This window comes from Hemibagrus wyckioides, linkage group LG18 (assembly GCF_019097595.1).
Source record: "Hemibagrus wyckioides isolate EC202008001 linkage group LG18, SWU_Hwy_1.0, whole genome shotgun sequence".
In the NCBI taxonomy this organism is placed as follows: Eukaryota; Metazoa; Chordata; class Actinopteri; order Siluriformes; family Bagridae; genus Hemibagrus; species Hemibagrus wyckioides.
The window spans coordinates 8,990,714-9,112,609 of record NC_080727.1 but is presented as its reverse complement, the minus strand read 5'-3'; the positions used below and the strand labels follow the sequence as shown (position 1 = coordinate 9,112,609).

The window sequence follows — 121,896 nt, the reverse complement described above, 5'->3', positions numbered from 1 at the left end:
AAAATACACTAACTGTTGCAGAAAAGTTGAGAGGGGGCTATCGTCAGCTTTGTAGGACTTAGCTGTAGCTCAGACTTCAGTAACAAGCTGTTATAATAGCTTCATAAGGTGTTTGTGTGCTCCAATATGCATACAAGGTGAGAAAAAGAATGGGACAGATAGCTGTATGACAGTGGTATTTATTACAAATATTGCATAACTTCATGACCTTTTTGGAAGTTCTCAGTATGTGGTTTAAATGAACACAAGAAGGAATATGGGTTAATCGAACTACTATTCAATCTGTACTTTTTTATATACTCATGATTGCAATATGTTATGAAAACTATCACACAAAGAAAAACAAAAACTTCATAATATTGGTATACTATATGGCCAAAAATCTGACACTAAATGATCACACCAGTATATAGGAATTCCCCAAACTTTGGAAGAACATAGATGTATAGGATGTAACCCTTCACTGTAGAAGCTCAAACCAATTCCAGGATGACAATGCCCCTGTGCACAAAGCAAGATTTATGATCTAAGAACTTGAATGGCCTGCACAGAGCCCTGACCTCACTGAAGCTAATGAGGCTGAATCCCCACATCTACTGGTAAGACATCCTGGAAGAGTGGAGCATATAACAACAAACAGGAGACTACATCTTAAATGGGATGTTCACAAAGCACATATAGTGTGATGCACTTTTGGCCATATAATGTATTTATATAAACAAAAACTTCAAACATGCACATGCAATTACATACCCTACCTGTACTTATTTTCTCAGGATCTGTGTGTTTTTTTTATCTGTATTTTAGGTTTCCAAGCTTCACACAATTCAGTGATAATCTAATAGTGAAGAATTAGTTTAGAGGCTACAGGATGCAACATTAGATACGATGTGACATAATATGATAATAGTTATATTGAACATCACAATCTTCTCAGTTTTTAAGAACAGAATAAAATATGTCATAGAACAATAATGTAAAATTCTCTATATGTATATACCTATTTGGATTTTTTTTCTCATGGCATACAGTTATATTCATCTATGATCACTTCACTTCTCACAAATCGGGTACTTTTCGTTTGCTACCTTTTTTATAAATGTTATATGTTTGTACATACATTTTTCTAAAAGCTATATTAAACATAAACATTTAAATGGACATATTTATATTATTTTGTGTTGTTTCCACTGAGAAAGTTAACACTGTTTAGGTAGGTCATGGCCTTGCATACTACCAAACTATAATAGGTTTCTAACATGCTGCAGTACCGCCCTTTTCCCTTGCCCAAATCCCTCCAGGCCATGCCCATCAGCTCTGCATCCACTGAGGCTGAGGTGAACAGGAAGTTATAACAGCATGGGTTGTAGCGCACATGTCGTTCTCCAGAAAAGCGTGCGCTATGAGTAGCCACAACGCCCACTGCTCTTGCACACAGACCAATCAAGACATCTGAAGGAAGAGCCAGCTCTACATCCTTAGAGGCCACATAAACTTTACGCACTACGTCCTGAGACATCAGGAAGGCAGGGCCAGAGCAGTAATCGGGGAAAGTCCGGTCTGGATAGAGATGGAAGGAGACGTAGTGGGGTTTGTTATAATTTCGTTCGGGTGAGGCATGATGAATGACCCTGCCCAGGTACAGATCATCAGGGTGGGTACGGAGCGTAAGCAGGTACATGCCAAGCGCTGGAACATTTAAAAATACTGAGTCATCTGCCAAAACCACAAATCTGGCCTGAGGACAGAAAAGCAGAACCCAACGCAGAGCTAGTTTGACCTGACCCCAGTCATTTTGTGACAAAGGCCCTTCACACTGTACCATGTCGCCATGACGGGCAGACTCTTCCCACACCTCTTGATGCTCTGTCTTCAAGGTAGAAGGTTTTAAAAAGAACAGCGTCCGTACTGCCACGTCCTGCACCAATGTCTGGTTGGCCCACGAGTTTCTGATTGCATCTCTCTCGCTGGAATTATCTGGATCACTAAACACAATAGTAATAAAAAGTAGATCTTGGTGTTGAAGGCAGGCCTTGGAGCTAATAGGGTAAATCTGTGAGGAGTTGGACATGGTACTGCTCAGGTCCAGTTTGCGTGCGCGCTCGCGGAGTTCAAGTACAGCACGTTCAGTATAAGCGGCTGGAGAAGCCTGGAGTAGGAACTCTTCCACAATGTCACCACCAAATAATAACGCGTGGAACAGCACAACATTACAGAGCAGGAAACACCACTGATGGGTGTGCAACCTGAACACACAGACCTGAACAGAAAGAGATATTTTATTTATGCATTCATTTATACATCATTTATTATTCATAAAAGATACCTTAAAGCGTCAGAACTAAAACTGACAGAAAATCAAGAGGGAAGAGACAAAAATAAGATGACAGAGAGAACGAGAATAAGAGAGAAAAGACACATTTACCCAAGTCAGTATGGGTCAATAAAAAGATAAACAAGAAGAAGCATGAAAAAGAGAGAAAAGAAATGACCAGTTGTTCAGTATTGTATTAAAGACTGAATATTGAATACACTGTGTTAAATGTAGTTATTAATGCATTCTGTTACAGCATAAAAGTAGGAAATAATTCATAATAGATTTAGTATGGTTCCTTAAATAAAATGTGTGTGTTTTATCACCTCTGAACAGCTTCAGACACCGACAGCTATAGACACTGTCCTCAGTGTTAATTATTTGCATATATAAAATATATTTCTTTCCGTTATGCTGTTGGATGATGAATATAGCAACAGAATTATTTTTCTTTCATTTTGCATAATTAGTACATTGGAATGTGTATTCATCATTGTATTCAAATAATGATAAATAAGGTTGCAACCTATTACTTTGCATAAAGCTTTAAACTAAGATAGATTTTCTTATCAGAATCTAATCAGTGATAAATACCTTCTCACATATTTAAACAATCAACTCGAAAAGCGTGACTCACTACAGATATTGCAGAAGAACTGGCAGAAGTAATGGTAACAACACACCAAAACAAATGGAGAACAGAGAGACATGAGAATCTTGTGAATTTTTTGGAAGCCGCTGCTTTTGCTAGTTCTGTGTCTAGACTATGTAATTTCCATAAAAGTGGTGTAATTGATATATTACTACACTAAAATGTAACTTTATTCTGAAAACTACCTTTCCAAAATGGACTGAATACAGACTGAATGGACTGAATACACCGTTTGTGTCACTATGAATTGTATTCTGTTAAAGCCTAACATAGAGAATGGAAAAAAGGAACAGGAGAAAAGAATACTCATTTTCCCAAGTAGTATGTGATTAGATGGAGCCAAGGAAAGTTCTAGAATTATTGAGATCAAACGAACTTTTATATGGTTTTCCTTACCCGCATGTTGTCCCATGAAGAAATACTTTCTCCCTCTGTGTATCTGTTTCTTTGTGACCTTCTTAGGGTGTCTATCTGTTAAACACTGTGTGTGTGTGTGTGTGTCTGTGTATCTGTATGTGTGTGTGTGTGTGTGTGTGTGTGTTTGAGCATAGACACATTCAGCATTCACCTGAGCCCTGTTTCCATGTAATCCAACACCCGATAGGTTACACTATACCTTTCTGGATAGGGACAGGCTGCTCTAAGTCAATAATGAATTAATGAGGATTTAATACATCCAAGTTAACAGCAGATCAGCTCAGTTAGAGCATTTGTCACAAGTCATAATGTATTTTAGAGCGTATGTTTATTAGGCTTACATACAGTAAGATCAGCATATGACACTTATTTTGTTATCATTTATATTAAGATTAGTTTTCAATTATATGATTATGTGAAGCAGGAAAAAAGGCTAATTCTTCAATGAAAAAAGGTTAGCATTTTAATACGTATTTTGCTACACTATATTGTCAAAAAGTTTTGGGACACCCCTCCAAATCATTGAATTCAGGTGTTGTTTTTCAGGGGTTGGGCTTGGCCCCTTAGTTCAAGTGAAAGGAACTCTTAATGCTTCAGCTTCATACCAAGACATTTTTGGACAATTTCATGCTCCGTACTTTGTGGGAACAGTTTGGGGATGACCCCTTCCTGTTCCAACATGACTGTGCACCAGTACACATAGCAAGGTCCACAAAGACATGGATTAGCGAGTTTGGTGTGGAGGAACTTGACTGGCCTGCACAGAGTCCTGACCTCAACCTTTGGGATGAATTAGAGCGGAGACTGCGAGCCAAATACATTTCTAGAGGTATGGTCAAAAATTCTCATGAAAACACTCCTTAACCTTGGGGAAAGCCTTCCCAGAAGAGTTGTAGCTGTTCTAACTGCAGAGGGTGGGACAACTCCATATTAAATTCATGTGTTTGTAAAGGCAGATGTCCCAGTTTTGGCCTGGTTCACAGTCTCCGCTTTAATTCATTCCAAGCGTATTTGATCGGCTTGAGGTCAGGACAGTCAAGTTCCTCCACACCAAACTCACTCATCCATATCTTTATGGACCTTGCTTTGTGCACTGATGTAGAGTCATGTTCATTCATTTATTCATTCATCTTCAGTAGCAATGGATTTGAAGACTAACCCTAAGAGGCAGGAATATAACCTGGAAGTGATGCCAGTCCATCAGAGCGCACCATGCATATAAACAATCATACAGCCTTTCACACCTACAGGCAATCTAGTGTAGCAATCCACCTACAAGCTTTTTTGAGAGGTGGGAGGAAACAAGAGAAATTGCAGAAACTCCACACACACACAGAACGAGAGAGAGAGTGAGAGAGAGAGAGAGAGAGAGAGAGAGAGAGAGAGAGAATTACTAAGCACAAGATCAAGTCAGGGACCATCGAGCTATGTGGTGGAAAGCAAAACAACCAAAACAACCTTTCTCTTTCTGCAGAGAAATCCTGATTGATCATTCAATACAACACTTTAATAAAAGTTTTTCAGTATTAGGGTTACTGATTTACATGATTTTGGAATATCTCTCTGCAAAATGCAGTTGTGAGCTAGTTGTGAAGAAATGTATTGTAATGTGTGTTCTGGATTGTCCTGTGTCTTTCTCCACTACGCAGATAAAGCTGATGGCCATGAGAAGCAAGCAATATACATTCAACTAGAATTCACAGGTGTCCAGAAACACTGATCTATTCACTAAACAGGGGACAGTGGTGGCTCAAGTGATTAAGGCTCTGGGCCATTGACCAGGAGATCGGGTATATATATATATATATATATATATATATATATAATTCGGAGTTTATTCAATATTTTGTGTTGTGAATTCTACAGAAGCTTGGTAATCTTATTAACAAATTAAACAGAGTTACTTGATGAGTGATGTGTGTGTGTCAGGTTAGTGTGTTGGTATACGCCTAGTGTAAATTAAGGATGACATGATTATTATTCTTCCCCCAAGAATCCATTTATCATTTACTGTCTGCACATACTGAGTACAAGTAAAGAGAAAGTCCTGAGTGTGTATGAATGTGTTCATGAGAGTGAGAGAGAGAGAGAGAGTTCAGTAATGTCACAACAAGCAGAAGAGCTGGAACAACACAATGACAAAGTAAGTACAGTTGATTAGTACATCGTGTGGGTGAGCATTTGTGTCTAAATGTATGTTGAACCTGCGTCATCTGCTGAAACCATGGTATTAAAAAAACATTTTCAATTATATAAATACAACCTAAATGAACCTAACAGAAAAAGCCATTACCATTAACTCCTGACATTCCAGCTGCAATTATTTCAAAGTTTCACATTTTCTAAACATTTAGCTCTGATTGCTGAGAAGACTGTAACTTGCAGGCTGACTCACTGCTTGCCTATTCCCTGTATAGTTTATATGTGATATGTAATCATGACTCAGATACCCTATTTAGTACAGTATAAATCCAGAAGACTTATGATTCAGCTCCTTAGTGAGTTTATACCTGTCTAAGCCTGCCTAATATTGTGTTGGTCCCCCTTTTGCAGCCAAAACAGCCTTGACCCATCGAGGCATAGACTCCACTAGATCCCTGAAGGTGTGCTGTGGTATCTGGCACCAAGATGTTAGCAGCAGATCCTTTAAGTCCTGTAAGTTGTGACAGTAGCAACTTACAGTACTTAAAGGACTTACAGGACTTAAAGGATACTCTTGATAGATACTGACCACTGCAGACCGGGATCACCCCACAAGAGCTGCAGTTTTGGAGATGCTCTGATCTAGTCGTCTAGCCATCACAATTTGGCCATGATGAGGAGTTATTCACTTCGCCTCTCACTGCTCATAATGTTATGCCTGATCGGTGTATATAGAGTATACTGTATCCTGTTACATTACGAAATAGTTAATAAAGATATAATAAATGCGCAATATATACAGAACAAGGAGACGATTAGAGCCACCGTATTTCAAGACTTGCTTAGTTTTTCTTCTTACAGAAGCAGCTTGTGTAATAAATTGTGATTCGCTGAAAGAAATAATTAAAGACTGTCCACAAGATGGCGCACTTTCTCTAGCACAGGTTAAACTCTACTGGTTCTACTAAACACTGTGCTGGAATATAGTTTGGTTCTATGCAGTGTAGAACTATTTGAGATCAGACAGTGCTGGTGGTTTATGACCAGCAAGTTAAAGGGGACTCACGTAGAAACGAGTTATTAATTATAGCTTGATTAATAAACAATTAATTAGCCATGCTGGACCGAATTGTCTTCACATCAACTTAAAGGTAATGTAGAGCTATTTGAATCTCGCGAGGAAGACCGTCTGTCTCGCGAGGAGACGCTCCGTGCCGCGCGCATCTTTCCGCGTGCGCTAACGGCATACGGACGGAGCTTAGTGGGGGGGAGTCGGCCATGCGTGGCGCGTGCTACACCAACCGCACTTTCGTGGACGACGACGGGCGCGCAGCGCGAGACGCACCGACACCCAGGTACCGCGCGCTCCGCCACCCCACTGCACTCTGCCCTCTGCACCGTCTGTGACCAAATTATTTTAAAAAATGAACATATTTATGAAAAACCGGTTGATGTTTTCATGCATGCAGATTTACTTGTAAAAAAACCATGATTTAAAAGTATATTGCAGATGTGGCATCGACGTCAGTATTTTATCATTTCAGTACATTTTTTATGATTATTCAGTACGAATTAATCTTTCACTTAACGTTTTCATAGTTTAAGAATATTTTGCTTCTTTAAATTTTAGAGAAAAGTGGTGTAAAATGAAGAGTCTCTAACCTTTTTCTATTAGAGAAAAGTCGGTGCTCTGTGTGTGTGTGTGTGTGTGTGTTTGTGTGTGTGTTATATCTAGAGAGCAAACATACCCGCAATGATATGGGATATAATTTTCAATATCATGGCAGCTTATTATTATTATTATTATTATAATTGTTGTTGTTGTTGTTGTTTTGTTGTTGTTGTTTTTCTTTCTTTCTTTCGTCCTAAGGTAATAAAAGATTTATTGTTTTATTTTGGTTACTGAGCTTAGACTTCAGGTGGAGGCGTAGCATCATTTAGCTGGATCTGTTGAATATGTTCTATGCAAGAGTCTTTACATGATTTCTCTTTCCTTGTTCACTTGATTTATTTCACTAAATTTCACTTTCTGCAATTTTATTTACCCCTGCTAGATATCTATTTAATTAAAAATAAAGAAAATAATCCATTTAGTCTATTATCCAAACATTATCTATTACAAGACAGACTCCTTATATATACACTATATTGCCAAAGGTTTTGGGACGTCTGCCTTTACATGCACATGAATGTAATGTGGAGTTGACCCGCCCTTTGCAGTTATAACAGCTTCAACTCTTCTGGGAAGGCTTTCCACAAGGTTTGGGAGTGTGTTTATGGGAATTTTTGACCATTCCTCTAGAAGCTCATTTGTGAGGTCAGACATTGATGTTGAACGACAAAGTTCAAAGTTCACAGTTATTGCTCTAATTCATCCCAAAGATGTTCTATCAGGTTGAGGTCAGGACTCTGTGCAGGCCAGTCAAGTTCCTCCACACCAAACTCACTCATCCATGTCTTTATGGAGCTTGCTTTTTACACTGGTGTGCAGTCATGTTGGAACAGGAAGCGGTCATCCCCAAACTGTTCCCACAAAATTCAGAGCATGAAATTGACCAAAATGTCTGAAGCATTAAGAGTTCCTTTCACTGGAACTAAGGGGCCAAGCCCAACCCCAGAATTCAATGATTTGGAGGGGTGTCCCAAAACTTTTGGCAATATAGTGTATTATGTGAAGAACACTGAAGGCTATAAGAATATTAATGCATGTTAATAAATCTTGTTCTCCTCCTTGCATGATAAATAGGTTTCACAGTGGTGCAGCAGGTAGCATTGCCACCTCACAGTTCCTTAGTTATTGAGCTTGTTTTTCTGCCAGTGTGGTGTTTTGCATGTTCTGCATGGATTTTCTCTGGGTTCCCCAGTTTCCTCCCACTTCCCAAATATTTACCAGTAGATGGTTTGGCTGTGCTAAATTGCTCTTAGTGTAAATGAGTGTGTGAATATGTGTCGGCATGGGGCCTGTGATATACAGGCATCTCCTCCAGGGTGTATTCCCACCTCACACTCAGTGTTCCCAGAGATCCCCAGCAACCAGAATAAAGCAGATTCTTTCCTTCTGTCTTTCTCATATTTTAGGCAGATTCTTTGCTGTCTGTTTTCTCAGATTTAGTTTAAAGTATACTATATTTGTCTCCATCTTTAATTTGGGCATTAGCATTAAAATGCAGCAAAATTCAGTGCAGTCTGTTGTCCACTTCACCAAAAAATAAATATTATCTTCTGAGTACAAAACCATGTGAATTGTCCTCATTTTTTGATGACACAGAGACAGACTGGACATATCGGATGGGTCATTCGATATGTAAATAGAGTATAAACTCATCTGTTTTAGGCAGATGTTCCACTGACTTCTGTGTTACTGTAGATAAATAATTCTAAGCTTATGAGCATTTTATTTATTTATTAATACGCATCCCATTGATTAAGTTTGTCATTATACAATTATGCTTATTAATCAATAGAATGGCTTCTGCTTACAATACACTGGTCACCAATCGAGCTTGATCTTTATTACAAACCGAGTGAACAGTAAGCAAAGAGCCAAAGTTCAAATAAACAAACAAACAACATATGCAAAACAGCTTTAACAGGAAATAATCCAAAAAGATCAAAACAATGAAATTAATAAGGAAATATTGCTCTAAATGGATTACTTGCATTTGGTGTTATGAAACATTTCCCTGGTGAAAGACTGCAGCTCTGTGTGACAGTGAGACAGCTTGTCCTTCAAGTTTCTGTATAAATTATATAAGGTATAAAATAGGTCTGTTTCTTGCGTCATGGCTGCGTGTGCGTGATGAAGCACACAGTTTGCATGAAGGGGCTTTGGTAGTGTTATTACAGATCTAATGAATGTTATTAAAGTTATTGTTGGGTACCACTGCTCTTACAGAATATCACTGTTGCTAGTGTGGATGACTGTGGAATTGTTTGTGAAGGTAACCTATTGCTAGCAAACCAGATGGTAAAACCTCGCAAAAAAGCAAATGAACTGCATTCAGAAGAAGACTATGCTGCTGTGGGATCTGGACTAGGAGTAATTGACAAATAAAGCAACAGATCTAGCTGGAAGAAGATTCTATTATAGATATTTAGGCACATGCTGGTGCCTCTGGTGAGTGTGTATAGCTAGTACAGTTATCTTGCACTGCTAATCTGCTAACAAAGTTCACATGAAGCCTGACGTGTAACATACATCACACAGGAAATGGTCAGACTTTAAATGCATTTTAAATACACTGATCAGGAATAACATTACGAACAGTGACAGGTGAAGTGAATAACACTGATTATTTCCTCATCATGACACCTGTTAGTGGGTGGGATATATTAGGCAGCAAGTGAACATTTTGTCCTCAAAGTTGATGTGTTAGAGGCAGAAAATGGAAAAAATCCAAAAAAAATGTCCAAAAATGGACAAGCGTAAGGATTTGAGCGAGTTTGACAAGAGACAAATTGTGATGGCTAGACGACTGGATCAGAGCATCTCCAAAACTGCAGCTCTTGTGGGGGGTTTCAGGTCTGCAGTGGTCAGTATGTATCAAAAGTGGTCCAAGAAATGTACAGTGGTGAATCGGTGACAGGGTCAAGGGCGGCCAAGGCTCATTGATGCACATGGGGAGTGAAGGCTGACCCGTGTGATCCGATCCAACAGACGAGCTACTGCTGCTCAACTTGCTGAAGAAGTTAATGCTGGTTCTGAGAGAAAGGTGTCAGAACACACAATGCATGACGGGTCAGGGCTGTTGTAGGCGGTCATAATGTTATGCCTGGTTGGTTTATGTAAAATATAATAAATTGTATGCTGTAGGCTATACATTTTGACTACTACTCTTTCTCATTTGACCTAATAACTGGATGTCTGCTATACGGCCACAAGCAACAACAGTAGCACTTGCTTCATGCCTACAAGAGACAAACTACAAGCAAAACTAGTGACTAGTGTGAACTCAGGGTCAGGGTTGGGTGCAAATTCTGCAAGTAATAGTATTCCAATAAGTTAAAAACAAAATATTGCACAAGCAGTAGCAAAATAACCTGAACAGCTTTTCCTCCTACATTTTGTTTTGTGCTGTGCAGACTTTTGCATTTGACTTTATTAGCTACTAAACAACAAAAATGCTATTTAAAAAAACAGAAATGATTGTTACATTCAGCACTAACACTGTGGGTGTGTTTCAGTCAGCTCCCAAGGTTGTGTACCAGTGTATCCTGTACACAAGTAGTGGCAGTGGTAATGACCCTGGTTCACTACACATCAGGACACTGATGACTCCATTTCTGGTGACATTCTAATTTTATCGTCAGTAAAAACCCGAACATATAAAATAGTTCTATTTGTTAGTTTAATCACACACATTTCTGGCATGTTAGTTCAAGCAGGATCGTAGGCTAGCTGGTGGATTTTGAAAACAATCATTAAGCGCTAAACAAACCATATATGGAAAATCAGTCATTCGCGAGCTACAACAATGATAACAAGATATTTACATGTGTAGTTGAAGTTGGCTGAGATTTCATCTTCAGTTTTTTAAACTGATAAAAAATGACATCTTATCCAGAAAGGGAAATTAGTGAGCAGTGATGCTCCCTGGTTTTTTGTGGTGCATTTTGGGGTTTCTTTTAGGGAACGCATATTCCAGTGCACTGAAAATATGTTGTGTCAGGAATACACTTTATGGGTAATTTTTACTTTACAGCACATACACTGTAACATTTTGTAAATCTACCTAAATATTTTTGTTCAGTTTGTCGTATGCAAACATTTACACTCAGCTGTACGGTTGGTAAATGAAGCTCATAGCCGGCAATTTGTCAATTTCCGCTAGTAGTAAAATTTATTATAGGGATTTCATCTGTTCCTGATTTCCTGTTTCCTGTTCGCTCTTTCCCTCAGTGTGAATTCTGACTGCTCCCAAATGCTCAGTGGGGTTGTGCTCAATGTTCAGGGACTGAAGATGGCCACTGGTGAACATGATGTCCCACCCCTCCAGGGTCGTGCCCGCTTCCGAGAACTCTTGCTGGGTGACCAGCCATGCCAAAGTGAGGACAGGTATGGCATCCTTCTTGTTTCAGCAGTCACTCTCAGTATCACTTTAAATTACACACTCCTCAAATTCAACACTCAGTAGACCCAAAAGCCCAGTGCTTCCCAATTGCCGGATTCAGTGGTTTGTGTCATTCGGTTTGTAGTGGTCGTGCTTATACCTGTAAAATCAATGTTTTGTACTTTTTATAACTTTACAAATTATGGAAACCAACCAAATAATTAAGTGAAGTTTTACCAAATCTTTGGCAATGAATCTATCTACAAAATTTATTAATTAAAGTCTATTAATTAAAAGTCTATAAAAGTCTATTCTTGCATGATATGTGGCCTAGAGTTTGTATCTGCATGTGACAGTGTGGGAGCTGTTGATGCAGCGCTAGGAGTGTAACTAATTTCATAATTTCAGGGTGACTGAAAGAAAAAAGCCATGAAAGAAAAAAGGAAGACAGCCATGACTAATAACCTGGAACATAATGCAGATAGTGATGTGTAAAGCTCGCACACTATGAGAAAAATCTACCCCATACCTTTCTCTGACTTTGCAGTGTTGCAGCAGAGAGTGGCATGTACCGGAGACCTTTAGAGAGTCAGTTCTGTAAAATAAAAACAGGGGCACCTTTGATGTTTTGGTGCATCAGGATTAGAAATGGGCAGTCCAGCTCTCGAGACAGAAAAGAGTGTGCACTTCTACTTCTTCAAAGTGCCCTATAACAAACAACACAGGTAGATGAAGAACAAGGCGATGCATAGAAGTTAATAGATTTTGTCATAGCTTGAGAGAAAGCTCATAGCTTACATATACAGTGGAACCTCAGCATATGCATTTAATTTGATCTGGAGTCGAGTTCATAAGGTGAAAATATGTATTGCGAAACAAATTATCCCATAAAAATAATGTAAATGCAGATAATTCATTCCAGTCATCCCAAAAATGTTACCAATATTACCAATACGAAGTTTATGTAAACTGTATGGCTGCTTACAAAGAATGACCCAAGCCAAGCATTCCATGTCAAGTGTCCTCACAGGAAGTCGTGCCACCAAGCTCGGGCTAAATATGGAACAGACCACCCACGTCACCAAAAAACAAAAAATCACGTAGCTTTTGAACGCATTCCAAAGGCAAAGTGGGTTGACTCTTTCTAAACAGCTTTAGCTTTTTGGGCGGCTCCCTGACGTATGTGCAACTTCACCAGTGTTTGGTTTGGTTCAGTTCGTTTGCATGCTGAAAATCATATTCCAATGCAAATAAGGTGAAAAAGGGAGTATGCCGATGTTCCACTGTACATAAAACCAAACCAAACCATATTCAACGATGCAACAGTTTGATGACGAGCCAAGCTCAGGGGAGCTTATAGACACAGACCCTGATGTACACTCAGAGGTTTCAGAGCATGGCTGAACTGAGCCATTCCTGGAGAAAAGAGCTGATATCATACCATGAGACGATTCTGAAGATCAGATAGTAATGCAGGAGTAGAAGCAATAAATGTGCTGCAGACTAAAAGACTAACCTGTTTAACCATGGATACACCCAAGTAGGAGACAAGACTAGTTTGATTAAAGATGTCCTAAGCTCACATGAACTGATTATAGTCACAACTTGTACAAGGGGACATGCAGTAAAAGATTTGGATGCACATCAGCACCAGCAACAGACACTGTGGTGGCTTCACCAGTGGTTTAGACTGATGAATCTCTGATCTGAAAGCTCACTGCTTATAGCCTGAAAATATATCCTGTTCCATAATCAGATTATTGTGTATAGAAACTCTATGGTCAGCACTCGAGCCATAGCAGTGGAATGCAGTTATTATGTTTTCTTGGTTTGAACCTTTCAGGACTTATACCTGTTTCCACTTGCTTAATCAGTTCATGGTCTCCAATCAGCTCTGAAGTGTGCCTCCCATTTTGCTGTTATGAAATCCTGAAGCCACAGCAGCCCTTTGCAGATCAGATTAAAGACCCTGTCACTAGATCATCACCTCCTTCTGTCTGAAATGAGCCTTTTGAGGATACAGGTTACTTTTAGTCGGCTTCATCTGCCATCAATGCTTTTTCTGTTAAATGTCACTTGATGTGAGCTATGGCTACCTTCTGGGTGTCGCAATAAGGTGTGTCATGCTCACACATTTGTAGTGACATGGAGATCACAGACAGACAGATTTGGCTCATTTTTCAGAATGAATGCTGCCTAATTGAACACCGTATCCTCTGGGGTGAGTTTAAGCAACTGTGGTCTTCAGTAAAGAATGCGATGTGAATCAGCAATGTGAATACTAGAATACTGGTATTGTCTTGGGTGCAGTCTCAGGATATGTTTTAAATTCTTGTAAAGGCTTTGTTATGCATTCTCTTGTTTTGAATGAAACTAACTGCAAGGAAGTAGAACAGAAGGTTATGTATAAAATCATGGTTCTATGACTAAGGTAAGGACTGGTACAAACCATTTATTCATTTATTGGGTTGAAAAGAATGACCAGAGGTCAAATGACAAATGTGTTATTTGTATTGGAATGAATATGCAGCAATCCTCCAGTTCTTGACTGACAGGAGTGGAACCTGTTGTGTGTTTCTGCTGTTGTAGCTCATCCACCTTTAATGTTTTTTTGCAGATGATTTTCTACTTACCACAGATATAAAGAATGATTTATTTAAGTTACTTTATCCTTCCTGACAGCTTGAACTAATCTGGCCATTTCCCCTGACTTCTCTTCACAACAGCATTTCTCCCCACAGAACTGTCCTTCACTCACTGCTTTTTGCACTATGCCGTGTAAACTCTAGAGACTGTTGAGTGTGAAAATACAAGAAGATCAGCAGTTTATGAAATACTCACACCAGCTCTTCTTGGTACCAACCTCCATGCCACAATCAAAGTCACAGAGATCACACTTTATCTTTGCGCTGATGTTTGAAGCGAAGTCTGTATATACCTGATTTTATGTACTGTGCTGCTGCCGCGTGATTGGCAGATTGGGTAACTGCATGAAACAGGCAACTTCCATCACTGAAATGACTTTCATTTTATCACAGGATTTCTTTTAGCAAACACACACACACACACACACCAAACCCACCTCCACACACTCACATAAACTGTTTTAGAGTGACACTGTGCCATTCTCAAGTCCAACTCTATTGATGATCATTTCTGTCGAGTATGTGCCATGTTGCTGTGGCAACCAGTGTGAACCACAGAACAAGTGAGGCAGAGATGGAGAAGGAGAAAGAGAGAGAATCTGTATTCTTTATAGATTTTTTTCTCCAGGAAGTTAGAAATGTTTTTTTTTCTTTCTTTTTTAAAAAAAAAAAAAACTTTTCATGCACTTGTTCACTGACTCTCTGAAATGCTAGTCAATAAGCCCAGGGACAGCTCCTGCTGTTAGGATCACACACACACACACACACATGCGTGCACACGCATGCACATACCCACGTGAAGCAGAGTGTGTGTATTTCTATGTGTGGGCGAGCTGCTCTGAAATCCTGCACTCTTGTGAGTCATTCGCTCCATAGCATTGTTACAGAAAGACATGATGGAGGTGAAGAGCGCCATGCCATCCTGGGTTAACCCTGCTGCAGTCGCATGGAGGCTCGACTCGTTTGGCAGTGATGCTGGTCAGAGGTAGTGATGAGAACGTTAGAGCATGATATTCTGCTCTCTCTCTGTCTCTCTTTTTCTCTCCACACCGAGCATCTCTTTTTCTTTCTGATCATGTCTCTTCCTCATATTTGTTAGAGTTTGACAGAAGTATCCATGCTTAATTGCTTACCTCATTTGTTAAATTACAGACAACTGATGATTTTTGGTGATCTCCATTCCTTAATTTCACACTCTTTTTTTATATATCATGTGTCTGCATCGCAGCAAATTTGAACTCTTTTCAATCGAGCTGCTATCTCACAGCTCATAAAGTTGCTGCAGTTGATGCAGTATTATTAAGGACATCAACTATCTAGGAATCCTTATCTAGAAAATACATAATATATATTCTTTATGATGTTCCATTTTTATAAAATATTGGTCTGCTACAAATTTTTCAGAACAGCAATTTTTACTATACATTTTTACAAAAATTATGGGGAAAGTACAGTCAACAGTGGAATTATTAGGACCCTTTGACACAAAGGACGATAATTATTGGGAAAAATTAAGGAATAAAAAAAAACCCATTACTCTAGAAAAAGTCCTAATAGTATTTGCTCACATAAATATGTGACAAAAATATTTTAATATAATTTTTATAGCATTGAAGACCTGCTGGTGGTAATTTTTAATCAAATATATTAAATCATCTTTAATTAAATATTTTAATTAGATAATTTAATTAAACATTTAATTAATTTAAATAATTAAATTAATTAAATATTGAATTAATGAAATCAGATTTTTCAAAAAAGATAAGCAGATTAAAATCTCAGTAAACATGATCAGGACCATAATAGCTAGCTGTAAAGCTAGCAAGGGATTCAAAGAGAAGCAAGCTCTTCAAATTCTTGAATTTGTCAAGTTTCACTAACAATTATCAGTCATCAAATCTATAACAACAAGATGGACATGGACTTCACCAAGCCTTATATAACCTTTCTTGGAGCTGTGTTATCTGATGAGGTGTTGGTGAAAATGGTTTACACACAGATTTACACCCGATTTATACAGGTGATTTGAATAAGATAACGCAGTCCACATGTATAAAACATCTAAGAGTACAAAGGATCTTGAAATGTTATCTTCACATGAGGTGGCTTCTATGAAAGCTTTTATGAAATCAGTGTACATGTAATGGATTAAATGTGTTTTATGTTCCTAAAAATAAAACTATAATATCCCTAAATAATGAACAAAATAACAATCATAGCATTTTATATCAATATCAGTCATAACTGGCATCCCTTCCATGATGTATTCTCAACCCATGACCAGTGTTTAAGGAGTAGGGTCCAGAGTCATAGCGATGCTGATCAGGATAACATGGTTACTAAAAAGGAATGATTTCTGATCACATAACTCTTAACTGACATAACCTCTGAATAATGACAGCATCAAATTGGTATAAAATATGCATAGAATATGTGGGATATTCATTTTGTGTTTGCTGCCATTGTTTCCTGTTATTCGTGCTGAGCAAGATTTAAATCTTATGCAGTTGCACTTCACACTGATCAAGTCAGAAAAAAATGAACTTGTCACTAATCTGGCCTCTGCAAATAGCTACTAAATGCTTTAACCCAGTATGGCTGTGTTAACCTGTCAGCAGACTTTTTTGCCTGTCAGTTTGAGCTTGCATGAATATATCATAGCAAAGCTACACCGTAAATCAACTGAAAGCGATCCTGATGGGCCGAACCGAAGTGGATCTCTGTGGTCTTGCGGCCATTTTCCAATCTAGAAGTGACTCACAGAGGCCTTGTTGGATTCCAGCTGTGTGCAGCATTTCTATCAAAGGCTGATGTGAGGTGAACGAATGTGTATTCACAGTGCACACGTATCACTGTGTATAAATCAAAGTTGGCTATTAGTCCGCACCCCATATAGTAATTTTGGGAATGGGTGAATGAGTCGTGGTTGAAATGTAAGCTGTGACTTTTCCCCAATTTTTTATTATTAATAACAAACTGTACTGTACTGAGTGAAGCAGGATATTCAAAAAATAGGGAAAAGTTTTTTTCATATTGTTCATTATAATCCCATATTCAGACACATGGAGATAGATAAAACACAATAACAGGTTATGGCTGGTTTCTACAGCCCAGGCATTTGTGATGTATGATGGTGGTCTGTGATCTGGTAGCCATTTCCAGCATGCCTCTTATCATGCTGTGCAATTTAAATGCTCAGCATGGGAATATCACGTCATATTAGTAATTGAGGACTATGTGATTCATTATGCAGAAGTTTCTATGCCTCTGTGGATACTTTCTGCAAAGTGCATGACTAAGGCACTGTTTCATATAATCTCCAGAGTTTGAACACTAAAAGAAATCCTAACTGCTCAATGCTTTAATAAGACACTTGATTCAAAACTTTGTATGTGATGATCGCTGAAATTAAGATAAATGATTGAAAACTTTATTCTTTGTGTTGCAGATATGTCTGCTAAATCTGGCAACGTTGGATGTGTGAACCACAAATGAATAATTGTCATATATTAACCCAGCAAATAAACTTGAACATTATGCCATAAATAATGATGTAATGACTCATTGGGATCACTGGGATGACAAGAACAGGTCAGAGCCAGAGAGTGAGGGCGATCAGGACTGGTGGTATTGGACACAGACTCTAGTCAGGTCTAGACAAGATAATAAACTGACCAGCAATGGATCAAAATTGTGTACACTAATAAACAAAAATTTTTTTTATCTTAACCAATGTGCGTCTTGATGTGTGTGGTGTCTTTGTAGGGTACATGTGGAGTTCTATGTGGACGAGAACACCTTCAAGGAGAGGCTCAAACTATACTTTATTAAAAACCAGCGTTCTAGTAAGTGGTCATCATTAGTGATTGTTTTATCCTCGTGTGTATGTTATAATAAAAGAATGTGACCCTTTAGATCTTGATTTATGGTTATTAAAATGCGTAATGTACAGTAACTGCCATTAGCTGACTGAACGTGAACTATTAGCTAAGAAAGATATATTTTGTAATAATGGGCTGGGCTGACTTAATGCATATTTACACAAATGTGTGACATGCAATAGCCTCCGTAGTTGAGTAGTATTTCAGATCATGACACGATCTTTCATCTGAATTTTGGTCTGTTTCGTCATGCAGGTCTGCGCATCCGTATCTTTAACTTCTGTCTAAAGGTTCTGACGTGTGTGCTTTACATCATACGAGTGATGACCGATAACCCAGCTCATCTCCGCAACACATGGTTAGAGTGTGTGTGTGTGTGTTTTCACAAAATTAGTCCATTTCAATGAAATGCTCTTTAAAATCTGTTCTAATATCTATCTATCTATCTATCTATCTATCTATCTATCTATCTATCTATCTATCTATCTGTTTGTTTCTCTCCAGTATGAAATGCAACAACATTTCTCAGAATGATGAGATAAACTGGTGAGGGTACATTGCTTAATCACTCAAATGAATCATCTTAATCAGAATAACATTAGATAAAAATGTATAATGTATGCCAAATGTGTTTTTTCTACCCCACCTTCTCTCTTTCTACTCCATTCTGATTCTGTCTGGCTCGTCTGTTCTCTCAGGGAGCTAATCTTGTGGGTGGACAGAAAAACTCCTGTGTGGGCAATTCAGGTAAGATGGAGATTAGGAATGTCTGGGCTTGTACAATAAATATGTAGTGTAACTGCTTACATTTCATCTCTGCTCTTTATCATGTTGTTGTTCATGGTAGGTGATAGTGGCATCAATCAGTTTCCTGGAGGCCATGCTGCTCATGTACCTCAGCTACAAGGTACTGTGTGTGTGTGGTGTGTGTGTGTAGATGATATCATCTAAATGATCAAAGTGTGATTATAATTGTTCACGTTGTGAATACAGCATGTAATGTGATATAAATAATAATATAATAATAATATATAATATAATAATAATATATATAGATATATATATAGATAGATAGATAGATAGATAGATAGATAGATAGATAGATAGATAGATAGATATGTGTGTAGAATAAAACTATAGAACTGTAGAATAAAATACCGTAAAATAAACCTGAAATAGCATAAGAATAAACAAACAAAAACCCACAGAGTCATTCTCTGGTCAAACTTTCCAGTGTTTTATTCTGGTTTGAGGCGGGCATGAGTATTTTTAAACCAAGTGATGTCAGATAATACAATATACAAGTCATATTTAGCTGTTCTACAACTCACAGGTAACTATGCAATAACTAAGCAGGAGTACATGAGTAGTTCTTATACACTTATACTATTCCTATTAGAACTGTTAGAGTTCAGGATTAACTAATTGGTAAGTACTGAGTCTTACATGTCTCCTGCAGAACCTCTTTTATATGTCTACTAAATTCCCAAAAGCTAAGCCTTACCTTCCTCCTGGAGATTTACTGCTAATAAATTTTTAACTGTTTCAGTAGCTCGGTGTCCTGAATGTAAATGTCTATATTACATATTCTAATTCTCCTCAGAGACCTATTGTTTTTGTTTATCCTGTCAGTGTCTACGAAACGAATAGGGCAACAATGAACATTCACTGTGTTGTAAATCATTTTCTAAATAATTTACTTCCAAACAAGAAAAACACTAATGCTTCGGCGCTTCATAATGAATTCCCATGTGTAATACAAATCATGAGTAGCAGAAGTAACTCTTCAGTCATTAGGAAGAATTAATGATGAACTTCTCTGCCTAGTCATGAGTTGTGCAATAGTAATGTGTTGCCAATTTTGCCACGTGCTTGCATCAGCTAATTGATTTACCTCACACAGTAACTGAGGTGATTTATTTCATGGTTCATTCAGCTGCTTTGTGCAAGGCAATTTTGGGCCAAATGACATCTTGCTATTATTTATTTATATATTTTTTGAGTTTTGTGAAGAAGTTGAATTTAGTAACAGATTTTAAAATGCTACCTTTGTACAAGACCAGATTCTGGTGAGTGCAGCCTACCGCGCTTTACTTATTTATTTAATATTATAGACTTTTTCTCATTAGCATGACATTTTTCTCAAGTCAGTACTCTCAAAACAATGAACATAGCCACCAAGAAAACACACTCTTATTTTCGCAGCTTGGTGCCATTTCTGCTGCAAATTGAAATACTGCTTTCTTCTCATATTTTCGTAATCACCACTTCTCTGTTATCCGACACACCAACTCACTGCTCCCTGCCTAATCATGGTTTTCACTTATACTTCAATGATCTTGTTTAGCTTCTGTATTTCTGAATATTTCAAGCTTTTTCCTGCTTCTCTAAGCTTTATTCCCCAGCTCGTTTCATTGCTAATTTCCTTGTATGAACCTTGCTTTGTTTTTGTTTTTTTCATGCTTTTCTTTTTCGCCCATTTTGGAGTACATGGACTTTTTTAATCTGTGTGTGTGTGTGTCTCCAAATTTAGCAATTTTATTTTAAAAAAACAATAATTAAATAACTCATACAGTTAAATATACACTAGATATAAAACTAAAAATATTCTTCAGACAGTTCTATTGCATATTACACTGACATGCATTTGTCTTTCTTTGCTTTATATAAAGGCTTTAGAAAGCGGAATTTCTTGCAAATAACCTAACAGGACTTTTTCACCCAATACACCTGGTGAAAAATGTAGCAATGTCTGACATATACTGTATTGCCAAAAGTTTTGGGACACCCCTCCAAGTTATTGTATTCAGGAATTCATGCTTGGCCCCTTAGTTCAAGTGAAAGGAACGCTTAATGCTTCAGCATGCCAAGACATTTTGGACAATTTCATGCTCCCAACTTTGTGGGAACAGTTTGGGGATGACCCCTTCCTGTTCCAACATGACTGCACACAAGTGCACAAAGCAAGGTCCATAAAGACATGGATGAGAGAGTTTGGTGTGGAGGAACTTGACTTGAGGTCAAAGTCCATGGACCTTACTTTGTGCACTGGTGTGCAGTCATGTTGGAACAGGAAGGGGTCATCCCCAAACTGTTCCCACAAAGTTGGGAACATGAAATTGTCCAAAATGTCTTGGCATGCTGAAGCATTAAGAGTTCCTTTCACTGGAACTAAGGGGCCAAGCATGAATTCCTGAATACAATAACTTGGAGGGGTGTCCCAAAACTTATCAATATAGTGTATGTCAGTCTGTCACATGGCTTACTTTCATATACTGTCCATCCCCAGGAAGAGAGGAACTCAACAGGGTTCAGAAAGGTGAAATATGGTAAAAGAAACACCTTTTGTAGATATGGCTTTTAACTTTTCGCTTGTGCATTAGGGATAGTAGAATTGTGCCTCAATATCTCATATCTTAATATCTCAATATCCTCATTTCTCATATCTTTTCTCTCAGCTCTCTTAACTTATCCTCTCTGTCTAACCCTAACCCTAACCCCAATCTTGTTTCCTCTTCCATGCTTCTGTAATCATCTCTAATCATCTGTAATCATCTCTCTCCCAATTACTCCTCCGTCTTAATCGTACAACTCTTCTCTCACCACTCTTTCTCCTTTTTTCTTCTTCAGGCTCAGACACATCCAGAAGCAAGTCTTTTAAAAAAAAAAAAAAAAATATATATATATATATATATATATATATATATATATATATATATATATATATATATATATATATACCAATAGTACATAGCTGTGTGAATAGTTTAGCAGATTCTTGTATTGTTTGCTTTATATCATTAAGTTAATGCAAATGTAGGGAGATTACAGTTTGAATTGAATTCGTGTGAAAACTATAGAAATGTTATTGTAGGTTTTGATGGTTATTGAAGGTTATATGACAGTTTAAGATTTGTCTGCTATAGCAGTGTTTAGCAAAGTGATTAGCAGTTCAGATGGGTGTGTTTGATGAGTGGTTTATATGAACTGAGAATAATTGTATTTGACGAACAAAATTCTATATTGATTATACAGCATTCCACATCTCAGGAGGCTTTCTGCTCCTCCTGCCTCTCTTCCCAGCATGAATGAAAGGTCATCTGACTTCTCAGTCGTGCCTGCTTGCTGCTCTGCCGTTGTTGTTTTTTTACCCACCACAGGGAGTCTGTAAAACCACTTTACATAGGAGCATACTGTATTGAAAGCAGCAAAGTGACAAAATCAATCAGCTTTCAGTTGTACTAGTGTTATTAGCAGTCTTTGATCACGTCACATGATAACAAGCTGTTGGGAATGAGTTTTGTGTGCAGAAGAGTAATCCTGGTAATGCTGTGCACATCTCTATTCATGCACAGAGCATCTCTAGTGGTTTATGTCATTGAACTTGAGCTTGAATTGAATAAAGTCTGAATATTGAATATCTAGCAATACTGCCTGAAAATCTGTTGAAACCACAGTAAATCCCACTGAAGTTTCTGCTTTTTGGGGTTTTGTAAAAACACTATGAAACTCTGTGACATTGTTTTAATATTCAGGCTGTCCAGTTTAGATGTACTTGTGCCCTCTGTAGTCTCTTAAACATCCCTGTTCTTGACTAACAGGAGTGGAACCCTGTGTGATCCATTCTGAGATTATTATTTTGTAAGACATGTATTTGAGTCACCTTCCTGTTAGCTCGACCCAGTCTGGACGATCTCCTCGGACCTCTCTCATCTACAAGGCATTTCCTCCATACAAACCTGCCACTCACTCCATGTGTTTGTTTTTTTATTCTCCTCTTCCTGTGTAAGCTGTGTGTGAAAATCCCAGGAGTTTCTAAAACACTCAATCCCAGGTGCCTGGCACCAACATCCATGCCACAGTCAAATTCACGGAAATCAATAATTTTTCTGTGAGCATTAACCAAAGCTCTTGGGCAGTATCTGCATGATTTTATGCAATGTGCTGCTGCCACATGATTGGTGACTGATGATAGGATGTTAATTGCATGAATGGGCTGATGTAGAGGTGTTACTTATAAAGCGGCCAGTGAGAGAATATGAATAGAAAAAGGCAAGCATTTAAATAAGCATCTCATAGGAGTCTAGTGTATTGCCAATATATTGCTATATAGTTGTAATTATTTCATTAATCACTGAAAATATGGTTTCATTTAACAATATGGTTTCCAGTTCCAGTTTAGATATTAGCATGTAATCCAGTGTGTCCTATTTTCTGGCACAAAGGACTAAAAACAGTGCCAAAAAATATCAAGCTTAGGTGTTGGGTGAAAAAAGCTGTATCTATTGTAAAGGGTTTCAGCAAGTGACTGTATCCATTTTATTTTATTGTACAGTGCTAAATGTGCTCCACTGAGCATGTCCACAGTTTGAAAGATTTTGACCACAGTTTGACCAGCAACTTATCCGCTACACATACACATACATTGAGATAAGCCGTGTCTTCAAATAAGATGTGATGATATTCATTCCCTTACAGATTTTTTTTTACTGATGTTCGAAGTTTGTAATGGAACTTGGCTGAAGGCATGTCATGAAGATGTCACACCTCAACTGACATCTGCCGAAAACTTGCTGTAATTTTGGTTTTTATTTTAATTATTTATTGCAAATATGTTAGCGTTTGCTTGATATTTGCAAAATAATAAAATACTGGTACTGGATGTGGTCCAGCGCCAGGGTCCCGTGTTCTCGTTGCAGGGCGCTAACCCAGCCATTGAAGAGTTGACTCTCAGTGCTGGTCCCAAGCCCGGGGATTAAATGGGAGGGCTGCATCAGGAAGGGCATCAGGTATAAAACCTGTGCCAAATTGAAACATGCGGACCAATGATCCGCTGTGGTGACCCCAAACATGGAGCAGAACAACAACAATTGGAGGTACTGGATCACTAGCATAGCCCAGAGAAAATTGGGTGGGCCTAGCCTAAAATGCATCTTTTATCAAAATAAGCTAACACAACTGCACCTGCTTGAATGCAAACCACCGTTTAATCAGAGCATAAACCTGTATGTCATTGTAAGCAGTGTTGAGAACATAATGAGAACAGCATGAGCACGGCGGCCACACCACACACGCGCACACATCTGACAGACGGGCCACAACACCATTATCAAATCAGCAGGACAGTATCGGGCAGTATGTAAACTGTCCAATATATGGCTTAACGGCCATATAGACCACATGAAATGAGCAACAATGACTATACAGCTACATAGGAGGAAAATGTAGATTGGCTTACTTTTACACTGGTGTGTAGGGGAGGTACACGCTGGAGAAGAAAGTGCCGCTGGTGATGGAGTAAAAGGTGAATGAACACTAGCAGAGCTCCTTACTACTCGAGATTTATGGCTCCTGAACATCCTGAACATATCTTCCTCCTCCGGCTGCACACAACGTCTTTTTGACACAAACTTTAGTAAGTTGCTCTGTTTCATTTTAGTTTAATGTGCAACTAAACTTTGGTGACCTTCTGTGAAATGTGCTCAGTGTGGGGGGAGATGGGTGGCATGAGCGTAGAGACGTTTCATTCATCCTCGAAACCGGAGGGTGCTCTCAGGCAGAAAGTACAAAACTTGACTAATAGGAGTAACATATGACGTGCCAAAAAAACCTAATACGGACAAAGGCATGTATAAAGGCATCCAGCAATCGCTGTAGTCAAAGCAATCTTTTCTGTAGCAAGCAACTGACTGGGTGGGCTGACTGATAGGGCCCACCCAGGCCCACCCATAGCTATGCGACTGTACTGGATATTCCATAGGTTTTTGCAGTGTTTTTCCTGCCCAGTGATTTTCAGGGTGACATTGTGGTTACATCAGAATGCAAGACAGTGAAGCTGAACTTGCTCTTTTTCTTGTGCAAGAAAAAATGTATATAACTGAGAAATGCTGCTCTTTTTAATTCCCTCACGTGCACAAATTCTCAAGTTCGTAGTTACATCTGAAGTCTGAATACTGATTTGTACGATTTCCATATTAACTCCTCCGCATATTTCAGTATATTTGCATAATTCAGCTCTGAATACACCCCCTGGTGTTGTTCAGTTCAGGTTTTATAAAGTTGCCTGATTCTAGTTGGACTTTTTGCATTACACCAGTGAACCGGGTGACTTTGTTATTCATAATTAACAGATTAATATTATTCCTGCTGAAAAGAAATGGCAAGTTGCTAAATACTAGATGTGAAAAATGTTTTCATTACCGTTACTAATATAACACGGTAGACAAAAAATCTCAAATATTTTTATATCAGTTCATATAAGGAACCTGGAAATTAGCATTTGCCTACCAGCATGAGTCATCAGATTGATCCGTGTGGTCTGAGAGTTAATAGCTATTCAGACAAAACTTGATTGTCTATTTTAGGCAAGTAAGTCTAATAAAGTTTTCCACTTCACTGTGTGATGACATCTGTCCAAATGAATTAACGTTTAACAGATTTATGCTCGTGGATTTTTACTGTGTGCTCCTCTTTCTCACAAGATACAAGCGTGAGTGTTTCTTAGCAAAAAGCTTGCAGTGGAACCCTGGTAAGCATGAGTCACTTGTGCTCATGACACATAACAAGAAGCAGACACTGTGAAGAGTGCAGAGAGTAGGCTTACTGCTGACACTGAAGACAAACTCCAAAAAGTTGTTCAGTCACCATTAAATAACAAACCAAATGAACTTGGACAAGCATACCAGGAGCCTCTGCAAGCAGTGGAATGAATTAAATGAAGGAATACTGTATGTGTAATTGTTGTCAAAGCAATTTTCACACACTATTTTACTGACTTGTTTATTTTTTGCAATACTATCCCAAATATCATAATGTTGGGAGCCATACTGTCCATGTTTCTTCAGCACTTGCCCTGGACAAATACAGCTACTGCTATAAAAGGTACACCGGTCAGGCAAAACATTTTGAGCACTGAGTGGTGAAATGAATAACACTGATTATCTCCTCTTGAGCGAGTTTGACAAGGGCCAAATTGTGATGGCTAGAGCACTGGATCAGAGCATCTCCAAAACGGCAGCTCTTGTGGGGTGTTCCCGGTCTGCAGTGGTCAGTATCTATCAAAAGTGGTCCAAGGAAGGAACAGTGGTGAACCGGTGACAGGGGCACCCAAAAGACGAGCTAGTGTTGCTCAAATTGCTGAAGAAGTTAAGAAAGGTGTCGGAATAAACAGTGTATAATTCCCTGGTGGTCTAGCGGCTAGCATTTGGGTCTCTCACCCCCACAGCCCGGGTTCGATTCCCGGTCAAAGAATTTAGCTGTTTGGGCAGTGGTGGCTCAAGTGGTTAAAGCTCTGGGTTGTTGACTGGTAGGTTGGAGTTCAAGCCCCAGCCCTGCCAACCTGCTACTGCTGGGCCCTTGAGCAAGGCCCCCAACCCCCTCTACTCCAGGGGCGTTGCATCATGGCTGACCCTGTGCTCTGACCCCAAGGATGGGATGTGTGAAGAAAGAATTTCTCTGTAATGTATATGTGACAAAATAAAGCCTTTTTTTTACTTAATTGTCATTATTGTTACTTGTGTGTGTGTTTGTGTGAATGTGTTATTCAGGGTAACATCTGGGAGCAAATATTCCAGGTGGCATTCTTACTGGAAATGTTAAATACCGTCCCCTTCATAATCACGGTAACCAGCTCTGATTGTCACAGCTCTCTTTAGACATGAAAACAAACCATGACCTTTATGACTTCTGCTGATCCTTCATGACAATCTCTGCTCCCTATATGCAGATCTTCTGGCCGACTCTGAGGAACCTCTTTATCCCCGTCTTTCTCAACTGCTGGCTGGCCAAGCATGCTCTGGAAAACATGATCGTAAGTGTTTGTGCATCAGTGTGCTGCTTATTTTGTTTTTGTTCAAAAATCTTTGCGACTTTCTTGTGTGTCTGTGTGCATGTGTGTGTGTGTGTGTGTGTCTGTGTATGTGTATGTGTATGTAGATATATGTATTTGGGAATGTGTGTGTTATAAAAAATGTGTACAGCGACCACTATGAGGTAGCTTGCAGATGTCTTTAGCTTGTTTAAGTATGTTTTACTGGTTTGATTTAAGATATATCTACAAGATAAATTCTACATGCATGAAATAAATTAAACAGCTTAACTAAACAGGAGACTTAGACCCAAAAGTTACATCAATATTTATGCAAGTAATTCTGCTTATGTTCGGAGATGGATTAACATTATCGTTGAATATTTAATGACTTCGGCAAGAAGGAATTTGTGTTAAATCTATAATGAACTTAGAAATTATACTGATGCTCATATTTATAAGTTGCTCAAAGCTCCTGGTTACACAATTCCACTTGATTATATAAAGCAGTAGTAAGGAAATTATTTTAATCACACTATCCAGTGTCACCCAGGTGAGGGTGGGTTCCCTCTTGAGTCTGGTTCCTCTCAAGGTTTCTTCTTCATATCATTTCAGGGAGTTTTTGTCTTGCCACTGTCACCTCTGGCTTGCGCATTAATGATAAATATTAATTTTAATTTTAATATTTATATTTATTTTTTATATTTCTGTAAAGCTGCTTTGAGACGATGTCCATTGGTAAAAGTGCCATACAAATAAAATTGTATTGAATTGAACTGAACATTATTAAAATGTGTAGTTTGTGCATCTGGGATGCCAGATTCTTCATCACTAGTGGCTTTAAAAATGGGGATTTTCAGTAGCCAGGACATAGAAGAGTCGTGATTGTATGTCTTCTATGACCTTTGAGAGATAGTGGGTCCAGTCGAGTCGTGATAGAGGATCAAAGGGAGTGTAGTACAGAAGAATAGATTGGGTCTGTTGTACAGTGAATTCATGTAGGTGTCAGCTGGTTCATTTCAGACTTTGTAGACAAGAATCAGTGTGTTAAATCTGATGGAGGCAGTTACAGGAAGCCAGTGGAGGGAAAGCAGCAATAGCATGATGTGGCAAAACCCTGGGATATTGAAAACTAATCTAGAAGATGCATCCGGGATCAGTGGAAAAAGTCAGATGACAGACAGGGGCAGACGTCAGTAGTCTCAAGATGACAAGAGACTTAACAAGTACTTGAGTAATCTCTGTGGAAAGAAATGACCAGATCCTCCTGATATTGTAAAGGAGAAACCTGTATGTCTGAATCAGTTTAACAAAGTAAGGTGAGAAGGATAATTGGTTGTCTGGAACTATTGCGTGGTTGTATGTAGTGTCAGATGGTGTTATATGAGAATTGTCCAGGGAAATTACAAATTATTAACATTCATCTCTAGGGATACACAGCAGCTCAGTCTTGCTGGGATTTATTTTCAGCTGATGAGCTGCCATCCATGACAGGAAGTCTGCCAGACATGCTGACAAGCAAAATACATATTTTTTTCATACCATCTGTCCACTTCACATTCTAAGTAAAACCGTTCTTAAAAAGCACCTGGACTGGTCACATTCTGTCTGTGTGTAGCAAAAAAGGTCTTTGGTGAGTTAGTTATGATAGGTATTGCTGAAAATGTAAGAGAAGGTGGATGAGAAAATGTAAGTTCATGGTGGGCTTTCACTCCACACTACTTCTGAAAGAGGTACTAAGCAAGGTACCTAGAAACGCTGACTAAGCTAACAGAATACCAGCTTTCCTATCCAGACAATGAAGTTAACATGAATGATTTAGCATCAGAATGTTCATCTTTTTAATAGTTTGCTTTCTTCATGTTTGCTTTTTCTCATGAATGGTTAGCTACAAAGTCCCTTTGTTTTTGAATGGGTCCAGTGAATGAAAAGTTGTAGATGTGGGGATATATTGGTTACAGCATGTGAAGTTGCTCAGACTGTGTGTTGAAACTCACTAACAAAGGAACTTGGATGCAAAGACCTTTACTTTCTATTTTGGCAGTTTGTTGGAAGCTCTTGAAAACAACAATACCAGACAGAAGCCAGGAACAGAAATGGGACATGGTCAAAAAAATGGGAGCTCAGTCTTTACAAATCTCTCTAAGCACTTACTTCCTCAAAATAAAATCCATGTGGGATATGTATATATTATATATTATTATAGCAAGGGCGGAGACATGAGCGGTGGGAAAAGGTGCTATTTTATTTTATAAAATTAAGATAGTGGATGAAAGTGCAGAGGTTCCAGGCAGTGAGGAGTGGCAGCAAGGTGGGACCCAGGAAGCTGGCGGAGTGCAGCAGGTTTAGGGAACATCATCTTTGGTCAGCTCTGTTGAATCTGGGGACAAGAAGGAAACATGCATAAGTTTATAGGCCAATGGAAAGTTAACTCACCTCCCTGAGAATGCGCTGACCTAATAAGCTCTCCCTTCTTCTCCTGGAGAGTGAAAAGTTTGGGGCATCGCTCTGTTTGGTTCCTGGTTTCAATGCCCCTCTGGTTATGTGCTCCTCTGCTTTCTGCAATAGAGGGGGTGCCAAAGTGGAGCTGTCCCTTCAGCACCCAGGCATAATCGCATGAGGAGTGATGTTATGCTATATGTGTGTGTGCATGTGCATGTGTGTGTGTGTGTGTGTGTAAATGGTAAAGCTGTTAATAGTTTAGTGTGTTGGGCTCTTTTTTAATCCCTGCTCCCAAAAAATTCTGACTAATCCTGTCCATTGGGTCCAATTCCACTGTAACCTGCACTTTCTGAAAAATTGTGACTGTGCCACAGGTTGCACTTCACTATCCACTTCCACTCAGGTAGGTTAGAGTGACGCATGCCATCTGACAGAGACTGCAGTTGAACATGGTGATTGAATCAGCAGGGAAAAACCTTTTAGATGCCGCTGTAGACATAGCAACAAAGAATCCAAAAATTGCCTGGTAGTCTGTGTGATGCCCCTGCACTCAGCCGCCACCTCAGCCAGACTCTCTGTGATTATGTGTAAGACAAGCAGTACACAAAATGGACGAATGGATAATCCACTCAAAAAACATGATAGATAATCTATAATACTAACAGCTACTAAGAAAGAATTCACTCATCAACAGCAATTACTTGCATGCCTACAGAAAAAAAAACTTCCTGTGATAATTTTATTATTAATTTGATTCATTTCATTGGAAAAATGTGAGGTTTCATTGTACAGTTATCAGACTGCTTTTTAAAGATAGATCTGATTCTTCAGAAGATCTTGTAGTAGCTGTATGTGTTTTCTTTTTCATCTTTCTGAAGGTTCAATTGCAGCCTTTTTGCAGTACTGCAATACCAAAGCACATGTTGAAGTGTATAAGCGTGTGATTATACCGGGGTTAGCAGATCATGATCAGGGTGGATAGGCTATGTTTAATTGAGTTGATCTGTGAACATTATGCTGACATATTATATAGTTATCAGTTCTGAGATGGTCACAGAGGTGTCACAGGCAGAGCTCACTGTCTCCTTTTCAGGATATCTTCTTCTAAATGTGCTTCATCGGAACATGCACATTCATGTAAAGAGAAGACATCCAAAACAAAAGCAAATAGCACAAAGTAGATCTCATAGCTCTTAATTTTTCATTGGTAACTTTTTCCCATGTTGACTATTTTAATTTTATAAAGCAGTGTAGGAGACTCCTTACAGCATCTCATATGAGATGACAGACATAAATGTTGTCTGAATGGATGTTATCAAAAAACCTTATATAGTGTATTAAAGTACACAGCTTTAGACACCAAACGTTATACAGCTACTGATTATTTGCACTACAGAAACATTAAGTTGTTTTTTTTTTCCATGGGATTGATAAATATGCAGACTTTGGTGTTAGTTCAGTATTAAACCCAATTCTATGCTGGCATTAGACTCTAAACTGTGGGTTTTTTGGTATTGTTGGTTTATAATGTACCATCAACCACTGTTGAGATTTCAGAGGTTCAGTGGTAACAAAAATGACTTGCAGTCTTTGGAGACACTTGTAATTTACAGTAATTTACAAATGGCATAAATAATAAATAATAGAATAACATGTTTGGGTTTCAGAATGACTTACACCGAGCCATCCAGAGGACACACTCTGCCATGTTTAATCAGGTCCTGATACTTATCTGCACGCTGCTCTGCCTCGTCTTCACTGGGTTAGTCTGTATTTCTCACTCTAAACAGCAGGACACACATACTGAAAGAAACCTGTGTAAAGCCCTTAGGTTCAGTTTGGGTCAAAGTGGTACAATATTACAGAGTGGTGGTCATTGTTTAAGGTGTGGCCTTGAGTTTAGAATCTTAAAGCCAAAAATGTATACACTACCAGTCAAAAGTTTGGACACATCTTTTAATTCAATGTTTTTTGTTTAGAGATTTATTTTCTACATTCTAGAACAATACTGGAGATTTCAAAACTATGAAATAACACACATGGACTTAAGTAATCCATATGTAATGACAACAAAAAACAGTCAGTTGTTATTTTAAGACATGAAGGTCAGGTGTTCTGGAATAGTTCTTGCAAGAACAGTATTGTCAAGTGCATTTGCAAAACCCATCAAGCACCATGATGAAACTGGCTCACATGAAGACCATCCCAGTAAAGCAAGACCAAAACTTACCTCTGCTGCAGAGGAGAAGTTCATTTAGAGTTACCAGCCTCACAAATCACCAATTAACAGCCCCTCAGATTAGAGCCATTATGAAGGCTTTACAGAGCATCAGTAGCAGACATATCTCAATATCAACTGTTCAAAGGACATTATTGTGTATTTCGGCCGCCTTCAGCATTGTTTTACAATGTAGAAAGAAATAAACATCAGGAAAGACCATGGGATAAGAATATGTGTCCAAACTTTTGACTGGTAGTGTATATGAACATAGAGTCAGCAGTTACACCTGAATAAGTCTTGTGTAACCTTAAGTGACTTTTTACCCATTCAAGCCAAATAATTAACTAGAGGCAGTTATATTTCCATAGCAGATTAAGCCAGGTGGTTAGGTTAGACAATTCATTGTCATGGCATTGGTATCTCATGGCCTAAATATGTTCATTTGGAGGCAAGTCTTATTAAAATAATAACCACTATATCCCATTGGTAGCTTTGTGCAACACTATAAATTAAATCCCATTTATGACTCGGTTTCTCTGAAATGTTATTGAACATTAACAAAATCATATTCATTGTTTATGTTCAGGCCACTTTGACGACAGAGTATTAAAGTGAAATTAAAGTGGTATAAAAGACTGAAGTGATGAAATATGAAGTCACTGAAAGGATGCAAACAAGGGAAAAACCTGTGTCTATGTACATTGTTAGTAAGCGAAACTTCAGTAAGCAGTAAGATATACACTACCAGTCAAAAGTTTGGACACATCTTCTAATCCCATGGTCTTTCCTGATGTTTATTTCTTTCTACATTGTAAAACAATGCTGAAGGCGGCCAAAATACACAATAATCTCCTTTGAACAGCTGATATTGAGATATGTCTGCTACTGATGCTCTGTAAAGCCTTCATAACGGCTCTAATCTGAGGTGCTGTTAATTGGTGATTTCTGAGGCTGGTAACTCTAAATGAACTTCTCCTCTGCAGCAGAGGTAAGTTTTGGTCTTGCTTTACTGGGATGGTCTTCATGTGAGCCAGTTTCATCATGGTGCTTGATGGGTTTTGCAAATGCACTTGACAATACCATTCTTGCAAGAACTATTCCAGAACACCTGACCTTCATGTCTTAAAATAACAACTGACTGTTTTTTTGTCATTACATATGGATTACTTAAGTCCATATGTGTTATTTCATAGTTTTGAAATCTCCAGTATTGTTCTAGAATGTAGAAAATAAATCCCTAAACAAAAAACATTGAATTAAAAGGTGTGTCCAAAATTTGACTGGTAGTGTATAGTTTTTTATTGTTGTTGTATATGTGCATTAGCAAAAGTGTTTTATTGGCAAGTTTGTGGATGCTTCTTGGCCCAGTTCTACGGTCTGACAGTGTTTCTGTGTGTGCATTTGTGTCTTTTCCAGCACGTGTGGGATACAGCATTTGGAGCGAGCTGGGAGAAACCGCCTCTCTCTCTTTAACGCTCTTTATTTTTGCATCGTCACTTTTTCCACTGTGGGTTTTGGTGATGTGACGCCTCAGATATGGCCTTCACAGCTGCTTGTGGTGGTGATGATCTGTGTGGCATTGGTGGTGCTTCCCTTACAGGTCAGAAGATGCAAATATGCACACACACACACACACACATACAGAGAGAGAGAGAGAGAGAGAGAGAGAGAGAGGAACATCTCTCATTCCCTCTTTCACTCTCACATATTTCTCTCACTCTTCACATATTACATTACAGTATTATCACCAATGCTGGAGAAGCTACAGTACTTTTGCAGTTGAAATTTGATAAGCTACAAGCTGCTTATGTCATAAATGAATTAAAATATTGTAAGAGTTAAATGAAAGAGATTCTATGTTTTGTTAGTAATATTTTGTATTCATGAATGGACTTTTATTTTTACTGGGAAGATTCTAAGGGCCATTTATTTTTGCTAAAAAAAAATTAAGCAGTCACTTCTTAGGTTGTAATTAAGGAGAGAGAACAGAAAAGAAAGAAAGAAAAAGGCTATGAATGAAGAGCTCTTCATGGTCTCCGTGTTTAATTATTGTTATTAAGCCTCCTTAACACCCACAACAACGCAACTATTACAATAGCCAAGCTACAGCCAAGCTACACTCTGTGAGCTACCAAAAATGAGTAGCTAACTACACTTAAGCTAGTCATGTGAAAAGGGAAACTGCAGTATAATGTATACTTGGTGAAAAGTAGGTGAAAAAAACACATTAATTTGAAAATAGCTCAGCTGTTGCAACACTATGAAGTTAAGCTAGTGCCATTAATTATCGCTAGCTACTCCACAAGACTCGGATATTAAATTGAACTGGGCACGGTGGCTTAGCGTTAGCAGGTTTTCCTTGGACCACCTGGGTTAGGGGTTTGATTCCCATCTCTGCCCTGTGTGTATGGAATGTGCATGTTCTCACCGTGCTTCAGAGGTTTTCTCCAGGTTCTCTAAAGACATCCATCGTATGCTTATTCCCATCTCTAAATTGTCTATAGTGTGTGAATGGGTGTGTGGGTGTGTATGCAGTTATGCCCTAGAATCGGTTGGCATCCCATACACACCTTGTGCCCCAAGTCCCCCAAGGATAGACTCCAGACTCCCTGCAACTCTGTGAAGGAGCAAATGGGTGGATGGAAGCAAATACCAGTGGTGTAATGTAACGAAGTAAAATTACTTCATTACAGTACTTAAGTATTTTTTGAGAGTTTTTGTACTTTACTTTTATTTCTGTCAACTTTTACTTTAACTTCACTATTTTTTTAAACAAATTCTATCTCTGATACATTTTCGTTACTTACTACAAAAAAAACCTGCATCCAAATTTGCGGTAAAGGAAGTTTGTGGTCAGTGATGACTTTAGGCCATGTCCACATGTAGCTGGGTATTTTTAAAAACGGAGATTTTCTACTTTGCTTTTATTTTTTTTCTGTCCACACGACCTACGTGTTAAAAACGCCCTGTTAAGCGTTGTCAGGAGCATGCCTAGCCAATCAGAAGCATCGCGGGAAACTGTAGAAGACTGTAGAAGTCCGACCGGGTCTCGTCCAAAACCGCTGTCACTGTGTGTGTTGTCGGAGTTTTGTATGCAGCAGCAGTGAGCTCCGTATTACATTCCGGCCCCTCTGTTCACGTGAGTAACTGCGCGTGTATGTGCACGCATGTAAAAAGTCCAGTAAACAACGTTAACACAGTCAGTAGTTCACGTAAGTCTGCTATTGCACAAAATATCTTCATAAACTAAACTGACATCAAATTAAGGAGACCGGCACACAGACAATGATGTCAATTCGTCAAAATCTCCATTTCCCCTGTCCACACAACACCACTGAAAACAGAGTTTTGGAAAATCTTCAGTTTGGAAGGACGACCTCAAACTGCATTAGCATGTGGACGAAAGGTCAAAACACAGAGAAATACCCGGCTACGTGTGGACATGGCATGGTTCACTACAATACAGTTCACTAAGTTCTAAAGGCCTCTTCTTTCTTTCATGCAAATCTTATTTTTTGGTGGTGCACTTATTGAGAAGTTTAAGAAAGAAAGCAATACAGAATAAAATTCATAATTCTCCAAATTATTACAGTCTTGCTTTTTTTACTAATTCACTTCTACTTTTACTTTCCATACTTGAATACATTCATGAAAATACTACTTTTGATACTTAAGTACAGTTTATTTCAGATACTTTAAGACTTTTACTCAAATTGAATTATAATGGTTGACTTTAACTTTTACTTGAGTCATTTTCTAACAAAATACCTGTACTTTTACTCAAGTGTGCCTTTTGGGTACTTTATACAACATTGGCAAATAGAGAATAGAAAAATGGATAGATGTATATTCAATCGTTTTGATTTAAAAAAAAAAAAAAAAAAGCACAATATTACTTTCATTCATTCCTTCTTTCCCCATTTATCTGTTTGGCTACATTTACACATTTTCCCTGTTACACTTTTTCATGGAGATCATGGAATCATGGAAAGTACATAATGTGTAACCAATGTGGAATACACACTTTCCCTAATCTGAGGTGTTATTTACATTTATGGCATTATCCAGAGTGACATACATTTTATCTCATTTTTATACAACTGAGGGTTAAGGGCCTCACTCAGGGGCCCAAAAGGGACCCAATGTCTTAACCACTAAGCTACCACATTCACATAATTTGTTCTTATATTAATTGCCTTTTAATGAATTAAGTCTATTACCTCTCTCTCTCTCGCTCTGTCTCTCTATCTCTCTCTCCTTTTAAAGTTTGAAGAACTGATTTATCTATGGATGGAGAGGCAGAAGTCTGGCGGGAACTACAGCAGACATCGCGCACAGACAGAGAAACATGTTGTGCTCTGCGTCAGCTCCCTTAAAATCGACCTACTCATGGACTTCCTCAATGAATTCTATGCTCACCCACACACACAGGTAAGAAAGGTTCTTCTCAGATAAAACAAGCTACTGCTATGCAATACATTTTTTAGGGTTATGTAACGCGACTGTACTGCATCAATACATTTATTGAAGAGGACAGAGTACAGGAAAAAAATGACACAACTGCACTACTCTCTTTCTCTCTCTTTTTCTCTCTCTCTTTAAAAATATCTACAGATGAAAATGGCAAGGCCATTTGGATTTGAGATTAAAAGATGAATATCAAATGATAATTCAGAATTTTAGCCTTCATTTCCTGATATTTACGTCTAAATATGTTAAACAATGCAAACCACACAGGGTGAGCAAAAGTACTGGAACAGCATTGTATTGAAAATGTTGATTTTCCCTCTTTTTCAGCTTTAAAATGACTTGCATTTTTTCCATTGACAGCTCTCTTATGTTGGTTTATCCTTTATTGCAACAAATGGAGTCTTCATAGCTCACTTAGACAATGTTTGTGGGGATATTTTGCTGAGTAAAACTTCAGAAAAGGTTATGCATGTTTACATTTGACAGTAGTAACACAGAATTCACTAGTAACCCTGTACCTTCGGTAGAAAAAAATGAACTCACAAAAGAGCTCTTACAGTGGAAAAAGAGTGACGAGATGCACTCTATGATGAACTACCATAAAGGGTGGCATTTCAATGGAGAAAAGGATATGGAGGATTCTCTACATGCGAGAAAGCAAGATGATGTGCTGCTACTTCTAGAAATCTCTAGGGTGCTTCAGTAGTAGAAAGAAACAAGAATTAATGCTATTCTGGCCTTTTATTTGTTCCACTCCTGCCTCTCAGACAGTCTATGTCCACTCCTGGCACCACTTAACTCTGTGCGTGTGTGTGTGTGTGTGTGTGTGTAGGATTATTATGTGGTGATCCTGTGCCCATGTGAGGCTGACAGTCAAGTTAGAAGAGTTCTACAGATTCCACTCTGGTCTCAGAGAGTCATATACCTGCAAGGTTCTGCTCTTAAAAACCAGGACCTCCTTCGAGCCAAGTGAGTGACAGCGACATCATTAGCGAAATTACCACATAACATATGGTCAAAAAAGACGCTTTCTAAAAACGGACCCCTTCAGTGGAGTTCTTTAACAGACTCTATGCTTAAATAAAGGTTCTAAGTTTTCTACATGGATCCCTTTTATTAAGAAAATGCTCAGCTTTACAGTCCTTTTTTCTATCTTCTCTCTCTCTCTCTTCAATTTCCACTCTCCATTTCTCATTCCTATATTTGTTCTTTCTCTCTTTCATCTGTTGCCATGGTGTTAGAGCCATGAAATGTTAATAACAGTGAAGAATTTTTAGCATCCGAGGCCTTTCTGTATAATAGACATTTCTCTGTGTGTGTGTTTGTGTCCACCTGTTCAGTGAAAGCTGTCACTGGTTCAGTTTGTCACTGCAATTTTGCCCCCTGATGTGTTATTTCTAACTCTGACTAGGTGATTGTCGGTGCCCTTCTGTGTTTATATTGCTATGATTGTTGTGTTGTGTTGACGTCTTTTTCCCTGTTTGCTGCTGTAGGATGGATGATGCAGAGGCTTGTTTTATTCTCAGCAGCAGGAATGAAGCGGATCGAATGGCTGCAGTAAGAACAGATATAGATCAGTCTCAGTTCTTACTGATCCATATGACTGATTATAATAGAAAAATAAGAAATAAGAAATGACACTGATTAATAAGGACATCAAGCTGTCATGTCTTGATTCGTTTGAGGCATGATGTAAATTAGAAACATCTGCTATATATATATATATATATATATATATATATATATATAGCAGATGTTTCTAATTTACATCATATATATATATATATATATATATATATATATATATATATATATATATATATATATATATATATATATATATATGCAGTACTGTTTATTAGTTATTTACCAAATTAAGATTGTTTACAGTAATTATTACATTACATTCACCAGTCTCTGAATGGTATAAGCAATAACATTAGGATACAAAAAGATTATCAACAAGATTATTTTAAAATTATGTTTTAAAGTCTGAACCAAAAGGACAAAAGCTTACCCTGTCTGTATGCTTACCTTTGTCAAGTTAATATAAATCGAATTGTTCCCACTCTGCATTATTTTATTTGTTTTTAAATTGACCTTGTCAGGATCATCAAACCATACTGAGAGCATGGGCTGTAAAGGATTTTGCCCCAAACTGCCCCCTCTATGTCCAGATCCTTAAACCTGAAAACAAGTTCCACGTCAAATTTGCGGGTAAGTGTTTTAATCCTATTTTAATTTTAGCGCACTCTCGTTGCTTTGTCTTTACAATATCCCCTTGATTAAATCAATACCACCATCTTTGCTCATTCAGACACTGTGTGATTAAACTTTACAAAACACAACAAAGAAAAATTGGTCAAAATGGTCAAAGATTCTATATATAAAACAGGAGCAATAAGTTACTTTGCATTTGAATAATATTACATTTAATTTGTGACATACAAGTAGTAAACATCTATATACTATATACATGACAATATAAATATTTCATCGATAAGCATCACTGCTGTACTTGCAACCATGGCTGTGTGTGTAAAAGATGACCATCACTTCCATTATGGAACACTGACCGGGCGTCATGAAGACAGGATTGGAATATGAGGAAGAAATATTCTCCATAATTGTGTACCATTTTGTCTCTAAGTAGAGGGGTGTGTTTCCTGCTGTAGACCATGTGGTGTGTGAGGAGGAGTTTAAGTATGCGTTATTAGCTCTGAACTGCCTGTGTCCGGCCACGTCCACGCTCGTCACTCTGCTCGTCCACACATCCCGTGGACGGTAAGTAGCCCATTTTCTCAGCACTAGTAATCTTTAGAATATTTATAATGTCCTCATTTTACATCTGTACACATGCACATTCATGCAGATATCCAGCTAAGCATATAGCAGCAGGGTAATGCATAAAACCAAGAATATCAGTTAATGTTACATGAACCATTAGAATTGGGGAATTATGTAAACTCAGTGAATTTAACTGTGGCATGGTTGTAGGCTGTCAACATTTTAGTAGTGTGAACATTAACCGAGGCTTACCCTGTATCTGTATGACATTATGCATTGTGTATGATTGCAATGTCCATGATTATAAATACATAAATTCTTTATTGCTGGTTAATAAATAAGTATAACGGGTTACTAATGTCTGTAGGGAAGGTCAGCAGTCTCCTGAGGAGTGGCAGAGAATGTACGGCCGCTGTTCTGGGAATGAAGTCTATCACATCCGACTGAGTGACAGCATGTTCTTCAGAGAGTTTGAGAAGAAGAGTTTTACCTATGCTGCATTCCATGCACACAAAAAGTGAGCACACATACACACACACACACACACATAAACCCACAACATATCAAAGACAATGAGAAAACCTTGCCACATATACAGTGACATATGGTCTTTCTCAGTGAAATCCTGTCATAATGCAAACCCTTGATCAAGTCAAATCAACTCGAGCGGCTTTATTGTCATTTCAGCCATATACAGCTGTAACAGCATACAGTGAACGTAAACAACATTGCTCCACAAATATGATGCTACATAAAACAACAGTGAACTACATGAGACTACACAGAAGTCAATAAGACTACACAGGACTACATCAGGTGCACGGGTGCAACTGAGAAAGATAGCACAATAACTGCTAGCACATCATTGGTCACAACACTATACAAATGTGTGGGTGTGTGTAGGTATGGTGTGTGTTTGATAGGAATAAAGAGAGAAGATAATAAAATCATCCTGCTGAATCCCGGTCCCCGTCATCTAATGGCTGCTGGAGACACCTGCTACTACATCAACATCACTAAGGAGGAAAACTCTGCATTTACGGTCAGACAGGAAACGCATCACAGGAAGAAACATGGAAACAGTAACATTTTAAACAGCCCCTCTGAGCTCCCTGTGCACAGTATCATTGCTAGCATGGGTAAGATTCTTGTTTTTATGTAAATCATTTTCACATAATAGAACTTTGCTCAGGGTGTGAAGAATGGACATATGGATAAAGAAAAGATGTGATAATGAATGTGATAACTGGTACATTTTTAAAAAGAAATGATGAATGTGTGTTCGAAAGTGGGTCTGACTGGCACCTTTTCAATAATGCCATTTACCGTAACAATGAGTAATAGAAAAACACAATGACTAGAAATTCTTTTCGTATGTTTTGTTGGAATTATGCCTGTCACCTGGGAGAATCAGATGGAAACATACTGAGAAAGTAAAAAGGACAGAAAGAAAGAAATGTTCATTTTGACTTAGGATTTTAACATAAATAATAGTTAAAGTCCTTTTCAGCTCTTTGTTCATGTTTTCAGTAACACATCATGTGGCTTTGTGTCACCTAGGGACCGTTGCAATGGACTTTCAGAACACTAGCCCTTCTGGAAACACTGCCAAACTGGCACCACCCTCAGAGAATGGACCAGAAAGCCGGCGTACCAGCATTGCACCTGTTCTGGAGGTTGCAGACTCTGCCTCCTTACTGCCATGTGACCTTCTTAGTGACCAATCAGAAGATGAAACTGCACACTCAGATGAGGATGTTCCTTCTGTCTCTGAGTATGTCACTTTTTCCAGGGAATCTTAAGTTCAGTTTATTCTCTGTATGGATTTCACATGTTCTCCCAGTATCATTGTGGTTTCCCTCCAAGTCCTCCAGGTTTCCTCTCACCCACCGTAAATATGCCAAATTGGTAGAATGGCTATACCAGTGTGTCTCTATCTGTGACTAACTATATAAATATCTGTGTAGTATGTACTGGTGTCCCATCCAGGGTGTTTTCCTGCCTTGTGGCTACTGCAACCCTGCCCAGGATAAAGTGTTTTGTTTTTTTTTGTGGACCATTGTAAATATTTTTGAGGCATAAGATTGTTAAGAGTGATATCTAATTAGAAACACTTAATGAACATCTCCTGATTTCATGAACCCAAAATAGAGTCACCTTGCTCTCCAGCTTCTTGAATTCCCTAACCAGCCTAAGTGATATTCAAATTAATGAAATACATAACTCTTATTTTTGTTTGCAAAGATACTGAAAAACATAGCCAGTTGTTTCTAATGACTGTAATTACTTATGTCTAACGACTGCAGGTGTGTAAAGGGTTATCCTCCTAACTCACCCTACATAGGCAGCTCACCAACACTGTGCCACCTCCTGCTCAATAAAGCCCCGTTCTGCTGCCTGCGCCTTGACCAGGTTAGCCACTGCTAACATTTTTCATTTTCTTCCATGGTCGTTTAATCCATTGCTGAATATCTACCTTGAAGCTGAATTTAGCTTGAGTACTGTTCTACCTTTTAGTGCCAACCATAATCAGAAATTATATTTATTTAAGATTTTCTTACTAATTGGCCTTAGAGAGGATTAGTGATTTTGGAGTATAATCTTGTACACATAAATGTAGGTGTACCACAAGGTTGCATGCTTTCACCTGTGATGTATAAGGTATCTGTCTGAGGTTTTAGTAACATTACAGAGAAAGTGGTGTATGACAGTTATATCAAAAACTAAAAAAGTTTCCTGATGGTTACGCTTAATAATCAACAGGGGAACTTACTTGCTATCTGAAAGTATATCTAGATGTGAACTACCCAATGTCAAGGTGAACAAATGGCTTGCTTTTTGCCCATAGACAGCACTCTGGTCTTCATGGTGCTTTATCCCTTTTAACACCAAATACAGTCTTTACAGGTGAAACCCAGGGCTCAGTCCAAGAGCAGACATTCAGAGCTATCAGTCAAACAAAAAGGTGCCATGTTGTACATCAACTGAAATTACTGACTACGTCAAAGCTGAAATTCTGATCTTTTGTCTCATTTTCTCAGGAACATAAATCAGTTCCTTTAAGTGTTTTGCTAATGGAAAGTCTTATGGGTAGAGAATTCTTTTATTAACTGTTCTTGGTAAGCATTTTTTAGCTCACTAACTATTTTCTCATGCTCAAATGTTAATGATAACAGGAACTAACATAACTGATTTTTGATTTTGGGGTACAGACCTATCACACCATTGACTATTTTCATTTTAGAAATGTTTTATCTTGATCCAGTGATTTTTGTATGTGTACTATTTCAGGCATGTGAGCATGTTAGCTTTGAGGAAGCTAAAGCATATGGCTTCAAAAACAAGCTCATCATTGTGTCAGCTGAGACGGCAGGAAACGGACTGTACAACTTCATTGTGCCTCTGAGAGCCTATTACAGACCCAGAAGAGAACTGAACCCGATCGTACTGCTACTTGAAAATCTGTGTGTACACACACGCATACATGACACTTTCAGGCACTCACTCAAACATGTATAAATATACAAGATCATATAACAAGTGCACACATATACACTATATGGCCGAATGTTTGTGGACACTTCATCATCACACACATATAATGTTATTATAACCTCCATTCTTCTGGAAAGAGATGTTGGGTTGAGATGGCTGTGGGGATTTGTGAGTGACAAGTGCATTAGTAAGGTCAGACACTGATGTTGGGTGAGGAGGCCCAGGGTCCAGTCAAGGGCATCGTCATACTGGATGGACATGTTTGGGCTTTCTAGTTCCAGTGAAGAGTAAGTGTAGTACAACAGAATACAAAGTCATCTTATGCAATTGCATGCTTCTGACTTTCTGGCAACAGTTTGTGGAAGACCCATATTTGAGTGTGATGGTCAGGTGTCCACAAACATTTGGGCCTGCACACACAATCATGTAGGCACCAAAGGGAGATTCTCATTTTTTCTTATGTGTATATCATTTAAGAACAGTGAATAATATTCTGATTTGTGTGTGTGTGTGTGTGTGTTTCCCATTGGTTACAGAAGTTAAGGTTACAGATACGGTTAGGTTAAAGCAAATATTGTTGTAGATGTATGACCTGTGTGTGTGTGTGTGTGTGTCCTTTTGGTTACAGAAGTTAAGGAGGTTAGAGAGCCGGTTTAGATAAATGCATATATTGTTGTAGATGAATGACCTTTGTGTGCGTGTGAGTCTGTGTGTGTAGGAAGACAACTCTTTCATCGCACACGCATCAGCAGCAGCACCATGCCCAGAGTGCACAAAGAACCAGAGATTTGCATTATATTTGAACCATACTTTACCTTGAAATATGCAGTAAAGCAGAGAGAGAGAGAGAGAGAGAGAGAGAGCAACATCAGATTGAAAAAGTTGAACAGAACATGAGGAAGAGTAAATGCCTTTATGTGGCCCAAGTTTGTTCATTCATTTTAATACAAAGCATCAGTTACTTCAATTTCATTTATTTGTATGTGAGCAATGGGCTCTTTTATTTTTCTTTTACCTTTTATTTATATTACTCTAACTTGTAAATTCAGTTTGTAAATTCACACTAAAACAAGTACATTTAGGCTCTGTTTTACTAAAGCATGCAGACTGTCTCTTCTGAGCATTTACCTTAAATATACATCACAGTTTTCACCTGCAATGTGAATTACTTTGACTGGACGTCTGTGTTCTTCATCTTCTTCATGTGTTTTCTTCATTTTCTGTTCCCCAGTGACATTTTCAAGCTAGCTTATGGTACAAGTCCAATCAGACTGCTTTAGGCTTCTGGTAGGAAGACACAGGCTGACATTTAACAAATGAAGCAGTAAAGTTAAACAGTGATGACACACACACACACACACACACACACTATCCTTTATTTTACTATCCTTGTAAGAACCTTCCAGTGAAAATTATTAATGCATATATATACATATATATATATATATATATATATATATATATATATATATATATATATATATATATCTTACACACACACACCAGCACAACTGAATATCATAAAATATGTACACACTTTCTTTACTACTTTATCATATGCTGTATGAACTGCTTGTCATAGCGCATCAGCTAGTCACTGTGGACTTTCACCACATTCACCATTTACTCCAAACAATCATAATCAAACGTAGCTAATTCATACATAACCAACCGAAGACAACAATGGATATCCCTGTGTAAGGCTACTGAGCTTTGAAGGCACTAAATATCTAAGTTAATTTGTTCACATTTTGGGTCTACAATATATATATATATATATATATATATATATATATATATATATATATATATATATATATATATATATATGTAGACCCAATGTATATATACATTTTTTCTCTGCACATTTGTGGATAATTTTGCTTTCCTGTTTGTTGTAGGCCAGATGAGCATTTCTTGGAAGCCATTTCCTGTTTCCCAATGGTCTACTACATGGTTGGAACCATTGACAAGTAAGCATGTATTAGACTGTTATTCTAAATGATTCATGCATTGTATTTCTTCACTTTTGTGAAGAGTTGTCTCTATTGTTTAGCATGATGGAAAGCTCATGGGTATGTGTATGATCTTTTAAGTGGCTCTCTGCTTCAAATCAAGTGTAAAATCTGACTGGTCATCTGTGTGATTGACAGCTTGGACAACTTGTTACAGTGTGGGGTGCTGTATGCTGATAACCTGGTGGTGGTGGATAAAGAGAGCACAATGAGCGCTGAGGAGGATTACATGGCTGATGCTAAAACTATCGTCAATGTTCAGACCATGTTCAGGTGAATCAAAATGAGAAATCGAATTATATAATAATAATAATAATAATAATAATAATAATAATAAAACAAACTCTTTCTAGGTTGTTCCCCAGTCTCAGTATCATTACTGAGCTGACTCATCCATCCAATATGCGCTTCATGCAATTCAGAGCAAAAGACAGCTACTCGCTGGCTCTGTCCAGACTAGAGAAGGTGAGCAAAGGTTACAGGTCAGAGAATAAGGCAAAGGTGCAAGAAAATGATACAGGATGTGCATTTGTTTACAGATTTGGCTCTGGAACTTTCTGAATGAACTACAATGAAAATATTTTCTTTTGTCTGTGTGTGTGTGAGTCTACTTTTCTATTTATGCCTGTATGTGCATTTATTTTCATGTGTGTTTATTTATTTTTGTGTGTGTGTGTGAGTCTACTTTTCTATTTTTGCCTGTATGTGCATTTAATTTGGTGTGTGTGTGACTTTAGAAGGAGCGGGATAAAGGTTCTAATCTGGCCTTCATGTTCCGTTTGCCGTTTGCCGCTGGCCGAGTCTTCAGCATCAGTATGCTGGATACACTCCTCTACCAGGTCTGAGGTTTTACCAGTATACAGTGCTTATGTGTTTATGTGAGTGAACAAAAGAAAAAATACAGACTGTGAAATCTAATTACATATTTGCTTTACTGATTTGTGTAATGCTTTCGTTTTACATACAGTGAGACAGCGCCATCTGTTGAATGACATTTATTGCTGTATCGTTTATTACATAATAGAGCAGGATTCCTGTGTGCACTTGAGTATTGAAAAATTGCAAAAATTCAGTGAGCCAAACCGTTTCACTTAAAAATATCACTGATATGGAGGTTGTATTGTTTTTTTTAACCTTTAATAATTTTTGTAATTTTATATCATATGGAATTATATTATTTTTTTATAATATTATTTTTTTATTCATGTTTGCAGACCAACTGTATAATTATTTAATTTGTCTATAATTATTTTATATTAATTCCGAGTTCAAACTTCCCACTTTGAGTTAATTTTGAATGCAACAATAATAACACTTGAGTAAAAATAACACTTGAGTGTTTGGAGTGTGTATGGGTTTGGAGGTGTCATAAAAGCATCGTAAAATAATGCTTACAAACATAATAAACTGTGTAGCTGTGTTTGAGCACATGTTGGACGGTTTAAATCAGTAGAAATATGTTTTGGAAGATGCACAAATACAATTAAGTCCAGAAATCTGTGGCAATTTGATGTATAACTGTTTTGCTCACAACTTTTTTTAATGCTGCTACAAAATTCTACTGTTAATATGACTACATATGTTTACAAAGCATGCTTTTTGTTGCACACAGACTGTATACTGTTCAGCACTGTTTTATATATCTGTCTTGTTGTGTATTTATTGTCGGTTTGCACTGTGCCTTGTCTTGCACTGGCATTTGTCTTGCACACTTTGTGTTTACACAAGGTTGCACACATGCACTTTATGTGATACATTAAATTTTCCTTTTTAGTCCTTGGTTTGTGTTGTCCTATGTAACTCTGTGTCTTTATGTCCTAGAGGATCATTGTTTCATTTCTCTATGTACTGCATCAGCTATATACGGTCGAAATGATAATAAAAGCTTCTTGACTTGACTTGACTTGATAACAAAGATTTTAATGAGCAACAAAAGCAGTTTTCACTGTTGGTAATGGTATATACATCGATCAGGCATAACATTATGACCATTCATTCATCGTCTATTCACCGCCTTTTTCCTAATTAGGGACACAGGGATCTGCTGGAGCCTATCCCAGCACACATTGGGTGAAAGGCAGGGGTACAACCTGGACAGGTCGCCGGTCCATCACAGGGCATGACCAATAACATTATGTCTAATATTGTGTTGGTCCCCTTTTTGCTGCCAAAACAGCCCTGACCCGTCATGCACTGTGTATTCTGACAGCTTTCTATCAGAACCAGCATTAACTTCTTCAGCAATTTGAGCAACAGTAGCCGCCCATGACCGTGTCTCCGGTTCACCACTGTTCCTTCCTTGGACCACTTTTGATAGATACTGACCACTGCAGAGCGGGAACACCCCACAAGAGCTGCAGTTTTGGAGATGCTCTGATCCAGTAGTCTAGCCATCTCCAGTTTGGCTCTGGTCAAACTCGCTCAAATCCTTACTCTTGCCCATTTTTCCTGCTTCTAACACATCATCTTTGAGGACAAAATGTTCACTTGCTGCCTAATATATCCCACCCACTAACAGGTGCCATGATGAGGAGATAATCAGTGTTATTCACTTCACCTGTCATAATGTTATGCCTGATCGGTGTATAAACATAAATCTTTTAATACACTTCTCCAGCTCTGTAGAAGGTCAGTATGTCCTCATGGATAATTATTTGCTGTCACTATTCAGCTATTTTTTGTTGAATTTGTTTGTTAGTGTTTTGTGAAGGACTACATGATCTCGATTACACGTCTGCTGTTGGGGCTCGACACCACACCCGGATCAGGATACCTGTGTGCTGTGAGTTCAGCAATACCTCTGTGTTTGTCTGGAAGTGTGAGACTGAAGATCATCTCGATGAAGTTTTTGTGTATTTGTATTTGTTTACTTGTGTAAAGAATTAGTATATTAAATTGCAGGTACAAATGTGTAGAAAGGTTTAAGAAATTGAAAAGGAAATTTTATACACCAATTTGGGAAGATACAGTATGTTTAAGTACTAGGAATCATTTTTACTGAGTAGTTTTCGTCATTGTTAATGGTATAGCTAAACAGTTTGATATCTTTTTACACCCTGTGACAGCAGAAATCATAAAACATTTTGTGTATACATTTAATCTATGCATAATAGATGCATATATCTATATCTATGTGTGTGTGTGTGTGTGTGTGTGTGTATTCAGATGCGTGTGCGTGAGTGTGACTTGTGGATCCGCACATATGGAAGACTGTTCCAGAAGCTTTGCTCCACAAGCTCTGAGATCCCTTTCGGAATTTATCGCACTGAGTCCCACATGTTTTTGTCATCTAAGGTAAGACACACACACACACACACACATATACACACACGCACACAGACACACACACACACTTATACTGATCTGTTCATTGTTGTTGCTTTTGTTTTTATTTTTAACTTTACAAACTTAATGTAAACAGATTTATGATATGTGTGATATTCCAGTGGTTTATTTAAACACAACTCTAAATTCTATTCACAGTACCAAGCTAAATGTCAAACACAATGCTCCTTCTACTGGGCAGACCCTTCTGCATTTGACCCTTCTCCTTTGTCTCTTCTCCTTTCTGTCCAAAGTTAATGTTCAATCACAAAGTCATTCTCTATCACAAGTACGTCAGTGGGAAATGAGTGAAAGAATGAGGGAGAATTATCAGAAGTGAGCAACCACACAAGTGCACATCCAGAGAGTAGTAGAGGCAAGAGTTAGCAAATTGTTGTAACAGAGATAATGCAAACAGAGCAAGAAGGCTTAGAATTACGCAGCATATCAAAAGGCAAGGCTCCTGAGTGGCACAACAGTAAAAAAAATGGGGATCACAAGTTCGAATCTTGACAGTGCCACAGCCATCCACTAGCCAGAAGCCAAGGGAACAAAATTAGACATGCTCTCTGATTGGGATGGATGATGTGAAACTAGCCAATTGTGGGGCATCTGTATCCTCATGTACATGTAAGACAGCAGATGTTTTCCTCATTGTTTTCCTCCTTTAACAAAAAGATTCTATTGGTTGATTGTTTTTCTATTGTTTTCTTTCAAGTCCCAATGTTCAGGTAGCGCAGAAGGCTGGGCAGACACCAGGGAGAAGGGGGAGGAGCCAAAAGTGTTGATGCATAGTTCTTCAGGAAGTGACCAACCAGAACACTCCCTCTTGAGGCGGAAGAGCATGTACTGGACAAGGCGCCTGAGTAGGCGAGCCATGAAGAGGAGCGACTCGATTTTCTCCAGCCAGACCAAACATGGCGTGTCCCGACTCTCGGAGAGGGCGGAGTTAACTGAGCTTGTCAGAAACCGTATGCAGCACCTAGGCCTACACACAGGATTCAGTAAATACTTATTGAAAATGCCCAATACCAGTAACTGATTTTGTTTAATCAAAAACTTATAATAAACTTACATATAACAGATTTCCAAAGAATAGAATTTCCAAACTAGTATGTGGGTTTGAAATCGAGGGCTAAATTAGACCCTAGTTTCTATTTTCACTTTGTTCTCCACCCATCACTCTTCCCTGTACTTCAATAAATTGTTCTCTTTTCTTTTTCTTATTTTTCCCAATCTCTCTTGCTCTCTCTCTCTTCACTACTGTTTGTTCCTCTCTGCAGAAGATGTCACCATTCTGACAGCCAGTGATGTCATGAACAGGGTCAATTTAGGTTACTTACAAGGTAAATCTTTCCAAGCTTCATTAAAAATATTCTCCACTGTATACGGAATTGTATTCAATTTTATGTGTATAGCACTTTTAACAACGGACATTGTCTCAATGCAGCTTTACAGAATTTAAAAAATATTGAAGAAAAATTTCAAGGTATATATTACATTTACTCCTAATGAGCAAACCTGAGGTGACTGATGATATGATATGAGGAAGAAACCTTGAGAGGAACCAGGCTTAGAAGGGAACCTCATCCTCATTTAGGTGACACCCAAACAGAATAGTATCAGATTCCCACTAAATGTTTATAGAGGTAGAACTTTTAAACTTTATGGTTCTATGCCTGGATAACCACCAGTGGCTCAGTGTGTGTGTGTGTGTGTGTGTGCATTTGCACCGAAAACTTTTAGCAAAAACATTCGACACAGAATTGCAATAAACAAAGCTTAGTGTTACGTTAGTGTTAACCACGGCTTTGTCACCATGCTAAGTCATCAACCGTTCTCGACTCACTGTAAGAGCTTTAATAGGAACTTTCACTGTCTAACTAACCCAGAACTTCCTCTACAAAATCTCTACTGCTCTTTATTTTTTCACTAACCCTTCCTAATGTCTATGTGCATACCTGTAATGTAATAACATTCTCAAGTCTCAAGTATATGCTAACAAGTGAAATTATTACTAGCAAGAGTTAAACATTAAATTACTTTGCTTTAAAACTTACTTACATGTATCATAGCTTCCTGATGGAGCATTTCACAGAGATCTAATGAAAATATTCTGGAGAAAGGTTATGGTGATACCCAGCTAGCAGCAGAACAGTCAACATGGAGCATCACTCCACTAAATAATGCTGAATCATAGTGTGACATATTTTGGTGTGCAGCCCATCTGTAGGCTTCTGTCTTTGGTGTCTACCACCCAGTGAGTCAGCTTCTGTTTTAACAAAGAAGCCCCACAAGTGCACAGTTTTTTATTCAAACTTTTTATGCCAAACTAATCACTAACAGAAAGTTTTCAGAGACATCTATTTTAGTTTGGCATCTTGCATAAGCACATAAGGAGGAAGCTTAATAGACTGTAGTGCAGGGGTCGGCAACCCGCGGCTCTTTCATCCCTCTGCAGTGGCTCCATGTAGCTTTGAAAAAGGGAATGGGAATAATAATAAGGGAATAAATAAAGGCTGTTTTATTTATTTATTTATTTTCCAATGGAATACCTCTTATTTTCCAGATCGAGGTGGTCTTGTTGCATTAAAATAAAAAGTGTTTTAATATTTCGTCGCTCAAAATATGCGTCACATGCTACGTGTGTTACAGTGAATAATTTGGAAGAAATTACAACGTTTAATGCTTTATGCACAGATTCATTTCTCTTCACTGCTGACAATGCTGGTTTGCCTGTGTGCTTAATATGTGGCGAGAAATCAGAAAACAACACAAAAAAAGAAAAAGAAAAATTTCCAGAATAAACACACAGCATTTACTGGAAAGTAGAAAGCTGAAGCTGAATGAAAAAGAGCAATTTCAGAAAGCTGAGCAGAGCAAAAAAAAGGTTTCTTTTTGTAGTTCTATAATTTCATAAATGCAACTAACTGGATGTAAAACTTAATATGCCGTGTCATCTTCATTTTAGGGGTCAAATAGGTTTTGTGGCTTTGTGGGAATTTTATTCGGTGGAAAAGGGGCAAAAATGGCTGATTTGATGTTGCAGACCCCTGCTCTAGTGCCCCCTTATAACATGGTCATAATAAGTCCCCAGAGAAAGATGTATAGCAGCCAGCTTTAGTGCACGAAATCTGCTCACACAGATAATGTTTGCCATCTAAAATGTATGAATCTGAATACAAGAACTGGAACTCAGTTATAGATGTGATGTCCAATCCCTGTTGCAGGTGAGCTGAATGACCAGCAGAACTCTCTGTCCTATGTGCTCGTTAATCCCGGCCCTGACACGCCTCTCCAGCTACATGACGTCGTGTACGTAGCAAAAACATTCACATAGCTGATGCTGGATCATTTTACACTTTTAAAATGGCACATGCAGCTGTAGTTAATAATGCTATTTAAGCTATTTATTAAGTCTTGGATTTAGATGTTTAAGTTGTTTTTAGTTGTATGGCTTTCTAGTACTTCACTGAGACTTTCGATTTGGTTAATTTGTTTAAGAAATCATTTTCATTTCATTTATTTTTAAAGCTGATGAAATAAATATGAAGTGCTGCTTTATGTTCTGGCAGGTTCCTGATTCGGCCTGATCCACTGGCTCACATTCCAGACGAGAACACAACTCGGACAAATCAGAGCTAAACCACATTTAACCAGCGCCAATCAAAAACCTAAGACTGCCCTGAAATGAAGTTTAAGTTTGGGTGTTTCTGTAACTTGCTGAATCATAACCAAGTGACACTAAGACAGAACTTCTCGGTCAAACCTGGTCCAACTGCTCAGTTTCCGATCCTCTTACATTTTATTATGTGAACATGAAGTCCTCTAGCCAAGCAGCTTTATGACCTGTTCAGCTGTATGCAGTATAAATAAAATTTCTTTTAGGCTTTTCAGTAAGCGAAATCATGTGTTTGCTCAACACATTATTAATAATGATTTAGTAATAAAATAAATGATCATTGGTAATAATATGTATTGAAAGTCAGTGCCAGGAATGCTTTGTCCATTTGTTTTTTTGCACATCCTTAAACTCATGTCCAGGAATTTGTTCCATTTTGTTCATTTGGCTTATCTGAAGCTCTATCACATCTATCTTCTCTTTAATTGACCTGGAGATTTAGGCCTATGTGTAGAACTGATTACCAGTGGAACATTGTAGGTTAGAAGGTTTCATTCCAAGATCTGTCCCAAAACACAGATTATAGTTACCCTTAGTACACCACTGTGTGAGGTAGAAAAATGTGGTATTTAGTACAGATGTATGCTTAGTGCTCTGGAAAATGGTTGCTTAGTTACAAAATGTGATGGATTTGTAATGGTATTACTCTGTACCGCACTGTTTAATGTAGGATCACTAACAGATGTTTCGTTTTTTTATTTGTATTTTTTCCTCCCAGTTCTAACAGGAGGATCAGTTGGACTGCAAAAAAATCTCAGAAGTTGTGTCTCTGTTTTTGTCAGTCTTTGATTTTAATAAAAAGCGTGGTACATGTTTAAAAGCAGAGAGATTATGAAACAGTATTGTGCCTATCAATTAAACCAGATGTGCCAAAACTACACATCTTTCGAGAACTGCCAGACTAGGGGACATGGAAACAATGCGTTACATTCAGTGAATTTGGTTGCTTTGATATTTATCTATCAGACATCTTTACTTTGAGGATAGTCTAGCCTTCTGGGTAAAAACCGAGTAGTGGCACGACACACCACGGATCTATTTAACCTTTCCAAATCCATTGATGAAAATAGTAAACTGGTCTGGAGTTGGAACATTTTAAAAATAATAATAATAATAACCTGGAGATATCCAAATGACTGTGCCTCTATTTCAGTGTTGCTTTTAAATCACCCTTGTTGGCATCACTTAGTGGAATTATTGTTACCAATCAGTTTAACAGCTGTTCCATTATTTTGTCAGTTTAAGTGACGTTTATTAGATGACCAGTTGATGTCAATCAAGTTAGCGTTATTGTTAGGAGATTGAATGTAAAATAGTGGGATTAGTAGGAATTAGTCAACTGTGATCTCACTCAAATTTGAGTGTCTTTATGATAAGAAAATGTGTATGTGTATATATATATATATAGAGAGAGAGAGAGAGAGAGAGAGAGAGAGTTATATTTACAGCATATTTATATTTATATTCCAAGTCTGAAATGTTTACTGTTGTGGTCTGATCAGTAGAGGGCGCCAATGAGTTTGATTTCGGAACAGAATTCAGGAACTTGTTACCTCATATTACTGCCTCCAGTATTAGTACAGAACAATGCTATAATGATATTAGTAAAATATATAAACATATATTCATCATATTTTTAATAATTGTTTTATAAAGAATGGTTGCAATCTAGCCAGGGTAAACTGATCAGAGATCAGTGTAAAAACTAACCATGATCCGTTCTGAGGATTTGTTACACATTCCATTTGCTGCTGGTGAAGATTATACTTGATCAAGTTATTATTATTATTATTATTATTATTATTATTATTATTAGAGGTAGTATTAGTAGTAGTACTATTATTATTCACTATATTTATTGACCAGCATCTACTTGTGTTATATTTGAGTATTCAAAACCTTATCATTATGAAACGGGTAAATATTTCATTATTCTTGACGTTTATGTTGGTAATTAAGATTTTTGTTTTTTTCTTAATTACTGCCTGTTCATGGACTTTTAATGTACATTTAAACGTGTACTGTAGTATTCATTAGCAATGTGGTAAGTTTGTAAGATTTCTATCACGTTTGTGTTTGTAAGAGTTGCTTTTGTGTTGTGAGAATAGTCTTAGTACTCAGTTACAGATAAAGAATGTGATAAACTGTGGTAATTAATGGTTGTTGATTTCAGGATAAACATGTTGATTTGCTCGTTTCTCAATTGTGCTACTAGTGTCAAAAATGTAAACTGTTAATAAAAATAGTTCTAGCTAATAATTGTGGATTACTCGTTTCTTATTGCTTATATTAGTTTACACTTAGTAATTGTTTGTTTGACCTACAAAATATGGAGCAAACTGATAAACAGTGTTCATGGTCCTGGAGAAACGTTGTTTCATTTATATTATCGTACATATATATTGTTGAAATGACAATAAAAGCTTCTTGACTTGACTTGATTTAGGACTGCCAGGTTGTAGTCATGGTTTAGTTGATAAATCAGACAATAAAATCACATTTAAACCATAGGGACTTCATAGGGAAGTTTGCTTCTTCTTTGCTACACACTGTATGTCCAGATTATTAATGTACACTGATTAGCCATAACATTATGACCACCTGTCTAATAATGTGTTGGTCCCCCTTTTGCTGCCGACAGCCCTGACTCGTCGAGTCAGTTGTCTGTCACATGGGACAGCCTTCACTCCCCACGTGCATCATTGAGCCTTGGCCGCCCATGACCCTGTCGCTGGGTCACCACTGTTCCTTCCTTGAGCCACTTTTGATAGATACTGACCACTGCAGACCGGGAACACCCCAGAAGAGCTGCAGATTTAGAGATGCTCTGATCCAGTCGTCTAGCCATCACAATTTGGCCCTTGTCAAACTCGCTCAAATTCTTACGCTTGCCCATTTTTCCTGCTTCTAACACATCAACTTTAAGGACAAAATGTTCACTTGCTGTCTAATATATCCCACCCACTAACAGGTGCCATGATGAGGAGATAATCAGTGTTATTCACTTCACCTCTCAGTGCTCATTATGTTATTGCTGATCGGTGTATATTACTAATGTGAAAGAAAATTATAAATATAGCCACAACCAGTGATCTTCAGGGTCCAGGCAGTCAGACCTCCAGTGGCCAGTTCTTGCCAAGATACACAGAACAAATTAAAGACCACAAACGAACATATTTATTAAGTCTTGTCAATTTTTTTTATGTTTTGATTAAAATGCTAATCATGTTAAATGTTTGAAGAAAGCTGATGTTCTTGAAGTAATTCAGTCATAATTAGAAAGCTAATTACAGCAATGCAGTGCACCAAATTTCAGAGTGATCAGGCTTTCGGTTCCTGAGAAACAGCTATTTAAATGCTCTTTATCAATGACCACAATGTTCTCATGGTACAATTTTCGATGATGCATTATAGTGCCACCATCAGGCCGATTGAGCCTAACTGAGGATGAGTTTACTAACTGAGCTTCAAATCTTACAGATGACTTATAGTTTGGTGTGCACAATTCTATTTTTTTCCTGTTAAATTGAATTGTGCACACCAAACTATAAGTCATCTGTAAGATTTGAAGCTTAGTAGTTAGTAAACTCATCCTCCTCAGTTAGGCTCAATCGGTGAAACAAACTTTTACATTTTGCTGGAGTTTGCTTAAATACACAGAAAAACAATCATGCCATATCTGGAATATCAATAGATTTACTACATGGCCAACGGTTTGTGGACACCTGACCATCACAACCACATGTGCTTGTTGAATATCCTGTTCCATACTGGGAAGACTTTCCACTAGAGTTTGGGGCATGGCTGTGAGGATATGCCCATTTGGCCACAAAAGCATTAATGATATGCCACTCTGGTGAGAAGGTCTGAGCCCACATTCTGCAATACAATTCACTCCAAAGGTGTTCCGTGGGGTTAAGGACTGGGCCAAAGTTCTTCCACTCCAAACTTGGGAAACCAAGTCTTCATGGACCTCATTTTGTGCACAGGGTCATGGTCTTGCTGAAAGAGGCTTGGTCCTCTCAGTCGCAGTAAAGGGCAGTTGTGAACTTTTTGGAAACAGTTTGAAGACCCACTTATGGGTGTGATGATCAGGTGTCCACAAACATTTGGCTATGTAGTGTCACACAAGCTGCGGGGAAGCTCCCACTTTTTCCATAGTGCAGGACGGAAAGGACAATTGAAATTACAGCCTAAACAGTACAGCTTGTGACTCTACAAACTCACAAATACCATCTCACCATTGAAGGTTTTTATATATGTTTTTATTTTTTATGCTACCTGGCATTTGCCTATTCAATTTTTTTTTTTAAATACAAATAATCTATAACGTATTCTGCATTTTTTTACTTTCAAATATTTTCCAGCTGCTGCTAGATTGAGGCCTGGATGTGCAGATGTGCACTGTCAAGATGAACCTGAAACTTGAAAACCCCCTCCATAGCACACACACACATACACACAGTAGTGACTGATAAAGTATATCATTTCAGGTCAGGTCAAGACAGAAAATGTGACAGCAGAATGCACTTGGTGCCAAACCAATGGATCTGAGAGCCTCTTCCATAATTCTCTCTAACTCCTGCACACGCACACACATGCCATCCTCTTTTGCATGTAAGTTTCGGTCGACAGGTCTGAGCAAGAACATGAGACTGCAAGGTGTGTGAATTGTGTGTGTGTGTACTTTAGAATAAGTCTAAGATCAGTGGCATGGCTTAATTGAACCGTTCTGCCAAAACCAAATGTGTGGAGTGAGAAAGAAGATAAACACAACGCTATCTCATTCACACGCTTGTACACACGCTCACTAGAGAACAGAATCCCACACACTTCAACATGGGATTTTCCAAGATTAGACATTTTGTTTTTACTAAAAGCAATAAAACAAAAGTTAGCAAAAAAACATACAGTCCACTGCGGAAGTGAATGTAGCTCTAATAATCTGGGATAATCACCAGGGGCAACACCCAGATATCTCCTTGTGCCCATGCCCACACATGCCAGCGTCTCATAAAAATGATGATGCAGAAATGAATATCAGGATCTATCCCAAGAAACATTTTACACCACAGCACTGGTTCCATGTGACAACCACTGAAGGTTATCTGGGGTTCATAGAACACTAACATACAAAAAATAGTACTTTATTTCATGCCCTCCTAACTACCAGAGGTGGTGCGTACCCCCTAGATAAAGTATGCTAACACTGTAAGGAGGACCAGAACTCAGCAAGGCTCAGAGAGGCCAGCCGCAGTACCACAAAGAGGGCTAATGTAGAATCTAGAAGAAGAAGCATGCTGATGCCCTGGCAGCCACTTCCTAAAGTGGTGTGTCTAAATAATGCCCACTGGTTGTAGAGGTGCATGTCACTGTCAAGGGTAGGCACGTAGCCCATCAACATAGTGCCCCAGCTTCTGTTTGACAAAGGGAACCCCCGTGTCTTTCCTCCATGGCAGGAGAACATTTGGTCTGAGGATCGTATGGCCACCACCTGGTCTAAGGCAAACCTTGTTTAGCATCTGTTTTCAGGGTAATGATAATAACAACCACAAATTCAACTGCATACAATAACAAGTCTTGTGGCTGCATGGCTTGAACTATATCAGTCACCCGTACCATAGTAAAGGGGAAAACTCTCAAATCTAGAATGAGACACAAACTGACATCCTTCTTCTGAGCAAGGAAGTGAGTAAAACAGAGCAACTTGTATTGCACTTCAGTTCAAAAGAGAACAAACATTGTGGGATGTCGCAATAACTGTTGGAGTCTAGCAAGACCTTGAACCCCGGCCAGCAACAGAACTTCAAGGATGTTTGCCTATGGTATTGTCATTAGGAACCACTGGTCTGATACACGTCCAAAATTTTGGGTTGTAAAGCATCCTGCTGACAGCTCTTGCCCTACAGGGGCAACCTCAGTAAGACTCATTCAGGGTGAAGGAGCTGTCTAGAGCCTATCCCATGTGGTGGCTGAGGGATACTCAGATGCCTGCCAAGGGTCTGTTGTAGGCACTGAAAAAACATAACTAGTTTGTCTGCCCGAAGAGTGAACCTTGCAAGCAAGCCAGATTCTGCAGGGTTGAATTGCATCCATCAGGCAGAGTGTATTGTGCTGACCATTCTTGGCAAGGTATGTAAATCACAGTAGTAGGAAGTCATGCCATATTCTTGTTAGGAGTGAGTGGTCAATCAGTTTCCAGATGGTGAAAATGTGAGCAGCAAAATAGCTAGAAACTTAATAACTAATGCCACATGTGATGCAGTATTGTAAGTCATCACCAGGGCATCATCGATGTGTCTGCTATCCACGCTTGTGCAGCACACATTTAGCCATAACAGTTCATCTACAGAGATCACACAACACAGGCACCAACAGCAGGCATGGCCATACGCAAACTGCTCATCGTTTATCAAAGTTTGAGTGCTGATAATTCATCTACAGAGTAACTCAGGCTGCATACTGTTGCATTTATCAGTGTGCATTTGCAGCTAGATGGTTATTTAGGCTGCAGGGCATTGGGCCAATTTCAGCTCAATCACAGGGTTGTGTTAACATCAGCATAGACATGCATTTACTACAGGTCATATCCAAGTCAGACAGTTCATCTTGGAAATGATCAATCACATGGCTAGTGCTTATATTTGGCTTCTAAGAGATTCAGACACTGGCTACATGACTGCATGTCTTATAGCCTGGTTATTTTGGGCTATCCATTTGGTATAGCATTCTAAATAAGGGGAATCCTGCCTAAATGCAATGAAAAAAGTGATGTGTTGTGCAGAGGGAAAACACACTTTAACCCTGGAGATATGGATGACCAGAAATCCATTGAATTAGGCAGAATAAGCACTAAACAGTGTTTAGTATGATGAAGGAAAACAAGTCAGTCATGCTAGCGACACATTTTGTTATTCGGCTAGAGGGTGGGGTTGAGGAATATTTTGGGATAGACAGCACCAAGTGCAAACTGATACATATACAACATGGACACTCCAGTCCTCTCTAACATTCTAGGAATTTTACTGTATGTATGTAAATATATGTAATAGAATCATTTTAAAGAAAATGAGAGATACCTAACTTCAGCTATGGAGGACATGTCATCAGAATCTCCAGCTGTGATCAGAACGTGCTAAATGGATAATGCATATTGTGTAATCTGACATGCATAAGATTCAGGAAGAAAAAGGGACAGTTGGCTTCGTGACAGCAGTGTTTATATCAATTCAAATCCTTAATATGACTCGGGAACAGTGAGTCGTCTCAGACAGCGATTCGTTCATTTTGTTTTGACCGCACATGCAGAACATCCTATAGGTTCTGTATGGGAAACATGATTAGTTCATCTCCCGAGTCGTTCGTTCGTCAGCCTCGTGACAGCCTCAGAGGCTTCGGCTATGCTTTATGTGGCAGAAACAGAAATGATTAGTTCATCTCCTGAGTCTTCTGGCCTGAGTCGTTCGTTCGTTCATCACATGACCACTTCCTGGATCGGTATCTTACAGTCAATAATACTAATGTAATGTTGTATAATATTTAGGAATTGCAATGAAGTGCAATGAACATTTTCTGAAAAATAAAAAAGTTCTGTTCTTGTACCTGTCAGTCTCCTTTTGGCCTTGGTGAATTTATAGTTTTGTCTTATTCTAAATTTAATTGACTATTAACACCTAACATTGTAATTACATTCTGCTGAAATGAACAAAATGACTCGGAAAAAGATTAGTTCATTTTGCTGAACGAGATTCAAAGACCCGAGTCAGTATGATCTGAACTGTGATGGGGCAGTGGTGGCTCAAGTGGTTAAGGCTCTGGGCTGTTGATCGAAAGATCAGGGTTCAAGCCCAAGCACCACTGTTGGGCAATTGAGCAAGACCCTTAACCCTCTCTGCTCCAGGGGCACTGTATCATAGCTGCCCCTGTGCTCTGACCCCAACTTCCTCAGCTGGGATATGCAAAGAAAAGAATTCCACTGTGCTGTAACGTATGTGTGGCGATAATAAAGGCTTCATGCTCTTCAACTTCCCATCACTAATAGAATTCCTTGCATCTCTATGTGCCTGTGTGGAAAGGTATTATTCACTAACTTACTGTTTAATTATTGACTCTTATACACTAATATATAGAGGACTGTCAAATTTGGGTAAATGTAAGGTGTTGTTCATTTAAAGTGTATTAGGATACACTAAAACAATTAAATATCATTACAATTCAACAAGATTTGAGTGTGAGAATGGGTTATTTTTCTGAATTGTGAGAAACTGGCTGTTTATCTCTTCTTCTGCCCTCATGTATGCATGTTTTTTGTTTTTTTTTTTCCTGGGGGTGGTGTTTTTTGCAAATGCATATGTTGTGTCATCAAGAACTGTAAGTATCATGAAGCCCTCAGGGTCCAACCTGCATGTGTCATCACAGAGAGTCTGCAGCTGCACACATCAGTGCACACACACACACACACACACACACACACACAAACTTTCTTTGCATATCTGAGAGTGGAAGATGTCAGAAGGCATTTCACACATAAAGATAAAGTCCTAAGTCAACTATACCAAAGTTTTTTATCAGCATGGAGTGTTATGGTATTGGAATAGCATGCATAACTTTTACACGTGCACACACACACACACACACACACATACACACACACACACACACACATACACACATGCAGAGTTTTCACAAATGTTCTCCTTTTCAACAGTATATAAAAAATAAATTAGCTCAAATAATGTGTGTGTGTGTGTGTGTGTGTGTGTGTGAAAGACCTTACGACTCTTTTAGTTGTTTACCCATAACACAAATTCCCTTGATGTTAAACTTGTCACAAACTGATCAGTAACAACTCTTAAAACCCAACACATTGTTTAGAAACAACAACAAATATTCAGCCTACAGGCCCGAATGTCCGAGATGGCTAGCGACTACTTTATCTATGCTATAATTTTTTTTTTTAAGAAATAATACCAGATCCAGTGCAGCTCTGTCCAGGATAAAGTCTGACCACTTACTGAAGATGAATGAATGAACACAACAACACAGAAACAAACAAACAAATGAGATAACATTTTAACCACCTGTAAAAATCCCCATATGAAATATCATAATATTCAGAATATTCAGATATCATAATATTCAGATGATTATAGTTATCATAGTATTCAGGTGAATATAATAGAATGGTAACACATCCTTACATGCTCACCTCTCAGCTCTTAATAGCTGATACCTGATAAGACAACATATTTGTGTAATTACATTAACTAAGGAATTGTGGAAACCTAGTAGAGAAACCTAACTTTTAGTAATTCTTGAGACTTTTCCTCGTTTTTTTGTGACACAAGGAATGTGTAGGTATAATATTAAATTTTCCCAAGGTAACAGGATGAAACATTGTGTGTAGTGAGACTCCAGGGCGCCTGTTGGCAAAATAAACAAACAACTGAACTGGACTTTATCTGAACACAATGCCCTCTAACAATATAGTGTGTGTTCGTGTGTGTGTGTGTGTGTGTGTGTGTGTGAGAGAGAGAGAGAGAGAGAGAGAGAGAGAGAGATATTTCAACTGTACAATATACTCACTTTATAAGGATGTTTTAAAGCATTTTACTCAATAACACACAATTATCAGTAACAACATATACATTTAATTAATGCTATTTATGCTTGACAGACATATTCTCAAATCTACACAATATAAGACAGACATCTGACAAGCTGAAAGCACATGCCAGCACCTCATTCACCTGCATTCCTTTTAACGAAAATGTGCAAAATAAATAGACTATATAAAATAAAATGACACAAAAAGTGAGACATTTTGTGACATTTTGTGCTTAAACATATGGATAGATAGATATGAAGACATGTGAAGAGAATCTTAGAATCTCTTAGAATACTGTCACATTACTTGTGAGAATACACTGACCAGGCATAACATTATGACCACCTGCCTAATATTGTGTTGGTCCCCCTTTTGCTGCGAAAACAGCCCTGACCCGACATGCACTGTGTATTCTAACACCTTTCTATCAGAACCAGCATTAACTCTTCAGCAATTTGAGCAACAGTAGCTCGTCTGTTGGATCGGATCACACGGGCCAGCCTTCACTCCCTACGTGCATCAATGAGCTTTGGCCACCCATGACTCTGTCACCGGTTCACCACTGTTCCTTCCTTGGACCACTTTTGATAGATACTGACCACTGTAGACCGGGAACACCCCACAAGAGCTGCAGTTTTGGAGATGCTCTGATCCAGTCGTCTAGCCACCACAATTTGTCAAACTTGCTCAAATCCTTACACTTGCCCATTTTTCCTGCTTCTAACACATCAACTTTGAGGACAAAATGTTCACTTGCTGCCTAATATATCCCACCCACTAACAGGTGCCATGATGAGGAGATCATCAGTGTTATTCACTTCATCTATCACTGCTCATAATGTTATGCCTGATTGGTGTATAAATAAATGTTTAGATAGCACACAGCAACACATTTCCCTGGGTTGTGTGAGTGGAAAATTTGTATCAGTGATTATAATTGTTAATATAATAAGTGATTCAAAAAATGTAATATTCCAAAATGTGAGATAGATGAAATTCAGGACCGGTGAGGTATAATAGTTGAATATATGTATTGTAAGATATAAGATATAAGACGAGGTAGTGGCTTACTTTAAGGCTGTAAATGTGAAATCTGAGTGAGGATTTCATAAATTTCAATTTTTCTTACTACCTTGTTAGTGAAAAAGTGTTTGTTTTCATTTGCCAATTCCATATATTTTTGTTTGTTTTTGTTACATTACTTACATTTTTTACATGAATGTGATGCCATAACCCAGAAGTAGATCCTTTACCACTGAATACTGAATAAAACTTCTTTAAACATTTAGCATTCGAGTCCAGCGCAGCCAAGAAAAATGAAACTTTCCAGAAAATGAGCCATTATTTATGCAGCTAAAGCTGCCCACGACTCATTCGTTAACTTCGTTTACTTTGACTCATTCATTCAGTCTACACTTCATCATTTATTCATTGGGCTTCGGCGCTCAATTTTAAAATAAATAGCTTTCATTTGTGTGCAAATATATTCAGTGCCCTCCGAAAGTATTGGAACGGCAAGGCCAACTCTTTGGTTTGTGTCATACATTTATATTTAACATGTCAGCAGATGAATTTCAAGATCATAATTTCAGCTTTCACTTCCTGACATTTACAACCAGACATTCTAACCTTTGGGTGATCGAAAGTATTGGAACAGATATAGTGTTACTGTAAATTTGAATAACACTTAAATGTCTTCAGTTGTTAGCAATAACAAACGATTTAGCCTTGCCGAGCAATTGATTTTGGAGGGAAATATGTATATTGTCTGTAATTACATTATATTATTATAAACATATAAACACAAAATATACAAAAATATAATATTTACCCCATGAGGAAAACAGTATGAAAGTGTTTTTAACAGCATCAAATAGTTTTCGAGCACTGCTGGATAATCACCACCATTTCGTTGTCTTTTAGTGTGTTCATTGTGTTTTAATACATGTTTCTCTTTTAGGAGAAAATATAAAATCTCAGTATGATCAAAAGTCAATATTATTGTTTGTAAGATTTGTTTAAAGTCATGTTCACTTTATACGTTCCAGCATGTATAAAATTTGATCCAACCTTCATCTTAGTCCACACACTTGCTAACTTTAACTGTGGTTTTGTCTCTAAATGTTTATCTTCACTCATGCAACACCATGCACCATGAGGGTGAATTAATGTGGGTTCATTTTTATGTATGCGCTTGTCTGATGGTAATATGTGGGCATTTTTGTGTCTGTGAAGGTGTGTGTGTGTGTGTGGACTTCTCTTTTGTTAATTAATTAACATTATTGCACAGTTAAAGATCATTTCTGTACGAAATATTCTCTTATATATACTCTTATTATATACTCTTAAATATACTCTTATTTTTTTTCTCAAATTCTGTTAAGATTTATTTATGACAGTGCTACTGAAGTCAGAGTAGACATATGTCTGTGTGTGTATGTGTGTGTGTGTGTGTGGTGTCGGATTTGTGTAGCCGTCAGCTGGCGTAATGGTGGAGCGTTTGCCTGCCATTAGTGATTCTTCACTCTTTAACACGGTTATCACATCACCAGTGCAGCTGTCTACACACACGTGCACACACACACACACACACACACACACACACACACACAACCGCTGAGAACATTAAGCTAAGCAAACTATTTGATCATTACCTGCAGTGATCAGGATGATAAGTTCAGCCAGTTGAATAACATCGATCAGTCTTAATAAGAGGGGCTCATATTGAATGGAACAACACATATACCACATATACATTTTGCATATAACTTTTTCCAGAGTAATTTACAGAAGTGCTTTGTAGTCTCCATCAAACTCACTTCAGTTTAGACCTAAGGCCTAAGATGCTTAAACCATGTTGGAGAGTGACAGCAAAGTTGTGTTATGACAGTTTACCAATTGAATCTGTATGATTTAGAAAACCAAGAGGTCTGCTAAGGCTGTCTGTCAATCAGCTGGCACTTTCTCAACTTCTTCTGCTAAGGATGTTTGCAATTCTCTCACGTCTTCTTCAGTAGATAATCCCATCTAGATACATTCGAGCCGCTGTAATCATAACGACTACGGTGCTCATTCTGAACATCTTTCCAGTACAATTAATACTGTCTGAGCTTATAGTATACATCTGTAGATTAGTCATTATTTAATCATTAATCTCGCTCTTCAGTCTTCCAGAAAATGGATTTGAATGGGTTTCCTTTTGTGTCCTCACAAGGTTTCTTGAAACTTGTTTGCTCATTACAGATGCACTATACAGCTACTATATATCTTTGTTACCGCAGAGCTGCTTTGTGACAAGTCTAATATCAAGTGAATTTGTGTGTATAATGTAAACAAAAGTAATCAAATTGTTACGTCCAAGATTCCTGAGAGGCTTTCACAACATGATGCTGAGCTAGAAACTGGTTTTGTGTTTCATTTAAAGAGGACTCAATAGGTTGAGCTGGAGCTGGCAAGCTTTCATCCAAGCTTATTTGCCTATGAGGCATGCAGAAACCTGGGCAAGTCAAAAAATATTGGAACTGTCAAACAAACAGGCAAAAACATGTGTATCATTTCAACTCTGATTCAACTGACTTTCTTTTTGTCGAACAAAATCATCAGTTTCCCCAAATGCAAATTTTCAACTTTGTTTTTTGTTTGTTTGCTGTCATAATTGCGACTCAAATATCAAGCATTCCAATGTTTCACCATACCTAAACACTGCAAGGAAGCTAATACGAATATATGTTCTTGCAAAGGAATGGGCGTCTAGGATATCTTGGGACTTCAAGAGATTCCTCTAAGATAAGATCTTTCAGAGAAACTGCTGTGGATAGGACTCCTCTACAGTAATGCACGCTCATGCTGCCAAGAGAGCAGAGGTTATGGCCAAGCTGTCTGAGATCCTTGACCTCAGCATCCCCATTCACCCCATTATAGTGTTACTCTGTGACCTCTCCACATTACCAACATTCAAACATATTAAGCCCTCCATATAAATATCACTAACCATTGGGAAGAGATCAGATTACCCAACTGGCAAGACGGAACCGAAATAACCATTGCTTCAGCTTCTTAACTGAAAAAAACTACAAAACAACCTTGAACTCTTCAAAGGATAGAAATCTTTTAAAACAGCTTGTCTTTGTTCGACAGTTAGGTTCTGAAATGTTAATGCATAATGTTTTAATTAATATCTCCCTTAAAAATTACACAGCAATGTATACGGCAGGCTGTAGCATATCACACACACACAGACACACACATACAGTTCATTCATTGCAATTTGGTAACACATGCTGATGCATTAATCATTCCCAAAACATCACAACACATACGAAGCATATGCAGAATTATTCTGTGTCCATCTGACACACACGCACACACACACACATACAGTATTCATTCATAAACACACATTCTCAGAGCCATGGATGTGTCCACTTCTGGAGTGATGGACATAAACAAACTGGAATGGTATGTAGTCTATGCTCTCTCTCTGTGTGTGTGTGTGTGTGTGTGTGTGCATTCTTAGTTTAAGAAAGAGAAGAAGAAGAAGAAGAAGAAGAAGAAGAAGAAGAAGAAGAAGAAGAAGAAGAAGAGGAAAGGAATCACATGAAACTTTGAGAAAGAAAATTGAGAGTAAGACAGATATAGAAAGAGAAACAGAAGGAGAAATTTGAGGCCATGAGTATATTGACGAATGATATTTCGACTCTATCTGAATATTTTGACACTTTGTGAATTGCTACCTTGTGGGTGGTTCTTATAAAGCTTATAAAGCTTATACCAAAGAATAGAAATACTACCCTGTCTATGAAGCTTCTCACAGTTTGTGGGGCTTTATTATTAAATAACAGCCAAAAATGAGCATCACAATCTACTGGAAAGAAGAGTAAACATACCTGACAACATCCTGACCCACACACACACTTAGAGGCACTTACTCAATGTTTTTAAAGGGACTGTTTTTGGAAAGTGAGAGGGCGAGGTCAGAGCCGCAGTTGTCGGAGACACTGTGAAAGTGATACTCCGAACAGCTGGGACGCAAAACACACCCTAAAGTCAAACACATGCACATAAGTGACAAGCATGCTGGGGTATACAGACACATCACCAGATGCCACGCATGCCCAAGCTTATGTCTCAAGGTCTGACCCTTAATGCCTCCAAGGAATGAAGGAAGGAGAGTGGAGGATGTTGATTTTCTAATTTGGAAGCACTCACCAACTCATACATACACACACAAACATGTCCGTCCCATCAGCATCAGGTTAGAGCTGCTGAGTGATGGGCTCTGCTTCTGTCATGCACATATAACATATAATACCGACGTTCAGGATTTTGTAGAGACAGTGCTACTACATTATGAATAAAAAACAGGATTTTATAGTAACTGGAAAGGAAAATATTCTGGATGTTATTGATGAATGCAGGGAAGTGAAAGTGAAATTCGGAAAACTAGGAATTGCTTGCAACATCTTGATACACACTAAAATAGGAAATAATTTCAGTAAAAAGCTTTTAATTAATCAATCGATCAGTAAGACATTGAATTGATTCTCTCTTCTACACTGAATCTCTGTTTACAATTAATAAGAAGCATGACTAAAAAATCAGCAGGATTTACCAAATGCTGCATTTTAAGGATATTTTATTCATTGAAAATGTATTTCTTCCAAAAAGAATTTCTTCAGGCCTTTTGTATTTTATATGAAAACAGAATATGGTTCCAGAGCACACATCTGAACCTGTAGAATATCTACTGTAGCCTACTTTAGACTTTGTTCATACTCAAATGTATGGTAGTGAGCCAAAATCTGAATCCATAAATATTTAATTTAATATTTAATTTAATTTTTCATCAGAAATAAATAGTACAATGAATCGATCAGAAATTTACAATTTTTTTAATTGATTCTATTTGTTTTCTGACAAATTAAACATATTTCTCTAGACCCTTATTCTGGTTTTTATTTGAAAAACATTATGCAAATGGTCTCAAAATATGAAAATAAAAATACATTTTGGATGGGTATAATCTCTAATTCTTAAATTGCAGCACCTAAATTATAAATTACAATAAATGAATATAAACACCACATAAAGAGTGTCTCACTATTACACATTATTTTGTAGAAAGAGAGATTTGTTTAACTGCAAAAAAAGACTGGTAAAATTTATTAATTCATCTTTTGTGACCTCTTCATTCTGCTCAGCATTGCAGTGGATCTGGAGCCTATGCCAGGAATGCTGTGAAATGGAAATACAACCTGGGAATACTTGTATTGGATGTCAGCTTATCTCAGGCTACCTTGAAAACACAAGTTCAATCATTCATTCAGATCTAGCGGTGAGACATTCAGCCAAGCTGATTCACCTACCAGCATGTGTTTTTTTTTTTGGAGATGGGAGGAAACCGGAGTAGCCAGAGGAAACCCACAGACACTCCACACATAGACAGTAAGCCAAGCTCCGGATTGAACCCATGATGGCACTGATACCTCCTGCACCACCACCATGTTATGCTAAGATTTACATAGACTTTAATTAGACATTAGTTAGACACTGATGAATAAAGAAGTGGTCAGTGGAAACTCTATATTGTCATTTTATGCTCATATTTGATGCCATACTAGAGTCATGGTAGAGAAGTTTAACTGTCTGGTTTACACTCAGAAGTGCTTCTGTCACAAACATTAAATTTTGTAACGTTCATGCTTTTCAGATCAGTAGGAGGACCTCATTAAAGTTACCACTAAAGACTTGTGATCTCTACAGATCCTATTCCAGCTACCGTAAAAAGGCTGAGACACATTTTCTCACACACACACACACACCATCCCAATTTTCATGCTCACTTATTACCTGAATCAATTATGCATTCCCATGCAGAAAGCAAGTTAAAGTACAAGTGTGACTGTCTGTTGGTTTGTGTGTGTGTTTGTGCCTTCTTTATCCTTGCTGTCTGGTGTGAATTGAGCCCTATTTCCTGCTCTGAAGCTCAAGGTGTCTGCTTTCTCACGGCTGCACCGCTGTCAGGTATGTGTGTGTGTGTAGAGTTAAAAGAGAAGATCCTGGACTTTCCTGAGCTCTATTGTCTTAGGCGCATGGGTAAGGCCAGTTGCTAACTGTTAGTAATTAGCCCCAACCCTCACCCCTTCACATAGTACAGGCATGTGCAGCTCAGAGCTGTGATTATTCAAAGGACTGCCGTTTGTGTGTCGCCTGCTTTAGAAATGCAAATAAAGCTTTATTCAAACATAGGCTGAGGGGCTAAGGGGGAGGGGACAGACATATGCAGCGTCTTCAAGGCATGCCCGGACCTGTGTGTGTGTGTGTGTGTGTGTTCTGAAGGTCATATAGTAGTAGTCCTGGGAACAGAGGAAATAGGAGGTGCACTAGGTTGAATTGGTATGAGGTACATATTTTAGTTGTGTGTGAGTACACGTGTCTGTGTGTGATTCAAAACATGTATAAGCATTAACCATCTCCCTCTCTCTCTCTTTCTGTCTCTCTCTCCCACACACACACAAACACGGTTGCACGCACTCTATGTGTCCTGCGGGTATGGAATCCACTAGTAAAGTGTTCCCACACCCTCACACACACAGGCTGTCAAAAAAGATGAAATGTTACTACTATAACACCTGAGGGCTTGAAACTGCACTGTAAGTTTCATGTTAAAAAAAAAGAAAGAAAGAAACCTGCCTAGATTAGATATAATACTATGTGTGTATCTAAAGGTGTAAGCATATATATGCACACCTATATATATTTAATTATTTCACTTCACCATTTCACTTTATGGCCGATAAAATTACTAAAATTGTAAAATGTGAGAGGTGATCTTACACTCTATTATTTATTAGATTATGAATATTATTATAATATATAATATGTGTATGTATACTGTGTATCTTGCTGTGGTGTGTATCTGATAGTTTTGATGTGGCTGGTCCCAAGGAAATATTTTTAATTCTAAAAAAAACACTTTTTTTTCTGTAGGCATAACATTAATAACTATAACAGTAGGAAGTGTGTGTGTGTGTGAGAGAGAGAGAGAGCAAGAGAGCAAGACCCCTGATGGATGCTGTTTTGGACTTGTGTAGCAACACCACTTAACTGATAGTCTTCAATCTGAAAACACCACACACACACACACACACACACACACACACGGGGGGGGTAGCTGAGGGGCCTCGCTGAATTTCTTAATGAGGGGACTTTGTGCGGAAGAACCCTATCTACACCCCTTTATGAACGTGAACAAAAACACACCATTTCTCAGTATAAAATCAGGCCTAAGTGTGTAAGCGCAGTCTACAACTTCTGCTAAAAACCGAGGACGCGCTATTTAAAAGTTTTTGTGTGTTTAGTTGTTGTGCTTTCTCACACCAGGCGCACTATCTACGCGGAAGAATATCGGAGGGCAAAAAAGGAGGGCGGGACTTTTCCGTCTCGCGGGTGCGACGTCATTTGGAACTTTGGAGTCCCACGCGCCAGCTTGCTCGCGCGCCCCACTACAGCACGCGCACAATCTGAGCGGAGTTTCTCACGGGCTTTACACGGACAGAGGAACGCTCCTTCTGGAGCTAATTTATTTATTTAAACATATTTATTTGCGCACAACATTTTGGACTGATGAGAAAATCTTTGGATCTATGAAAACTCTTGGTGGATTTGAACAACATTTGTGACGGGATGAACCGTTTCTTTTTGATGTCCTTATTTCTCGGGACGGCTCCGCTCTGTGAGGGGAAAGGTAACGGAACCGTTTACTCCTAGTTACACTTTACACCTTAGAAACATCGTGTTTCCTTTGTGAATTTGTATTGTTTAACGTTTATTTATATAACGAGTCTTTAAAAACACGACTTTCTGGCTTTAGATGCACTTGTTGCGTCCTAGGCTACACACACACACACACACACAGAGCATGAAGTCACATCAACACTGTGTACATGGTGCGCGAGAAACCACTTGAGATCCAAACACTTTACAAACTGAGTGAAAAGCCTTTAAAAACTGTTTTAGTCCTTATTTTTAACGTGGTAACCTCTGTGAGTAATGTATTGAACACACTACCTGGATGATTTGAGTGACTGAGAGATGTGAACCAAGGTGTGTCACGTCATTTAGTTTATTTACGCTTTTTATAGCGCCAGCGGTTTTATTTCCTCAGTGTGTGTGTGTGCGCGAGAGAGATAAAGAGATTAATAGGCTTTTATGGCAGAGTGCCGCAATTGTGTATGTGTGTGTTGGGGAAAGGGGGGGGCGGCTTACTTTAGGTTAGGGTAAAGATAAAGCGGTCGTGTGTGTGTGTGTGTGCGCGCGCGCTTGGGGGGGACGCCGTGTGAACAATAGCCCGGCAGCGTGTTTTATGGCTCGTGCTGCACTCTGATGTCTTTTGTGCGCGCGACTCTCTCCCTGCAGCTGTCGCGCTTTCTTCCCACGGGGCGCGTGCCCCCCAAAATTTACTGCGCAGGCGCAATAGCGACAAGGTGACGGGAAAGGGAAGGGGGGGGCACAATTCCTTAACTTGACCAGTTGCTAGTGCGATGGTGAATGGAAAGTGTTGAGAAATCAGATCAGATTAGTCCTGCATTATATATATATATATAGGCTGTGACATAATGAATGGTTTCAGCATCAGCAAAATAATGTGGATGATATATATATATATGGATATAATCCATATGCGGCCTCTATTAATGGACAGTGGACACAGTATATCTATGTGTGAGATGTAGGCGGTATTGATGTATAAATATTACAGGACCCCCTTATAAAAAGATATTACATAGTAAACAAAATATTGACATTAATACAGTATTTGCTATTAATGATACTGGGCCCCCAGTATGCACATGAGCACCCAGTTTTACACAGAAATTTATTTCCCAGTTGGATTACAGCCCAGTGTTTGCACCCAGTGTCCAATAAATATTTGCTTATTATCCAGTTTCCCGATGAAATAAACAAGGCTTACATATCAGGAGTCATGAATTGAATGAATCATAAGTTGGAGGTGATGGACGGTAGTTATGTCGGATTTTCAGTTGTGTTCGAGTATTGGAAGTGTACCCAAATGCACCAAAAATGATGTGACAGATTTATCAGACTAGCACGGACGTTCAGACCCTTTCTAAACAAAAGTAACCTGCAGTAAGAAGATTAGTGACCTCTCCTGCTAAGTTCATTTGTACTCACTTCATTCATTTGTATAGCTGCTCATCTTGCCGCCTGGGGTATCTGCAACTTATACCATATCAATTCAATTGCACTGATGCCCACAGATCTAGCTCATCTGAGCATATTTGTTGCATAATTGTTAAATATGATGGAAAGTCTTAAAACTCATATATAGGTGTTGAAATAGACTTTTCAATGCACCAAAGTGCTTCACCCAGGAAAAAAAACACACTAGCACAGCAAACAATGGACTAAAACAAGTGAGAACCAGTTAACAGTCTCATTTGCATGATACAAACAGGCCCCCGTGACTTTCATTCATTATCAGTGACACAAGCATCTTTGAGTGAAACACTTCTTTAAAGTGCGGTTCTGAAGCGCAGAATGCTAGACGAGTGTTTAGAAACGAAGTTGTGTGTGTGTGGCCTCTGAAAGTTCAGTGACGGAAATTAAAAAGACAGAGCCCCATCTATCAAGGAGTCTTTCAGGAGCTGAAACAATAGCCCATGAAAGACTCGAAAACCAAAAAGGAGCAATTACACTTTACAGTACATTGTGATCACTCTATCTCTGTGTGCTTCTGTAAAATGTGCCTAAGTTCTTTTTTTTTCTTTTCGTTTTGTGAATATGTGTAGGTCTCCGGTGTTTGGAGCCATGTCAGAACGGTGGAACGTGTGAGCTCACAGCCAACGGAAAACCCGGCTGCAGGTGAGTCAGAGCAATTGATGACTATAAAACAGATCAAGATATCCACTAAGGAGAGTGGAGAAAGGGCTGATGTAGAGAGAGATCAAGCAAACCAAGACACACTGCAGCTGTGGTGAATTTTCAATTTAAATGAGGCTCCACACTGAGCATGTGTGCACGTGTGTGTGTGTGTGTGTGTGAGCGTGCACGCGCCCATAGACATTCTCCCAGAGGCTCAGTGGTCCGTTACTCCTGAAGCCTATTCAGTCAATTCAATCCGACAGCTGGCCTTCTCTCTCTATTGTCCTAAACCCAGACACACACACACACACGAACACGAAGACACATAAGCAGGCACACTCACACACATTTTGTGGGGTCTTAAAATGTTTCTCTTTTTGAATAGACATATTGGTATTCACAGTGCACTCACACACTCACACACACACACCTTGCATATAATGTGTGAATTTGTGAACATTTCTAACATGCCATCTCTTTTCTGTCTTTCTACTCTTCGCACACACTTTTTTTTTCTTTTTTTGTGTCTACACTTCGAACACACTTCTCTTCTGTCTATTCTCCGCACCCTCACGTATATTTATAACGTCCATAGTTTTTTTTATAGTTCATAGTCTACCTCGCTCTATCTCACTCTGTTGCTATACTTTCATCCAATCTCATTACCTCCACAGCCATCTGCCCCAGAACAGGACACCATTCAGACTGTGTGTGTGTGTGTGTGTGGAGGGGGTTGGCTTGGGGGAAGGGGAGGGGGGCAAAGATTTGAAAGCAAACAAGTGTGAGAGCCTTTTGGCCACATCCCATATGAGTTCTTCCTTTCCTCCTCCACTTCAACCCCCCCCCTCTCTCTCCCTCCTGCCCCCCACCCCCACCCCTCTCTCTCTCTCTGAATGAACAAATGGTAAAATGTGGACAGGTCCTTGTGCTGATGCAGTGTAGTAAACTTCAGTACAATAGGATGAAAATAGCCCCACAGATTGAATATCCCGGTTGAAGGTGTTAACAGCAAAACAGGAAACGCAAAGATATATTTGGCTTCTTTTTCTCTAAATATATTTCTCAATAGTGCCTTCTTTCCTGCATGGTTCCATGGCCCTGCATTTCCAAATGAATGTATTGTGCATGTGTGTGTTTTGGAAGTTGAACCCAAACCCATTAGCTGGTATCTTTTCTTTAAAGAGTGCTGAAGGACAGCAGCCTTGTTCATGTTAGTGCGCAGGTCCTTGCGCCCCCTGCTGGTGTCTAATGTTGGCTACAGGGTCAGTGTTTTAACAATCAAAACCCAGTATATTATCAGCACTCCAGTTTTGCTTTTCATTGTTCTAACTTGCCACATTTACTTTATATTTTAGTGCAAGTTCCATTTACATGTGCCACAAGAGTCCCATTACTCTGTGTGTGCATGTGTTTTTGTGTGCAATAATGTAATGTGCATGTTCCATCAAGTGTTTTATAAATGTTACCATGATTTGTCTGCTTCAACATCCTGGTTCCTCGGTGATGACACAAGCTGTTCCCCTTCCCTCTTACCATTTGTATTATTTCTTGTTTTTAGTACATCTGATACTGGATTAAATGGAAATGCGCACTTCAACACGCTTTCACTCTTCCATTATTTGCCCCAAAAAATATTCCCGTCAGCCCTGATCAGATCGTTAGTTTACTCTTTTTAAATATATCGGTCCATGTACAGGCACGTCATCATTCAATTCTAATTCAAATCAATTTCAATGATTAGAAGTAAAGGAATTTAAAGAAGTGATCATTACTATATGGAAGTGAAATTCTGGGGATTTCTTTTGTCTAGAATCACACAGATTTTCATTATAGACTCCTAAGAAATGTGATCATAGCAATTTTCAATTGCTCTAGGGTTGTTTATAGCTTAGAAGCTTCATTTGCACTGTGTGTGTGTGTGTGTGTGTGCGCGCGCGTGTGTGTGTTTGGGGTATTAGTTGTTTGTGTGTTGTTGGCTGCGACCAGCAAAGAAATCTTGAAGACTTTAAGCTACTGTATGTATGTGTGCTCTGTACTCTGATTTAGAAAGCATAAAAGACTATACTAGATTAGAGAGAATGAAAGTTTCTTGTTTAGTTTCACACTTCGAGACAGGAAGCAGGAGGTGTGAACATGAACATGCACAGACTCAGACACAAACATGCACACATTGAGGGCAATCAGTAGCAGATGGCAGACCAGCCCCCTGTGAAGGCTGTAGCCTGGAGTCACAAATGTGGTCATAGGTCACCAATGCATCTGTTCTCACACACACACACACACACACACACACATGTTGCCACGGAAAGCTACAAATGCCTGCTGCTGCAGTGCTACAGAGACAAAGAGTGTTTATCCAAATCAATGCAGAAAGTAAACACACATTTCAGGAGGCGTACATACCCTTATTGGGGTTACTGGACATTAAGGAAAATTCATTTATTCTGATCATTGGAGAAAGTGAAAAAATGAGAGAATTTGAAGACGAGAGAGCTTTTAACATTTGGAAGTAGTAGTAATAAAGTGTGTGCATGTACATGTGTATCTATGCATATACATATACATATATGCACAGACACACACATATATATACATATAGAGAAATACAGATGAAGTATGGGGAGAAAGTTGGATTGGTGGGTGGATGGAGGGATGACAGGAGGAGTGTGCTCTCTCTGGGGATCAGCCCCAGTGACCTCACGCCACTTGCCATAGCAACAGGGTTCAGGGGAGAGGCAGAGAGCTGGGGGGGGGGCTGCCTCACAACTGCACTTATCAATGCACACACCTGCTGCGTGCACACACACACACACACACACACACACACAGTCCTGAGAACATTCTTGTTAGAAATTAAATTTGGAAGCTAAATATGAGCTAGTTAATTACTGAGGATAATGATTTAACCAAAAACAATGTAGCCATATTTAGTATATAGTATTATTTGTTATTTACTATGAAAAACTTACAAATAAAATAGCATCACATGCCAAAAAGTAAAAATCCATGGGTTTTGCCATATTCAAGACTTTTTTTTGGGAACACCTGAAATATCTTGAAATATCAAGACTAAAAAATAATTTATTTTGAATAAATTTTTGATGGATTTTTTTGTGTTTTATTCTGTTTATCTCTCAGCTGTCCTGCGGACTATGCAGGTGCACAGTGTCAGTTCCCGAACCCATGCAGTCCATCACCATGCCGGAACGGCGGCGTGTGTCGCCCACGCACTCAGGGCAATGACGTGGATTTTACATGCGACTGTACGCTGGGTTTCAGTGGGCCGCTGTGCCTGACGCCCGTCAATCATGCCTGCATGAGCTCACCATGCCGCAATGGAGGATCCTGTTCACTCCTTACACTCAGCACCTACAGCTGCCGCTGCCCACCCGGCTGGACAGGTACATACATAAATAGTCATGTGAATTTAGATGCATCGTATAATAATGCATGTATTTCCAATATTAATGCACCCCATAAAATCTGTGTTGTGCAGGTAAGACATGTCAACAGGCGGACCCATGTGCGTCAAACCCCTGTGCGAACGGCGGTCGGTGCTCAGCATTTGACTCCCATTTTATCTGCACATGTCCGCCAAGCTTCCATGGGCCCACATGCCGCCTGGACGTAAACGAGTGTGCCACGGCTCCCTCACCCTGCCAAAACGGTGGAGTGTGTATAAACGAAGTGGGCTCATACCGCTGCCGCTGCCCACCTGAGTATGCTGGCACACACTGTGAGCGCCCTTTCCAGCCCTGCCAACCTTCTCCCTGTGCTAATGGGGGCACGTGCACACAGACCAGTGACACTGGCTATGCCTGCACTTGTCTGCCAGGTAAAGGAATCGCGTGTGTGTGTGTGATTGTGTGTGTGCTATGCTGCGGATGAGTGATTGAATGAGTGCGCCCGGATATGTACAAAATTATGCTTGTGTGTGTGTGGGGGTAGTTATAGAGTAACAATCAGTGTATTGCCCTGCTGTGCAAATCCGGCTCCTTTCTAGGTTTAAGATTAACCTCAACAGCTCATCTCTCTTTGGTTAAGTGTACTTTCCAGCACCCACACACAACTCTTGTTATACAGTTGATTGGGGGAATTTTTCACACACTGACATGCAGGTTCCCACAGACTGTCTTTCACTTTCACGGTTTATTCATTTGCTTGCTTTTTTTTCTTGACTTTAGGCTTCACCGGGCAGGACTGTGAGCATAACATTGATGACTGTGTTCAGCATGCGTGTGAGAATGGAGGCAGGTGTATGGATGGTGTGAACACATACAACTGCCACTGTGACAAACACTGGACAGGTACAACACACTACACAGTACTGTACAGTTGAAACACAGTATTGCACACAGCACAACTCCTACTTGAAACTCCTGGTTTCTACTTAAACATTGTAGTTTTATGGTGCTGTATAAAACCATAACAGTTTTCACCAGAAAGACAAAAAAAACGTTATATAGATGAAGCCTTTTGTGTATACATAACTAAGTGTGTAGTGCTAACTCTACAGCACCATTTGCTTAAAATGTACTAAGGTGTATTATAATACAGTAGTAAATATAATGCAAAATAGAGATACTTAATTCATGTCACATATACAAATGTAAGTATTTAAATACATTTGTATGAAATCTGCACCACTGAAACCGTTACTCTGATGCATGACCTTTAATCTCAATGCTCGCATACAGGTCAGTACTGCACAGAAGATGTGGATGAGTGTGAGCTGTCCCCGAATGCCTGCCAAAATGGTGGCACATGTCACAATACAGTGGGCGGCTTCCACTGCGTGTGCGTGAATGGCTGGACAGGCGATGACTGCAGTGAGAACATTGATGACTGCGCCAGTGCAGCCTGCTACCATGGAGCCACATGCCACGACCGCGTCGCATCATTCTACTGCGAGTGCCCACATGGACGCACTGGTGAGTGTGTTAGGTTTGTGTGTGAATATGCTCTGAGGATGCAGTTGCAACCCTATGCACAGTGCTGTTTACTATCAGGTTGTTGATTATTTACTTGTTTATTTGCAGGTCTGCTGTGTCATCTGGATGATGCGTGCATCAGTAACCCATGTCAGAAAGGCTCCAACTGTGACACCAACCCCGTCAACGGCATGGCCATCTGCACCTGCCCACCAGGCTACACCGGCTCTGCCTGCAACCAGGACATTGATGAGTGCTCCCTTGGTAAGAACCAATCACAGCACAGTTTATTAGTTTGGGACAGGGCACAAGGGCAAGCCCTGATTGGTGTTGTTAAGAGCTGGATTGTAGTGTTTACCCTGCTCTGGTATATTTGATTCACCTTAACAAAAATTTTTTTTTACCAATAATCAGTAATAATTAAATGTAGGTGTAAGTGTTTTGAACGGAAACATGGGACATTGGGATTTGATTGGCTGATATTTATTATTGTTGTGTCTTTTTTGTTCAGGGGCCAATCCATGTGAGCATGGCGGCCGGTGTCTGAACACCAAGGGCTCGTTCCAGTGCAAGTGCCTTCAAGGCTACGAGGGGCCACGCTGCGAAATGGATGTGAATGAGTGCAAGTCTAACCCCTGCCAGAATGATGCCACCTGCCTTGATCAGATTGGTGGTTTTCACTGCATTTGTATGCCAGGTGAGGATTGTTCCAAAATGCTCGATGTGTAAGGTTTCTGTTTCATAAGCTGTGCATTTTGTCGTTTCTTGCAATTTTTGAAAACTTTATGTATTATGTATGTAGGGTATGAGGGCATGTTTTGCCAGATCAATACAGATGACTGCGCCTCCCAGCCTTGTCTCAACAATGGCAAATGCATCGACAAGATCAACTCTTTTCATTGCGAGTGTCCTAATGGTAATTGCTTCGGTCATTGGACCGTTTTTCACGTGTCTATGGTACTGGGCAGCTTGTTTTTTGTTTTAATTGAGATTATTGGGATCGTGAGATCATATATTTAAGCACAGAAATATTTAGGAGATACAAGGAGAATTGTAACATATTTTATTTCTCAGGATTCTCTGGTAGCCTGTGCCAAGTGGACGTAGACGAGTGTGCAAGCACGCCATGCCAGAACGGAGCCAAGTGCACTGACGGGCCAAACAAATACACCTGCGAGTGCAAAGAAGGTGGGTATACACAAATATTAAACATGCACCTTCATCATCTTATATATGCTATTGCATCTTGTTGTATATTCCTGTACTAATGCTATGAAACAATGTCCATTGTTAAAAAGCACTATTCAGTTTAAATTAAATTGAATTCTTGAATTCTTCCTGCAGGTTTCACAGGCTCGATGTGTGAGATCGATATAAACGAGTGTGCCTCAAACCCATGCCACTACGGAGTGTGTAAGGACAGTGTGGCTTCATTCACATGTGTGTGTCGCCCTGGATATGCTGGTCGCCTGTGTGAGATCAACATCAATGAGTGTTTGAGTCAACCCTGCCGCAATGGGGGGACCTGCCTTGACCGGGAGAACTCGTACACCTGTAGCTGCCCTAAAGGAACTACAGGTATCTCATACACGCAAACACACACACACACACACACACATATATATCACACACACCATTAGCCATTATACCCTCTAAATCATGTTTGCATGTGCAGGTCGGAACTGTGAGATCAATGTGGATGACTGCAAAAGTAACCCATGTGACTTTGGCAAATGCATTGACAAGATCAACGGATATGAGTGCCTGTGTGACCCTGGATACACAGGTAAGAATCTTTTTTTTTGTGCGTGTGCGAGTGCGCGTATGTGAGTGTGTAACAGGTGGTAAGCGAGGTGCCCGGCTTTGGTGTCGGATAACATTCGAGGACAGAGACGCCCTTTTCTAACTGGGACACAGACACACACCTGTGTGCTTTGCAGTGATGTCCTCTTAAGCTCTCACCTGTCCCTGGATGCTGCATTTCAGCCAGTAGCCCCCCCTCCTCCCTACACACACACATTTGAAAAACTTTTTTGAAAGAACAGAATAATGTGTGTGTGGGAGGGATAGAAAAGGGGGGGGGATAAAGGGCCATTGTTGTAGCAGAAGCAGGCGGTTAGGTGACACTGTCCACAGAGGTGGTGTATGGGGGGGCAATTAGGGGGTGGGGTGGTAATTGTTACCCGGTCATGTGTGAAATATGGCTGCCTCCTTTGTGTTTGTAAACGTCCCTCTACGGGACACATCCCCCACCAAAGAGTGTGTGAGAGAAAGGAAGGGAGGAGGAGGTTCTGTCTTTGTCATTCACAAGGCCTGTCATTCACATGGTCCGTCCTTCCCCAGCTGTTCAACATCCACAGAGTATACACACACACAAAGGCTTTTCTACTGAAACTCGATGCTGAAAAGTATTTGTAGATGATAAAATTCACCTCATGAGTCACATGATAGGTCTTCTGTAAAGATAACATTTGTAAAAAGAAAGAAAATTGTTAAAAATACAAAGGAAAATGTTTTATACAATGGCCGTAAAATTGTCTGGCCATATTTTTCAATTTCAGGTTTCTCTATTTTAATTAGATCCTGGTTAAGCCCAAATTTATTGATAAGGCAGTTTCAACAAGAGTGTTTGGGATTAATAGAAATGTTTCTCAGGTGTTTTTATTTGTCCTGAAAGAGGGAACTGAAGTAAAATATATATATATATAAAACGATTAGGTTTTTGAATTCACTTTAATTCCTCTGCTTGTGTTCGTCTCTATTTCAGGAGCGACATGTAAAATTAACATCGATGATTGCGCGCCAAACCCGTGCCGTAATGGTGGCACCTGTGTGGACGGCGTGAACTCGTTCACTTGTCTCTGCCCCGATGGCTTCCATGACTCGATGTGTCTCTCACAGCGGGACGAGTGTGCCAGCAACCCCTGCATTCATGGCAACTGTCAGCACCAGGCCAATGCGTACGTCTTTCTCTCACGTACTCTATATTATTGTTTATAACCATTTGAATGTTACGTCAGAAACTTGTTTCATGACACACTTAGCATTAACATTCAGACTCATTTACAATATTATATTACTTTAGATTTACTTTATATCATATAATTCCCACACAATATTAGAATCCAATTTCAATTATTTAATGATTTATCGAATAATTATTTAGTTTATAACATTGGTTTATAAACATACTATGATGCACGTAGAATGTCATAAATAGTTATACTTTCTTGCTCATATACACTGTTCCTACAGCTACGTTTGTGTGTGTGAGCCGGGCTGGACTGGACGTAACTGTGACCTGAACGTGAACGAGTGTCTGTCTAACCCGTGTGTAAATGGTGGAACGTGCCGAGACATGACCAATGGGTACATCTGCAGCTGCAAAGCAGGATTCACAGGTGAGTGTGGACTCAGTCTCTCAGTGTGGACATCCATTTGCGTGTATTTCTATATGTAGATGTATTTTTAATCTTTAATGTCTGTTGCAGGTCCTAATTGCCAGACTAACATCAATGAGTGTGCATCCAATCCTTGCCTGAACCAGGGCACCTGTATCGATGATGTTGCTGGGTATAAGTGCAACTGCTTGCTGCCTTATACAGGTACAAAACACACACACACTTCCGTATAGATTGTAATAGTAATTATATTCTGAAACACACACACACTTCCACTTCCATGTTCCTCTCTCATTCTCCTTCATTCACACACACACTAACACAAATGCACAGGCATCCTTCAGTCTGTTTCACACGGCATTGTTTGGCATTTTGTAGTGTTTGTGTTTGCCTGAACATCCTTTGTGCCTTTTATCAGAGTGGGAACTTTTGGTACATTTCCTGCATTTCTACTTCCTATTTCCTGTTAAGAGGAAAACTCAGAATTGCAGGAAATTGCTCACCGCTATATTGTGTGCCTGGAAAGTGTCAAGGAAATAATAGTGTTGCTTAACAATGTGTGTGTGTGAGAGAGTAAGCATTGCACTAAGTATATTAAAATGCTATCATTGTGTATTCGTGTGGTCTAGGTGAGCTGTGTGAGAGTGTGTTGGCTCCCTGCTCTACACGCCCATGTAAGAACAGAGGTGTGTGTCACGAGTCTGAAGACTTCCAGAGCTTCTCCTGTGCTTGCCCAAATGGCTGGCAAGGTAAGAATGCATACATGTGTGCATATGTGTAGATCAAATCTTTATCAAATGATGTCAATGATGTCGTCATCATGATTATCGATCTTCATCCGACTCTGTAGGTCAGACGTGTGAAGTGGACATCAACGAGTGTGTGAAGTCTCCGTGCCGTAATGGCGGCGTATGCGTGAACTCCATGGGTGGCTTCCAATGCAGATGTAACCCAGGATTTACAGGAGACCTGTGTGAGACTGACACTGATGACTGCACGCCTAGTAAGATGCACAAATTCACCCAACACGCATGAATCACGATGAACCCAGTATATACCCACACACATACTCGAAAAAATAATCTCATTAATTTCCTTGTCTCTCTTTGCTCAGACCCCTGCAGCAATGGTGGCGTGTGTGTTGACCGCATCAATGGTTTCACATGTGTGTGTGTGGCTGGATTCCGTGGTGAGCGCTGCACCGAGGATATCGATGAATGTGTGAGCGCCCCCTGCCGCAATGGTGGGAACTGCACAGACTGTGTGAATAGCTACACATGCAGCTGCCCAGCCGGATTCAGTGGCATCAACTGTGAGATCAACACACCCGACTGCACTGAAAGGTAGCATGCGCAAACACACACCCATTAACACACAACTATATGTGTAAATATGAATAAGCAATTCATTTCTCTCATTTCTTGATTGAATTAATCATGTTTTTTATATATCAATTTAACCCCATCTATGTCTGCAGCTCCTGCTTCAATGGTGGTACATGTGTGGATGGGATTAACTCATTCTCATGCGTCTGTCTGCCCGGCTTCACGGGCAGCTACTGCCAACATGACGTAAATGAGTGTGACTCAGGCCCATGCCTTAATGGTGGTACATGTCAAGACGGCTATGGCACCTACAAGTGCACCTGCCCACATGGCTACACCGGAACCAACTGCCAGGTAGACCCACATACACTGTAGCTGTTTATTTCTTCTTAATCTGCATATTTCTTTTTATTCTGCATATTTGCATACATATTAAAACAGCTCATAAGTATTACTTACACACATTTTGTTTATATACATGTTCTTATAGGGGAATTAATCCAACCCAGTGACCAATTAAAAGCAATATTTCTTTTTGCTATTGATTTTTCCCTTGAAACAATATCACAAATGAGCGTAGGTGTAGGTTTTGGGGTGGAATATGAATGGAATGAATTACTAAATTATGTCTGTATCTTTGTGTGGTTTTCCAGAGTCTGGTACGCTGGTGTGATTCATCTCCCTGTAAAAATGGAGGCTCGTGTTGGCAGCAAGGTTCTTCTTTCACATGCCAATGTGCCAGTGGTTGGACTGGAATCTACTGTGATGTGCCCAGCGTGAGCTGTGAGGTCGCTGCTCAGCAGCAAGGTAATGTGTTTATTTTCTCTACGCATCTGTGTTATCTCAAACTACTAAAATTTTTAAACATGCACACTCACACTGTCCCTTCTTTCTCTTTCTATCCACCCATTTACCTTTTTCTCTCCAGGTGTATCTGTGGCAGCTCTGTGCCGTAACGGAGGCCAGTGTGTAGATGCCGGCAGCACACACCTGTGCCGGTGCCAGGCAGGCTACATGGGCAGCTACTGCCAGGAACAGGTGGATGAGTGTGTGCCAAACCCATGTCACAATGGTGCAACCTGTACCGATTACCTCGGCGGATACACTTGCGAGGTATGAAATGATGCATGTATCAGTCTAGTACATTACAGAAGGAGCTGTCGGCCATTTGTGTTGTTCATCAGATAAATGCCACGGTCATATGAGTGACTCAGAGGCAGACTCAGAATGTGGTGTCTGATAAACAGGACAAGATGTCTGATAAATAAGCTGAAGTGTTGCAAACTTATGGGAATTGATATACATCTCAGATACTACTGTTAAACTAGGTTAATGTTCAAAGTGAAAACACTGTGTGGCAGAAAGCACTTATTGCTGTTTCCTGAACTAGATTTACATATGTACTTTCCCCTTTTTTCCCCCTCTCTCTCCGGAAGTGTGTTGCTGGATACCATGGAGTAAACTGCAGCAAGGAGATAAATGAGTGTGCGTCTCAGCCTTGTCAGAATGGAGGCACCTGCATTGACCTCGTCAATTCCTACAAGTGCTCCTGCCCTCGAGGAACACAAGGTGAGCATACACACAATCTCGTAGTCTTTAAATTAGCTAGAAAGTGGCCAAATTTGCCAGAATTGCAAACTAAAATGTTCATATTCTGCAGATTAAGTCTTTCACACAAAGATCTAGTAACTGACAGAACAAATAACCAAATGCATGAATGAAAACTTCTGACTTTATCACCTTTTAGAATATTAGCCTGATTCAGTTAAGCCATGTACCAAAAAAAGTCAACGTTTGTTGTAATGCAAAAACGGTACTTTTTCAAAAATTCATTTTACAGATTTCTACAGAATAAAATCTCGCTATATAAAAAAAACCTCTAGTCTTCCATCTATGAATGTTATTTACATAGTGATTAATAATAAATATTCTTTGTCACAATGTAGGTGTTCACTGTGAAATTGACGTGGACGACTGTTCCCCGGATGTCGATCCCGAGACTGGCGAGCCACGTTGTTTTAACGGTGGACGCTGTGTGGACCGGATAGGCGGCTATGGCTGTGTCTGCCCACCGGGCTATGTGGGTGAGCGGTGCGAGGGTGATGTGAATGAGTGCTTGTCTGACCCCTGCGACCCGAACGGATCCTACAACTGCGTTCAGCTGGTTAACAGCTACCGCTGTGAATGCCGCACAGGATATACAGGTATGAGCACACAGACAAAAATTAGTCATACACACACTCCCACAGGCCTAATTAAAGGTGTACTTATTGTATCTAATATTCTGTATAGATTGTAATAGTAATTATATTCTGAAACATTGATGGGGATTAAAATATTTGGGTTATTTATTCCACAGGTTATTAATATTTATAATACTGACTGTGGGATCAGATTTAATCACAATTTGTGATTTGCATGTTTGTAGGCCAGCGCTGTGACACTGTGTTTGACGGCTGTAAGGATAAACCATGCAAAAATGGTGGAACCTGTGCAGTCGCGAGCAACACCAAACATGGATACATCTGCAAATGCCCACCTGTAAGTACACACTACGTATATCTGACACATGTAGTTATATCTACAAATGTGAGTAATTCTATCCTGACAGCAACAACAAGAGTATTTACACAAACAACACCCTACTCACAGCCAAGTTATTTCTCCTCTGCTGTAGGGTTTCTCTGGATCATCGTGCGAGTATGACTCAAGCTCATGTGGCCCCCTGCGCTGCCGCCATGGTGCCACTTGTCTTCCGGGTCCACGCTGCCTTTGCCCACCAGGTTACAGTGGACGCGAGTGCCAGACACGCCTTGATTCTCCATGTGCTTCCAACCCGTGCTACAATGGTGGCACGTGCCAGGCATCTGCAGAGGCTCCATTCTTCCACTGCTTGTGCCCATCACACTTCAACGGCCTCTTCTGCCACATCCTAGACTATTCATTCAACGGTGGCCGGGGTCTGGACATCACCCCTCCCCCAGCTGAGTCAGAAGAGGCGGAGCCACGTTGTGAGGTGCCTCAGTGTGAGCAGAGAGGTGGTGATGGTGTGTGTGATGCAGCATGTAACAGTCATGCATGTGGCTGGGACGGCGGTGACTGTTCCCTCAATTTTGATGACCCTTGGCATGAGTGCAGTTCTGCTCTGCAGTGTTGGAGGTACTTCAACGATGGCAAGTGCGACATGCAATGTCACAGTGCTGGCTGTCTCTACGATGGTTTTGACTGCCACCAGCTCGAGGGCCAGTGCAAGTAAGTGACACACAAAATACTAAACTCTGACTCTGGATAAATATTTTGTCAGCAGTTTAAGCAAATAGTTATGTAAACAGCAAACAATTAATATGAACAGGGTTTAGAAATGAAATGCAGAAAAAGCTTACAAATGTATATATTGAATGTTGTATCCATATTATATATGGATATATTGAAATATCAATCTCACTAATTCTTTTTCTCTCTTTCTAGTCCCTTGTATGATCAGTATTGTAAGGACCATTACTCAGATGGCCACTGCGATCAGGGCTGCAACAGTGCTGAGTGTGGCTGGGACGGGCTGGACTGTGCCGAGGACGTGCCACAGCGTCTGGCATCTGGCATCCTTGTGCTTGTTGTGCACTTGCCGCCCAACGAGCTGCTCAACAACTCTTCCTCGTTCCTGCGCCAGCTTAGTGCCCTGTTACGCACCAATGTCGCCCTCAAGCGCCACGCCACCACCGGCGAGCCTCTAGTCTACCCCTACTACGGCACTGAACATGAACTGAGCAAACACACACGTACCGCCCATGAGTGGAACACAAACCCTGGCCATCTTCTGCAGCGCACTGCAAGGAGCCTGTCAGCATTGCTCAGGCCCCGCCATCGTCGAGAGCTGGACAATATGGAGATTAAAGGGTGAGTAATAATGTCACTGACAAATAGAATGAGTGTTTGATAAAACTATGAGTGGTGAATAGCTAGACATATATTGCTAATGCATTAAATTTAATGAGGAGAGAGATGGCAATACAGCAAAATAATAATTCAGCTCTACACACATAACACATCAGTACAGCAATTAATGACGGAGAGAAACGTCAAAACCTAATCTAATCTAATATGTAAATCTAATATGTATGTTAACCATACCCTGTGTGTGAATATTCATTGCAGCTCTATTGTATATCTGGAGATTGATAACCGGCAATGTTACCAGCAGTCAGAGGAGTGTTTTCAGAGTGCAACAGATGTGGCTGCATTTCTGGGAGCGCTGGCCTCCAGCGGCAATCTCAATGTTCCCTACATTATCGAGGCTGTCACAAGTGAGTACTCACAACAGCATACATTGAATGAATGAATGATAAGGACTTACGAAAACAGTATTTATATAAGCCTTTCTCTTACTTTTTAAATTTGTTTGCAGGTGAGAACGAGGCTCCTGGTCGTGGAGAGATGTACCCCATGTTTCTGGCTCTACTGGTCCTGGCAGTGTTAGTCTTGGCTGCTGTCGGAGTCGTGCTGTCACGCAAGCGAAAGCGTGAACATGGCCAGCTCTGGTTCCCTGAGGGCTTTAAAGTGACTGAAACCAAAAAGAAACGGAGAGAACCAGTGGGAGAGGATTCAGTTGGACTTAAGTATGTGTGTGTGTGTGTGTGAATGTAAAATATGTAGCACCATGTACACCGACCAGGCATAATATTCTGAGCACTGAGAGGTGAAGTGAATAACACTGATTATCTCCTCATCATGGCACCTGTTAGTGGGTGGGATATATTAGGCAGCAAGTGAACATTTTGTCCTCAAAGTTGATGTGTTAGAAGCAGGAAAAATGTTTGACCAGGGCCAAATTGTGATGTCTAGATGACTGGATCAGAGCATCTCCAAAACTGCAGCTCTTGTGGGGTGTTCCTGGTCTGCAGTGGTCACTATCCACTATGGGCGGCCAAGGCTCATTGATGCATGTGGGGAGAGAAGGCTGACCCGTGTGATCCGATCCAACAGACGAGCTACTGTTGCTCAAATTGCTGAAGAAGTTAATGCTGGTTCTGATAGAACGGTGTCAGAATAGACAGTGCATGACGGGTCAGGGCTGTTTTGGCAGCAATAGAGGAACCAACACAATATTAGGCAGGTGGTCATAATGTTATGCCTGATCGGTGTATGTGTGTGAGTTCTGGATAGTTTGTGCTGTATGAGTTAAAATTCTCCAACGCCTTTTAAAGATAATATATTGATTGTTGTGAATACTACTAAAGGATTTCAGGATGTCAGTTGTCTGTATTTCTGATTTGTTATTAATAATTAATTTGTTTTTTTCAAGGCCTCTGAAGAACTCTGATAGCACTCTGATGGATGAGCAGCTGAGTGAGTGGGCAGAGGAAGACCACTGCAAACGCTTCAGGGTAAGCAAAGGGTTTTTTGGCTTATCCCTTAAAGGGAAAAAGGCTATAACTAATTAAACATCCAGAGAAACCCTGCAGATTCCTTTTCCATGTGCACACAACTAATTATAATATTTTTGTTTAAATGCAGTTTGATGACCACACCACACCAGACATAGGTATCCAGCCAGATCCACGCCAATGGACTCAGCAGCATCTCGACGCTGCCGACTTGCGCTTGACCTCGATAGCTCCTACACCGCCGCGGGCAGACACAGATACGGACTGCGTAGATGTGAATGTACTTGGCCCCGGTGAGTGACCCTCACATCACATTACAGGATCTGGGCTTGTAAAGAAACAAATGAGTACTATGCAAATGAATGATGAGTAATCCCCATAATGAAAGTGTTTACCATGAATCTTGATCTTAATTAGATTTTAGACGGGGGTGAAGAGCTAGATTCAGATGCTAATTATGATTTAATGACAATAATTTAACAAATCAAAACTTTCTTTAAATGTTCAGAATGAATAAAAACAAAGCAAGGAGTAATGAGGTAGTAAGGACACATCTTTCTTGCTCTATTTCTCAGATGGCCTGACACCTCTGATGATCGCCTCATGCAGCGGTGAGGCTGGTGAGGAGGAAGAGGGGGAGGAAGGCGTTATTGCCAACTTCCTCTGGCATGGTGCCGATCCACACCAGCGTACGGAGCGTGCAGGTGAGACAGCACTGCACCTGGCTGCCCGTTATGCCCGATCTGACGCCGCCAAGCGCCTTCTAGAGTCTGGGGCAGATGCCAATGCACAGGACCATGCAGGACGCACACCACTACATGCCGCTGTGGCTGCCGATGCACAAGGAGTCTTCCAGGTATTTAGGAAGATTTACAGCTTGGGGAGTGAGTGAAAAAAGAGGGAGACCTGTATTTGCACTACAGGCTATTACAAATCACATATGTAATTCTTTATCTTTGGGGGGAAAAAGATTTTATGCATATGCCAGTGTGTTAAATGTTACACAATTTTAGTCAAGTTTTCTTTATATTTAGTAAAGGTACTGTTGTAGATTCAAAGTCAAAAGGATAATAGGTTAGCATTTTTTAAAATCATCTGAACCTTGCTTACAGATCTTAATCCGGAATCGGGCTACAGATCTGGACGCCCGCATGAACGATGGTACGACACCACTCATTCTGGCCACGCGACTAGCAGTGGAGGGCATGGTCGAGGAGCTCATCAACTGCCATGCCGATGCCAATGCTATTGATGACTCTGGTACGCATTCATATATATACACAACATCATTATATAGCAAAGCAAGGCTATTTTTTAATGTGATTTGTCTAGTTAGTAACAGGAAGAACACAAACAGCAATCTCAGGAAGCAAACAGCAAATATTAAATCATGAGAAATACAAATTGCAATCATGAATATGGAGTATATTAGATTTTTTATTTAATGGAAATGACATGTTCTCTCTCCCTGCCTCTGTCTATATAGGAAAATCTGCTCTCCATTGGGCTGCTGCTGTCAACAATGTTGAGGCTGCTTTAGTGCTTCTAAAAAATGGAGCCAACAAGGATCTACAGAACAATAAGGTGTGTATGTGTGCACTTGTCGGTTTTATGTAGAGCTGCACAAAACAGTGTTGTGTAATAAATGTTTTTGATGTAAAGACTTGTTCAAGTGAAGTGCAATCATATTTTGTTCCTAAATAGTAGGAATAATATATACAGAGTTATTAAGTTATTTTTTTTATTCATTATCACACATACCTAGTGATTATTCTCATCATTTATGGATTTCAAAATTTTCAAATGTTTTACATTGACATCTTGGATACCTTTGCAGGAGGAAACACCTCTCTTCCTGGCAGCACGTGAGGGCAGCTATGAGACAGCAAAACTCCTCCTCGACCATTTAGCCAACCGGGACATTACAGATCACCTGGATCAGCTGCCACGTGACATTGCCAATGAACGTATGCACCATGATATTGTGCGTCTACTGGAAGAATATAACCTGGTTCAGACCCCTCCCACTCTTACTCATTCACCCCCTATCTGCTCGCCCGAGGCTTTCCTGGGCATCAGAACTAGCCCTGGTGGCACCAATAACACAAATAATGCAAAGAAACCTCGCAAACCTGGAGGAAAGGAGGGAGGAAAGGAAATGAAGACGAAAAAGAAAAAGAATGGAGACACAAACATCCTCTCTCCGATGGAATCAGATGTCTCCTCACCCCCAATGATGACATCACCTTTCCAACAGTCCCCACCTATCACCCATCACTTGCAAGGGTTGGCTGATTCCCAAATGGGCGGGGCTCACCTGGGGATGGCGAAACCGTTTGATTCAGCTCCTCCACGTTTGTCTCATCTTGGAGTGCCTAATAATGGAGGCCCGACAGGTCCATGTGATTGGCTGGCAAGAGCACAGCAGCAGCAGCAAGGTGCGTTCTCGGCTATAATGCCAACAATGCACCATGGCGCTAGCATGCCTCAAGTGATGGGCTATCCCACAATGCAAAGCAGCCACCTGGGCACACCAGCTCACCTGCTGTCTAACCACATGCATCCGACCCATCTGCAGCACCAAAACTCAAACTCTGTCCCCAATCATGGCCTTACTCACCACTTCCTGGGTGACCTAAGCGGGGCAGAACTTCACTCCAACTCGATCCAAACCGTCCTGCCACAGGAGACTCAGCGTCTGCCCCAGCCCATGTCCACCACCCAGTTTCTGACTCCTCCTTCTCAGCACAGTTACTCTAACCCCATGGACAACACGCCGAATCACCAGCCACAGGTCCCTGATCATCCATTCCTGACTCCATCCCCTGGTTCTCCTGACCAATGGTCTAGCTGCTCTCCACATTCCAATTTATCTGACTGGTCAGAGGGAATCTCAAGCCCGCCCACCAGCCTTCACATGAACCATATCCCTGAAGCATTCAAGTAAAAATGACTGCAAAGGAGGACAGCGATAACAGACTGTACTGCCAAAACTTTTTTGACTACTTTATACTTATACTTTATTCCCTCAACTGCTTATTTTTTATTTATTTATGTGCTTTTGGACTACATATATAAAAGATCTTTTTTATTTATGCATTTTATTTGTATTTTATCAAGAGGCTGCTCAGAAGAAAAAAAAAACTAAACTACTGTCTACTGAGCAAATATAAAATTTCATGTTCATGTTAAATGCTTTGACTTTTTTTAATAGATATTTTTTGAAATTCAGTATTAAGTAAACTTAATGTAATCCTTTAAAACACCTTTAGATGTCTGTTAACATCTGTAGAAATCTCTTCCTCACACACACACACACACACAAGCAAACTCAAGGAGTGGATTATTTTGTAATTAATGACTCAATAATGTTACAAAGCTGAATAATGTCTGAATGTTCTCTGTTTGAAAAGTCACAGATTGGACAGAACGGACATTTTTGGACTTTTTGAGCACGCAGTGTGCTGTGCAAAACATTGTGTACAGTTTGTCTTGCGATGTTGTGTAGTCAGTTGACCTTTCACAGCACAGGAGCTGAGGTCAGGTGGAGAAACTGTGTATGTAGCAAAGTGATTAATTTATTTGTTTTAGTAGATATGTGTCTGCCTTTTCCAACCATCACAAAACTGTTATGTAAAATTGTAAAAGTTAGAATTTTTTATTGTTTTGTATTGTCACACTGGAGCTGAGTATGCAACTTTCAGGCTGGTTGTCAGAGGCTAGATACCCTAGAATATGTACTAGATATGTTGAAAGGTGTATGGGTCTGTGTAAGACAAAGAATGTACACAGTTGTGTATGTGTTGCACTGTGATGACATCATCCGTGGTTGTGTAACGCAGCCGGTGGGTGTCTGACATGTTACGTTTTATAAACACTGATCAAATGTTTTACTACTGACAGAATAATGATATATGCATTTGTAGTCTGTAAGAAGAAATGATTTTGTCCGAAGATATGTAAAATATTTTTCTTGATACAATAAAACATTTGGCTTTTACAATGCCTAGTCTCCCTATTGTCACCCTATTTTTGCGTAGGGCTCAAAGTTAAGTCTAGATATTTCAGTATTCAACTTCATTTCTACTGAATTCAAAATATGTATTGCAAATTAGAACAGCGGCCAGACGTGTGTCTGTTGGATACAACTGCAGGTTTGTTTTGTAAATAACATGGAGGCAGAAGGCAAAGAGATCAAAGGCAGAGATACAATTAGCCAGAAGATTAACTAACTCGAGGAACAAAATAAAATATTTATTGTTTGACTGATGAAAGGTACACTATATTTCCAAACGTTTTGGGACGCCCCTCCAAATGATCGAATTCAGGTGTTGTTTTTCAGGGGTTGGCCTCGGCCCCTTAGTTCCAGTGAAAGGAACTCTTAATGCTTTAGCATATCAAGACATTTTGGACAATTTCATGCTCCCAACTTTGTGGGGATGACACCTTCTTGTTCCAAAATGACTGCACCAGTACACAAATCAAGGTATATAAAGACATGGATTAGTGAATGGTTTGGAGGAACTTGACTGGCCTGCGCAGTCCTGACCTAAAGTCCTGACCTGTGAACCAGCCAGGCCAAAACTAGGACATCTGCCTTTACATGCACATGAATATAATATGGAGTTGGCCCACGCTTTGTAGCTATAACAGCTTCAACTCTTCTGGAAAGGCTTTCCACAAGGTTTAGGAGTGTGTTGACCATTCCTCTAGAAGTGCATTTGTGAGATCAGGCACTGGTGTTGGACGAGAAGGTCTGGCTCACAGTCTCCACTCTAATTCATCCCAAAGGTGTTCTATCAGGTTGAGGTCAGGACCCTGTGCAGGCCAGTCAAGTTCCTCCACACCAAACTCACTCATCCATGTCTTTATGGACCTTGCTTTGTGTACTGGTGTGCGGTCATGTTGGTACAGGAAGGGGTCATCTCCAAACTGTTCCCACAAAGGGAGCATGAAATTGTCCAAAATGTCTTGGTATGCTGAAGCATTAAGAGTTCCTTTCACTGGAACTAAGGAGCCAATCCCAACACATGAAAAACAACACCTGAATTCAGTGATTTGGAGGGGTGTCCCAAAACTTTTGGCAATATAGTGTACATAGTGTAGCAACTCCAGCTGAATTGTAGTTAGGTGAAAAGAAACTGATGAAACTGTGATGTGTTTTAGTTGATGAATTTACCATAAAGAATCAGCATCAATACAAAAGAGATATGAATGAGATTTTAAACACTTGAGATGTTATTCTTGAAGATCACCAATAGAGGGAGACAGACATCAGAGAGATTGCTGATCTCAGTCACTACAGTAGCTTTAAAGCAAGAGTGTCCAGTCTTATCCACAAAGGGCCAGTGTGGGTGCAGGTTTTCATTCCAATCAAGCAGAAGCTACACCTGATTCCACCTGTTTAATCAACTGATCTTGGCTTTCAGTAGATTCAGGTGTGGCTTCTGCTCAGTTGGAATGAAAGTTTTTGGATAAGATTGGACACATTTGATTACACTGGACATGTGTGCTGTTGGTCTGGCTTCCAGTTTCATTTCAATGAAAAGAAAAACACATAAATAATCAAATCTAATTTTATACTTGCTCAGAGCACAATGAAAGTTTGCCTGGTGCCAATGTATTTAAGTTTGAGATGCCAGTCTCATTATTTATTACCATTACCAACTGGTTACAAGGTTCTGAACCTTTGGGTCATCATCATGATGTCACCTAATTATCATATGGACGAGCCATGCATTCAGACAAGACGAGACAAACACAGGTAATGGGTAATTAGGGTGGAGGAAAATACAGAATCAGGGCTACAAATTCACTGTAATAATACAAATAAAGAAATAATTATCATACTTCATTCACTGTAAACATGATAGCCTCATTAGCATATTTCTTCTATTTATCTCCAATTCCCATGATAAGTTTTTAGTTGTCTTTATTTGTCACATATACAGTACATTACCGCACAGTAAAATTCTTTTTTTATCACATCCTTCGAGAATTGGGGTCAGAGTGCAGGGTCAGCCATGATGCAGCACCCCTGGAGCTGGGTGGGTTGGGGTCCTTGCTCAAGGTCCCAACTGTGGCAGTACTAGGGCTTGAACCCTGATCTTCCGGTTAATGACCCAGCGCTTTAACCACTCGAGCTAACACCGTTGCATATTAGTGTTTAAGTTTTCACAGATTAAACTTACTTTGCCTCATAACTAGCCCTTGTAACACTTTCTTGAACTTGATTAGCATGAAAAAACAACACCAGAGCAAGACTCTCTTAACATCATACTCCTCCATTAGAGCAATAGATTTCTGGTGAATTAAACATGCATCCCTCAGTGAAAAATGATTCCATACAGTGATCCCGTTGAGCCCGAAATGTATTTCCTTTCTGTTTTCATTTCTTTGTTGCTTAATGTGGAATTAATCTAAATTAAGCTAATTTGGAGCTCATGTCTATGGTTAATCTGTTATTACAGAAATGATTAAACAAAGAATCTTACTCTATAAGACAAACCCACTGAGTGTAAGGTTTTGTAATCTCACTATCAAAAGGCTGGAGCAAGACATCCCAAAGTTCTGTGTTGAATCCAGTGAGTAACTGTGATCTATACACAGTTCAGGCATAAATTTATGACCACCTGCCTAATATTGTGTTGGTCCCCCATTTGCTGCCAAAACAGCCCTGACCTATAGAGGCATGGACTCCACTAGATCCCTGATGTAAAAGAAAACGTGATTCATCAGACCAGGACACCTTCTTCCGTTGCTCCGTGGTTCAGTTCTGATGCTCACGTGCCTATTGTTGGTGCTTTCGGTGGGGCACAGGGGTCAACATGGGCACCCTGACTGGTCTACAGCTATGCAGCCACGTACGCAACCGACTGTGATGCACTGTGTATTCTGACACCTTTCTAACAGAACCAGCATTAACGTCTTCAGCAATTTGAGCAACAGTATGTTGGATCGGACCACACGGGCCAGCCTTCGCTCCCCACGTGCATCAGTGAGCCTTGGCCGCCCATGACCCTGTCACCGGTTCACCACTGTTCCTTCTTTAGGCCACTTTTGATAGATACTGACCACTGCAGACCGGGAACACCCCACAAGAGCTGCAGTTTTGGAGATGCTCTGATCCAGTGGTCTAGCCATCACAATTTGGCCCTTTATCAAACTCGCTCAGATCCTTACGCTTGCCCATTTTTCCTGCTTCTAACATCAACTTTGAGGACAAAATGTTCACTTGCAACCTTTCATTCATAATTTATGGGTTTTGTTTATTTTGTCACATTTCTAAATGAATGTTAATAATATAAAACAGCTGGTTCTGGTAAGATATTCTCAGTGGCATTTTTAGTCATCTATCCATTTTTTTGTAATTAAGACAAGCAAATGCAACTTTATGTTTCTCTAGAAAAACTGCTGTAATGTTGAATATATCATATAAGCACTCTAGTATGTTGCTCTGGATAAGAGTGTCTGCAAAATGCCAGAAATGTAAATGTAAACATAAGCATGGAAGTATTTTACGGACTATTCTCAAAACTAACAGCAAGAACCCCATTTGCTCTTTCACTTCCTCTGTGACATGTATGGAGCCTGACAAAATTCAGATGGAATCACAATCACCTTTGCATTTGCATTTCTTAAGCCTTGGACAGAAACCTTGTCTGTACAGTACAGGAAGTGATGTCAAATGTCACTTTATGTAAAACACTGGCACAGAGGAACATGGGGGCTGTAAAATAGCAGTATTTGAGAACAATTAGGTTTTCCTATTAAGATTTATGTTATACTTGAGATGTTGAGATGACACATTTGTTTGTGTGTGTGTGTGTGTGTGTGTGTGTCAGTGTTTACAGGGCACAGGTATTTGTGCATGGACACTACACAGAAAAAAAGACCCTTATATAAAGACTGTCTGTAGCTTGTAAATGGTTTCCTGAATAAAGTGCTGAAAATTGAAGACATATCACGGCAAAAGAAAATAATAAGTACTACAGCGGGACAGTCTGACTTGTTAACTCATACAGAATAAGTGATTTGTGCTGGACATGCCTGTGTCCTGGAAATCAGTTTTGAACAAATAACAAGTGAGGACCTAAGCAGATTTACATGAACAGAAACTTGCTGCTCTACAGATTCAGAAGAAAAAATATTCAGCACTGTCAATATTTCAGTATTTAGTAACTAATGCTTTGGTGTCTGATGGGCAATTACAGTATTTGTGTAGTAATCTTTACATAAAAAATGAAAGTGTTCAATAAAAGTTGGGTTATTCGGTTAATGGGTTGCTGTATAACATCAGTAACATTAATATAGACTGCTGCTCAAGAGTTACTGATTACGTTAGCTTACTTAGCTAACTAAAGCATAACTAGCCATGATTATGATTAAGATAATAACAGATCTATTCACATACACAATAAAACCCTTCATTGTTGCGAGCTAACATTAGATTTCATATTAAAGAAAATGATGATTGTCAGCATTATCATCATTCTGATTATCACCTCTACATGTTGCTCAGATATGACGTTGAAGAAATCGTATGTTCCTGAGGCGGCCAGAGCGGGTATCTGAATAGGAAAGAGTCTTTCTTCACTTCTACAAAACAAATCCTGCAGGTCAGGTCATGGGTGTGCGGGTTGTGGGATGTGGTCAGGGTTTTCTTCCATCGTAGGCTACAGTATCTCAGGCACTTGTAATGCTACTGTACTGTCTGTGCTCACTGCATTCTGTGAAACTAAATAACTATGTAGGTCAAAAATAATGTGTGCTATAACTTGGTTTGCTTGCTGTGCTGTAGCTGGAAAACATTTTTGCAAATATACAATTGCAAATATAATTTTAAATTAGTTTTGCAAGTAATCTGGAAAATAACTCTTGCATATGATATGATCTGAAGTTAATCAGGTTGAGGTTTACATTAGTTAGTCATCTTATGCTTGAATTTATGCCTATTCAGGATTAAAAATATAATATAAGTTTTTTGTGAATTTACAGTTTCATTTCGATGAATACAGATTTCTTGTGTACACGCCTTTTAAGGACAATTTATATATAAATGTGTTTGTATCTAACTTGAAAAATGAAGCCCGTGGTTTGTACTTTTTGACTAAGGTGAGGATATCTCACAGTTACAGCAGTTCCAGGGAACATAACAAAAGCATATTCTTTGTTCAGTGGCATGTTACTGAACACACCGTGTAACTAAATGGGGTTTGATGGATTTTTCAGTTCTGGTTAACATAATTGGGTTCACTTGGGTGCCCAGGTAATTAAAGGAGTATTCCAGTTTTCTTTAACCAAATTTCCATCGAGAACTTGACATCATGTGGGATGACTGTGATTACCAAAAAGGTCAGTTATATGAATTTTTGATTATGATTGGTTAGAAAGTGTTTGTTAATTTTCTGTACAGGCCCTTTTTCTGTTAGTAAATATACTAAAGTGACTTTTTTGTGGGCGGCGCTTAGGTGGTGGCAGAAAGATTTCCCCGACCACTTTACAAGCAGTAGTTATCAAGTTTTGTTAGTTTGTTTTGACTGTGACAATTACTGGTCAAAATCACAATTTATCTGACTATGTTAGGTCACTTACTGTCCAGGACCGCAAATGTTATTTGAAAAAATGAATTTTAACGGACGGAACCAGATCGGCCTGGCCGTACACGCTCAATCAATGGATGGACGATGTGACAGGATGACCTCCAGTTGAGTGACCTGACATCTATCTGATAGAAAAATTACAATTGTAGAAGGGAGATGACACAAACAGTTTCCTTTCTTTAGTCTCCAGTTAGCAACCAGTTAGCTAACTTACATGCTAAAAAGTTAGCGTTACATGAGAAATCATTTAACTTGTTCCCAAATTTCTGATTATTTGGGCATGCATAAGATATATTAAGACACGTAAACCAAACCAGAACACATAGCAACGAAAAACAATAGATTCTTTAACTTTATCTGATATGGCATGTGCGCTGCAACCACGAGCATTTATGGTGATAATTTCTGTCCAGTCCATTCGTTTTATTGAGTTTAACCACAGCTGTCGTCGGTTTTTATGTCTGGCACTGGCAGCAGGTATGCGATAAAACGTCAAATTGGAGCCTGTACTCCACTGATTCTGGCACCCAACAGCACAACAAGATGACATTCGCGTTCCTTGTGTAGTCGACTCTGTACTGGTTTTTATTGGCCGCCTCCAGTTTTCCCTTTGTTTTGCCTCTGGCTAGCGCTGTGACGTAATCGTGACATCGGCACAAAAAGGGTCTTTAGCAGGAACCTCTGGTTTCTAAACGTAGTAATGTTTTCTGCAAAAAAAAGTCTTCAGGTTTGAACTATCTAGTTTCTTTGTAACACAAGTTGCATTTTTTAGACTTATTAAAAATCAAGAGAGAGAGGAAAAAACGAGAGATTGATAAAAGATAAAAGAAAATAACAGCACGTGTTTTTCTATTGGAACACGTTTAATGACCTCGTAGGCTATCCATAGAAACAAATCCAGGGCATGTGCAGTCTATTAACAATTAAGCGCTATAAGATGTGTGACCCCGTTGGCTATCCATACTAAAGAAACCTGCTCAATCCAATGGCGAGGCGCTTTCTAAAGCCACAGCACCGCTCAATTCATCCATAGCGACCATGGTGGACGAGCTGCTGGACAATATGCAGCTTCACTGACATTTCAGCTTTTATAATGAAATGAAAAATGTAATTTAGTTTGATCTTATTTGTGTACGATTGTCATGTAGCAGAGGCCGCAGTGCTGGATTGGAGTCTGTTGCTAGGCGGACAGGAGAAAGCCTCTTTTACAGTTATTACATTGTAACAGGGAGGAGTGTTAAAGCCTCACATCGGATAAAATACCGAATTGTGGATTTTTCACATCTGGAGGTAATCCGAATTTTTGCCTGGTTTTCTTATCTTGATTTCTTGCTGCGGTTTTCCAGTTGGTGTCAGGTGTATCGTTTATTATTGCTGCTGTTATTTAGCCATCCTGTCACTTCAGTGTTTCCTCATTCATTCATTCATTCATTCATTTATCTGTCTGTTTATCCATTTATTCAGTCAGGATGCAGCTACACAACATCATTGTTCGTCTAAATTGTATTTTATACAGATAATCAAAATGAATACTAGTACTGTCATAATTTAGCTAGCAATAAGCCAATTAAGTCTTGTATGGCGATACAACGCGCAATCCTATCTGGATATAATAATATAAACACATACGTCATCATTATACGCTTTCATCGTTATACAATATATAACCTACGTAATATACATAAAGTGTCAAACATCTAGAAAATATTGTAATGCTGGATATTAGCTAGTTTAGCTAGCAGAATGTGTGTGTGTGTGTGTGTGAGAGAGAGAGAGAGAGAGAGAGAGAGAGACTGTGTGTACATTATTAGCCACTATACAGTTAAAAACGTATTTAAAACATATTTTTTTGTGTGTGTTTGTTTTATACTTTTATAATGTGTCTGTCAATTTTTTTTTATTAGATTTGTAACATATTGAAGGTGCTTCTTAAATCTTATTTTGTCAATAGTATTGTTTAGTGTTCACTAGCAAAACAAACAGCTTTGATGCTAATTGTAGGTCATACGCTTTAATTGCATGTTAGCTACATAGCATCAGACCCAAAAACATGTTTTGGCTCATTTACTGTTTTTGAGGTTAGCAAAAATAAAAAAGGACTGTCCTTTAAATGAAATAAAATGACAGCTTCTCATGCAGCTGTTCTGTGTACCATCAAGTTATTTATTCACATATCTAGGGAAATTTGACTTAGCAGACAGAGAGAGAAGATCGGCAAAACAGCAGTTTTAGATAATATAACAAACAACACACTACACAATTACTTTTAGACAAAACACTGGTTTCAAATATGTTGTGTACTTAGTATCTGTAATATCTAAGACACTTGTCTAATGATATCAACATACACTATGTTGGCAAAAGTTTTGGGACACCCCTCCAAATCATTGAATTCAGGTGTTGTTTTTCAGGGTTTGGACTTGGCCCTTTAGTTCCAGTCAAAGGAACTCTTAATGCTTCAGCATACCAAAACATTTTGGACAATTCCCAACTTTGTGGGAACAGTTTGGGGATGACCCCTTCCTGTTCCAACATGACCGCACACCAGTACACAAATCAAGGTCCATAAAGACATGGATGAGTGAGTTTGGTGTGGAGGAACTTGACTGACCTGCACAGAGTCCTGACCTCAACCTGATAGAACATCTTTGGCATGAATTAGAGCGGAGACTGCGAGCCAAAACTGGGACGTCTGCCTTTACATTGACATGGATGTAATATGGAGTTGGCCCGTCCTTTACAGCTATAACAGCTTCAAGTCTTCTGGGAAGGCATTCTACAAGGTTTGGGGTGTGTTTATGGATATTTTTGACCATTCCTCTAGAAGCACATTTCTAAGGTCAGGCACTGGTACTGGACGAGAAGACCTGGCTCGCAGTCTCCGTTCTAAATCATTCCAAAGGTGTTCTATCAGGTTAAGGTCAGGACTCAGGAAGGGGTCATCCCCAAATGGTTCCTACAAAGTTGGGAGCATGAAATTGTCCAAAATGTCTTGGTATGCTGAAGCATTAAGAGTTCATTTCACTGGAACTAAGGGGCCAAGCTCAACCGCTGAAAAACACATTATAGCATATCACATATACAGTATTAGGCAATATATTACATACATATTACTAATATGTAACATAGGGCAGAGTGAATCTTGTGACTTGGTTGGTTCAGTTTGTTTCAACTCCTGACCAGAGGTGTGTGTGCTGACTCTGTTCTGTTTTCTGAAGAATGGATGCAGATGGAGGGGATGGAGGCCTCGAGATTAAAATTGTTTCACCGGAACTTTACGACTCGGCCCGGGCAAAAATCGACGCCAACCTACGCTGGCTCTTTGCCAAAGCTTATGGAGAAGGTAAACAGTTTTTTGTACTCAGGGCTCAAGTGCTGTTTGTCACTCTGTCTCTGTGTGTGTGTGTGTGTGTGTGTGTGTTTGTGTGTGTGTGTGGAAGGAGCACAAGAGCATGAAAAGATAAAGCAGGAAAGGCATAGAGCTTGTTCCCAGATTGTAAGTCAGCAGTGGTCAGTTTTGTGAGGATTGTACTTGGCTTTAGGCCTGCCTGAATCCCAGTCTTTATTGTGTGTGTGTGCATGTGTGTGTGCGCCATTAATGCTATATCAATCTACAGTAATAAAATAACCAAATATGCACAAATGAATGAAGTAATAATAATTTTGATGTTTGCACTCTCATTATCTAGCTGCCTGTTTCCTTTCCTCACATAAACCACAATACAATAAAGCAGATACAATCCCATATATCTAACTATATGGACCATATTTTGCCTGAAATTCATATTGTAGCCAGGTATCTTCACTCTATATTTGCACCTGATGTATTTGAGTAAGTCTTCATTTTGATCGCTTTGCTCATTTTTTTTCTGCTACCTCCCACTCTCTGAAGGCAATACTGACCGATCGCATGCTTTGTCCAGCAGAAAAATCAAATTTTAAATAATGAAATGCTAGCCTGCAGATGAGACAAGCAAATTATTTATGAATCATCATTTGACGTGTGTAAGAAGCTGCATTAGAGTAAGCTTGGTAAAAGATTTTCTTAAATGAAGTACCATCAAGAGTGTTGCCTTCTGTGCTCCTGCTGCAGTGAGGCTGTTCTAGCTTGAAATCTGATACAGTGTACAGAAATGAAATCTTTTGTTTGCGTCTTTAGAGTTGAAACGTATCTCTGTTTATCCTGTGAGCACCTGTATCCATTATGAGAAATATTTATAAGATTATTTATAAGAAAAGCCAACTAACTATAGACTTGTGTTTGTGTGATTATCTGTCTCTGTCCTTAAGCGCTCGCTGTTTGCTTGGACTCCTGTCTAATCGTGCTACCAAAATAACAGCATCAGTGTGACATCATTAATCCTTGTGTACGAATCAGTGTGTCTCAGTGATGTTAAAAACACTATATATGGCCCAAGTCACCCCTATGTTGGCCTTCATCAAAATGCTGCCACAAATTTGGAAACACACACATCGTAAAAGAGCTCTCATGATTAGGACCGTGACTGCACCTGTATGGATGGCACTAGGGTTGGTACCCTAGGTGTTGTATTAGTGATCAGAAGGTTGTGAGTTTGAATCCCAGGTCCACCAAGCTGCCACTGCTGGACTTTCTGCTCTGTTATATAAAAAATGAGATGAATTGTAAGTCATGTTGGATAAGGGCATCTGCCAAATGCAGCAATCCCCCACCTGGTGCCCTAAGTCCCCCTGGGATATACTCCAGGCTTCCTCTGACCCTTCATAGGATAGAAATTCTGAAAAAGTATGGACAAAACTAATAAGCTAAGACATTTTCCAACACAATGCCCCTGTGCACACGGACATGTCCGAGGTTGGAGAACCTGAGTGGCCTGCACAGAGCCCTGAATTCAACCCCACTGAACACCTTTGGGATTAATCGTAACAGCACGCATCCTCACCCAACATCAGTGCCTGACCTCACTAATGCTCTTGTGACTGAATGAACACAAATCCTCACAGACACACTGGTGGAAAGTAATGAAAGTGATGATCTAACATTTATCATCCACCTCAAAACTGTGAGTTTTATTTTCATGCATTATTTGCTGTCTAAGCTTCTGCTTTTGTTTGGGTGAAGAAATGGCTTAGTCTTGGGATGTTAAGTGTGTGTGTGTGTGTGTCTACACTGCCCACTGACCCATTTTTGACCATTTAGCATTATTTATTAAAGAGAGTTGGTGCACTCAGAGTAACACATATGCAGGCAATAGAGACACTGCCATGTCTGACTGAAGATTTTTATTTATTTTTGAGGTCATTCTTTTATTCATGTCTAAATCTCAAGTCTATCATATTCATACTCAGGGTAGGACGTCTGGAGCCTTTAACGCTGCTCCATCACAGTTATGCACAATATATGATGAATAAATATAATTGTTACTATTTTTATATATTGCTTCATATTACAGCCTTGTGAAATTTATCTTTAGACAAATGACACACACAGACACACACATAATCCCATCCCCCTCGTTCAGTTCTGGTTAACAGACAGGCATCCTCTGATTAATTCTCCTCGCAGTCTAATCAGATTGGTTGACCTTTGACCTTCGTGGTGTTTGGAAATTCGCCGAAAAATTCTCTCTGTGTCCTCATCATTTTGAACACGCAGAATCACACTGATGCTGTTTACAGAGATTTGGGGGATCCACTTCAAATAAAGTTACCTGCCATAACCGGTCATTTGTGAGGAAAGCATGAGGACATTTAACAGAAATAGTGTTTGAACTCTTGGTCATTAATGTGAGAGGTTAGCAGTGATAAAATAAGTCAAGAATGTGAAGTGAAGAGAAGAATGAAGACTTTTAGGGACATAAATCTTCAAATGATTGTACATCATACATTGCAGATGAGGTGCTTTGACTCACACCATCGCAGCTTAGCACACTTTTTGCACAGCACACTTTGCATTGGTTTGCTTTCAAAACTACACACACATTGCACACATACTCACTTCATTCACTCAATTCATAAACAGTCATTTTATATCCATATCACCATATATCATCAGTCATTGTATTGTATGGTGAAGTGGTAGCTCATTGGTTAAGGCTTTGGGCTACTGATTGGAAGCTCTATGTGTTCAAATCCCAGAACCACCAAGCTGCCACTGCTAGGCCCTTAAACAGTTGCAAGGCACTCTAGATAAGGGTGTCAGCCATGTGCTGCATTTTTTTATATTTTGTCAGTTTATTTTTTCCTCTGATCTGTAGAACTTATTTTATTTTTATTATTTTATTTTATTTTATTTTATTTTATTTTATTTTATTTTATTTTATTTTATTTTATTATTTTACAGTGGTAATGGTGGCTTGGTGGTTAGCACATTTGCGTCACACCTCTAGGATCGTGTGGGTGTGTGTGTGTTTGTGTGTGTGTGTGTGTGTGTGTGATTTTTCCCTGTGATGAACTGGCATCCAATCCAGGGTGTTTCCTGCTTTGTGCCCTGAGTCTCCTGGGACAGACTCCCCACAACCCAGTAGGATGAGCGGTGTAGAAAAAGGATGGATAAATGGATTTTATTTTACTTTTAAATCCCCCTTTTTGACTCCATATAAAGACAATTATTCTCCATATAAAACAGCATTTCACTGCAATGGTTCACTGCGTAGGATTGTGTATGTGACCAATAGAATAAGAATTTTGAATTATTATTCAAAAAGAAGGCTCACAATATAGTCACACAGTCCCAATCACACACAGTCCCTAGTCACACATCTCACCTGCCTTAAAACTTTATCTAGTGCTCCAGGAGAGAAACACAAGGATGTCGAACTAGAATTTAGGCAGCGGTACTGGCTCAGCTTGGAGAAATCCTAAACCATCATTCTAACACCATCTTGCTGATGTTTACAATCCATCACAGCTCTACACTGTTTCCAAACAGATCCAGTGTCTATTGATCTTTACTACACCGTGTCCACTTTTGAACAAATGTGGATGCACAAAGCCATGTGCTCGTGTTTTATTTCTAATCCTGTCTCCGCCCCTGTCCTGTCATTGGTTTGTTACCTTATAGTGTTCATCTGTTCTTTGTTTCCCATTTAATTAGCTTTTCTATGCCCAGTGTTTTGTTCGTGTTCCGTTCTATTATGTTTCTAGACTTGTGGCTTTTCCTATGATTACCTTGTCTGCCTTGGACTTCTGAGTATTATTCCTGGATTTGCTTTAATAAAACCTTTGCTGACTTTATGCCTCATTCACCCCCACACATTACAGATGGCTTGGTTTTTTTTTTGCTTTTAAACACAGCCTGGAGATAAGGTCCCTCAACATTCTCATCCACATAAAGACCAATGACAAAGACTCAAACAAAGTGCACACATCATTACTCAGTGCCGGAAGAATCATCTGGAAAGCGAGAATAGCATGGCATTAATGCGAGTCTGTTGTGCGCGTAATCTACTTAGGCAACTTGATTAGCTGCTGGTTATAGTTAGCATGGAGCTTAGTAAAAATACTATAATGCAGCGGGTGTGTACCTAAAAAGAGTTTAAGGTGTGTTGTCTGGAGTGGACGTGATCTTATCTGTTTAGATAAGTGCTAATCTTGAAATCACCTGTTTGGGACAGTGGCTTCATGTGCATCACTGTGTTGTGGGTGGATGATGTAGTCAACTGCAGTAAGAGCAACTACTGACATGATCCTTAATGTCTAAATGAGAGATGTTTATTAGTAATCACTATTCTAGATGGTTTTACATTTCTACCATTTTTATCCAGAGCATCTTACAATTGAGCTTATATTATACAACTGAGCACTAAGGGCCTTGCTCAGGGGCACAGCAGTGGCTGCTTGGTGGACCCAGGAATCAATCTCACAACCTTCAGAGCAGTAGTCCAATGCCTTAACCACTAAGCTACCACCCCTTCAGCCTTGAGGTTTGGTCTGAAAGGTTTGCTCAGCATGCAGAGAACACTGTTACAATTAGAAACATTCCTATAACATTGCCACAACACTTTTTTTAACTCTGTTTTCTGACATTGCAGGAATATGAGTTGCTCCATTATGCTACTGATGCTGTTGCAGAGCATTGTGGATAATGACACTCAGAGGAGCCTGTGTATCTCTGAGACTCAGAGCCATTATGTACAATGTGTTTTAATGGGATGAAAGATTAAGGGGCTTTTTTTGGATAAAAGGCTTTTAACACACTGTTTTGAACCCAACTCAAAAGCATCTCTGGTAGTGAATGGAGTAAAGGCGGGTGAGTTTTTTGTACAGGCAAAAAATCTCAAGCTTAATTGGATTGCATGCTGTTCATTTGCCCCGCCTCTGGACACACGGCTTCTTCTTCTGATGATTGGTAGATCTATAGAGGGGGCTGAACCTTCGTGATAAACTGCCAATAACAGACAGAGAAATGAACATGACAGACATCTGAATCATATCCTTGTTTGTCAGAACCACTTGTTAGCTGAGTAGCATAATCCAGACCAGTTTTTTGTTTGCATTCATTTAAGATATTTGTTGTTTAGCTAGTAAGTTCATTCGTCTTCATCTAGCAGCTTAGCCATGTTTTGGCACTGTTAATGTGGACCTGATCTTTTGATGCTCATACCTAAAAGGAGAGAATGCAAATTGAACTTAAAAGCAAACTAATGCACTCACCTTGAACAGTAAAAATAGACTGACTGTGTTTATTATTAGCCTTAGATTATGTGAAGCATCGGCCCTACAAGTGCCTGCGAATAAGCTGTTACTATAGAAACGATAATGTATTAGAACGAGTGCATTAATGAAAACCTAAATCTGTTTCTAGGTTTTTGTGTATAAGAAATGCTCTTTTGTATACAAGATAAGTGATAAGCTTTCAATATTCCATGTCCCTCTTTCCCTTTTGCAGTCTCGGTATATATATATATATATATATATATATATATATATATATATATATATATATATATCTATATATATATATTCTAGTCTTTTTCCAATTTTTTGTGTTTCATTCTCTTCCTCTCTCCCTTTTCAGATCATGTCCCGGATGATTTGAGAGACCCATTCTATGTGGATCAGTATGGCGTGGAGCACATTAAGCCTCCTGTGCTGGAGCTGCTGCTCTCAGCTGAGCTCTACTCCCGTGTGTGTTCCTTCCTCTCGCTGGGCGAGCAGTCCACCACACGGCACACACACCACTCGGTCCTGCAGATGCTCGCCCGTCAGTCCATCCACGTCCTGGAGCCTGATGGCACGCCGGTTACACACCGTGATCTTATCTCCGCCCCCATCAGGATGGTGAGGGTGTTTGGGTGCTGACCCCTGACCTTTAGCCAAAAGGAGCTGTGCATAATGATTAGGGTGTGTGTGTGTGAGTCAGTATGGGAGAACTGGCTGGCCACATGATGACCATCTGCTCACAGCCTGCTATATGTGTGTGTGTGTGTTGCTTTGTTTAATTTGATTTACACAATAGACAAAATGTTCTCTTCTGCTAACACTGGGCCTCTTATTTATCAGTTAAAATAACTGTAGACTGTTTAGAGAAGTCTGCAATAAGCGCATGTCTCAGTTCACTGAGGTAAAGTGGAACGTAAATGACCGAATATATTTTTAATGAGCAGGTGGTGGAGGGCAGTGTGTGGGGGTCTACACTGTGTCTTAGAGACTCACACAACACATGTTAATGGAAACCCATGAAACTGTAAATAGAAAGAAAATACATTCATTGTACGCTTTATTGGTTTTAGATTTTAGGTAAATCAGGCTATTTTTGTCAAATACACAAGGGCTACAAGCATTTGAGTGTGCACTAGCCAACTGCCCTTGTGCTAAACTCATCCAAATATGGCATAAACATACCTGCTTTAACACACATTGATTTTTCTTGTTGTAGGTAAATATTTTAACACTTTTGTCTTGTGGAAATGAAGTGTTTTTTCATCACTTGAAGTTAGGTTTTCAATTACAATATAAGTCACAAAACAAAATCTTACCCAGCATTCAGTTTAATATGAGAATATCTGCAGGCACTCTGATAATGGTTCTTGTGTGTGTGTCTGTGTGTGTGTACAGAGCTCCCACATCCCTCTGATTGATGCTTTGATGCTGGCTTGTACGATGGAGATGATGAGTGTAGAGCAGGTGGTGTCATCTCTTAAACGCTTCTCCACCCTTTCCCCCACCAAAGAGCTGCAGCGGCCCTGCCACCTGGAGGAAGCCATGCTTCTCTGGATCAACAAGGTCAGTGATCCTGTACGTGTGTGTGTGTGTGTGTGTGGAAGCTAGATAGCTTGCAGCATGCTTGTTTATTTTTCTCCACTATGATATTAACAGCTACATTAAGGATTTAAGTAAATTCTTCTTTTTTAATGTAGGAAGAAGCAACATCTCTGAACCTACTGTTATTTGCAAAAATATGATGCAAACTACATAATTTTTTTTAGATAAGAAAATAGCCTTACTTTGTCACATTTACATTACTGCACAGCAAAATTCCTTCTTTGTATATTCCATCCTTGGAGAATTGGGGTCAGAGCACAGGGTCAGCCATGATGCAGCACCTCTGGAGCAGTGTGGGTTGGGGGCCTTGCTCAAGGGCCCAATGGCTTGGCGGTGGTGGGGCTTGAACAATGATCTTCCGATCAACAACCCAGAGCCTTAACCAGTTGAACTACCACCACCATTGTAAATCTTTGTATAGGTTTATAAAAGTAAACTCTTTCCAAAAATGACATTTTCAGCAAATGTTAGTAGTATTTGAAGAACAAACAAAATGGTATTTGTGGTTTCTATTCAATCAATAAAGTATCTATCTATCTATCTATCTATCTATCTATCTATCTATCTATCTCTCTCTCTCTCTCTCTCTCTCTCTCTCTCTCTAGCTATCAATCTATCAATCTATCTATCTCATATCTATCTAGCCATTCCAAAACTGGGAAGTCTGCCTTTACATGCACATATAATGTAATATAGAGTTGACCCACCCTTTGCAGCTACAACAGCTTCAAATCTTCTGAGAAGGCTTTCCAACATGACTGCACACCAGTGCACAAAGCAAGGTCCATAAAGACATGGATTAGTGAGTTTGGTGTGGAGGAACTTGACTGGTCTGCACAGAATCTTGACCTAAAGTCCTGACCTGCGAGCCAGGCCAAAACTGGGATGTCTGCCTTTATATTCACATGAATTTAATATGAAGTTGGCCCATCCTTTGCAGCTATAACAGCTTCAAATCTTCTGTGATGGCTTTCCCCAAGGACTTTTTAAGTGCATTTGTGAGGTCAGGCACTGATGCTGGACAAGAAGGTCTGGCTCGCAGTCTCTGCTCTAATTCATCCCAAAGGTGTTCTATCAGGGTGAGGTCAGGATTCTGTGCAGGACAGTCAAGTTCCTCCACGCCAAACTCGCTCTGTCTTTGCGGACCTTGCTTTGTGTACTGGTGTGCAGTCATGTTGGAACATGAAGGGGTCGTCCTCAAACTGCTCCCACAAAGTTGGGAGCATGAAACTGTCTAAAATGTCTTGGTATGAAGCTGAAGCATTAAGAGTTCCTTTCACTGAAACTAAGGGGCCGAGCACAACCCCTGAAAAACAACACCTGAATTCAATGATTTGGAGGGGTGTCCCAAAACGTTTGGCAATATAGTGTACTTTTGTCGATCAGCCCACAGCACTTCATTTCAAATTGCCTTTGGATTATCTAGATGTGGTTTTGGATACTTCAGATGGAAACTTTTGTGATGAAGCATTTCCTTCTGATGACTCTTCCCGGTAGATCATGTTTGTATAATCGACGCTACACAGTGGAACGGTGTATCGCCTCTTCTGTGTCAGCTAAACCTTGCTGCAGACCTGTGTTGTCATGTGGGGTTTTTGCTTTGTTCCCTTAGTTCTTAATGACTATGTCACACTGGGAGGGAAATGAGGATGTGGAAGGCAGGCTAATGCAGTTAAATTTTACTTTGGGTTTATTTTGGGAGCACATTAATGAACACCAAAATGAAACCTGCTTTACTGCAGCCTAGTATACACAGACACACTCTCTACTCTTCTCTCCTCTTCACTGCAACACACACACACACACAGAAAAAGATCCACATTACTTGCACACACATGTCTGTGCTTTCATGGAATTGCTCACTTCTTCTTCTAGCTTCCATTGAGTACCCTCCATTCACAAACGGCACTCAACCCCTCCTCTGCCACCACAATGACATTTTGGATAGTGAAAATTGTGAACTGGAAATGCGTTGATGTCTTTTTATATTCTTCCCTTGCTTTATAGTCATGAATTAATTGTATTTGCAGATCCTCAGCCATCTGCGTAAATGATCCCATGGTTGTTGTGTGTTTGAGGAGTCAGAATTTATTATACTCTGAAATTGTCATCACTACTAATAATTCTTGACCAGCCTAGTCCTAATGAGCCAATTGAGGCATAACAAGTTAATTAAGTTCTGAGAATTTATAACTTTAAGTGTGTCTATACTTTACATATGCCACAACTGCTTTAAATCAAAATAGATTTGAAAATAGTTGCTGCGACTGTGGTTATTTCTTTTAATCAATCCATTAGGTATGTCATGCCAATACGGGTATGTCTTGAAATTTTGTTCCTCTATGGCAACACTTTCTGAAAAAATAAGCCAGATTAGAATCATGCCAGTGACTGGTGTAGTGCTGTGAATGGACAGTGATGACATTTCAGAGTGACACCATAGCAATGCACAGCTGAAAGTGAAATGCAAGCACTGGGAATTATAGTATATTTACTTTTGAAGCAAAGTCAGTGTTTTATTCCTACAAAGCAATCTTCTGCCAATTTGGTGTAAGGCATTTTCCTCATATTACAAGGGAAAAGCTATATACTGTATTTTAAATTTAAACAATTGGTGCAATTGAATCTTCCGGGCTTGGAATCTTCTTCATACTACTTGGTGTGACTCTAGAGTTCTAAACTTGGTGTGTGTGTGTGTGTGTGTGTGTTGCAGGTTATTTCAAGAACCAGGGAGATCTGCGAGAAGGAGTTCAAACTGAAACAACAATTAATGGACTCACCATGTCATCAAAAGGTACAGTTGACCGATCACAGGTCATGACTGCAGCATTCACCTAATCGTAGCATCCTTGCAATGCCCACCTTGATTGCTTCAGGGCCTGTGCATCCATATAGACAAACAATGCATCTATTAGGGACTTGATCACATGGTGTATTTTTATAAAGCACATGTAAGGCCTCATCAAACTTAATGTGGTGATGACATCTGGGAGGGTTGTGTGAAGAGAAAATCACATTTTTGAGCTTGCAAAGTCTATGGTTTTGTTTTTAGCATAGTGTGTATTCATTATCGTGTAATTTCTTGGCAGTTAACGCAATTACAAAAGGAGGAAAATGGAAGAACACAAGGAAGAGGGTTAACTGCTTATAGTGTTCCTATTTACAGTGAAAAAATGGTCTCAGGTGGTATACGAGATCATTAAATAAATTGGGGGTTGAGGAGGGTGGGTTTAGTATGAAGTGAAACCCATATGTCTTGCTTATATGAAGACTCAGCTGCTTCTGAAATTCGGCCATCTTGAAATGAATCAGCTTGTGCTGGTTCATTTATAATGACCATTCATATGCTTGACCATATAATGTGTTTGTTCTTGAAGTTCATCCAGCTGGCACAAAATAGTGAGTGCATACTACACAAGTGTATATGTTTGCTCTTCAATTAAGTCTATTGTTCGTGAAAACCAACCCAAATATCATCTCTATATAAAGTATCCTGAGGCTCATATACACATACACACACTCAGTAGGTTGAGAACTCTAGCCTTAACCCCACCCATAATGAGCCTGTGGTTGCCCTACTGTGAAAAAAGCAGTGCATCATGAGTTAGTGATGTTAAGAAGACTCACATACTCTCATGTGACTTCTGTTTACCTGTGACAATTGCCTGGAATGACAAAATAGCATGCCTGTGCCCTGGATTACCTCTACTAAATATGTGAATGTTTCGTTTTACCCTTCTATCTGATCAGATTAAAGCGGTGCATAAAAAATCTGATCGTTCTGTTTTGTTATATTCTATTCCTGTCAGCCTGCTTGATGTTTAACCTTTCACCTTTGTGATCTCTTTGCTACTCTTCCTGTTCGTCTTCTTTACCCTACCCCTTCCTTTTGGATAGTCTCCCTCCAAATGGTACTGGAAGCTCGTGCCTGTAAGTGATATGGTGCCTCCTATCTGCCTCCTGTATTACACTTGAGGAGTGTGTGTATGTGTGTATGTGTGTGTGTGTGTGGCGGGGCAAGGAAGGGAGGTTGGTGTGTTTTCAGATCTGTAATTGTGTAGTCATGGTCCATGTTGCCATAACAAATCTCTTATTCAACCACATGCATTTATCGCTCTGTCTCCCTTTTTGTCTGATCTCTCTTATTTTTTTTCTGTCTTTGCCCTTTTCCCTCATTCTATTCACTCTTTCTTTCTTTTTCTTTGTCTGAATGTGCCTGTGTCCTCATCTCTTTTCACTCTCTGTCAGCCCGACTTTATGAATGCGTTGGCCCATTGCATGTTGGAGCCTGTGGAGTTTGCTCGTGTGGTACAGTATTCATCCATTTACTCATCCATTGCTTCATTTATTTACTTAACTCATGCCATGCTGTTATGTTGGGAATATATGTCACATTGCATTATGGGGCCGGACTGTCATATTATTTATATGATTTGAATAAGTTAAAATAACTTGTGTTGCTCACATATAAGAAAAACATGAAGGCTTATTCACATTCTTAAGAAGGAAGTGTTAGGGTCAGTTTAGTTCTTGCACTCTAATTTATAGAATGGCTTTATATGGAAACCTATGGTGTGTTCCAATAATTCTGGAGGGTAATCCAGATATAGTGTATAACTTTCAATTTGCAATGCAAATGCAAAATATTTGCAAAAACATGAGTGCAATGCAGCGTAATAGCTCCCACTAGTACCTAACTAAGCCGAATGCACTACATGAGTTATGTGGAGAGTGTGTTGTACTGAAAGAGTGGTGTGTGTGTCTTTGTGTCTTTATATATTTAGTTTTAATCATTTATGAAGCATTAAGGCACTATCATAAGAATACAATATTAAAAATAGAACATAGTGTAATACTTAATATATTAAGACAGGAAGGCCTACTCTAGTAATAGGGATGTATGTCCTTAATATTTAATGCTCTGTAAGGTGAGTAAGTGTGTGTGCGTACATGTATTCTGATCTCTGTTTGTCGGCATATTCTTAGGTACGTTACCGTAGAGACCACGTGTCCAGCCGTATTCTCCCTCACCTGCCAGTGGTGGAGGATCTGATGAAAGACCTAAGTGATGGTGCTGCCTTGCTGACCATCATCCATTACTACTGCCCTGAATACATGAGAATAGAGGGTATACACACACACACACATACACATACACACACACCATGAACCAACTCTTGGCCATAGATGTTGGTGGAGCAGACTGATATTAATACTGACATAACCTAAGACATAATTAGGGTGTGAGGCTACTATCTAATGAAATTTTAGAATAATTTGTAATAGGTAGTTGAGAGGTGACAACAAAAAGTCACAGTTATGGCATTAAAGACATGACCCTGGCAACCCTCTTTTTCCACTGAAAATGTTTATAGAGCACTGTGATTCAGTGGTCATCTATTGGCACTTGTTGCAGTTCTGTTTTTGACCACTAGGTGCAACAATAGTGCAACAATACGAAGCATACCGCCCCATGACTGCACTCATGAAAGGTAATGAATTAACTGTTTCTTTCTTTTGTCCTCAGATATCTGCTTGAAGGAAGTTTTGTCGCTCTCTGACAGTGTGTATAATATTCAGCTCCTAAGCGAGTTTTCCAATGAGTATCTGAACCGCTGTTTGTATCTACGGACTGAAGACTTGCTATATACTCCAGCAGTGTTAAAGGTAGGAACACACACACACACACACACATTTACGTAGTGTTGCACACTATATAAACATACTGTTTCAACTCTCACATTCATGTTTGCATCTCATTTTCAATACTTTTAACTTACATTTTCTTACAGTTATCTCCACTAGCATTTATTAATTTTAATTTAATTAATTATTACAAATGAATAGTTTTTTTTACCTCTGGTTCCATACTTTTATCTAATGTTCATTACATTTACTGCACATTTATTTTTCTTACCTCACATACTCTGCTTTTGCCTATTTCATTCACTCTTTAACCCTTCCCTTATTTGTACATTTTTATTTATTACTTTTAACTGAAAGTCACTCCCTGTAACACTCATTCTTTAGTTTTATTAGTGTAACTATTACATTACATTTACTCACATTTACTACTTTTACCTCACATTCATTACTTTACATCTCAGTGCCTTAGTTTACCTCACATTCACTACTTTTACCTCACATTCATTACTTTAACCTCACATTTACTGGGTTTCCTTGTAAAGTCACTGCTTTACCACACAAAATCACTAATTTACCTCACATTCACTACTTTTACCTCACAGTTACTAAGTTTCCTTTTACAGCACTGCTTTACCACTCAAAATCACTAACTTACCTCACATTTACTACTTTTACCTCACAGTTACTGGGTTTCCTTTTATAGTCACTGCTTTACCACACAAAATCACTAACTTACCTCACATTTACTGGGTTTCCTCTAACTGTCACTGCTTTACCACACAAAATCACTAATTTACCTCACATTTACTGGGTTTCCTCTAACTGTCACTGCTTTACCACACAAAATCACTAATTTACCTCACATTTACTAGGTTTCCTCTAACTGTCACTGCTTTACCACACAAAATTACTACCTCACATTCATTACTTCTACCTCACGCTTCCATGCATTTACCTTTCATGTTCACTACTTTTATCCTTTTTAGCTCTCCTTTTACCACACATTCCCGAATATTATCTCACATGCAACAATTTTACTATTCATTCTCCACTTTTACCCTGCATTCTCTACTTTTACTTCACATTCTTTTAGCTCACATTCAATAATTTCAAATTCACTATATCTACCTCACATTCACTGTGTTTAGCTCATTATTATCTACTTATATCTGATATTACTTACATTTATATCACATTCTCTACTTATACCTCACATTCATTACTGTAATTCATGCTTACTACATTCACCTCACATTCCTTACTTTTACCTCACATTACCTACTTTACTCCTCACGTTCTCTACTTTTACCTCACATTACCTACTTTTTCCTTGAAATCTCTACTTTTACTTCACATTCACTAATTTATTTATTTTATTTATTACTTTCACCTCATATTTACTCATTTTACCCTATATAGACTTTAACCTCTTATATTCCCAACCTTTACCTCACATTCACTACTACTGGCCTCATTCACTACTATGTTAGATTCCCATGTTAGATCTTAGATGTATGTTAGGTAGACCTTTACCTCACACTCACTTTACCTCACATTCACTACTATGTTCAATTCAATAGATTTCTTCTCACATTCACTACTTTATCACTCATATTCACAATTTTACCTCACATTTCTTACTTTTACCTTTTTTTATCTAACATCTCATTTTGTCTTACATATTCTACTCACCTGCATGATGTAATAACGTTTTGACTGTATGAAGCTTTTAACAGTCTTAATTGCAGAATATGTACCTGGCCTTACTTTTAGCAATAGCAGTGCTCATGGTTTTACCAGATACACAAACACAAGTCTTTTCATTTTGTTCTCTGCAGCACAATGTGATGGTTTACATAGCAGAGCTGTTTTGGTGGTTTGAGGTGATGAGACCAGACTTTGTGAAACCCAAAGATCTACAAGATATCAAAGAAGGTCAGAAACTCACCTTTAATGAATTCCTGTACGAAATACATTTTGTCTGCATTGTTTGGTTTTGTGATGTAAAATATGTATATATTTTCCATATAAAATTGTTTAAAAAACATGAAATCTGTAACATGATTGTACTGTAAATTAAAATTCACAGGTTTCCTGTGAATAGATAACTATTCATTCATTTTTTTAAATTTAGAATGACCTTGGTTTTTGCAGGAATATTTTTGTCTTCACACACAAAACCTATACATGTTCCCAATCATTTTTGGGATTTCATTTCATATGACCAGAGATTTTGTCAGGTCTGTAACCTGTTTGGCTGGTCACTGGACTGTAACCTGTCTGGCTGGTCACTTGACTGTAACCAGTTTGTCTGTAACCTGGTTGGCTAGTCACTTGACTGTAACCTGTCTGGCTGGTCACTTGACTGTAACCTGTTTGGTTGTAACCTGTTTGGCTGGTCACTTGACTGTAACCTGTTTGGTTGTAACCTGTTTGGCTGGTCACTTGACTGTAACCTGTTTGGCTGTAACCTGTTTGGCTGGTCACTTGACTGTAACCTGTCTGGCTGGTCACTTGACTGTAACCTGTTTGGCTGTAACCTGTTTGGCTGGTCACTGGACTGTAACCTGTTTGGCTGTAACCTGTTTGGCTGGTCACTTGACTGTAACCTGTTTGGCTGTAACCTGTTTGGCTGGTCACTTGACTGTAACCTGTCTGGCTGGTCACTTGACTGTAACCAGTTTGTCTGTAACCTGTTTGGCTGGTCACTTGACTGTAACCTGTCTGGCTGGTCACTTGACTGTAACCAGTTTGTCTGTAACCTGTTTGGCTGGTCACTTGACTGTAACCTGTTTGGCTGGTCACTTGACTGTAACCTGTCTGGCTGGTTACTTGACTGTAACCTGTTTGTCTGTAACCTGTTTGTCTGGTCACTTGACATCTAATTATTCCACTTTGCAGTGAGAGCCTTGGCGCAGCCAAAGAGCTCCCGCTCCCACATGGCTGTTTCAAACTTTGCAAAGCGTAACTTCTTAAGCTCCTCCCCCTCAGTGGACTCCTTGGCGACGGGCGCTGTTAATGACACCTGTATCAGGTATTACCGCCCTCTGGAGGAATCACCATCTGTGTAAGTGTGTCTCTAGTCTAGCTTGTGTTTCTCTGTGTGTGGTTATGATTATATACAGTGGGGTCCAAATGTTTGCTACCATATTGAAAATCTGGGATTTTTAAAAGAAATTTTTTAAAAGTTTTGAATGAAAATCTCTTCTTTTGAAGCACTTGTTAAGATAACACACCAGTAGATTTGATCTAACATGGATCATCCAGTTTTACACAAACTTCTGTGTCAGTTTGAGTGAACACTGTCATTAAAGCACAAAGATATACTAAATACTAATAAACTCTGAAAATCATGGAAATATTTCTAAGATTCTACTTTTCACTCAAATTATTGCTGATAATAATATTTATAATGTGTTATATGGAAACATAATGCAAAACAGAAGTATTTTCATTAGTGGTCTCAGAGTTTTCGGCCCTACTGGATGTCTGTATGTTTGCTTTGAGTTCTGTACTTGTTGTGAATATGTAGGTCAATAATCGATTATCGGGTTGAGAATTGAGATGTCAGGTTATGAGATAAACTCAAGGATGCAGGAGATAGATAGATAGATAGATAGATAGATAGATAGATAGATAGACAGACAGACAGACAGACAGACAGACTTTATTGATTCCATGAGGGAAATTCTTGTGTTACAGCACAGAAGACACACACAAAATATAAAATTATATATATGTTATATATATGTGTTTCTCAATAATAGGTTAAGTTGGTTTTTTTTTTTGTTTTATTAACCTCAAAAGAGAAAAGGGATAGAGGCTGGTGAGAGAACAACTATACATAGAGTAGCTACTATAATGTCAAAACAGCTAATTTCCATGTTCGGCTGCTCCTTACAAAAATGATAAAAGTCTCCAACAGAAATCTTCACTTCTAGTATGTCTCAAGCCATGTACTCAGGGGTGCAGCATGATTTCTATTGACACCCTCTTGCTTTTCTAACATGGTGTTAAGGAGCATTGATGTGTAAGAGAGTTGAGCTGAGAGTCACTAAGACTCTATGTATTTTTTCTGTGTTTTCATCTCAAAACGATTTTTTCACCTCGATAAATTAACATATAATTCACAATTTCTGTAATTCAGCTTCAGATTTGGGTCGTTTCAAGGGATTACATCATGCTTAAATTTAGATAGATAGTCATTCCTGCTTTCTTAGTATGCCTGTACTGTGCTATAATTATTGTAGATATTTTTTCTGAAGCATTTACTTTGTGGTAGCTTTCAAATGTAGAGAAAGACAAAAAAGTACATTACTGTAACACAACCGAAACTGTATGTGTTTTGTGTCTTGTAGAATTTTTTAGCACTGTATATATGTTAAAGTTTGTGTGTTTATTCTTGCAGTAACAAAGCAAGCGCCACCTACTCGCTCCTTTCGCTGAAACAGAGACAACAGAATCCCATCCAGGGGGAGGACACTGCTGGTAACTCTTCATTTTCTTATTTAAACAAATTAGTTAACGTCTTTAGCATACCTGCAGCAGGCACAAAAAAGTGTGTTTCTGGTCATATGATAGCAGTTTGTCAAAGTACAGCTTTATTGATGTTCAAAATTATAGCAACAGCAAAGAGTCAGCTTCTCTTTTTAGCGTATCTTTATCAATTAGCAGTGAATAACTTAGCTAATATAACATCTTACATCACAACGCAACTAAATTCTCAAATTTGTTTAGTCAGAAAGTGTGCATTATTATTGTAGAAAGCATGACATGGACAGTGTATCAGGCTGTAATGTGTGTGCACATTTGTGTTTAGAGTTCAGGAACAGGTCTAGTTCACTCTCACACATGGATGGACACAATCCTGGATCCCGGCTGGCCTGGATGGAGAGAAGACACAGGTAAGATTTCAACGACCTAAAATATTTGAGATCAGTTTGCAGACTTATAATTTAAGTCCTAATTTCTCTCCCTCTCGTTATTTCTGTAGACCAATTTCTCAGCTGGAGATGGAGTGGGAGCGAGTGGGTGGTGACAACATCAGCTTAGCACGCTCCATCAGCAAAGACAGTTTAGCTTCCAATGTCATCTCTGTTACTCCTTGTCACCATGTCAACGGTCAGCCTACCCCAGACACAACATACAACAATGACAGTGAGGAAAAGGAGGAGGAGCTTGTGGCCATTATAGGACCAGGTGGGGTGGCTGGGTTCAGAGAGCCCCAGCCAGAGAGCTTCTTCCTGGAGCCTCTGCAGCCGGCTGTTTTACGACCTAATAAAGAGAAAGTCACAGTGGTCAGTAAACGTGAAGAAAGTGGCGAGGGGCAAATTCAAAGACGAAGAGGAGTACATTCACCTATAGACCACACAATAATAAACCAAAGTTTCATGACTGTTGACACTGTGGAACCAGAAAATATAAACTCTGTGCCATCTGCTGGTTTCTTTCTACATGGAAACCGTGAGCTGCCCAGACACAGTAAACATGAGTGGGTGGGTGGAGCCTCAGACTCAGATATTGAGGATGAAGATGATATAGAAGAGGAAGATGATATAGAAGAGAAAGAGCCTGGAAGCACTCTTAAGTGTCCAGGTCACAGACAAGAAGAAGATGAATCAGCAAAGTTGTGCGAGGATGTGCGAGTGTCTGAGCACGGAGACAAACATTGCACCAGTGGACGATGTAGCCCATGTCCAAGCTCATTTTCGCAAGCTAGTAGCACCTCTAGCCGTTTGACCAGCTTCGCAGAACGAAGATTGTTTCGCGGCGCTGTGCATGATGGTTACAGCAGTGCTAGCAGCTCACATGCTACAACTCCAGATGGCTCTGAGAGTGGCACCGTGAGTCCTGATGTAAAAGGTGTGGCCTCAGACCTTGTCCACCTGCGACTGCAGCTAGAGGATAAGCGGCGTGCCATCGAGGCTCAAAAAAAGAAGATGGAGGTGTTGGCCGCACGGCAGAGGCTTCAGCTGGGCAAAGCAGCTTTCCTTAATGTGGTTAAGAAGGGGCGCAGCGATACACTGCCACATCCTGTCAAACAGGAATTAGTTGCACTGAAAGAGAAAGAGCTGACAAAGGATGACACGTGCATGCAGGTTTTGAAGGCCAAGAGCAAGGAAATTGAGCAAAACCTGGATAAAGAGTCAATAAAACTGTGGGAAGATTCAGCTTCACCTGCAGCCACTGCCGCATTAAAGGGGGTTAAACACATGGGCGAAGGGGGGGATGAGGAGGATGTGTGTGAAGACTTAGATCTGGGCGATTGTAGCCGCTCAATTGAGCTCTTGAACGACGCAATCGGTGTAATCCAGCAGCAGATGATGCAACTGTCTGTCCAGCAGGAGCTGCTCATGAAACAAACCCTGAAGTCTCCATCGCAGGAATACGTAATGAAACCTCAATCTCCTGAGGCTAAGCCTCAACCCACAATGCAGTTCTTAGAGATGGCTACTGCCACGCGACGACCTCCAAAGTTAAGTTCGTCTCGAAGCATTCGAAACAAACCTTCAGAGCTTAAGCTGAGCAAGGAGAATAGCACTCGCCCAAGTTCAAAAGTCAGTGCCCGAACACCAACTACTGATTCCCGGACACCTCCGGACTGCAGGACGCCCCGAGCAGAGAACAACGAAGAGGATGTGGTCAAAGCAACCGGACGCACCCCTGGCAGAGGCGTGGCACGAAATACCACATTCCGTCTCCATGACTCTGGAAACCAAAAGTCTGGGGGTCCAGAGTTGCCCAAATTAGAATCGCCAGGAGTGGAAGAGCAAAGTGGTTCTGTGAAGGAAGCTATTGTGGATCAGAGTGAAGAGAAGAAAGCCCAGTTGATTGAAGTGGACCTGTCTGACCTGACTGATGCACCTGACTCTGCTGAGCAAAAATCAGGACTGGGCTTTTTCTTCAAGGTAATAGGGTTTTTTCTTGCATTTTTATATGAAATTGAAAACTTAACCATTAGAAGTGATAGAGGAAGACTCAGAATCTCTAAGTGAAAAAAAGATATACTACAGATTTTTAATTTATATATAAACAATCATTTATATATATATATATATATATATGTATATATATATCATTTTGTGGTATGTTGTATGGATTTTTAACATAGCTAATGAATCACATTTTTTTCCTCATATACTGTAGGTGCAGGACCCTAAGTGGCTGCTTATATTGCTTAAGAAAATACAATGGAACCTCAGCATATGAATGCCCTCACTTACGAATTTTCGCCTTAAGTATTGAAATTTTGCAAGAAATTTGCATCAACATGCAAAAGCCAAGCAAAGCCAACTGAAGAGAGTTTACAAATTTTTTTTTTCATTCAGCGAAAGCTGTTTCAAAAGAGTCAACCCACGATACCAGTGTTGCCTTCAGCACGTGTTCAAAAGCTACCTAATTTTTCGTACATTTTTTTGTTGCTGTGGGTGGTCTGTTCTATTTTTAGCCCAAGCTTGGTGGCACGACTTCCTGTGAGGAGCCTTGACATGGAATGCTTGGCTTGGGTCAGTTCTTTGTAAGCAGCCATACAGTTTATATACGCTTTGTATTGGTAATATTGGTAACATTTTTGCATGGCTGGGACGGATTATCTGCATTTACATTATTTCTGATGGGAAAATCCGTTTCGCAATACAAATTTCCGCCTTAAGAACCTCCAGAATGAATTAAATTGGTATGCTGAGGTTCCACTGTAACCACCAAAAAAACCACTGAGGGTTTTTTATAGGCCAGTTCCCAAAATGGAACTGAAGACTGATATTGGATTATAAATTAACAAATATTTTCTCAATTTAAAAACACAAATTGTACAAATAATGAAATAAAAATGTGCACTATGTGTAGACTCACTTTATAAACTTTTGGGTATTAGCTGATTTATACATCATATTTTTTATATGTTACATAAACTGAGATCAGACGAGAATGACCAGAATGGTCTGAACTTACAGAACTCAAATAATCACACTTTACAATTGTTGTGAGCAGAAAAGCATCTCAGAACATACAACATATCAAACCTCGAGGTAAATAGGCTACAGTGGCAGCAGACCACACCACCTCTCCTGTCAGCCAAGAACAGGAATCTGAGGCTATCATGGACACAGACTCACCCATGCTGGACAATTTGGTCTTTTTTTGAATCTTCACCTGTCCAGTTTGGGTGAGTCTGTTCCCATAATTCCTGTTCTTGGTAGACAGGAGAAGAACCCTTTTGGGTGAACTCACGTGACTGTCGACTGTTATGAAATTCCCAGAAGATCAGTAACTTCTGAAAAACTTCCTGACCTGTATCTGATGTTATTATGCAGCTGCCACATGATTGAGCTGAATAGATAAATGCATGAATGTCCAGGTGTTTCTAATAAATGGGCACTGAGTGTATATAATATATAATATATAATAGCGCGTGTCTGTGTGTGTATGAAGGACGATCAGAAAGCAGCGGATGAGCTGGCTAAGAAGCGTGCTGCCTTTTTGCTAAAGCAGCAGAAGAAGGCTGAGGAGGCACGTCTTCGAAAGCAGCAGCTGGAGGCAGAGTCCGAGCTCAAACGAGATGAAGCCAGGTACACGTGTGCTTGTGTTTTCTGTATGTGAAACAAATCAAGACAACTGCTCTTCAAATTCAGTTTCTATTTAATTGTAGAATGGCCCCATGACATTGATCATAGGGTCCTAAATGAAAATAGATTCTAAAACATAGTTGTTAAATCATGGCTAAACATTTTTTTCAGTAACTTGTTTAAAAATTGATTACGGACTGTCCTACAGTACCACCCCAGCCCACCGTACAGCTGTTTGTATGTATTTGTATATTTATATGTCAGGCGTAAGGCAGAGGAGGACCGTATGCGTAAAGAGGAGGAAAAGGCACGCAGGGAGCTCATCAAGCAGGAATATCTGCGTAGAAAACAACAGGAACTGATGGAAGAACAGGGAGTGGCCAAGCCCCGACCCCACCGCAGGCGGCCCCGCCCCAAATCACTCCACCGTGGCCAATCTGGCACCACCACCCGTATGACAGTTTGACCTCTACACTTTATCTGATACACAATTTACAAAATAGATTTTTATTTTTTACATTTTCATTATCTTTCTCTCTCGCTCTGTGTCTCTCTTTGTTGGTGTGATTCTAGCTGTAAGTTTATGTGCTGCTCCCTCTGGCTCCTCTCTTTCTTTGGCGTCTGCTGCTACCGAAGCAGACAGCGTTACCTCCGGTGGGGGTTCACAGAGGTTGGTGTGGATGCTTGTCATCTCTAAGTATTGTGAGGAAGAGAAAGAAATAGACGAACATTCATGTGTAGATTAAAAATATGTAATAGTTTGTGATTGTGATGTAGGAAAAGAACACACCTGATGTATGTGTGTGTGTGTGTGTGTGTGTGACAGAGGTGCTGGCGAATCCGTGGAGTCATTTCCTATACTAAGCCGTAATGCTAGCAGGAACATGGAGAGAGACTGGGACAACGGTTCAACAGCTTCTTCCATCACTTCCACAGCAGAATATAGCGGTAGAGTACAACACACACA

General features: G+C 39.5%; 4 protein-coding genes across 8 annotated transcripts in view; 3 read left to right on the top strand and 1 right to left on the bottom strand.

Moving 5' to 3' along the window:
• Positions 1 to 599: 599 nt before the first annotated feature.
• LOC131369585 (beta-1,3-galactosyltransferase 9) lies at positions 600 to 3,461 on the bottom strand (the record flags this gene model as incomplete). The annotated part of the gene is given in 2 exon segments (XM_058416415.1): positions 600 to 2,260; positions 3,363 to 3,461. Coding segments are annotated over 2 exon segments (1,188 nt in total), but the record flags the coding sequence as incomplete, so codon positions are not given.
• Positions 3,462 to 6,529: 3,068 nt separating this feature from the next.
• kcnt1a (potassium sodium-activated channel subfamily T member 1a) lies at positions 6,530 to 53,610 on the top strand. 3 transcript variants are annotated; one of them, XM_058414803.1, is made up of 31 exons: positions 6,530 to 6,880; positions 11,425 to 11,580; positions 17,986 to 18,065; positions 18,357 to 18,459; positions 18,606 to 18,647; positions 18,800 to 18,848; positions 18,949 to 19,008; positions 26,648 to 26,722; positions 26,827 to 26,910; positions 31,017 to 31,111; positions 32,987 to 33,170; positions 35,837 to 36,001; positions 36,873 to 37,009; positions 37,534 to 37,597; positions 38,149 to 38,257; positions 38,716 to 38,824; positions 39,195 to 39,344; positions 39,731 to 39,966; positions 40,388 to 40,601; positions 41,134 to 41,239; positions 42,119 to 42,291; positions 44,224 to 44,295; positions 44,476 to 44,610; positions 44,691 to 44,802; positions 45,078 to 45,176; positions 47,036 to 47,119; positions 47,503 to 47,631; positions 48,380 to 48,665; positions 48,945 to 49,007; positions 50,892 to 50,976; positions 51,237 to 53,610. In XM_058414803.1, exons 1-31 carry the CDS (start codon positions 6,804 to 6,806, stop codon positions 51,304 to 51,306), a joined length of 3,603 nt encoding a protein of 1,200 aa, XP_058270786.1. In that variant the 5' UTR covers positions 6,530 to 6,803; the 3' UTR covers positions 51,307 to 53,610. The 3 variants fall into 3 exon arrangements, with proteins under 3 accessions (XP_058270786.1, XP_058270787.1, XP_058270785.1); XM_058414804.1 differs by having other exon boundaries at positions 45,075 to 45,176; positions 48,380 to 48,632; XM_058414802.1 differs by having other exon boundaries at positions 45,075 to 45,176.
• A 15,819-nt stretch (positions 53,611 to 69,429) lies between these two features.
• Positions 69,430 to 90,845, top strand: notch1a (notch receptor 1a). Its single transcript, XM_058416065.1, has 34 exons — positions 69,430 to 69,696; positions 71,762 to 71,834; positions 74,973 to 75,235; positions 75,331 to 75,669; positions 76,019 to 76,141; positions 76,532 to 76,765; positions 76,874 to 77,029; positions 77,277 to 77,462; positions 77,568 to 77,681; positions 77,840 to 77,953; positions 78,110 to 78,343; positions 78,441 to 78,551; positions 79,533 to 79,725; positions 80,021 to 80,166; positions 80,257 to 80,370; positions 80,796 to 80,915; positions 81,017 to 81,169; positions 81,281 to 81,509; positions 81,644 to 81,845; positions 82,145 to 82,298; positions 82,420 to 82,604; positions 82,928 to 83,060; positions 83,438 to 83,695; positions 83,920 to 84,032; positions 84,169 to 84,743; positions 84,960 to 85,385; positions 85,644 to 85,792; positions 85,894 to 86,104; positions 86,791 to 86,872; positions 87,003 to 87,165; positions 87,448 to 87,728; positions 87,985 to 88,132; positions 88,359 to 88,456; positions 88,710 to 90,845. The coding sequence occupies exons 1-34, from the start codon at positions 69,636 to 69,638 to the stop codon at positions 89,817 to 89,819; spliced, it is 7,251 nt and encodes a 2,416-aa protein (XP_058272048.1). The 5' UTR covers positions 69,430 to 69,635; the 3' UTR covers positions 89,820 to 90,845.
• A 6,610-nt stretch (positions 90,846 to 97,455) lies between these two features.
• Positions 97,456 to 121,896, top strand: part of camsap1a (calmodulin regulated spectrin-associated protein 1a) — a 25,810-nt gene continuing 1,369 nt past the window's right edge. Inside the window, exons 1-17 of one of the 3 annotated variants that reach the window (XM_058416474.1) lie at positions 97,456 to 97,764; positions 99,693 to 99,817; positions 105,473 to 105,735; positions 106,513 to 106,680; positions 109,433 to 109,513; positions 110,617 to 110,649; positions 111,706 to 111,847; positions 112,247 to 112,386; positions 114,204 to 114,300; positions 115,267 to 115,432; positions 116,774 to 116,853; positions 117,185 to 117,269; positions 117,359 to 119,273; positions 120,796 to 120,932; positions 121,194 to 121,381; positions 121,503 to 121,599; positions 121,756 to 121,877. In XM_058416474.1, coding sequence (XP_058272457.1) covers positions 99,694 to 99,817; positions 105,473 to 105,735; positions 106,513 to 106,680; positions 109,433 to 109,513; positions 110,617 to 110,649; positions 111,706 to 111,847; positions 112,247 to 112,386; positions 114,204 to 114,300; positions 115,267 to 115,432; positions 116,774 to 116,853; positions 117,185 to 117,269; positions 117,359 to 119,273; positions 120,796 to 120,932; positions 121,194 to 121,381; positions 121,503 to 121,599; positions 121,756 to 121,877 — 3,838 coding nt within the window. In that variant the 5' untranslated portion in view covers positions 97,456 to 97,764; position 99,693. Of the gene's footprint in view, positions 97,765 to 99,692; positions 99,818 to 105,472; positions 105,736 to 106,512; positions 106,681 to 109,432; positions 109,514 to 110,616; positions 110,650 to 110,680; positions 111,028 to 111,705; positions 111,848 to 112,246; positions 112,387 to 114,203; positions 114,301 to 115,266; positions 115,433 to 116,773; positions 116,854 to 117,184; positions 117,270 to 117,358; positions 119,274 to 120,795; positions 120,933 to 121,193; positions 121,382 to 121,502; positions 121,600 to 121,755; positions 121,878 to 121,896 lie in introns of those variants that run through there. The other 2 variants (XM_058416475.1, XM_058416476.1) reach the window with 2 other exon arrangements.

Coding starts and splice junctions, on each gene's coding strand:
- kcnt1a (XM_058414802.1), top strand. CDS start 6,804: ATGCGTGGCGCGTGCTACACCAACCGCACTTTCGTGGACGACGACGGG. Junction 18,066..18,356: donor TATTAAAAACCAGCGTTCTA/GTAAGTGGTCAT, acceptor TTCGTCATGCAG/GTCTGCGCATCCGTATCTTT. Junction 39,345..39,730: donor GCATTCCATGCACACAAAAA/GTGAGCACACAT, acceptor GGGTGTGTGTAG/GTATGGTGTGTGTTTGATAG.
- notch1a (XM_058416065.1), top strand. CDS start 69,636: ATGAACCGTTTCTTTTTGATGTCCTTATTTCTCGGGACGGCTCCGCTC. Junction 80,167..80,256: donor CTGCAAAGCAGGATTCACAG/GTGAGTGTGGAC, acceptor TGTCTGTTGCAG/GTCCTAATTGCCAGACTAAC. Junction 83,696..83,919: donor ATGCCGCACAGGATATACAG/GTATGAGCACAC, acceptor GCATGTTTGTAG/GCCAGCGCTGTGACACTGTG.